This window comes from Bufo gargarizans, unplaced genomic scaffold, assembly GCF_014858855.1.
Source record: "Bufo gargarizans isolate SCDJY-AF-19 unplaced genomic scaffold, ASM1485885v1 original_scaffold_820_pilon, whole genome shotgun sequence".
Taxonomy (NCBI): domain Eukaryota; kingdom Metazoa; phylum Chordata; class Amphibia; order Anura; family Bufonidae; genus Bufo; species Bufo gargarizans.
The window spans coordinates 23,474-167,652 of record NW_025334710.1 but is presented as its reverse complement, the minus strand read 5'-3'; the positions used below and the strand labels follow the sequence as shown (position 1 = coordinate 167,652).

Genomic DNA, 144,179 nt, shown 5'->3' with positions numbered 1-144,179 from the left:
GATTATTTCTTCTTCCCCTAATCTCCTGGTCCTCTAAAGCTGTATAGAGTAGGTTGATGTGCGCCTGGTAATCAGCCATAGTTGAAGACACCTCTTTCTGGTGCATGATGAACTTAGTTTGATTTTCCTCCAAAGTCTCCACTCTGTTGCCTATATGGCGAATATCACCCCTAATAGCTGCCAGTTCCGAGCTGAAGGGTTCGAAAGCTTCAGCAAGTGAATTTTTTAGGAAGCTCTTGGAGATCGGTAAGGCGTCTGGGCTAGGGGAAACTTCCCTACCTCTTTCAGCGCCAATAGAAGCTTGCTTTTTGCAGCCGGCAGACTTCGGTGCGCCGGGCGCCATTTTAGTTTCTCTTGCCACGCACACTGCAGATGCCTTTTTAATGTATTTGTCCATTTCTCTAGGCTGAATTGACGCTTTGTCCACCGATTTTAACCATTTTCGGCCTGGTAAGCTGATAATATCAGGCTATGAGGGATAATCCAGTAGCGGAACGATGCTTCACTCTCAGCGTATGAACCCCCTTTTGCCGTGAATGAACCCCTGCTGTGCCTGGGTGACAGGGGCCTAAATCTCTCAAAATCCCCTGTTCTATTGCTGGGTGACATGAACCCCCTTTTGCCGTGAATGAACCCCTGGGAGCCTAAATCTCTCACTCCCTTTCTATGCTGGGTGACATGAACCCCCTTTTGCCGTGAATGAACCCCTGCTGTGCCTGGGTGACAGGGGCCTAAATCTCTCAACATCCTCTGTTCTATTGCTGGGTGACATGAACCCCCTTTTGCCGTGAATGAACCCCTGCTGTGCCTGGGTGACAGGGGCCTAAATCTCTCAAAATCCTCTGTTCTATTGCTGGGTGACATGAACCCCCTTTTGCCGTGAATAAACCCCTGCTGTGCCTGGGTGACAGGGGCCTAAATCTCTCAAAATCCTCTGTTCTATTGCTGGGTGACATGAACCCCCTTTTTCCGTGAATGAACCCCTGCTGTGCCTGGGTGACAGGGGCCTAAATCTCTTAAAATCCTCTGTTCTATTGCTGGGTGACAAGAACCCTCTTTTGCCGTGAATGAACCCTGCTCTGCATTGCTGACAGGGAACTAAATTTAGTGAAAACATCTGTTACTGATCGGAAGATGCGCGATGATGGCATTCCCACCTGACAGCGGGAGCACAGTGGAAGCACAAGGCGAAGGCAGAGGAAGAGGTCGCCAACGCAGCTGGGGCACCGCCAGCACCTGAGAAGGCAGGGTTAGCATGGCCAAAATGTGGAAAAGCTTTGTCAGCCTTGGAGGTGCTGACCTGCCCTGCAGCCAGTGTATAGTGTGAACGTGTGTTTAGCACAGCAGAGAGCATTATCACAGGCCGCAGCCAACCATTTCTTAGCTCTATTGTTTGCATATATAATGGTGTGCAGCCATTTTGTTTTTTGTAATTATGTTTGTAATTAGGTTTTAGTCTAAATTTTCTTGCAATATATTGGGGGTGGCACCCCTTTTAGACTGGACACGCCCATCTACCTGGGACTTCTCAGCAGAGTACTTTTGTAGCTGGTTCCTACACAGCCCTGAATATTGGAGGCTTTAGTAAGTCCAAAGAGCGGCAGTATCTTTAGTGATAGGGACCCATCTGCGGAAGCCACCTTGATGCTTGGTAGGTGGGCCCGACACGGATGTGCGCTAAGAGCTTCCATTACTCATTTATAGTCGGTATTGTACCACTTTTATCTAGAATGACCCCCATTTCTTAGCTCTATTGTTTGCATATATAATGGTGTGCAGCCATTTTGTTTTTTGTAATTATGTTTGCTTCATGGATATGAACCTGTGATTCTGAAGGTTTTAGTCTAAATTTTCTTGCAATAAATCAGTGTTGGCTACCTATTCCTCCTTCACCACCGCTTCCACCTACACCGCCACGTAAACCTACACAGTCACATCCACCCATCCAACGCCTCCTCAACCTCCTACTCCTAGATCCAGATTATTTAAATTTTTCAGTATTTTATGTTATTTTAAATCATTTCCCTATCCACATTTGTTTGCAGAACAGTTGTCATTCTCTTAAGCACATTTTGATGCCTTTTGCAGCCCTCTAGCCCTTTCCAGGACTATTTTAGAGCCATTTTAGTGCCCAAAAGCTCGGTTCCCCATTGACTTCAATGGGGTTCGGGTTTCGGGGTCAAGTTCCCGAACCCAAACTTCTTTTTTCAAGTTCGGCCGAACTCGTCAAACCCGAACATCCAGGTGTCCGCTCAACTCTAGTCAGGAATTTTGTCCTACACTCATATGATCTTATGAGTGCAGGACAATAGCACCGTGGGCAGCCCGACGTGCACAGCATCATTGTAACCTATGATGTGTACTCTGTGACACAGTGAGGGGAATGGTCTGAGAAAACAGGTATTGTCCTCCCAGCGTGTGCTGCTGGGCTGATTTGCAGCCAGGTGGAGTCAAATACCGGACTGGATTTTAATTGTCCGGGTTTTTGGCAGCATCTGGCTGTCCTTAAATAGGCAGCTGGGCTCAGTAGCAGGATCTCTGTGTTGGGATCTGAGACTTGGTGCCAGGTTGGAGGGTTGAGACCCATGGGCCGATGAAACAGGCCGCCTATAGCCTGCTGTGGACTGCTGGAGGCAGAACTGACATCAAGGTGACTTGTTTTATATGAACTTTCCAATTTGTGTGAAGTAAACACCAGATGTACTTTCCATTGTGTGTGAAGTAAACACCAAGACTGCAAAGTAACGCATTGTTTTGTGCATTTGCCTCAAGTGTGAATAAACACTGAAGTTTTGCGTTAAGAACTTGTATTTTGCCTCTGTACTGCGTCCGCTTACCCTATCTACCAGATCGAAACCCCACAATTGGTGGAGGATGCAGGAAAGAGCAGTGAGGGTGGCGTGAACGCCAATATTTTTGGTTTCTGCATTTTTCAGGCACGGTTGTGTGTTGAAAATTAAACCAGCTGTATTACAACCAATGTCCCACGACAAAATGGAGGCTGTTGTGAAGGCCCTCATGGAGGCTAATCTGCAGCAGTGAGAGACAAACCTGCAGCAATGTGAGGCTAATAAGCAGCAGCAGGAGATTAACCAGTTGCTGCTACAACATGTGATGGCTGTGCAGACAGCAGGAGCAACCCGAGCATCCACGATGCCCGGAAAGCAGTCTGTGCCACGATTCCCAAGATGAATCCCACAGACGACATTGAAACCTACCTGGCGATGTACGAGAAAGTGGTCATTAGGGAAAAACTACCCCTTGACCAGTGGGCTGAGATCGTCTCACCAGTCCTGGCATCCGATTCCCAGCGGGTGTATTTCGACTTGCTGGACGATCAAGCGGCTGACTACCAGAAAGTAAAGGGTCAGATTATGGCAAGACTGGTGGTGAATGTGTTGTTCCGGGCCCAGCGGGTACATGAGTGGGGATTTAACCCGGCCGAGCCCGCGAGACTCCAATATCATGACTTATTTCACCTCTAGCAAAAGTGGCTATAGCCTGATGTGCTGAGTCACACGGCTATGCTGGATTGACTATTAGCTGATATTTTCTGGAGGGCTTTGCCACCCACTCTCCAGCACTGTTTTGGCCAGGTGTCTCATGGCAATGCCCTGGATATGGTGTGGACCTGGTGGAACGCTATGAGGCTACTAAGAATCTACGGACTGAGTTCTTTTGGGAGCGGAGCAGTCAAATCCCGGAAATCCCCCTCCCAGGACTGGAGATTTGAGCCAATGAAACCCACCCGGGATGTATCCACTATGGGCCTGGCTCCGTTAGTCTGCTGGCAGTGTCAGGAGCCTGGCCATGTAAGGACTGACTGTCCTCATCGGGTTGAGCTCATGAACACTAATTGTGCTTACTGTCAATCGCTATATGCCAGGAAACTGTGTGCAACAGGTACCACGGAATCTCTAGACCACTTGTGCCAGGTGGAAGTGGGAGACACTCAAGCAGAGGACTCAGGGAGCCTGGTGACGCAAGTAAGGGCTACCCAAGTGCAGTCTATTAAGTACACTGTCCGGAAAGTCGGGGTGATGTGCATCCATGGAGACTTAAAAGACTACCTCAATGCGTTGGTGTCTTTAACCATGGTAACCGGCAGGTGGACCGACGAGGTGGCAGTCACCACAAATCTACACTACAAACTCATAATACGTAGAGACTTTCCGGGCTTCCTGGCCCTATGGCCGGTTGTGAGAGTTACTGATACCCGGAAGTCAGGGGTAAAACCAGGAGATTGGCCTTGATCAGGAGGAAGGCCAGAACCCTGGGAACCTGAGGTTGAAGGGCCAGCAGTAGGGGTGACTGCCATTTCAGTGGAAGAGGAGAGACAACCCCGCTGAGTGTAATGGTGGGAGACTTGGAGGACTTGCCACCGGGTCCTGAGTTGGCAGACCTCAACGTCTCTGGGGAAAATTTCGGTACAACACAACACCGGGAGCCAACCCTATCCCGAGCCTGGGAGAATGTGGTAATAATTGAAGGTGAACCACAACAACCTGGGGCCGAGTCGATGTTTCCCCATTTTGTGGTTCATCAGGATATGTTGTATCGGGTAAACCAGCTGCGGAATGAACATATTGAACAGTTGTGCCCCAGGCTTATCGCAAACTCGTGTTAGAGTTAGCCCAACAACATGTTCTCTGGGTCATCTGGGAATGCAGAAAACACAGGACCGGATTTTACAAAGGTTTTACTGGCCTAGTTAGTGTGTTTAGAGAGGTGGATGCATTTTGCAAGTCTTGCCCAACCTGCCAAACAACTAGCCCCCAGCACCATTTCCGCAGTCCCTTAGTGACTCTACCGATCATTGAGGTACCATTTGAGTGAATCACTATGGACCTCATAGGCCCAGTACTGAAGTACGCTAGAGGAAACCAACACATCTTGGTCATCCTAGATTGCGCCACTCAGTATCCGGAGGCGGTGCCACTGCTACATACATCGGCCAAACTTATAGCTAAAGAGTTAATGGAGATGTTTTCTCAAGTGGGGCTAACTAAAAAGGTTCTGACTGACCAGGGGGCCCCTTTTCTGTCCAAAGTCATGAGGTAACTCTGTAAGTTGCTGCACATCAAACAGCTACGGACGTTTGTTTATCATCTGCAAAATGATAGAAAGGTTTGACCAAACATTAAAAAACATGTTAAAAAGAGTGGTGTTTAAGGATGGGAAGGACTGGGACCTCCTTCTGCCCTATCTTATGTTCGCAGTGCGAGAGGTTCCCCAGGTCTCTACTGGGTTCTCACCCTTCGAACTGCTATATGGCAGACATCCTCGTGGTCTGTGGAACATAGTCAAAGAGGCATGGAGCAACAACCACACCATATAAAAGTATTATTGAATACGTCACCCAGATGCAGTAACAAATGGAAACAGTGTGGCCTCTTGTAAGAGAGCATATGGAGGCAGCTCAGCGAGCTAAAGTCAGGTCTATAATTGGCAGGCTCGGGTCCGGATCTTTAACCCGGGAGATCGGGTTTTCTTCTGGTACCAACCATGGACAGTAAGTTCCTGGCTAGGTGGCAGGGACCCTACGAAGTAATCGAAAAAGTTGGAGAGGTGAACTACAAGGTACACCAGCCAGGGCAGCGAAAGCCGGAGCAGGTGTACCATGTGAATTTACTCAAACCTTGGAAATATAGGGAGATCGGTACTGACGTCAGCCCGTGGCTGAGTTTTCTAGGGGAAGAGGTTCCTGCCCCTCGGTCTGGTGCAAGGGAAGCGGTTGCCACAGTGAAGATTGCTGACAGCCTCTCCTCTAAACAGACTCAGGAGGCCAGGGAGTTCGTCAGCATGGATGTTTTCTAGGACCTCCCTGGACGCACTTCCACAATTCAGCATGACATTGTCACTGAGCCTCAGGCAAAATTCCGGTTAAAACCATACCGGATACACGAGGCATGGCGACAAGCCATCTCAAAGGAAGTGCAACTAGATGTTATTGATAGTGTTGATCACGAATATTCGAATTTTGAATTTTTATCGCTAATATAGGTACTTCGAAAATTCGCGAATATTTCGAATATAGTTATATATTCGAATTTTTTCAGATTTTTTTTCCCCGATTTTTTTTTTCAGATTTTTTTTAAATCAGTACACATGATCCCTTCCTGCTTCTAGCTTGTGGGCCAATAACAAGGCTGCAATATACTTGACTTTAGGAGTAGTAGTGTTTGCGAATTTTGCTCTATATTCGTTTTTTCAAATATTCGCTATATTGCTATATATTCTTGTTTTAGAATATTACGAATATTCGAAAAAACAAAGTTATAGCAATTTAGCGAATATTCGAAAAAACGAATATAGAGCAATTTAGCTAATATAGTGCTATAATCTTTTCTTTTTTTATAGTTGTAATTTTTTTCCAATCTGAACTTCAGATGAGAAAAAAATTACAACTATTAGAGAAAGAAGATTATAGCACTACATTAGCTAAATTGCTCTATATTCGTTTTTTTTCGAATATTCGTTACATTGCTATATATTCTTGTTTTAGAATATTACAAATATTCGAAAAAACTAAGTTATAGCAATATAGCGAATATTCGAAAAAAAAACGAATATAGAGCAATTTAGCTAATATAGTGCTATAATCTTCTTTGTCTAATAGTTGTAATTTTTTTCTCATCTGAAGTTCAGATTGGAAAAAAATTACAACTATAAAAAAAAAAGATTATAGCACTATATTAGCTAAATTGCTCTATATTCGTTTTTTTCGAATATTCGCTATATTGCTATATATTCTTGTTTTAGAATATTACGAATATTCGAAAAAAGTAAGTTATAGCAATATAGCGAATATTCGAAAAAAATCGAATATAGAGCAATTTAGCTAATATAGTGCTATAATCTTCTTTGTCCAATAGTTGCAAGTTAAAAAATTTGCATATTACACAATCATTACCTTGCCGATTTTTTTTTGTAAAAAAGAAATCGTGAATTTTCGAATATTTGACGAATATTCTAAAAAATATTCGCGAAATATTGCAAATTCGAATATGACCCCTGCCGCTCATCACTAGTTATTGAAGAGTCTAAAAGTGAGTGGGCCAGTCCTATAGTTTTAATACCCAAACCGGACAGGACGTTACGGTTCTGTAACGATTTTCCTAAAATAAACAAGATTTCCAAAGTCGATGCGTATCCCATGTCCTGGGTGGATAAGCTTATCGAGGGGTTAGGACAAACCCAGTATTTTTCTGTTTTGGACCTCACCAAAGGGTACTGGCAGGTGCCCTTAACGGAGGCTGACAAAGAGAAAACTGCGTTCATTACACCTGAAGGGCTGTACCAATATAAGGTGTTAATCTTTGGTCTGCATTGCGCCCCTGCCACTTTTCAACAACTTATGGACATTGTGGTTCGTCCACATCGTCGGTACGCTTTGGCTTACCTGGACGATATTGTCATCCACAGTACCGACTAAGAAAGTCACCTACCCAAAGTGCAGGCTGTAGTGGACTCCCTTCGGAAGGCTGGACTAACCGCCAACCCAAAAATATGTGCAATAGGGCTAGAGGAGACTAAATACCTGTGATATGCCATTGGGCGTGGGGGTCATCAAACCCCAAGTGAACAAAATAGAGGTAATACTGAATTGGCCCCGACCTGTTACTATTAGGCAAGTAAAGTCGTTCTTGGGAATGGTGGGCTATAACATGAGGTTTGTCCCCTACTTTGCTACGTTGGCCATGCCATTGACATTGACAGTGGAGAGAGTGCCTGGCTATCAAGTGGGCACTCAAGTCTCTCCGTTATTATTTGCTGATGAGAAAGTTCTGCCTGGTGACCGACCACTCCCCTCTCAAGTGGATAAGCCAGGCCAAAGACAAAAATGCACGGGTCACCAGATGGTTCCTTTCCCTACAAAACTTTACATTTACAGTGGCACACAGGGAAGGCCGGTTGCAGGGAAATGCGGATGCCCTGTCCCGAGAACATTGTCTGGCGAGTGTTCAGCCCCCTCAGGGTTGAACAAGGGGAGGGGGGATGTGACACAGTGAGGGGAATAGTCTGGGAAAACAGGTATTTTCCTCCCACCGTGTGCTGCTGGGCTGATTTGCAGCCAGGTGGGGTCAAATACCAGACTGGATTTTAATTGCTAGTCCGGGTTTTTGGCTTACCTGGCTGTCTTTAAATAGGCAGCTGGGCTCAGCAGCAGGATATCTGTGTTGGGATCTGAGGCGAGGTTGGAGGGCTGAGACCCATGGGCTGATGAAACAGGCCCCCTAAAGCCTGCCATGGACTGCTGGAGGCTGAACTGACATCAAGGTGACATGTCTTATATGAATTTTCCAATTTGTGTGAAGTAACACCAAGATGTACGTTCCATTTTGTGTGAAGTAACACCAAGACTGCAAAGTAACACATTGATTTGTGCATTTGCCTCCAGTGTGAATAAACACTGAAGTTTTGCGTTAAGAACTTGTCTTTTGCCTCTGTACTGCGTCCGCTTACCCTATCTACCAGAGCGAAACCCCACAACTCCAATGGGCACAATCAATGCCGCTCCGGATCATGTGGCCCACTCACAGACCGTATATCTTGGAGGGCATACGGTCTGTGCAAGGGGCCTCATGGATAGGTTGTTGCCTTGCACTCCTGGCTTTTGGCTCATAGCTTTGTGTTATTGTCTGTTTATTCTGTGTTATAGGCAAGCATGGGTTATTAGTAACAGGTAGGAAAGCAGCTATAGGGGGAAACTATTAATAATAGATAATTAAACAACTATAGTAAAAAGCTTTAGATGACTGGTACCATAATAACCATAGAGAGAAGCTATTGATGATAGATATCAGAAGAATATTAAAGTAAAAATTGAGAAAGTGTATGTAGAAAGAATTGCGTGAAATTTATTAAAGGGTAATAGAATAAAATAGTAAGGTAAGAGTAAAAGGGTTAATAAGGGAAAGGGGGTGTGTTTAAACAGATTAAGGTAGATAATTAGTTTAACATAGCCTAACCAATGGTATTTTGGGAAGTTTAAGCAGTGATTCATTGGGTAACTGAGCTAATTGTTACAAAGTAACTCTTTCCTGGTATTTTAGTAAACAGGGGTGCATTTTATAGGCCAAAAAATACGGTACCTTCATATCCCTCAGACTATTCTGTTACCCCACTATTTCTAAACCTGACAAAGAGCTATTTATCTCACCTCCCCTACTATCCTCTCACCTGGCCACTTCTGCTCAACTCCTCCTACACACTCTTCTCATCTAAACATGGTCAGCCCTTGCTTTATCCTACACTCACTTGCTAACATTTGCTCTCTCTTATTGCTGGAGACATATCTCCTAACCCAGGCCCCCCTCGCTTTGTCGCCACCATTTTATCTCCCCTCTATCACAAAGCCCCTGCCACTATAACTCCACTCATTCCTCTAACCTCATACCCATTCACCTGACCCCTGCTCCCCCACTTGTAACAAACTTTTCTTCATCCACGACCTCTTTATCTCCAATAAATTTTTATTCCTGGGCCTCACAGAAACGTGGCTGACACCTACAGACACAGCCTCCCCTGCTGCACTATCCTATGAGAATCCTTCAGTTTACTCACACCTCCTGCCCAGACCGACATAGTGGTGGTGTTGGCCTCCTCTTATCAGGGAACTGCACCTTCAACCCATCTCCACCCATTCACAATCTCCCATCTTCAACCACCTTCAAATAGCCGTCATCTACCGTCCACCAGGCCCTGCTTCTACCTTTCTCAACCATTTCAATACCTGACTTCTTCACTTCCTCACTGCTGACATCCCATCTATTATTATGGGTGATTTCAACATCCCTATTGACACACAAAACTCAAATGCCTTTAAGCTCCTATCTCTTACTGCCTCCTTTGGGCTCACACAATGGTCCTCCACAGCCACGACCTTGTCTTTACCTGCCTCTGCTCCCTATCTAATTTCTAAAACTCTCCTCTCCCCCTCTCAGATCACAATCTTCTTTCATTTTCATCCACTCTCTCCTCAACTGCTCACCCAGTCCATAAACTACCACACCCTTGCAGAAAGCTCCAACACCTCTCCATTCACACAATCTCAGACTCTCTCTCACCACTATCCACCATATCTTCCCTTCATGACACTGACACAGCCGCTACTTTCTACAACACCACAATTATTTCAGCCCTTGACTCAGTCGCCCCTCTAACACAAACGAACCCGGCAAATCAGTCGATAACCCTGGAACACTAATCAGACAAAAAAACAAAAGACAAGCTTCAAGAGTCGCAGAACGGCACTGGAAGAAAACCCACTCCAAGGAGGACTTTATGTCGTACAAAGAAGCTGTTCTCACACTCAAGTCTGCACTTGCCTCTTCTAAACAGGACTTCTACTGTCATATCATCTTTCTCCCGTAACCCCAAACAACTGTTTAATACCTTCAACTCTCTACTACATCCCCCGTGCCAACTCCCACTCCCCTCATCTCAGCTCAAGACTTTGCTTCATATTTCAGAGATAAAATTGATATATTCCATGAAAGCTTTAAGGGGACACTGTCACCTGGATTTTACTTACTGAGCTAATAACATCACCACATCAGTCTCCACAATTTACATTACAATGTACTAGTATTACTGCCCTGTGTCTTTTATTTGGTCTATAAAATCGGTTTCATTAATATGCAAAGTACCACAATAAGGAGCCCAAGGGGACGTCCCTCCGGCAGTTAGAGCCCAGCTGAGCCCATTACTTAGGAGCCCAGCACCGCCCCACTGCTAATTTATTCACTGCTCATCGGCAACGTAATGTTTGTGCAGCGCCTGTTTGTCTGTGAGGCTGATGCCAGGACACAGTGTGGGCGCTGACATGTGTATCCAGGGAGCATGCGCGGGATTACGGGCGCTGAACAAACATTACGTCGGCGATGAGCAGTGAATAAATTGGCAGTGGGGCGGTGCTGGGCTCCAACTGCCGGAGGGATGTCCCCTTGGGCTCCTTACTTAGGTACTTTGCATATTAATAAAACCAATTTTATAGACCAAATAAAAGACACAGTGCAGTAATACTAGTACATTGTAAATCATGGAGACTGATGTGGTGATGTTATTAGCTCAGTAAGTAAAATCCAGGTGACAGTGTCCCTTTAAACACCAACTCCCCCCACTACACCCCAACACAGCCACCTAAAGCTCAGCCCACATAACCCAGTTTAACCCTTTGAGGACCAAGGGACGTATTTGTCCCATGTTTTTAATTGCCTGTATCGTCTGATTAAGAACTTAAAATACCTTTTTTTTGTTTGAGTCAAAATATAAGTTGTTATCAACAAATGGATCTAGTTTTTTGCCAGTTATTTCATGAAATGGCTTAGTTACAGCAACTGAAGTGTATGAACTTCAGTTGCCGTAACAAAAAAATTTTGCTTCTTTTGGACTTCCATCAAAAGTGACCTAAATAGTCACATTTGTCCCGTGTCATAACCCCTCCCCCAAAAATGACACAAGTGTGGAAATGGTTTTATTTATTGTTCAAATACATTCTTAAATGGAAAAAAATAGAATTATTTTTATATTGATGACGGTAATCTTATGGTCCTCAAAGGGTTAACACCATAACAGAAGAAAAGCTTTCCAACTTAGTCTCCAAGTCAGACCTCACCACTTGTGCCCTTGACCCAATCCCATCCCACCTCATCCCTAACCTCACCACTATAGTTATCCCTGCTCTAACCCACCTCTTCAACCTATCACTAACCACTAGCATCTTCCCTTCCTCTTTTAAACATGCGATTGTTACACCCATACTGATTAAACTTTCCCTGGACACATCCTCTTTATCGTCCCATTTAACTACTTCAATTTGCATCCGAACTCCTAGAATCTCAAATTGTCCTCTCACCTTTCATCTCACTCTCTTTTTGATCAAATGCAATCCGGCTTCAGACCAAATCACTGCTCTGACACTGCCCTAACAAAAGTCGTCAACGATTTGCTAGCTGTCAAATCTAAACATCACTACTCTGTGCTCCTCCATTTCGATCTTTCCCCTGCCTTTGACACTGTTGACCACTCTCTCCTCCTACAAATCCTTTCTTCCCTTGACATCAAAGACATAGCTCTCTCCTGGATCTCCTCGTACCTCACCAACAGAACCTTTAGAGTTTCCCATTCATACACTACCTCCTCATCATGCCCCCTTTCTGTTTTTTGTCCCTCAAGGCTCTGTCCTGGGTCCCCTGCTTTTTACTTATACATTCGGCCTGGGACAACTCATACAGTCCCATGGCGTCCAATACCACCTCTATGCCGATGACACCCAAATCTACCTCTCTGGCCCAGATGTTGCTTCCCTCCTATCCAGAATCCTAGCGTGTCTGTCAGCAATATCTTCATCCTTCTCTTCCCACTTCCTAAAACTCAACATGGAGAACACTGAATTTATTGTCTTTCCCCCATGTCACTCAGCCCGCCTACCTGACCTGTCTGTCACAGTTAATAGTAGGTCACAGTTAATAGGTTTTTTTGGGGTAATTATTTTTTTTCATTTATAATTAATATTTTGGTATTTTGGTGTTTTTTTTATATATAATTTTTTTTTACTATTAGCCCCCTTAGGGACTAGAACCCTTGTCCTATTTACCCTGATAGATCTCTATCAGGGTGAATAGGACTTCACACTCTCCCTGCTGCCCTGTGCTCTGTGCACACAGCAGCAGGGAGGTTACCATGGCAGTCAGGGCTTCAGTAGCGTCCTGGCTGCTGGGGCTCCGATCAGAAGCTGCCACTGCACCACCAATTAGAGGAGGTGAGGGGACTCTGTGGCCACTGGCACCAATGATTGACTGGGGGACTTGGGTGGGGGGGCGCACTGCACCACCGATTATTAATACTGGGGGGGCTTGGGTAGGGGTGCACTGCACCACCAATGTTTAATACTGAGGTGGGGGGTGCACTGCACCACCAATGATTTATACTGGGGGGCTTGGGGGGGGCGCACTGCGCCACTAATGTCTAATACTGGGGTTGGGGGGCGCACTGCACCAACAATGAAGATAATTCTCTCATTAATTCATATACAGGAGGCGGGTGGTGGCTGCAGAATCACATAGCCGGCTCCCGACCTCTTTGAGCGTTAGCTGCGATCCGCGGCAGTTAACCCCATCAGGTGTGGTACCCGAGGGGTTAACTACCGCAGATCGCAGCTACTTGTCATAGAGGTCGGGAGTCGGCTATGTGATTCTGCAGCCAGCACCCGCCTCCTGTATATGAATTAATGAGTGAGTTATCTTCATTGGTGGTGCAATGGCTATAGCCCCTCCCCTCCTCTTGTCCTCCCTCCTCTCATTGGTGGCAGGGGCATCAGTGGCACAGGGGGTGAGGGAGACGCTGCTTCCTTCTCCCCTGTGCTGCTGAGGGAGCACAGAGAGCACTGTCAGCAACGCGATCCCTGTTCCTGATAAGTTATCGGTATATCGGCAAAATAGATGCCGATACCGATAACGCTCAAAATCCTGAATATCGGCCGTTAATATCGGTAAAACCGATAATCGGTCGATCCCTAGTATGTATGTCTGCTAAAGGAATCCGCACGGTCGCATTTACAATCACAGTACATCAGGTGTTCGGGAAGGTTTTAGACCGGGTCCCAGCTCTCTAGCACATACCGTTCCTGAGATATTCCCAAAAATTTAAAATATGGCACATCACATGACCTAAATTAGCCAATAGAAGCCTGCAGGTCTCTCTTCAGATCCCAACTTCATATACCAACTGCCATACACACGGTCACATGTCCCTTATCAGCCAATAGAAGCTTGCAGGTCCTTAACATACACTCAGTTTTACACCAGGTTTCCATAACAACCCAGCCATTTTTCTTAAGAAAGCAGAGTGCTGTGGAAGGTCACAGTTCAGTGGGCAGGTAGGGTGTCAATTCAGGTCCCTCAAAAGACGGACCTAAAACCCGCCCCTAGGTCCTGCTAAGCCACGCCTCCGATCCGGTTAGGCCACACCCCTCACACTCCTCAGCCAACAGGGATTGAAAAAATGAAGTTAAAAATCAACTTCTAGGTCCCGTTAAGCCACGCCCCTGATCCGGTTAGGCCATGCCCCCTTCCACTCCTCAGCCAACAGGGATTGAAAAAATGAAGTTAAAAATCAACGTCTATCAGCTGCAGAGGTGGGAGGGACGGTAAGTTTCTCCCTGCAGCTGTCTAAGTGCTGCTGTCTAAGAGTGAGCTGTTAAAAAGGACACGCCCTGACCTGGTTAGGCCATGCCCCTAATAATTTGGCTTTAAAAAAACACCCTTAGTTTTTTACAAATACCCTTTTTTTTTGCAAAATACACTATTTTACAGCCCTTGCTGCATCTGCACATGTGAAATTCAAGCGTTATATACAGCTTTCATATTCTGTTACTAAAAAAACACACTTTTTTGGCAATATCCAACATCTGGATTAGTCAGTGTGCAATTTAAGCTAGAAATACAGCCACCATTTTCTGGGTTCTTTTTTTTTGCAAAATACTTAATATTGCAGCCCTTGCTGTATATTTGATTGTTAAAAAACAAGTTTTTAAAATTTAAATAATTTTCTGGCTTTGAAAAAACACACGTTTTTGGCAATATCCAACATCTGGTGCCTTTACAGGATTATTCAGTGTGCAATTAAAGCTACAACTACAGCCATAATTTTCTGGGTTTTTAAAGACAAACTTTTTTGCCAAAATGCACAATTTTACAGCCCTTGCAGCATCAGCACGTGTGAAATTCAGTTATTAAACTAACACCCGTTTTGGGCAAAAAAGTTAATTTTGCAGCCTTTGCTCTTTATCATTAGGGTGACAAAAATTGTAAACTCCTTTTAGGATGTCAGCTAACTCTTCTCTCACTTCCTAGGAGGGCTGCAGAAACATGTTCAGTTTTCTAATTGTCCTAACATAATATGCAATAACCTCTCTTTACTGTTTTGTCATGTAAACTAATTTGCATAAAGTCGGACAGACGGGAAAGACATGCAAATTAGTGTATCAGCTGAAAAAACAGGCTAAGTCTGCTAATTTGCATGTCTTTCCCATAAACCAGTTTATACAAATAGATTTCTTTTCAAGGGCGTAACATCATGCAATCCTTAGTTTCCCACTTCTATATATCAATGGAAATAAATCCATTGACAAGTAGAAGATTATGTATAGTGCAATGTAGTGCTTACCACCTGCAGGCCTACAATGGAATATACCTGTTAAAGGCATCGGAGCATCAGCAGGCCCTGGCCTTTCACAGGCAATGAATGGCTTCCCTGATTGCTTGTGGGGAGGCCGTTCCAGGCCAGAAAGTGCAGTGCTTCCGGGTTTTGAGCTCTTAGATGCTATGGTCACATTTTTTTAATTCGTAAAAAACTGTTGGCATCAAACAATCATCATACACTTGATCCATTTTTTTAAGTTTCAGGGGGCTATGATTATTTGGCCTTCTTGGTGTTGTAATTTCAAAGTTGAGGAGTGTATATAAAGTCGTGTAGGTATATAATTATATTTATTTACATCCAGAACTAAACATTACATATATTTTTATATATTTATGTGTAAATTACCGTATTTTTCGCCCTATAAGATGCACTTCCCCCCCCCCCCCAAAAGTGGGGGGAAAATAGCAGTGCGTCTTATTGGGCAAATGCTGCATTTTGCCGAATTTTCAATGATACGCCGCGATGCCGCGCCGCGGGTGTATCAGCTGAGAGGGAGGAGGGGCTGGGGGCTGGCATCTGCTTTTATAATGACAGCGGGGCCTGTGCAGTGACTGTATTCTACCGGGTGGGCCATTTATATAGATACACCTTAGTAAAATGGGAATGGTTGGTGACATTAACTTCCTGTTTGTGGCACATTAGTATATGTGAGGGGGGAAACTTTTCAAGATGGGTGGTGACCATGGCGGCCATTTTGAAGTCGGACATTTTGAATCCAACTTTTGTTTTTTCAATAGGAAGAGGGTCATGTGACACATCAAACTTATTGGGAATTTCACAAGAAAAACAATGGTGTGCTTGGTTTTAACGTAACTTTATTCTTTCATGAGTTATATACAAGTTTCTGACCACTTATAAAATGTGTTCAATGTGCTGCCCATTGTGTTGGATTGTCAATGCAACCCTCTTCTCCCACTCTTCACACACTGATAGCAACACAGCAGGAGAAATGCTAGCACAGGCTTCCAGTATCTGTAGTTTCAGGTGCTGCACATCTTGTATCTTCACAGATAGTGAAGATACAAAGATAGTGGGGCCATTCTTCATCAATGGAAACCTAAAGGCCACTGGATATGAGAAATTGCTACATGATGATGTGTTTCCCTCTTTATGCACTGAAGCTGGCACGTTCCCTGAGTTTTTCCCTAACGCCTCCACAACGGCACTTATTGGAGGGATGTCCCCGCCCCAGACAGGAAACAACGACGTAGAAGCAGAAGATTTAAGAACCTCCTCCCCATTACCTAGTCATTCGCTGTTTCCTGTCCGGCGGAAGTACGTGGAAGCCGCTCCTGCAGCAGGAGAAACTTGTGTCTTTTCCGCCCAGCCTCACCTCGATCCAGGGGTCCTTCCCCACTTTCATGTGGGAGGACTGGAGCAGGGAACAGGTCCTCGGGGACGCATGGCCTCCCTTCCTGTTGCTGGGAGTAAGTCCTGCTTGCAGGCGTCCCCGGGCGCCTGCGCGGTAGTTCCTGAGAACTATCGCGGGATCCGACGTCCGGCGTCTGACGTCAGCGGGTGAGATTCTCCTTGGGCAAGAGAATCTCGCAAGTAGGTGGAGCTCCAGCGGCGCGGACTTTAAAAGTTCCCCTCAACCAGCACAGCGTCCTCATGCTACGCTTAGCCATGCTGGGCCCTGGAGACATGGACACCGCAAGAAAGCCTGTGGATCCCTCTGTCTCTGCCCTCAGCCCAATAAGCCTCCTCCCAGAGGAGAGATATGCTTATAACTGTTATGTATTCTGTTCTATACCTTATATTGCACACTTGGTGCCTGCTGCTTTCCACCACCGGTGAAGGGTCTGGCCTCTTAGATGGTTCTTTTGCTGGTCTCTAAATGTGCTCCCCATTATGTTTCTATGTTGATCTTAGGCCAGAGAGACCACAACCCCGAAACCGCCTGGTGGAGATCTGGCACGAAAAAAATGTCGCAAAGCACTCTCCTCCAAGTCAAAAAAACATCTGTGCCCCAAGTACACAGAAAAATTTGTCTCAGAGGAATCTCCTTCCCTTCTCGAGTCTATGAGGTCAATAATTAAAGAAGAATTAAATGCAGCAGTAGACCTAAGAATGCCGTCATCCCCAAGACCATCCACCTCTCAAAGATCCCTAGCCTCTGACACCGGGTTTGAGTGGGATGAAGGGGAAATCCTTTCCGGGTCAGACCCCTTCTCTTCTGAAGACAACTCTGGTAAACCCCTCTTTCAGCCGAAAGAGACAGATGGATTTTTAAAAATCATCAGAGCAACTATGAACATCGAGGAGGTGACTCAGGCTCACTCTGTACAAGACCAGATGTACCAGGGGTTAGGGGAGAGGAAGAAAAGAACCTTCCCTATTCACAATAATGTCAAGTCCCTTATTGCTAGAGAGTGAAAAGATCCAGAAAAAAGGGTTGCTATACCAGGCGCCTTTAAACGCAAATACCCCTTTGATGACGCTGATTCAAACCTGTGGGAAAAAAACCCAAAGGTAGATGCACCAGTAGCCCAGATCTCTAAAAGAACCTCGCTACCCTTTGAGGATACTGGCCTCCTCAGGGACCCCATGGACAAAAAGTGTGAGAGCCTTTTGAAAAAATCATGGGAGACTAACACAGCCATGCTGCGACCAAGTATAGCTTCTACCTGTACTGCAAGAACACTCTCAGTTTGGCTGAACCAGCTAGAAGGTCACCTAGTGGCAGGTACCCCGCGAGAAGAAATCCTGGCTTCCCTACCAACTCTCAAGAAGGCGTCTAATTTTCTTGCTGATGCAGCTGCGGACTTAGTGAAACTCTCTGCCAGGTCAGCAGCCTTATCAAATGCTACAAGAAGAGCTGTCTGGCTCCGCACCTGGTCAAGGGACACGAGCTCAAAGAATCGCCTATGCTCCATCCCGTGTGAAGGCGATAGATTGTTTGGTTCCACCTTAGACAATATTCTGGATAAAGCTGCGGACACAAAGAAGGGCTTCCCTATGGAAAACCACTATTTTCATCAGAGGCGTTACTTTCGAAATCAAAGAAAGCCCAAAGGGGATCCTAAGAAAAAAGAGAGTTCGAAGAGATGGCAGCCCTCCAGAGGTAGGGGTAGAGGGTTTCTCTTTAACCCCGAAAATGCTTCATCCTCAAAACAATGATGCTAGACGTCAAGTGGGTGGCAGACTAATCCACTTTGCTGCCGTCTGGGAAAATATAGGAGCATCTTCCTGGGTGGTAGACACCCTAAATCATGGCCTAAAGTTAGAGTTTCTGTCAATACCAACAGATTACTTTATGATCAACAAAATTCTGCCTCATCGAGAAAAACAATCTTGCCTAGAGTCAGAAATTGCCTCACTGATTCAGAAAGGAGTAATTTGTCAGGTTCCGGCAGGAGAACAGGGTCTTCTTAATCCAAAAAGCCAACAAGACCTATCGACTAATTATAAACTTAAAAGGCTTAAACAAGTTTGTCGTTTACAAGAGCTTCAAGATGGAGTCAGTGAGATCCACCATAAATGTCCTCCCCCAAGACTGCTTCATGGCGAGCATGGACCTTCAGGACGCCTATTACCACGTCCCGATTGTTATGGCCCCATCAAAAGTATTTAAGATTTGCTTTCTATATAAAAAAATCTGTCACTTTCAGTTCATAGCCCTCCCCTATGGGCTCTCCTCAGCCCCAAGGGTGTTTTCAAAGATCATGGCAGAGGTCGTCAAAGCCCTTCACCTAAGAGGCATTCAAATTATACCTTACCTGGATGATTTTCTGGTAGCTGCTCCCTGTGCAGAGGCCCTTCTGTCCCACCTAGCAGACGTTCAGGAATTTTTTACCACCCTAGGGTGCATAATAAATTTCAAAAAGTCAGACTTAAATCCGGCACAAAGGAAGACCTTTTTAGGGGTAACATTAGGTTCCCATCGATTAATGTATTTTCTTCCACAGGACAAACAGATCGAGCTCCAGGAAAAAGTCTTGCTATTCTGCAGTCAAAGATCCACAACGGTAAGGAACCTCATGACCATTCTAGGTACCCTTACGTCAACGATCCAGTCAGTAAGGTGGGCCCAACACCACACAAGACCACTTCAGGCGTTCCTCCTATCTTCCTCGGATGGCACCTCCTCGGCCCTGGAAAAGCGCGTGATAATTCCGAAGTCGGTAAAAATATCTCTTATGTGGTGGAGAATCAGAAAACACCTTCAGACGGGTGTTTCCTGGAGACAAGGAGATCAAATGATCATAACCACAGACGCCAGCAGCATCGGCTAGGGGGGTCACTAAGGCGGAAGAGTGGTCCAAGGCACTTGGGGAGCGGATCTACTACAAGACTCCTCCAACTTAAGGGAACTCTCAGCAGTTTACAATGTCATGGTTGGTCGCACTCTTTACGCCTACATCACCAAAAAGTATAAAGGTCTTCTCAGACAATACTACTACGGTCGCCTATTTAAACAAACAGGGAGGCACAAGGAGTTGCTCCCTAGCAGCTGTAAGCGACAAGATCTTCTCCTGGGCAGAGAGCAACCTAATTTCCCTTACAGCCTTACATGTCAGAGGAGAAGAAAATACTTTGGCCGACTTCCTCAGCCGTCAGACTCTGAAAGAAGGAGAGTGGTCCCTAAATCCGCAAATATTTCAGCAATTGTGTCTCAAGTGGGGGACTCCAAAAATAGATCTGTTTGCGACAAAGTCCAACAAACAGACCAAACAGTTCTGTTCCCTCTCCCAAAGGGATCAGCCACTATGGATAGATGCCCTATCCTGACCATGGCCGAACTGCCTTCTTTATGCCTTTCCTCCCTTCAGCCTAATATCAAAGACCCTGATAAAGAAACAGGAAGAAAAGGCCAAGGTAATCTATATAGCCCCTCACTGGCCGAGAAGATCCTGGTTCCTCTTGCTACTTCATCTTTCAGCAGGGGAATCCTGGGTCCTCCCATCCATACCGGATCTCCTTCATCAAGGCCCAGTAAATCACCCAAGCATCAAACACTTGAACTTGGCGGCCTGAAGACTGAGCGCAGCACCTTAAAAAAACGGGACTCAGTTATCTCCACTCTCATGCTCAGCCGAAAACTCATAACATCCAGAATTTATCTGCGGACCTGGAAAGCCTTTCAAAAATTCTCAGGTGACATGATGTTACCAGACATTCCTCAAATTCTGCAGTTCCTTCAAGTCGGACTTGACAAAGGCCTCAGACCAGCAACCCTTAGAGTGCAGGTATCAGCCCCAAGTGCGTTTTGGACATCAAGTTGTCAGAATCCTCTTTAATAAAGCGTTTTCTTAAAGGTGCTATGAAAAAGACTCCTGTATCCTGTCCCACCATTGCTCCCTGGGATCTTAACTTAGTGCTGTCTGTCCTAATGTCTCCTTTGTTTGAACCAATAGAAGAAATATCCCTGAGACTTCTTACGTTGAAGACATTACAACTGCTAGAAGAGTCGGGGAGATCCAAGCCTTTTCATATAAACCTCCTTATCTGACGATCCTCGATGACCGCATAATTCTGAAACATTGCCCAGCCTTCCTACCTAAGGTAGTGTCTAGATTTCACTGGGAACAAGAAATTTTGCTGCCCTCGTTCTGTCCTTCACCAACCTCGGAAAAAGAGAAGAAATACCACAACTTGGATGTAATAAGGGTTGTAATCTGCTACCTCAACAGAACTTCATCCTTCAGACACTCGGACCAACTGTTCTTACAGTACCAAGGGCCCAACAAAGGTTGCGGGGCTAGCAAACCTACGATATCCAGATGGATAAAAAATATGATCAAGCTAGCTTACCTGCAGAAAGACCTCCAGCCCCCGGTTGGGCTAAGGGCTCACTCCACCAGAGCAGTGTCATCCTCCTGGTCTGAGGCAGCATCAGTATCATTAGAACAGATGTGTAGAGCCGAAACTTGGGCCAATCCTATGACTTTTTTCAATCACTATAGACTGGATATCCTTAAGAACCAGGACTTATCATTTGGGCGCAGGGTACTTTCTGCTGCTGTCCCTCCCTAATCCTATTACTCTGTTAATCCTCCAAAAGGTGCCGTTGTGGAGGCGTTAGGGAAAATAAATAATTACTCTTATCGGTAATTGATTTTTTCGATAGCCTCCACAACGGCACTGGGATTCCCTCCCTGATATATTGTTACATGGATCTAAGTTCTGCTAAAGACTTATTGTTTTTCTTTCTAATGATGTAATTGTCCTTGGTTATTAATACATATGATTTATTTTTTTTTGGCATCACTTCCGTGTCCTCTCTAATTGACTGACTAGGTAAGGGGGAGGAGGTTCTTAAATCTTCTGCTTCTACGTCGTTGTTTCCTGTCCGGGGCGGGGACATCCCTCCAATAAGTGCCGTTGTGGAGGCTATCGGAAAAATTTATTACCGGTAAGAGTAATTATTTATTTTCCAGCAAGATGGTGCACCACCACATTATGGGTGTCAGGTCCGAGCATTCCTAGATGAACAGTTTCCTGGAAAGTGGATTGGTCGTCGTGGGCCAGTTGAATGGCCCCCAAGGTCTCCTAATCTGACCCCCTTAGACTTTTATCTTTGGGGTCATCTGAAGGCAATTGTCTATGCTGTGAAGATACAAGATGTGCAGCACCTGAAACTACGGATACTGGAAGCCTGTGCTAGCATTTCTCCTGCGGTGTTGCTATTAGTGTGTGAAGAGTGGGAGAAGAGGGTTGCATTGACAATCCAACACAATGGGCAGCACATTGAACACATTTTATAAGTGGTCAGAAACTTGTAAATAACTCATGAAAGAATAAAGTTACGTTAAAACCAAGCAGACCATTGTTTTTCTTGTGAAATTCCCAATATTTTTCATGTGTCACATGACCCTCTTCCTATTGAAAAAACAAAAGTTGCATTCAAAATGGCCGCCATGGTCACCACCCATCTTGAAAAGTTTCCCCCCTCACATATACTAATGTGCCACAAACAGGAAGTTAATATCGCCAACCATTCCCATTTTATTAAGGTGTATCCATATAAATGGCCCACCCTGTACTACACGGGCCCGGTCACTGTAAATAATCGTATCTGTAATTGTAGGCATTGTTAATGTATAAAAATTGTGGGTAATCAGCGTCTGTATTACTTACAAGCGCTCAGTAGCAGAGAGGAGGGAGAAGGCAGGCCGGGTGGACGGGCGCTGGCAGCATGAGTCACTACGTCATGCGCCAACGCCACCTGCTTCATTCATAAAGTGGGCAGCGCAGGCACGTGACGTAGTGACTGACGATGCCAGCGCCCATCCTCCTGGCCTGCCTCCTCCCTCCTCTCTGCAACTGAGCACTTGTAAGTAATACAGGCGCTGATTACCCTGAATTTTTATATATTAACAATGCCTACACCAACAGATCCCCCATAACAGTGTCACCAACAGATCCCCCATAACAGTGTCACCCACAGATCCCCCATAACAGTGTTCTTAACAGATGCCCCATAATAGTGTCATCCACAGACCATAATTAGTTCAAAACCCACCAAAAGCACACCTTTTGGTTCAACATTTTTTTTTTTCTTATTTGACTCCTCAAAAACCTAGATGCGTCTTATGGGCAGGTGCTTCTTATAGGTCAAAAAATACGGTATCTTAGAAAAGATTCTCATGCAGACGCAACAAGGGATGGCGGAAATTGAAAAGCTAACGCATCTTGCCGCCTGACCTGTAACTGTTGAGGACCAACAAGGAGCAAGTCCTATGGAGTTGGAGTATAAGGAGCTGTCACTGGAGGAGGAAGAGGGTGTCATTGGTTGAAGAGCAGGAGGATGATGACACCTGTCACAATCACCAATGATATCAATGGGGGGAGTGGAGCCAGAAATAATTGGGTCTTTGGACTAACACTGCCCAGAATGGTAAGCTGTATGTATGCTTGCTTGCTTACATACTGACAGGCGTATCATTCACAAGAAGGAGTCTGATGATTACTGGATCGCCATGCTTTTAGACCCTCGCGATCAAAGCAAAATGGGAGAATGTTTTCCTCTCGGTGAAAGGGAGGCCAAATTACGTTAATAAACACTGTGTGCAGCTTGCCACAGCTTTCGGTGGTTCTGACCGGGGGCCCCTTTCCACCCCCCTTCAGATTTACCCAACTCCCCCATCTCTGCTACCACAAGCAGCAGAAGCCACAGCAGCAGCAGCCAAATCAGTACCATCAACATGATGGAGTAATTCTTTCATGTTCTATGCCAGGCTGATGCAAATCAGCAAATGGAGATGTACCAGCTCAGCATCCTACCTGGACTCTGGTCTTTATCCAGAGTATACTGTTTCCTGACCCCATGGACTTTTGGGCAGTTAGATTGGAACAGTGGGCCAAACTGTGCCAGTGAGCTCTCTCTGTTCTCTCTTACCCAGCCTCCAGTGTTATCTCAAAGAGGATTTTCAGCACAACAGGAGACTTTGTGACACCCAAACAGACCAAGTTGTCCTCCGCCAGTGTACAAAACATCACTTTTGTCAAAATGAACAAGTTATGGTCAGTGAGGATTTTCACACTCCTCTGACTGGGGTCAATGTATAGATCTGCCCTTCCTGATTGTCACAGATCAGTGGATGTGAACCCACTGTTCCACTATCTAGCAATACTCTGGAGAGGAGTAACTAAGCAACTACCCGGATGTCACTACAGCCTCAGATGGTGAGGATAGGCTTGACCGTCGGTAATTGCCAGGGGCTACTCCAGAGCATAAACCAGTCAGTCGCAGCTAGTCCGGGCAGACCAGGAGGTACCTGCGAAGGTACCGACAGTAGAAACGTGGTCAGACAGACAGGGTTGTTACCAGGAGCAAAAAGACAGGAGCTGGAGGAAGAGGCAGAGACGTAGTCAACAAGCAATGGGTCAGGGCAGGTGGCACAGGAACAAGGTCAGACAATTCGGGTCGCAAGCAGGCAGGGTTTAAACGATAAACGAAGTCCAGGAACAAAGTATGAAGTCATGAACACAAGTTGGTAAGCAAGCTCTTTAGCACAAGATTAGGACCTTGACTCTGAGGCGTCTGGGTTAAGGGCTGAGCCACTTAAATACCTGCTAATACCTTAATACTTGCTATTAAGATGCCTTGGTCACACTTGATCACAGCATTTAAAAGCTAAAATGCCTGTGATCTGCATTACTGCCAGTCATGGACATTAGTCACAGGCCTTTGCTGTTTGAAACAGCAGAGACCCGCCGGATATGGCACCGGCTGCACGTGTGAGTGGGCTCCATGTTTAAAGACCTTCCCTTCGCCATCCATGTAAGGATTAAGGGATAACCTTTGGAAGACTATTGGCATAACCTTCCTACTAGTAAAGAAAAAAAAACGAAAAAAAAAAAACCTCTTCATTCTAACATAATCAAATTTTAAGTGATTTGATTCTGGGGATGAGAGGGATTTGGTTAGAAATTATTTGGACCTGAATCAAATCACAAAGGTGATTTTAGATGAATCGGACCCAAACCAAATTTTAAGATATTCATTCATCTCTCCCCTACTGATTTAGGGGGAAAGGGGATAGAAGAGGTGAGCCTGATACCTCTTATGTATCTGCAGGGTTAACATTTAGCATTAAAATTCAGAATTGTTTTACACAATTCTTTTACAAACCTAAGGTGTTTCACAAAATTACAAAATCACAGTTACATAAGAAGAGGTAATGTTTGTTTCGTTTCTCAAGTCCCACCCTAAAAATAATAAATTAGGAACCTCGATCCTCGAGATTGTCATCTCACATTACATCCTGCCTTCAAGAACTGAACCATGAGCTCCCTGATCGGAATTCTCAGCCTCCTCTCGGCTCTTGCAGCGACAAGTAAGTTTTCAGAAACATTATAAGACCTGAATTTTCCTTTGTTTTATATTTTCTTTATTATATATATATATATATTTTATAAATTTGTTCATAATAGTCTTAAAAATGATATTAAATAACAATACTTATAATAAGAAGAAATAATAAAACTAACAATAATAATAATATAAACTAACATTTATTTTAATGTTAACCCCCCCCAATGCCTGGTAAGATTTTACTTCTGATCCTGTTCATAGTGCTACATAAGCTATTAAAGCTAAATGTAGAGATACAAAAAGAGGATTACGGTACAATTTGAACTCCCTGGTCTAAAAGTGGACTAGGAGTCGCAAAATAGGTACCTAGAGTAGAGGCTATCAGAGGCGCCAGGGGGCGGAGGAGAGTTCTATAGAGAACAATATAGGAGTTATGCTCATCTGCAATTATGGAACAAGATAGGCAGCTCAAGTGTTTCAGTGGATCAAGGATTACCCTTGCCCACTTTTGAAGAGATATAGGCGGTGTAGAGAGGACAAAGGAAGAGAAGCCCTTCACACCCGTGAAAAAAAGTTTGAAACACGTACCAGGCGCCAGATCACTCAGTCATTAGTCGTGATGAAGATACAGATTAATTCTTATTTGTGTATAAGATATAGAGAAGACCTTCACCGGGGTCTGTTTGAAGAGCTAGGAGTTTAGAAAAAACTCCTCAGCTCTATATTGGTGATGTTAGAGATCATAAAATAATGATAGTAATAAAATTAAGGATAATAGTAAAATCAAATCCACTCACTTCACAGGGGGGGCAGGCACCAGGATAAGTTCAAGACACCTGGGACTATTTTCCCCCACAGCCCGGATCGCATGTAGAGATGTAAATAATTGAACGCCGCCTACACACGTGGCTTCTGGTCAATCATTTTATTAGTATAAGGCTCAACGTGTTTCGAGGGTCTGAGGCCCTCTTCTTCAGGAGAAATAAATACATTAATTTGGTTATAACAGAAAAAAGGGAAACAGTCCCACATAATTCAGCCACCATCTTTGTGCCATCCAGAAAGATCTAAAGGCATATTTAATCTATCCAAGCACACCTTACAAGAGAATGAGATAGCATTATTAAGTAGAGGTCTCTCTTTTTGCCCGACAGACACAATAGACCCTTTTGAATTTTTTGTTGATTTAAATCAATTTATGAGAAAACTTACCCTCAAAAGGCATTTTGCAGGCAAGATCCGTGCACAAACTAGAGTGGAAGATGTGATAGAACCCTCCACTCAGAGTTGTCCGCCTATCCCATGTGATCTCAAGGGAAAATCCTCCTTCTACCACCTAGAGAGCAGGGGAGCTCACATAGAATGCTTTTACAATATAGTACTGGAAGATTTAAAGACTGCACTCACTGAACAAAAAGGAGATAGTAAAAAAAGGTCCTTCTGATCCATATTCTAAAATACCCCGCAAAAATCTAGATTCAAATGAACAGAAAGCACTAAAAAGCCTTAAGGCCAACAAAGAAATTGTTATAAAGAGTGCAGATAAAGGAGGAGGGGTGGTAGTTATGAATTCTGACTATTATCTAAGGGAATCCCTAAGAATCCTATCAGATTCTGAATACTACAAACCATTGAAAGAGGATCCAACAAAACCCTTCAAGAAATCCTTATTTGATCTAATAGACTTAGGATACTCCGGGGGAATTATTGACAAAAAATTAAGATCTTTTTTAAAAACTGCATATCCATCAATATCTAGGTTTTATTTTCTGCCCAAAATTCATAAAAATCTTCAAAACCCACCCGGAAGACCAATTATTTCAGGAGTGGGCTGTTTGACAGCTAACCTTTCTGCCTATGTAGACAGTTATCTACAGAAGTATGTACCCCTGCTCCCATTATATATAAGAGACACATCACACCTTATAGATTCTCTAGAATCCTTTCAGTGGGAGGAGAACTATATCTGGGTTACCCTTGATGTTTCAGCCCTGTACAGCAACATCCAACACCCTTTAGGTATTGCTGCCATCTCCCAGACCTTACTTCAGGATTCCCACATGCCAGATCATCAAAAATAATTTCTTCTCAGATCAATTGAATTCATACTTCAACACAATTATTTCACATTCAATGACAAATTTTATATTCAAACACAGGGAACAGCGATGGGCACTAAGTTTGCCCCATCCTACGCAAACCTTTTCATGGGAGTGTTCGAACAGAAATTCGGCCTGCTTACACATCCACAAATCAGGTTCTACCGTCGATTCATAGACAATATCATTTTCATCTGGCAAGGTGACAGTAATGACCTAATCCAATTTATTGAACACATCAATTCCAACCACTGGAATCTCTCTTTTACTATGGAACAAAATCCAGTGGAGGTGGTGTTTCTGGATCTACATCTCAGCATTAAAAATAAGAAAATTATCAGTAAGACCCACTTCAAAAGTGTAGATGCCAATAGTTTTCTTGACTATAGGAGCTGCCACCATTCCAAATGGAAGCGCAACATCCCATATAGTCAAATGAAAAGGATCAGGAGAAACTGCACAGATGACCGAACTATGAAGACCCAGGTCAGGGAATTGAAGGAAAGGTTTAAAGAAAAAGGCTACCCAAAAAAACAGCTAATAGACTCCAGCAAGAAAATATATCAAATCTCACAAAAGGAGAGTCTTAAATCTAAACCTAAATTCTCCACACTGGAAAAAATAAAAAGTAATGATGGGTTCCAAGGTTCAAGTCTTATCATTCGTTATAACTCACAACATTCTCTTATTAGGCAGACCCTAGTAAAAAATTGGCCAATTCTACTAAAAGACCCCATATTGGGTAAACTGATCCCCCCGAAACCTATTCTTATATTCAGAAGGGCAAAAACCCTGAAGAACTTATTAGCCCCTTCTTGCCCAAAAATAGAGAGAAGCTCCTCCCAATATAAAAAAAAACTATTGAAAAAATTCCCCAAAAACTTCCGGGAAATTTCAAATGCAATAATAGAAGATGCAAATGCTGCAATATGTTAACAGACGGAAAGAAAGAAGTTATCATTCCCTCCAACAATGACATTTTTAACATCAAACACAGGTTAGATTGCGGGTCAACTAATGTCATCTACCTTCTATGCTGTCCCTGCAATCTTTTCTATGCAGGACGCACCATCCAATCAGCACGTGAAAGGATGAACGAACATCGGTCGAACATTGCAAGAAAGATCACAACTCATAGTGTATCCAGGCATTTTGCGATGGTCCATGAGGGAGATCCATCCGGTCTAACAGTCACACTATTAGAAAAGGACATGAAATCCTACCAGTCTCTATGTCGCAGGGAGATGTACTGGATTTTCTGTCTCAACACTTTAATACCATTTGGTTTAAATTAATCTCTTGAATATACGAACTATTAAACAAATATAACAAATATCTGGTTTCCATGTATTCCACATGTAGCATAACTCCCCACGGTGTATATAGCTTATGTATTTGCGTTCCACATATAGATATATTGCACATATAGATATATATATCCATCAATGTGTCTATACACATGATCATCAGCACTCCTTCCCCCCCCCCTTCCGAAATTGATTATATCTTCATTTAAATTCATCTTTGATTTATAATATTCTTCTACAGTAAGACCCCTAAATTCCTATATTCAATGTTCCTCTGAGTATCTTTCTGACCCATTTTCACTTAATTAAGATATATCCCACTACAAAGTAGATATCTGCATTATACAGTTATTTAGGAGGGGGTTGCGTTCCAAGGTGAAACGCATCGCGTGTTGATCCACCCACCAAACGGACGCAGGCTCCTCTTCTTCTTACCCCGTCCTGAAACCGGAAGAAGATGGCGGTGTGTTCCACAGTGGAACGCATCGCAATTATAGATGGTGCCGACACACTAACTGTGGGGATAACTTAAGCCACAGATTTAGACTGGAGTTGGCTCGTCTCTCCCCTTTCCCTGTTTCCCCCAAAAAGATCTTTATTTATATATTAATCTCCCAAACCCAGTTCCTATATTAACATCCAACAACCGGAATAAAATGGCGGTGCGTTCCACAGTGGAGCGCATCGCGATTAGAAATATCCAGTCTGCCTTTTAAGATAATGTTTCTACACCCAAAACAATAAGACTAGGGACTACTATGTTATTGTAGCAAAAGAGAATAAAATATATGAATCAGATAACCCCAGAAGGGGATTTGATTTGATCCATGCAAACAGGAAGTGTAGAGACCACAAACTAACTACACGTGCAAACTATAAATACTTCACTGGAACAACTCATCCTAATGACTCCTGACTGGTCTCAGAATCTGTTAAAGCACTCCTGAAGGTATGGATCAACTTAATCTTCTTTGGACTCATAACTATAGAAATATATATACAGGTCCTTCTAAAAAAATTAGCATATTGTGATAAAGTTCATTATTTTCTGTAATGTACTGATAAACATTAGACTTTCATATATTTTAGATTCATTACACACCAACTGTAGTAGTTTTTATTGTTTATTGTTTTAATATTGATGATTTTGGCATACAGCTCATGAAAACCCAAATTTCCTATCTAAAAAAAATAGCATATTTCATCCGACCAATAAAAGAAAAGTGTTTTTAATACAAAAAAAGTCAACCTTCAAATAATGATGTTCAGTTATGCACTCAATACTTGGTCGGGAATCCTTTTGCAGAAATGACTGCTTCAATGCGGCGTGGCATGGAGGCAATCAGCCTGTGGCACTGCTGAGGTGTTATGGAGGCCCAGGATGCTTCGATAGCGGCCTTAAGCTCATGCAGAGTGTTGGGTCTTGCGTCTCTCAACTTTCTCTTCCCAATATTCCACAGATTCTCTATGGGGTTCAGGTCAGGAGAGTTGGCAGGCCAATTGAGCACAGTAATACCATGGTCAGTAAACCATTTACCAGCGGTTTTGGCACTGTGAGCAGGTGCCAGGTCGTGCTGAAAAATGACATCTTCATCTCCATAAAGCTTTTCATCAGATGGAAGCATGAAGTGCTCCAAAATCTCCTGATAGCTAGCTGCATTGACCCTGCCCTTGATAAAACACAGTGGACCAACACCAGCAGCTGACATGGCGCCCCAGACCATCACTGACTGTGGGTACTTGACACTGGACTTCAGGCATTTGGCATTTCCCTCTCCCCAGTCTTCCTCCAGACTCTGGCACCTTGATTTCCGAATGACATGCAAAATTTGCTTTTTATCTGAAAAAAGTACTTTGGACCACTGAGCAACAGTCCAGTGCTGCTTCTCTGTAGCCCAGGTCAGGCGCTTCTGCCGCTGTTTCTGGTTCAAAAGTGGCTTGACCTGGGGAATGCGGCACCTGTAGCCCATTTCCTGCACACGCCTGTACACGGTGGCTCTGGATGTTTCTACTCCAGACTCAGTCCACTGCTTCCGCAGGTCCCCCAAGGTCTGGAATCGGTCCTTCTCCACAATCTTCCTCACCTCTTCTCGTTGTGCAGCGTTTTCTGCCACACTTTTTCCTTCCCACAGACTTCCCACTGAGGTGCCTTGATACAGCACTCTGGAAACAGCCTATTCGTTCAGAAATTTCTTTCTGTGTCTTACCCTCTTGCTTGAGGGTGTCAATGATGGCCTTCTGGACAGCAGTCAGGTCGGCAGTCTTACCCATGATTGCGGTTTTGAGTAATGAACCAGGCTGGGAGTTTTTAAAAGCCTCAGGAATCTTTTGCAGGTGTTTAGAGTTAATTAGTTGATTCAGATGATTAGGTTAATAGCTCGTTTAGAGAACCTTTTCGTGATATGCAAATTTTTTTAGATAGGAATTTTGGGTTTTCATGAGCTGTATGCCAAAATCATCAATATTAAAACAATAAAAGGCTTGAACTACTTCAGTTGTGTGTAATGAATCTAAAATATATGAAAGTCTAATGTTTATCAGTACATTACAGAAAATAATGAACTTTACCACAATATGCTAATTTTTTTAGAAGGACCTGTAATTTCATTTTAGGTTTTTTCTATGTAGATTTTATATGTGTGTATTTTTTAGCTAAATCCGTATCCTGGTTGGACAGCATATATGTGTTCATTATTTTACATACAAATATTTATACAGGGAGTGCAGAATTATTAGGCAAGTTGTATTTTTGAGGATTAATTTTATTATTGAACAACAACCATGTTCTCAATGAACCCAAAAAACTCATTAATATCAAAGCTGAATATTTTTGGAAGTAGTTTTTAGTTTGTTTTTAGTTTTAGCTATTTTAGGGGGATATCTGTGTGTGCAGGTGACTATTACTGTACATAATTATTAGGCAACTTAACAAAAAACAAATATATACCCATTTCAATTATTTATTTTTACCAGTGAAACCAATATAACATCTCAACATTCACAAATATACATTTCTGACATTCAAAAACAAAACAAAAACAAATCAGTGACCAATATAGCCACCTTTCTTTGCAAGGACACTCAAAAGCCTGCCATCCATGGATTCTGTCAGTGTTTTGATCTGTTCACCATCAACATTGCGTGCAGCAGCAACCACAGCCTCCCAGACACTGTTCAGAGAGGTGTACTGTTTTCCCTCCTTGTAAATCTCACATTTGATGATGGACCACAGGATCTCAATGGGGTTCAGATCAGGGGAACAAGGAGGCCATGTCATTAGATTTTCTTCTTTTATACCCTTTCTTGCCAGCCACGTTGTGGAGTACTTGGACGCGTGTGATGGAGCATTGTCCTGCATGAAAATCATGTTTTTCTTACCTTGCAGACTTCTTCCTGTACCACTGCTTGAAGAAGGTGTCTTCCAGAAACTGGCAGTAGGACTGGGAGTTGAGCTTGACTCCATCCTCAACCCAAAAAGGCCCCACAAGCTCATCTTTGATGATACCAGCCCAAACCAGTACTCCACCTCCACCTTGCTGGCGTCTGAGTCGGACTGGAGCTCTCTGCCCTTTACCAATCCAGCCATCTGGCCCATCAAGACTCACTCTCATTTCATCAGTCCATAAAACCTTAGAAAAATCAGTCTTGAGATATTTCTTGGCCCAGTCTTGACGTTTCAGCTTGTGTGTCTTGTTCACTGGTGGTCGTCTTTCAGCCTTTCTTACCTTGGCCATGTCTCTGAGTATTGCACACCTTGTGCTTTTGGGCACTCCAGTGATGTTGCAGCTCTGAAATATGGCCAAACTGGTGGCAAGTGGCATCTTGGCAGCTGCACGCTTGACTTTTCTCAGTTCATGGGCAGTTATTTTGCGCCTTGGTTTTTCCACACGCTTCTTGCGACCCTGTTGACTATTTTGAATGAAACGCTTGATTGTTCGATGATCACGCTTCAGAAGCTTTGCAATTTTAAGAGTGCTGCATCCCTCTGCAAGATATCTCACTATTTTTTACTTTTCTGAGCCTGTCAAGTCCTTCTTTTGACCCATTTTGCCAAAGGAAAGGAAGTTGCCTAATAATTATGCACACCTGATATAGGGTGTTGATGTCATTAGACCACACCCCTTCTCATTACAGAGATGCACATCACCTAATATGCTTAATTGGTAGTAGGCTTTCGAGCCTATACAGCTTGGAGTAAGACAACATGCATAAAGAGGATGATGTGGTCAAAATACTCATTTGCCTAATAATTCTGCACGTAGTGTATATATTATTATTTATTAGGTTTTATTTTCTATCAAGGTCCCATTTGGTTTTTCTCTGTTAGGTGTATGTGCTCATAAATAGAGTTGAGCGAACACCTGGATGTTCGGGTTCGAGAAGTTCGGCCGAACATCCCGGAAATGTTCGGGTTCGGGATCCGAACCCGATCCGAACTTCGTCCCGAACCCGAACCCCATTGAAGTCAATGGGGACCCGAACTTTTCGGCACTAAAAAGGCTGTAAAACAGCCCAGGAAAGAGCTAGAGGGCTGCAAAAGGCAGCAACATGTAGGTAAATCCCCTGCAAACAAATGTGGATAGGGAAATGAATTAAAATAAAAATTAAATAAATAAAAATTAACCAAAATCAATTGGAGAGAGGTTCCATAGCAGAGAATCTGGCTTCCCGTCACCCACCACTGGAACAGTCCATTCTCAGATATTTAGGCCCCGGCACCCAGGCAGAGGAGAGAGGTCCCGTAACAGAGAATCTGTCTTCATGTCAGCAGAGAATTAGTCTGCATGTCATAGCAGAGAATGAGGCTTCACGTCAGCCACCACTGCAACAGTCCATTGGCATATATTTAGGCCTAGCACACAGGCAGAGCAGAGAGGTCCCGTAACAGACAATCTGGCTTCATGTCAGCAGAGAATCAGTCTGCATGTCATAGCAGAGAATGAGGCTTCACGTCACCCACCACTGCAACAGTCCATTGGCATATATTTAGGCCTAGCACACAGGCAGAGCAGAGAGGTCCCGTAACAGACAATCTGGCTTCATGTCAGCAGAGAATCAGTCTGCATGTCATAGCAGAGAATGAGGCTTCACGTCACCCACCACTGCAACAGTCCATTGGCATATATTTAGGCCTAGCACACAGGCAGAGCAGAGAGGTCCCGTAACAGACAATCTGGCTTCATGACAGCAGAGAATTAGTCTGCATGTCATAGCAGAGAATGAGGCTTCACGTCAGCCACCACTGCAACAGTCCATTGGCATATATTTAGGCCCAGCACCCAGGCAGAGGAGAGAGGTCCCGTAACAGACAATCTGGCTTCATGTCAGCAGAGAATTAGTCTGCATGTCATAGCAGAGAATCAGGCTTCACGTCAGCCACCACTGCAACAGTCCATTGTCATAAATTTAGGCCCAGCACCCAGGCAGAGGAGAGAGGTCCCGTAACAGACAATCTGGCTTCATGTCAGCAGAGAATTAGTCTGCATGTCATAGCAGAGAATGAGGCTTCACGTCAGCCACCACTGCAACAGTCCATTGGCATATATTTAGGCCTAGCACACAGGCAGAGCAGAGAGGTCCCGTAACAGACAATCTGGCTTCATGACAGCAGAGAATCAGTCTGCATGTCATAGCAGAGAATCAGGCTTCACGTCAGCCACCACTGCAACAGTCCATTGTCATAAATTTAGGCCCAGAACCCAGGCAGAGGAGAAAGGTCCCGTAACAGACAATCTGGCTTCATGTCAGCAGAGAATCAGTCTTCATATCATAGCAGAGAATCAGGCTTCACGTCACCCACCACTGCAACAGTCAATTTTCATAAATTTAGGCCCAGAACCCAGGCAGAGGAGAAAGGTCCCGTAACAGACAATCTGGCTTCATGTCAGCAGAGAATCAGTCTTCATATCATAGCAGAGAATCAGGCTTCACGTCACCCACCACTGCAACAGTCAATTGTCATAAATTTAGGCCCAGCACCCAGGCAGAGGAGAGAGCTCCCGTAACAGAGGATCTGGCTTCATGTCAGCAGAGAATCAGTCTGCATGTCATAGCAGAGAATGAGGCTTCACGTCACCCACCACTGCAACAGTCCATTGGCATATATTTAGGCCTAGCACACAGGCAGAGGAGAGGTTCATTCAACTTTGGGTAGCCTCGCAATATAATGGTAAAATGAAAATAAAAATAGGATTGAATGAGGAAGTGCCCTGGAGTCCAATAATATATGGTTATGGGGAGGTAGTTAATGTCTAATCTGGACAAGGGACGGACAGGTCCTGTGGGATCCATGCCTGGTTCATTTTTATGAACGTCAGCTTGTCCACATTGGCTGTAGACAGGCGGCTGCGTTTGTCTGTAATGACGCCCCCTGCCGTGCTGAATACACGTTCAGACAAAACGCTGGCTGCCGGGCAGGCCAGCACCTCCAAGGCATAAAAGGCTAGCTCTGGCCACGTGGACAATTTAGAGACCCAGAAGTTGAATGGGGCCGAACCATCAGTCAGTACGTGGAGGGGTGTGCACACGTACTGTTCCACCATGTTAGTGAAATGTTGCCTCCTGCTAACACGTTGCGTATCAGGTGGTGGTGCAGTTAGCTGTGGCGTGTTGACAAAAGTTTTCCACATCTCTGCCATGCTAACCCTGCCCTCAGAGGAGCTGGCCGTGACACAGCTGCCTTGGCGACCTCTTGCTCCTCCTCTGCCTTGGCCTTGGGCTTCCACTTGTTCCCCTGTGACATTTGGGAATGCTCTCAGTAGCGTGTCTACCAACGTGCGCTTGTACTCGCGCATCTTCCTATCACGCTCCAGTGCAGGAAGTAAGGTGGGCACATTGTCTTTGTAGCGTGGATCCAGCAGGGTGGCAACCCAGTAGTCCGCACAGGTTAAAATGTGGGCAACTCTGCTGTCGTTGCGCAGGCACTGCAGCATGTAGTCGCTCATGTGTGCCAGGCTGCCCAGGGATAAGGACAAGCTGTCCTCTGTGGGAGGCGTATCGTCATCGTCCTGCCTTTCCCCCCAGCCACGCACCAGTGATGGACCCGAGCTGCGTTGGGTGCCACCCCGCTGTGACCATGCTTCATCCTCATCCTCCTCCACCTCCTCCTCATCCTCGTCCTCCTCGTCCTCCAGTAGTGGGCCCTGGCTGGCCACATTTGTACCTGGCCTCTGCTGTTGCCAAAAACCTCCCTCTGAGTCACTTCGAAGAGACTGGCCTGAAAGTGCTAAAAATGACCCCTCTTCCTCCTCCTCCTCCTCCTCCTCCTGGGCCACCTCCTCTTCCATCATCGCCCTAAGTGTTTTCTCAAGGAGACATAGAAGTGGTATTGTAACGCTGATAACGGTGTCATCGCCACTGGCCATGTTGGTGGAGTACTCGAAACAGCGCAACAGGGCACACAGGTCTCGCATGGAGGCCCAGTCATTGGTGGTGAAGTGGTGCTGTTCTGTAGTGCGACTGACCCGTGCGTGCTGCAGCTGAAACTCCACTATGGCCTGCTGCTGCTCGCACAGTCTGTCCAGCATGTGCAAGGTGGAGTTCCACCTGGTGGGCACGTCGCATATGAGGCGGTGAGCGGGAAGGCCGAAGTTACGCTGTAGCGCAGACAGGCGAGCAGCAGCAGGATGTGAACGCCGGAAGCGCGAACAGACGGCCCGCACTTTATGCAGCAGCTCTGACATGTCGGGGTAGTTGTGAATGAACTTCTGCACCACCAAATTCAGCACATGCGCCAAGCAAGGGATGTGCGTCAAATTGGCTAGTCCCAGAGCTGCAACGAGATTTCGCCCATTATCACACACCACCAGGCCGGGCTTGAGGCTCACCGGCAGCAACCACTCGTCGGTCTGTTGTTCTATACCCCGCCACAACTCCTGTGCGGTGTGGGGCCTGTCCCCCAAACATATGAGTTTCAGAATGGCCTGCTGACGTTTACCCCGGGCTGTGCTGAAGTTGGTGGTGAAGGTGTGTGGCTGACTGGATGAGCAGGTGGAAGAAGAGGAGGAGGAAGCCGAGAAGGAGGAGGTGGCAACAGGAGGCAAAGAATGTTGCCCTGCGATCCTTGGCGGCGGAAGGACGTGCGCCAAACAGCTCTCCGCCTGGGGCCCAGCTGCCACTACATTTACCCAGTGTGCAGTTAGGGAGATATAGCGTCCCTGGCCGTGCTTACTGGTCCACGTATCTGTGGTTAGGTGGACCTTGCTCCAGATGGCGTTGCGCAGTGCACACTTGATTTTATGGGATACTTGGTTGTGCAGGGAAGGCACGGCTCTCTTGGAGAAGTAGTGCCGGCTGGGAACAACATACTGTGGGACAGCAAGCGACATGAGCTGTTTGAAGCTGTCTGTGTCCACCAGCCTAAATGACAGCATTTCATAGGCCAGTAGTTTAGAAATGCTGGCATTCAGGGCCAGGGATCGAGGGTGGCTAGGTGGGAATTTACGCTTTCTATCAAATGTTTGTGAGATGGAGAGCTGAACGCTGGCGTGTGACATGGTTGAGACGCTTGGTGACGGAGGTGGTGGTGGTGGTGTTGGTGGTACATCCCCTGTTTGCTGGGCGGCAGGTGCCAACGTTCCTCCAGAGGCGGAGGAAGAGGCCGAGGCGGCAGCAGCAGAATAGGCCGAGGCGGCAGCAGCAGAAGAGGTAGCAGGGGGAGCCTGAGTGACTTCCTTGGTTTTAAGGTGTTTACTCCACTGCAGTTCATGCTTTGCATGCAGGTGCCTGGTCATGCAGGTTGTGCTCAGGTTCAGAACGTTAATGCCTCGCTTCAGGCTCTGATGGCACAGCGTGCAAACCACTCGGGTCTTGTCGTCAGCACATTGTTTGAAGAAGTGCCATGCCAGGGAACTCCTTGAAGCTGCCTTTGGGGTGCTCGGTCCCAGATGGCGGCGGTCAGTAGCAGGCGGAGTCTCTTGGCGGCGGGTGTTCTGCTTTTGCCCACTGCTCCCTCTTTTGCTACGCTGTTGGCTCGGTCTCACCACTGCCTCTTCCTCCGAACTGTGAAAGTCAGTGGCACGACCTTCATTCCATGTGGGGTCTAGGACCTCATCGTCCCCTGCATCGTCTTCCACCCAGTCTTGATCCCTGACCTCCTGTTCAGTCTGCACACTGCAGAAAGACGCAGCAGTTGGCACCTGTGTTTCGTCATCATCAGAGACATGCTGAGGTGGTATTCCCATGTCCTCATCATCAGGAAACATAAGTGGTTGTGCGTCAGTGCATTCTATGTCTTTCACCGCTGGGGAAGGGCTAGGTGGATGCCCTTGGGAAACCCTGCCAGCGGAGTCTTCAAACAGCATAAGAGACTGCTGCATAACTTGAGGCTGAGACAGTTTCCCTGGTATGCATGGGGGTGATGTGACAGACTGATGGGGTTGGTTTTCAGGCGCCATCTGTGCGCTTTCTGCAGAAGACTGGGTGGGAGATAATGTGAACGTGCTGGATCCACTGTCGGCCACCCAATTGACTAATGCCTGTACCTGCTCAGGCCTTACCATCCTTAGAACGGCATTGGGCCCCACCATATATCGCTGTAAATTCTGGCGGCTACTGGGACCTGAGGTAGTTGGTACACTAGGACGTGTGGATGTGGCAGAACGGCCACGTCCTCTCCCAGCACCAGAGGGTCCACTAACACCACCACGACCATGTCCACGTCCGCGTCCCTTACTAGATGTTTTTCTCATTGTTATGGTTCACCACAACAACAAATATATTATTTGGCCCAATGTATTGTATTCAAATTCAGCGGGATATAAATTTGAGGCCTAGTATTTAGGCGCTGGGTGACCGGTATGGATTTAGTGACAGAATTAGACTTGGAAATGCACAGAAGCGTGTGTGTGTGAAGTTATTCTGAATGACCCAATGTGCACCTTGAATATTATATACCCTTTTAGGGATAGATTTCAAATAGCTCTGATATAGCAGAAACCACTAAATTATGAAATTGCTAAATTGGGAATTGTACTTCAACCCAGAACAAAAAATGTGCTTTGACGGACACTAAATATCTTGCCCAGCAACAACAGTACAACGGTGGGTAACGAGAGATTTAGAGGGAATTAAATTTGAGGCCTAGTATTTAGGCGCTGGGTCACCGGTATGGATTTAGTGACAGAATTAGACTTGGAAATACACAGTAGCGGGTGTGTGTGAAGTTATTCTGAATGACCCTATGTGCACCTTCAATATTATATACCCTTTTAGGGATAGATTTCAAATAGCTCTGATATAGCAGAAACCACTAAATTATGAAATTGCTAAATTGGGAATTGTACTTCAACCCAGAACAAAAAATGTGCTTTGACGGACACTAAATATCTTGCCCAGCAACAACAGTACAGCGGTGGGTAACGAGAGATTTAGAGGGAATTAAATTTGAGGCCTAGTATTTAGGCGCTGGGTCACCGGTATGGATTTAGTGACAGAATTAGACTTGGAAATGCACAGAAGCGTGTGTGTGAAGTTATTCTGAATGACCCAATGTGCACCTTCAATATTATATACCCTTTTTGGGATAGATTTCAAATAGCTCTGATATAGCAGGAACCACTAAATTATGAAATTGCTAAATTGGGAATTGTACTTCAACCCAGAACAAAAAATGTGCTTTGACGGGCACTAAATAACTTTCCCAGCTACAACAGGACAACGGTAACGAGAGATTTAGAGGGATTTAAATTTGAGGCCTAGTATTTAGGCGCTGGGTGACAGGTATGGGTTTAGTGACAGAATTAGACTTGGAAATACACAGTAGCGGGTGTGTGTGAAGTTATTCTGAATGACCCTATGTGCACCTTCAATATTATATACCCTTTTAGGGATAGATTTCAAATAGCTCTGATATAGCAGAAACCACTAAATTATGAAATTGCTAAATTGGGAATTGTACTTCAACCCAGAACAAAAAATGTGCTTTGACGGACACTAAATATCTTGCCCAGCAACAACAGTACACCGGTGGGTAACGAGAGATTTAGAGGGAATTAAATTTGAGGCCTAGTATTTAGGCGCTGGGTCACCGGTATGGATTTAGTGACAGAATTAGACTTGGAAATACACAGTAGCGGGTGTGTGTGAAGTTATTCTGAATGACCCTATGTGCACCTTCAATATTATATACCCTTTTTGGGATAGATTTCAAATAGCTCTGATATAGCAGGAACCACTAAATTATGAAATTGCTAAATTGGGAATTGTACTTCAACCCAGAACAAAAAATGTGCTTTGACGGGCACTAAATAACTTTCCCAGCTACAACAGGACAACGGTAACGAGAGATTTAGAGGGATTTAAATTTGAGGCCTAGTATTTAGGCGCTGGGTGACAGGTATGGGTTTAGTGACAGAATTAGACTTGGAAATACACAGTAGCGGGTGTGTGTGAAGTTATTCTGAATGACCCTATGTGCACCTTCAATATTATATACCCTTTTTGGGATAGATTTCAAATAGCTCTGATATAGCAGAAACCACTAAATTATGAAATTGCTAAATTGGGAATTGTACTTCAACCCAGAACAAAAAATGTGCTTTGACGGACACTAAATATCTTGCCCAGCAACAACAGTACAGCGGTGGGTAACGAGAGATTTAGAGGGAATTAAATTTGAGGCCTAGTATTTAGGCGCTGGGTCACCGGTATGGATTTAGTGACAGAATTAGACTTGGAAATACACAGTAGCGGGTGTGTGTGAAGTTACTCTGAATGACCCTATGTGCACCTTCAATATTATATACCCTTTTTGGGATAGATTTCAAAGAGCTCTGATATAGCAGGAACCACTAAATTATGAAATTGCTAAATTGGGAATTGTATTTCAACCCAGAACAAGAAATGTGCTTGAACGGACACTAAATAACTCGCCCAGCTACAGCACTAGGGACAGATTTAGCTGGATATAAATTTGAGGCCTAGTATTTAGGCGCTGGGTGACAGGTATGGGTTTAGTGACAGAATTAGACTTGGAAATACACAGTAGCGGGTGTGTGTGAAGTTATTCTGAATGACCCTATGTGCACCTTCAATATTATATACCCTTTTAGGGATAGATTTCAAATAGCTCTGATATAGCAGAAACCACTAAATTATGAAATTGCTAAATTGGGAATTGTACTTCAACCCAGAACAAAAAATGTGCTTTGACGGACACTAAATATCTTGCCCAGCAACAACAGTACAGCGGTGGGTAACGAGAGATTTAGAGGGAATTAAATTTGAGGCCTAGTATTTAGGCGCTGGGTCACCGGTATGGATTTAGTGACAGAATTAGACTTGGAAATACACAGTAGCGGGTGTGTGTGAAGTTATTCTGAATGACCCTATGTGCACCTTCAATATTATATACCCTTTTTGGGATAGATTTCAAATAGCTCTGATATAGCAGGAACCACTAAATTATGAAATTGCTAAATTGGGAATTGTACTTCAACCCAGAACAAAAAATGTGCTTTGACGGGCACTAAATAACTTTCCCAGCTACAACAGGACAACGGTAACGAGAGATTTAGAGGGATTTAAATTTGAGGCCTAGTATTTAGGCGCTGGGTGACAGGTATGGGTTTAGTGACAGAATTAGACTTGGAAATACACAGTAGCGGGTGTGTGTGAAGTTATTCTGAATGACCCTATGTGCACCTTCAATATTATATACCCTTTTTGGGATAGATTTCAAATAGCTCTGATATAGCAGAAACCACTAAATTATGAAATTGCTAAATTGGGAATTGTACTTCAACCCAGAACAAAAAATGTGCTTTGACGGACACTAAATATCTTGCCCAGCAACAACAGTACAGCGGTGGGTAACGAGAGATTTAGAGGGAATTAAATTTGAGGCCTAGTATTTAGGCGCTGGGTCACCGGTATGGATTTAGTGACAGAATTAGACTTGGAAATACACAGTAGCGGGTGTGTGTGAAGTTACTCTGAATGACCCTATGTGCACCTTCAATATTATATACCCTTTTTGGGATAGATTTCAAAGAGCTCTGATATAGCAGGAACCACTAAATTATGAAATTGCTAAATTGGGAATTGTATTTCAACCCAGAACAAGAAATGTGCTTGAACGGACACTAAATAACTCGCCCAGCTACAGCACTAGGGACAGATTTAGCTGGATATAAATTTGAGGCCTAGTATTTAGGCGCTGGGTGACCGGTATGGATTTAGTGACAGAATTAGACTGGGATATGGCCAAAAAATGAACAGACTATTGCTGGTTAAATGCACTTGGTGTGACAGCTTCACCCTGATGTAGGCTTTAGCCAAAAAACAACCACACCATTGAGGGTTAAATGCACTTGGTGACAGGCGCAGCTTGCCCCTGATTTTGTATATGGCCAAAAAATGAACAGACTATTGCTGGTTAAATGCACTTGGTGTGACAGCTTCACCCTGATGTAGGCTTTAGCCAAAAAACAACCACACCATTGAGGGTTAAATGCACTTGGTGACAGGCGCAGCTTGCCCCTGATTTTGTATATGGCCAAAAAATGAACAGACTATTGCTGGTTAAATGCACTTGGTGTGACAGCTTCACCCTGATGTAGGCTTTAGCCAAAAAACAACCACACCATTGAGGGTTAAATGCACTTGGTGACAGGCGCAGCTTGCCCCTGATTTTGTATATGGCCAAAAAATGAACAGACTATTGCTGGTTAAATGCACTTGGTGTGACAGCTTCACCCTGATGTAGGCTTTAGCCAAAAAACAACCACACCATTGAGGGTTAAATGCACTTGGTCGCAGCTTGTGCTGGCGCACCACAAGACACAAAATGGCCGCCGATCACCCCAGAAAAATGAGACTGACAAACGGTCTGTGCAGCCTAAAAACAGTGAGCAATTGAGGATCAGCAGCTCAATGATCCACAGCTGCAGATCGATCAGTTAATCAAGTCCTTTGGAGGAGTTAATCTGCCTAATCTCGCCCTACTGTCGCAGCCGCAACCTCTCCCTACGCTAATCAGAGCAGAGTGACGGGCGGCGCTATGTGACTCCAGCTTAAATAGAGGCTGGGTCACATGGTGCTCTGGCCAATCACAGCCATGCCAATAGTAGGCATGGCTGTGATGGCCTCTTGGGGCAAGTAGTATGACGCTTGTTGATTGGCTGCTTTGCAGCCTTTCAAAAAGCGCCAAGAAAGCGTCACAAAAGCGCGAAGAAAGCGACGAACACCGAACCCGAACCCGGACTTTTACGAAAATGTCCGGGTTCGGGTCCGTGTCACGGACACCCCAAAATTCGGTACGAACCCGAACTATACAGTTCGGGTTCGCTCATCCCTACTCATAAACTCTGAATAGACCTGATCTATAATATATTGTGTAGTTGTGTGTGTGTACATTTAAACATACATATACACAATTTTACACATATATACACCTATAAAACAACTTTAAAGAAATGTTTATGTTATTTGTTAATTTAAATATTTTATTCTATTTTTATATATTTTTTAATTTTTTATTTTTATATATATATATAAAAAAATGTTTCCCTTTTTTCTGTTATAACCAAATTAATGTATTTATTTCTCCTGAAGAAGAGGGCCTCAGACCCTCGAAACGCGTTGAGCCTTATACTAATAAAATGATTGACCAGAAGCCACGTGTGTAGGCGGCGTTCAATTATTTACATCTCTACATGCAATCCGAGCTGGGGGGGAAAATAGTCCCAGGTGTCTTGAGCTTATCCTGGTGACTGCCCCCCCTGTGAAGTGAGTGGATTTGATTTTACTTTTATCCTTAATTTTATTACTATCATTATTTTATGATCTCTAACATCACCAATATAGAGCTGAGGAGTTTTTTCTAAACTCCTAGCTCTTCAAACAGACCCCGGTGAAGGTCTTCTCTATATCTTATACACAAATAAGAATCAATCTGTATCTTCATCACGACTAATGAGTGATCTGGCGCCTAGTACGTGTTTCAAACTTTTTTTCACGGGTGTGAAGGGCTTCTCTTCCTTTGTCCTCTCTACACCACCTCTTCACATAAGCTATTAAACATTGTTCTCCGAACATTGCATCAGAAAAAATGTGCTGGCAAATAACTAATATATAATTAATGTCCTGACTGTGTCCCATTTCTTTAGGCTATGCTCTTTCGTGTACACAGTGTATTTCTAATGAAACAACATGTTCCGGTACCAGCATAACCTGTTATTCAGGACTTCAGTGTGCATCTACATACACAGAAACCACTATCGGTGAGTTGTCTGATTAAGTTCGATCTTTTCTAGTGGTTTGGAGGGGTTAGACTCTATTGTAACTCAAGCTTAATCTTTGTATAAAGTTTTGAAACTTTCCAATAGACTTTAAATATTTTCATTTCCCTGTTTGCTGTCCGTGAATGGGGATCTATGGTACATTCCTGTTTACATCCATGCGCTTAAAACCCATTGAAAACTTAAAAATTTCACAGTCCTACAAGTGTCTCCGGTCTAGACAATCCTCTGTGACTTAAACACTCTGGAGTCAAGATTAACCCCTTCAGAATTCTGCAATTTTTCACCATAAGGACCAGGCCATTTTTTGCAAATCTAACATTTGTCACTTTATGTGGTGATAACTTTAAAAAACTTTTACTTATCCAAGCTATTTTGAGATTGTTTTCTCGTCAGATATTGCACTTCATGACAGTGGTAAATTTGAGTCAAATATCGAAAACCAAATTTATCTGCTAATTTTGAAACATTAGCAATTTTCAGAATTTCAATTTCTCTGCTTTTAAAACAGATAGCAATAACTCTTAAAATAGTAATTATTTTGCATTTCCCATATGTTTACTTCATGTTTGGATCATTTGTAAATTATATTTTCTTTTTTCTTAGGACGTTGGAAGGCTTAGAAGTTTAGAAGCAAATCTTGAAATTTTTAAGAGGTTCCAAAACCCACTATTTAAGGACCATTTCAGATCTGAAGTCACTTTGTGAGGCTTACATATTAGATTACACTATATATTTGATGAATCGGACCCAAACCAAATTTTAAGATATTCATTCATCTCTCCCCTACTGATTTAGGGGGATAGAAAGATAGAAGAGGTGAGCCTGATACTTCTTATGTACAGTATGTGCAGGGTTAACATTTAACATTAAAATTGAGAATTGTTTTACACAATTCTATCACAAACCTAAGATGTTTCACAAAATTACAAAATCACAGTTACATAAGAAGAGGTAATGTTTGTTTTGTTTCTCAAGTCCCACCCTAAAAATAATTAATTAGGAACCTCGATCCTCGAGATTGTCATCTCACATTACATCCTGTCTTCAAGAACTGAACCATGAGCTCCCTTATCGGAATCCTCAGCCTCCTCTCGGCTCTTGCAGCGACAAGTAAGTTTTCAGAAACATTATAAGACCTGAATTATTCTTTGTTTTATATTTTCTTTATTATTTTCTTTTTTCTATTTTTTTTTATAAATTTGTTCATAATAGTCTTAAAAATGATATTAAATAACAATACTAATAATAAGAAGAAATAATAAAACTAACGATAATAATAATATAAACTAACATTTATTTTAATGTTAACCTCCCAATGCCTGGTAAGATTTTACTTCTGATCCTGTTCATAGTGCTACATAAGCTATTAAACATTGTTCTCCGAACATTGCATCAGAAAAAATGCGCTGGCAAATAACTAATATATAATTAATGTCCTGACTGTGTCCCATTTCTTTAGGCTACGCTCTTTCGTGTACACAGTGTATTTCTAATGAAACAACATGTTCCGGTACCAACATAACCTGTTATTCAGGACTTCAGTGTGCATCTACATACACAGAAACCACTATTGGTCAGTTGTCTGATTAAGTTCAATCTTTTCTAGTGTTTGGAGGGGTTAGACTCTATTGTAACTCAAGCTTAATCTTTGTATAAGGTTTTGTAACTTTCCAATAGACTTTAAATATTTTAATTTCCCTGTTTGCTGTCCGTGAATGGGGACCTATGGTACATTCCTATTTACATCCATGGGCTGAAAACCCATTGAAACCTAAGAAGTATCACAATCCTACAAGTGTCTCCGGTCTAGACAATCCTCTGTGACTTAAACACTCTGGAGTCAAGATTAACCCCTTCAGAATTCTGCAATTTTTCACCTTAAGGACCAGGCCATTTTTTGCAAATCTAACATTTGTCACTTTATGTGGTGATAACTTTAAAACACTTTTACTTATCCAAGCCATTCTGAGATTGTTTTCTCGTCAGATATTGTACTTCATGACAGTGGTAAATTTGAGTCAAATATCTTTTTTTTTTTTTAAATACCAAATTTACCTGCTAATTTTGAAAAAATAGCAATTTTCAAAATTTCCATTTCTCTGCTTTTAAAACAGATAGCAATAACTCTTAAAATTGTTATTATTTTACATTTCCCATATGTCTACTTCATGTTTGGGTCATTTGTAAATTATATTTTCTTTATTTTTGGGACGTTGGAAGGCTTAGAAGTTTAGAAGCAAATCTTGAAATTTTTAAGAATTTCCAAAACCCACTTTTTAAGGACCAGTTCAGATCTGAAGTCACTTTGTGAGGCTTGCATATTAGATTACACTATATACTAGATGAATCGGACCCAAACCAAATTTTAAGATATTCATTCATCTCTCTTCTACTGATTTAGGGGGATAGAAAGATAGAAGAGGTAAGCCTTATACCTCTTATGTATGTGCAGGGTTAACATTTAGCATTAAAATTCAGAATTGTTGGGGGGCGGAGCCTGCACCAGAGCCAGATGGTTGTGTGAGGTGCAGCTCTCCTGCTAGCTTATACCTCACAGCTCCTTACCATTAGCGAACTGGACTGCAAAATGGTCAAAATCGGTGGCCAAAAGCCTGCTGACCAGTCAGGTCACAACAGATCTCTGAGCCAAACCGGAGAAATTCAACAAAAAAACGGCGGCAGTGGCAATTAACAGAGAATCCAAGATGGCGCCCGGGGCACCTCGCTCCAGCCATAAGCAAGCAGCAGCTGCAAGCGCCGTTAAGGTAGGGGAAGATCCCTGTGACACAGAATGTCTACCCATCTCCAGGGCTTTCCTTAAAGAAGCGCTGGCTGATGCCTTGGGCCCCCTTAGCCTGGATCTATCTACTATTAAAGAGGACGTACGCTACATAGGCAGAAGGGTGGAGGTACTAGAAGACACCCAGGCCACAATTTTACAACATCAGAGTGAGGAGTCCGCCAGCCTGTCCCTAGCCAAGAATCATATTAACTCCTTATATACCGCTATGGAGGACCAGGAAAATAGAAGCAGGCGGAATAACTTCCACTTCAGAGGCATCCCTGAATCAATTTTGGCAATGGATATCCCTGAAACAGTTATTCAGATTTGCCTTAAACTACTGGGCCCGGACTCTGCTCATGAAGTTTTAATAGAAAGGGCACACAGAGCACTCCACCCCAAGCCACAGTCCAATGAACCTCCCAGAGATGTTATTTGAAGATTTTTGAATTTCCCAGTGAAAGAAGCTATACTGGCTATCTCCAGGAACTCCAACTCTGTGGAATGGGAGGGAGACATATTGCTTCCTTTAGGGACCTGGATAAAGCCTATGACCTTCTTCAGATCTCTCCGCTACCTATAGAAAATTGGGACATGGTCCAGAGCATGACCACTTTACCAGACCTACCTTCGGTAACACCTTGGGGACCGCTCCACACTCCTAAATCCCAAAGGTCCAGAAGGGGGAACTTTCCACCTACTCCGAAGCGCTTAGCCCTAGCGGATAAGTAATCTGCCTGCAATCTTTCTCCCTGTTAATAGGGATCCATAGGACTCAATCCATGGACCTTTGTAATAACAATAATATATTTAAATGGTATTCTCCACAGGAATTTACTCTAGATACTGAGTGATGATGCTGGCATTCTTATTTTCATTGCTCTTTCATATGCCTTATCTCCACTCAGTGTTGGAGGAGGAGACAGTAGGGATCATTTTTCTCATCTGATTGTAAACTAGAAAGCCCCAAAGAAGCAGAAGAGGGAACTCCCTCTCTACCCCCAAACGTCTGACCATGGTGGATAAGTAGTCTGCTATGCTTTCTTCTCTCCTAGATTAGGTGAATTATGAACAGCATCATATGGGACGTACTAATTCTAAATTACTGTTGCACTGCTTACCAAGTGACAAATTCCTATATACTGAGTGTGGAGCCTGGCTTATATTTTTTTACTTACTCTTTACTAGGTCATGCTTTGCTCTCTGCCCAGTATTGGACATCGAGACAGTAGGGATCTCTCCCCTGAGTTTCCCATCTGTTTTAAAGTTAGAACAGTCACGTTGCTAATTAACAAGATCAAGCTACCTCCCGTATAAATGTACCCTCCCATACCTATGAAGCTGTGTGAGACACCTAATCTCGCTTACCTATACCTTTTAACGTTCCGCACTATCCTCTCCACCAATTGGTGTGGGCTGGCCCTTCCCCTCATTATTTGTCCCTTGCCTGCTTCATACTGAGCTAAAACTATAAGGATTCCCTTTATATCCTTGCAGACTCCCTAACTCTCCCACTAATATAACCTGAGTCCAAATATTCCAGTATAAGTGGCATTACAGAGGGTAATGCTTCTGGGTACTTTACCCTTCCCCCCTACATGCTGCCTATTCAGAAAGGCACAGTTGATATGACTTACCTAGTTTGGATTAAATTTACTCATCTTTTGTCTTTATCCATTGTTTTATTTTGTGTTTCATATTGTTATTGTTTTGACAGGTACTCTGAGACTACCCTAATGCTCTCTCAAATGGGTAAACAGGTGTCCTCACAGATTCAGAGCGCGCAAGATGAGATTTCCCTGAATGATTGGATGCTCCTGGGCTCCCCTCGTGGCCGCACTCCTTCCTCCGCGTTGCTGCTGGTTGGTCAGGTTTCATTTGCTACATCACTTAGACCCCTTCCCCCTCTCTCTGAAGAGACATGACAGATTTTAAATTGGTTTCTTACAATGTTAAGGGACTGAGATCCCCTTCTAAGAGATCCCAGATTTTCTCTCTCCTGCACAGAGAGAGATGCTCAGTGGTCTTTTTGCAGGAGACGCACTTCAAACACGGAAATTACCCCAACCTTTCCCATTCTAAATTTCCTAGCTGGTACCATTGTGGTGCTGAGGGTGCGGCCTCGAGGGGAGTCAGCATTGGCTTTTGTAGGGGGCTCCCTTTTCAATATAAATCTCACGTTCAAGACCCAGAGGGTCGATACTTGATCCTCATAGGCCAAGTGGGACAATCCATCTTTACTTTTGCAAACATATACGCCCCAAATGTAGATCAAAACGACTGGCTCACCCCAGTCCTATCTTTGATAGAGAAACATAGGGAAGGTTTTCTGATCATGGCAGGTGACTTTAATATAGCTTTGAACCCCTCAATAGACACCTCTTCCAAAAAATCCCCAGCCTCGGCAAAAACTCTCAGATTATTGCATACGAAATTACATAACCTGGGAGTTTTAGATATTTGGCGCTGCCACAATCCTGAAGCAATTGATTACTCTTTCTATTCTTCTGCTAATAGTTCATACAGTAGAATTGATTATATTTTAATACCGAAAGATAAGCTGCAATTCTGCTCTTTCCCAAAAATTGGAAGTATTACCCTGTCCGACCATGCCCCGATTTACTGTGAAATACGCCCAGAAGAAAAAAACTAATAGGCAAACCAACTGGAGATTTAACGAATCCCTACTAAACAACGCAAAACATACTGCTCTTATAACCTCTTATCTTGAGGAGTATTTCCTAATAAATAATACCTCTGAGATATCCCCCCAAGTCCTCTGGGACGCTCATAAAGCGTACATTAGAGGCAGGCTGATTGGTCTCTGCTCCTTTCTGAAAAGAGAATCAGAGAAACTCAGCGACTTGCTGTCAAAAATTCACATGGCAGAGAAAGCTCATAAACAATCCCTGACAGATCAGCAACTAGCGGAACTTTCTTCCCTCAGAGCTCAGTTAAAATTATTTTTAAATGAACGCTCAGCCAAGTTTTTCTTGTCTGTTCAGCAGAAAATTTTTGCCCACGGCAATAAAGCCTCTAAATATGTGATGAATCGCATTAAACAGAGAAGAAATTCCCGCTACGTTCAATCTGTTAGGTCTCAGCAAGGTACTCTACTGTTCAAGGCTGAGGAGATAGCTGATAAATTCAGGTTATTTTATAACTCCCTTTTACAACCTTCCAGTACCTGACCTACCTAATCCTTCTAAGTGCAGGGAAACCAACATTAACTCCTTTCTAGACACACTTGACCTCCCAGCCTTAACATTAATACAACGGGAGTCCTTAACCAAACCTTTTACTGTCTCTGAACTAGAAGCTGCCATCAAATCGACCCCCAGAGGTAAATGTCCTGGCCCAGACGGTCTCCCCATATCTTTTTTCTTAACCTTCAAAAACACACTCCTACCATATCTGCTACCTGTCTGTAATTTGGCTATGTCTAACATCCCATTTTCACCCGATATAACTAAGGCCACTATAACAATAATACCCAAAGAAGGCAAAGACCCCACATTGTGCTCCAACTATCGCCCAATTTCTTTACTTAACGTAGATCTTAAACTTATAGCCAAGATGTTGGCCACTAGGTTACAAAACTTCTTAGCTGAACTAATCCAGCCAGATCAGGTAGGTTTCGTAAAGGGGAGAGAGGGGAAGGATAATACCGCAAAAATACTAGACTCCTTGTACTATGCCTCTCTTAAACACACTCCCTTGGTCCTGATTGGCACGGACGCCGAGAAAGCATTTGACAGAGTGGACTGGACATATATCAGATTGACTCTGTCAAAATTTCAATTCCCAGAGCCATATATCAACGCAGTATTTGCAATGTACACGTGCTCCTCGACGTCCGTGTTGGTCAATGGATTACTATCCTCCTGTTTCTCCATTAGAAATGAGACGAGACAAGAGTGACCCCTCTCACCCCTTTTATTTGTACTAGTAATGGAAACCCTCCTGCAAACTCTTAGACAAAGTGGTGATATTAGAGGTCTGAAAGTTGGAGCTCGAGAATTTAAGTTAGCAGCATTTGCGGATGACTTATTAATAGAGTTGAGCGAACACCTGGATGTTTGGGTTCGAGAAGTTCGGCCGAACTTCCCGGAAATGTTCGGGTTCGGGATCCGAACCCGCCCCGAACTTCGTCCCGAACCCGAACCCCATTGAAGTCAATGGGGACCCGAACTTTTCGTCACAAAAAAGGCTGTAAAACAGCCCAGGAAAGAGCTAGAGGGCTGCAAAAGGCAACGACATGTAGGTAAATCCCCTGCAAACAAATGTGGATAGGGAAATGAATAAAAATAAAAATAAAATAAATAAAAATTAACCAATATCAATTGGAGAGAGATCCCATAGCAGAGAATCTGGCTTCATGTCACCCACCACTGTAACAGTCCATTGTCATATATTTAGGCCCCGGCACCCAGGCAGAGGAGAGAGGTCCCGTAACAGAGAATCTGGCTTCATGTCAGCAGAGAATCAGTCTTGATGTCATAGCAGAGAATCAGGCTTCACGTCACCCAACACTGGAACAGTCCATTGTCAGATATTTAGGCCCGGGCACCCAGGCAGAGGAGAGAGGTCCCGTAACTGAGAATCAGTCTTCATGTCAGCAGAGAATCAGTCTTCATGTCATAGCAGAGAATCATGCTTCACGTCACCCAACATTGGAACAGTCCATTGTCATATATTTAGGCCCCGGCACTGTCATGGTCTTACCTTCTTGCTGTTCTCCTTCGTTTGACATGTGCTGGTGGCCATCTTGGTTTCTGGGTTTCTTGTAGCCTCCCACCCTGCGGCTTCTCCTTCCCACTGGGAGGAGCTGGATGCCTAGCTCATATATATAGGAGGTCTGTGGCTTCAGTTCCTTGCTTGGTCCTCCTGTGTTCACATGCTTCTAAGACTGCTGCTGCTTCTGGTTCCTGATCCTGGCCTCGTCTGACTACCCCGCTGGTTCCTGATCCTGGCTTCGTCTGACTACCCTTCTGGTTCCTGATCCTGGCCTCGTCTGACTACCCCGCTGGTTCCTGATCCTGGCTTCGTCTGACTACCCTTCTGGTTCCTGACCTCTGGCTACGCAAGACCCTGCTTCGGTTTAGCCATCCGTTTGGACTTTTGCTTACAGCTTGATTTTCAATAAAGCCTTCTTATTCCCACTTATCTCTTGTTGTACGTCTGGTTCATGGTTCCATGACATTAGGACCAAGCCATGAATTCTGACGGTACAGGGCCATCCTCGCTACCTACGCTGATTGCCAGACTTGATCAGCAGGATCACCTGTTGGGTCGGTTCGCTGTGGCGTTGCAAACCCTGCTTGAACGCACGGCTCATTTCGCTTCCGTTGCCGATGGGTCGGTTGTCGCTCCTGGGCCCGCTCCTACTGCCGCTCCGGTTGTTGCGCCAGAGTCTACCCCGACACCTGTTGCTGCGCCTGCGGTGTCTCGGGGTATGACCGGTTCTGCCCCCCTTCCACAGCGCTTTGGGGGAGAGCCAACTCAGTGCCGAGGTTTCCTTAACCAGGTGGGCATTTATTTCGAGTTGCTGCCACATGCCTTTCCTACTGAGAGATCAAAGGTGGGCTTCTTGATCTCGCTGCTCTCAGGACAAGGCCTTGGCCTGGGCCAGCCCTTTATGGGAGAACAACAATCCGGTGGTTGCCGAGTTTTCCAGGTTTTGTTGCTTCTCTTCGGAGGGTATTCGATGTGCCGGCTCGTGCTGCCTCTGCTGCGAAGCTCCTTATGTCCATCAGACAGGGTTCACGATCCGTAGCTGAATACGCCATTGAGTTTCGTACCCTGGCAGCAGAGGTGGGCTGGAATAATGAGGCTCTGGTCGCTGCTTTCTCTCATGGTCTCTCGGATGTCCTTGAAGGATGAGGTTGCAGCTAAGGACCTACCAGTGGAGCTCGAGTCTCTTATTTCTTTCCTGATTTTGATTGACACCAGACTCAGGGAGAGACCTTCCTTTAAGGAGAGCCTGCGGAGGCCTTCTAACAGATTGGCGCCTACGTTTGCTGTCCCACCCGTGCCTCCCTCTCCTCCCACGCCTCCTGGGGATGACTTGTCTGGGGGTGAACCCATGCAGCTGGGGTTTGCTCGCCTGTCCGAGGGGGAGAGGGTACTCCGGAGACGCGAGGGCCGATGCATGTACTGTGGTCTCGGTGGGCATTTTCGGTTGGCATGTCCGAACCGTCCGGGAAACGCTCGCACCTGAGATCCTGTCGGGGGCAGATCTTGGGTGGAGTCTCCTCGTCCCCAGTTTCCCGTGTTGACAAACCACTGATCACTGTTGTCCTCTCCTGGGTCGGGGGCTCGGTGACGACCCAGGCGTTGGTGGACTCTGGTGCTGGTGGTTTGTTCATTGATAGTGTGTTCGCTGCCGCCAATCCCATTCCTCTGCAGCCTCGAGGTTCCCCACTGGCTCTTGAGGCGATAGACGGCAGACCCCTTCTGCCGCCACACGTGACTCATGAGACCCTTCCAGTGGGGATAGCCATTGGTGCCGTTCACAGAGAGTCGGTCTGTCTCCAGGTGATTTCGTCTCCACACTACTCGGTGGTCTTGGGGTACCCCTGGCTCCAGAAGCATAATCCGACTTTCGATTGGAGATCGGCCGAGATCCTCTCGTGGTCACCGCAGTGTGGGGCTAGTTGCATCCATGGGCCTGTCAAGTTGCTGTGTACTTCCTCGGACTCTCTGTTGCCTCCTGAATACGAAGAGTACCGGGATGTATTCGATAAGGTGCGCGCGGTTGCCCTACCTCCGCACCGCCCATACGATTGTGCCATAGAGTTACAATCTGGTGCCGTTCCTCCTCGTGGCAAAGTCTATCCACTGTCGGTAGCGGAGAATGAGGCCATGGAGGAGTACGTGAGGGAGGCGCTTTCACGCGGACACATTCGCAAATCCTCGTCCCCGGCAGGGGCTGGATTTTTCTTTGTGAAAAAGAAGGGCGGTGAGTTGAGGCCTTGCATCGATTACAGGGGTCTCAATCGCATCACGATCAAGAACGCTTACCCGATACCCTTGATTTCCGAGCTGTTCGATCGCCTCAAAGGGGCCACGGTCTTTACCAAACTCGACCTGAGGGCGGCATATAACCTGGTAAGGATCAAGGCGGGCGATGAGTGGAAGACCGCGTTTAACACCAGGACCGGTCATTATGAATCCTTGGTTATGCCCTTTGGGTTGTGCAATGCGCCCGCAGTCTTCCAGGAATTCATCAACGATGTTTTCCGTGACCTGTTGCAGCAGTGTGTGGTGGTCTATTTGGATGACATCTTGGTATATTCTGAATCCATGGAGGCCCACATTATGGATGTCAGACGAGTGTTGCAACGGTTACGAGAGAACAGGCTGTTCGGTAAGCTTGAGAAATGCGAATTTCACCGATCCCAGGTAACCTTCTTAGGTTACATCATTTCCGCTGAGGGGTTCTCCATGGATCCTGAGAAGGTTTCGGCTGTCTTACAGTGGCCCCAGCCCAGTGGTCTCCGTGCCCTGCAGCGCTTTTTGGGCTTCGCCAATTATTATCGGAAGTTCATCAGGGACTTTTCTATGCTAGCCAAGCCTCTCACGGATCTGACCAGGAAGGGCAGTAATTTCCAGGTCTATCTGCACCTTGAATCTTATATACCCTTTTAGGGATAGATTTAAAGTAGGCCTGATACAGCAGAAACCACTAATTTAGAGAATTGCAAAATTGGGAATTGTATTTTAACCCAGAACAAAAACTGTGCTTTGACGGACACTAAATAACTTGACCAGCTACAGCAATAATGACAGATTTGGATGAATATAAATTTGAGGCCTATTTTTTAGGCGCTGGGTGACAGGTATACGTTTACACACAGAATTAGACTTGGAATTGCACAGTAGCGTGTATGTGAAGTTATTGAGAATAACTCTATCTGCACCTTGAATCTTGTATACCCTTTTAGGGATAGATTTAAAGTTGGCCTGATACAGCAGAAACCACTAATTTAGGAAATTGCTAAGTTGGGAATTGTATTTCAACCCTGAACAAAAATATATCCTTTGCCAGACAGCAGACAGTATTACAATTGGCTGGCCACAGCTGAAACACCAGATTTAGGGTACTGCTATTTTGGCAATTGTATTTCACCCCTCAATAAAATAGCAAGCACAGCCAAGCCCCATATGTAGGATACAGCCAAAAAATAACCACACTATTGATGGTTAAATGGACTTGGTGGCAGCTTGTGCTGGCGCACCACAAGACACGAAATGGCCACCGATCAACCCAGAAAAAAGTGAATTAAAAACTCTCTGGGCAGCTTAAAAACAGTGAGCAATTGAATAGCAGCAGTTCAATGATCCACAGCTGTAGATCGATCACTGAATGAAGTATTTTGGAGGAGTTAGTCACTGCCTAATCTCGCCCTAACGTCGCAGCTGCAACCTCTCCCTACACTTGTAACAGCAGAGTGACGTGCAGCGCTACGTGACCCAAGCTTATATAGAGGCTGGGTCACATGCTGCACTGGCCAATCACAGCCATGCCAATAGTAGGCATGGCTGTGACGGCCTCTTGGGGCAAGTAGTATGACGCTTGTTGATTGGCTGCTTTGCAGCCTTTCAAAAAGCGCCAATAAAGCGCCGAACACCGAACTCGGACTTTTACGAAAATGTTCGGGTTTGGGTCCGTGTCACGGACACCCCAAAATTCGGTACGAACCTGAACTGTACAGTTCGGGTTCGCTCATCCTACTTATTAATCATCACCACCAACCCACATAAGTCCATGCCCAAGATCCTATCAACACTTAGCCTTTTCGGTTCTATTTCTAATTTCAAGATTAATCCCTCCAAGTCCCAAGTGCTCCATATAGGCCTATCTTCTGCTAGCATCTCCTCTCTTCAAGCAAATTCCCCATTTAATTGGCAAAAGCAGCAATTAACTTATTTAGGGGTCAAACTATCCCCCCATTTATCTGACCTATTCCGACTAAATTACAAGCCCCTCTTAGCATCTATGCAGACCCAGATGGACTCCCTAGATTCTCAATATCTCTCGTGGTTTGGTAGAAAGAACATCTTTATGTCCCTGATCATGCCGAAATTCACCTACCTGATGCAAGTTCTCCCTATTGAAATGCCTAAATCATATTTTGCCTCTTTGAATAAAACTATTCGCAAGTTTATTTGGCAAGGCAAAAGCCCACGCATCTCTTTTGACACGCTAACTAAGTCAAGAGCTACAGGTGGTATTGGTCTCCCCGACCCTGAGACCTATATGAAAGCAATCCAACTCTCCAGAGCTATAGATTTGATCAGGGAACCGGTCCACAAATTCTGGCCCAAATTAGAGAATGCGTTACTCCCATCCCCTATTCGGGCCCTCCTGCTGGCTAATAAGCCGCTCCCACCACTTGGCTCGATTACCAATCCTCTCACTTGCAACACCCTAAAGGTTTGGAGGTGGTTCACAGCCATCCCTGAAGGTCCTACACTTCCATCCCCCCTTTTGCTTATTAAGGACATCATTGATTTGGCGCCTAAGGAACTAAGAGAGAGCTGCCCAATTACCTTAAGATTTTCAGAGATTGCCTCCTCACGACTACTGGACAAGGAGGGCTGTGTTCTCTCTGACCCTGATATATGCAAGTTACTAGATACACAGATTCACAATCCCATACTACAGCACTTCCTCAGGACAGAGGCTCTTCTCTGGGCAAAAAAGATCTCCCAAACAAGGGAATCCAGCTGGTTTGATGTTAAGCTGATTAGTAAGGTATATCCATCCAAAACAATTTCTAGAATATATAAACACCTGAAGTCACCCTCCTCCCTTCCCAAATCTGCAATTGTGGGTCTTTGGGAAAGAGACTTACAAGGTAGTCTGTCACCCCAAGAGATCACCAAACTTTTAATTTCTCCTCACAGATTATCCAGGTGTATACGCATACAAGAGAATAGCTATAAAATTTGTATGCGTTGGTACAAGACCCCAGATAAAACATGTAGGTACAGCTCAACAACCTCTGATGTTTGCTGGAGATGTCACGCATCGAAAGGCACGTTCATGCACATCTGGTGGTCTTGCGACCTAATTAAGCCTTGGTGGCACAAGATACTTAAACTTTGCAACCAGATTTGTCAGTCATCTCTTCCCTGCTCACCTGAGCTGGCCCTGATATCCCTGGGAATGGGTGGTATGGGATCACACAAATCATCCCTCTTCTCACTCTTACTGGCAGCTGCTAGACTACTCCTACCAACACACTGGCTGTCTCCTGACATCCCCTGTATTGATCATTGGATCAATAAGGTAGATCAGATATATAGGCTTGAGGAAATCTCCCATTGGAAATCTCATTCTAGACCTTCTTTTCTGAAAATATGGTCACCATGGAAAACATATAGAGAATTTGTATAACAAACTATTTCAATATATACCCATTTGAAGATGATCACATGTTAAAATTCCATTAGTAAAACCTGATGACCCCATGCGGCTCCTTCCTTTCATATCAGGAAATAAGCTTTAATATCTTTGATATTCTGTTTAATCAGAGTCTTACCTATGTCAAATTTTTGCTATTACCTGTCAATGTTGGGCCTAATCGCCCACCAGTTACTTGAACCTGTGACAATTTTTCGATTACATATGCTGCCTTCCATTATGTCACTTGTATTGTTGATACAATTTGTTTCACAACATTACAAAATCACAGTTACATAAGAAGAGGTAATGTTTGTTTCGTTTCTCAAGTCCCACCCTCAAAATAATAAATTAGGAACCTTGATCCTCGAGATTGTCATCTCACATTACATCCTGCCTTCAAGAACTGAGCCATGAGCTCCCTGATCGGAATTCTCAGCCTCCTCTCGGCTCTTGCAGCGACAAGTAAGTTTTCAGAAACATTATAAGACCTGAATCATCCTTTGTTTTATATTTGCTTTATTATTTTTTTCTTTTTATAAATTTGTTCATAATAGTCTTAAAAATAATATTAAATAACAATACTAATAATAATAATAAGAAGAAATAATAAAACTAATGATAATAATAACATAAACTAACATTTATTTTAATGTTAACCCCTCAATGCCTGGTAAGATTTTATTTCTGATCCTGTTCATAGTGCTACATAAGCTATTAAACATTGTTCTCCGAACATTGCATCAGAAAAAATATGCTGGGAAATAACTAATATATAATTAATGTCCTGACTGTGTCCCATTTCTTTAGGTTACACTCTTTTGTGTACATATTGTATTTCTAATGAAACGACATGCTCCGGTACCATGCTCAGCATGACCTGTTATTCAGGACTTCAGTGTGCATCTACATACACAGAAACAACTATTGGTGAGTTATCTGATTAAGTTCAATCTTTTCTAGTGGTTTGAAGGGGTTAGACTCTATTGTAACTCAAGCTTAATTTTTGTATAAAGTTTTGTATCTTTCCAATAGACTTTTTTTAATTTTTTTTATATCCCTGTTTGCTGTCTGTGAATGGGGACCTATGGTACATTCCTGTTTACATCCATGGGCTGAAAACCCATTGAAACTTAAGAAGTATCACAGTCCTACAAGTGTCTCTGGTCTAGACAATCCTCTGTGACTTAAACACTCTGGAGTCAAGATTAACCTCTTCAGAATTCAGCAATTTTTCACCTTAAAGGGTTTCTACCACCACATTTTGACCTAATTAGCTGTCAGACACTAGCGATCTGCTAGTGTCTGCTCTACCTAACCATGCTATTGTAATCCCTTTCTGTGCAGCGGTTACCCTAAAAAACATAGTTTTATTGCTATGCTAATAAGCCTCTAGGTGCTATGGGGGCATCTTTTCAGCACCTAGAGGCTCACCATTTCTGCCGCCCAGCGCGCTCCAGCCCGCCCCTCTCCTCTAGATTGACAGACTACTTCTCTGAATCTCGGCCGAATTCTCGCGCCTGCACCGTATGCTTCTGTATTCAACGCAGGCGCAGTGACTGTCTCCCTGCGCCGGCATCTTCACTGCGCCTGCACCGATTATGGCGCAGGGAGCAGTCCAACAGTCACTGCACCTGCGAATACAGAAGCACAAGGCGCAGGCGCGAGTGGGCTGTCAATCTAGAGGAGAGGGGTGGGCTGGAGCGCTCTGGGCGGCAGAAATGGTGAGTGGATGGAGACGCTAGGTGCTGAAAAGACACCCCCATAGCACCTAGAGGCTCATTAGCATAGCAATAAAACTATGATTTTTAGGGTAACCGATGCACAGAAAGGGATTACAATAGCATGGTTAGGTAGAGCAGATACTAGCAGATCACTAGTGTCTGACAGCTAATTAGGTCAAAATGTGGTGGTAGAAACCCTTTAAGGACCAGGCCATTTTTTGCAAATCTAACATTTGTCACTTTATGTGGTGATTAGGGATGAGCGAATCCGAACTGTATAGTTCGGGTTCGTACCGAATTTTGGGGTGTCCGTGACACGGACCCAAACCCGAAAATTTTAGTAAAAGTCCGGGTTCGGGTTCGGTGTTCGTCGTTTTCTTGGCGCTTTTTGAAAGGCTGCAAAGCAGCCAATCAACAAGCGTCATACTACTTGCCCCACGAGGCCATCACAGCCATGCCTACTATTGGCATGGCTGTGATTGGCCAGTGCAGCATGTGATCCAGCCTCTGCTGTGCCACGTTTAGGGAGAGGTTGCATCTGCGACTGTTGTTAGGGCGAGATTAGGCAGTGATTAACTCCTCCAAAACACTTAAGTCAGTGATCGATCTACAGCTGTGGGTCATTGAACTGCTGCAATTCAATTGCTCACTGTTTTTAGGCTGCCCAGAGCGTTTTTCAGTCACTTTTTTATGGGGTGATCGGCGGCCATTTTGTGTCTTGTGGTGCGCCAGCACAAGCTGCCACCAAGTCCATTTAACCATCAATAGTGTGGTTATTTTTTTGCTATATCCTACATCAGGGGCAAGCTGTTACCAAGTCCATTTTACCATCAATAGTGTGGTTATTTTTTTGATATATCCTACATCAGGGGCAAGCTGCCACCAAGTCCATTTAACCATCAATAGTGTGGTTATTTTTTGGCTATATCCTACATCAGGGGCAAGCTGCCACCAAGTCCATTTAACCATCAATAGTGTGGTTATTTTTTGGCTATATCCTACATCAGGGGCAAGTTGCTACCAAGTCAATTTAACCATCAATAGTGTGGTTATTTGTTTTGCTATATTCTACATCAGTGGGCAAGCTGTCACCAAGTCCATTTAAAAAACAATAGTGTGGTTATTTTTTTGCTATATCCTACATCAGGGGCAAGCTGTCCCCAAGTCCATTTAACCATCAATAGTGTGGTTATTTTTTTGCTATATCTTACATAAGGGGCAAGCTGTCACCAAGTCAATTTAACCATCAATAGTGTGGTTATTTTTTTGTTATATCCTACATCAGGGGCAAGCTGTCACCAAGTCCATTTAAACCTCAATAGTCTGGTTATTTTTTTTGCTATATCCTACATCAGGGCCAAGCTGTCACCAAGTCCATTTAACCATCAATAGTGTGGTTATTTTTTGGCTATATCCTACATCAGGGCAAGCTGCCACCAAGTCCATTTAACCATCAATAGTGTGGTTATTTTTTTGCTATATCCTACATCAGGGGTAAGCTGTCACCAAGTCCATTTAACCATCAAAAGTGTGGTTATTTTTTGCTATATCCTACATCAGGGGCAAGCTGCCACCAAGTCCATTTAAACCTCAATAGTGTGGTTATTTTTTTGCTATATCCTACATCAGGGCCAAGCTGTCACCAGGTCCATTTAACCATCAATAGTGTGGTTATTTTTTTGCTATATCCTACATCAGGGGCAAGCTGTCACCAAGTTGATTTAACCATCAATTGTGTGATTATTTTTTTTGCTATATCCTACATCAGGGGCAAGCTGTCACCAAGTCCATTTAACCATCAATAGTGTGGTTATTTTTTGGCTATATCCTACATCAAGGCACGCTGCCACCAAGTCCATTTAACCATCAATAGTGTGGTTATCTTTTTGCTATATCCTACATCAGGGGCAAGCTGTCACCAAGTCCATTTAACCATCAATAGTGTGGTTATTTTTTGGCTATATCCTACATCAGGGCAAGCTGCCACCAAGTCCATTTAACCATCAATAGTGTGGTTATTTTTTTGCTATATCCTACATCAGGGGCAAGCTGTCACCAAGTCCATTTAACCATCAATAGTGTGGTTATTTTTTGGCTATATCCTACATCAGGGCAAGCTGCCACCAAGTCCATTTAACCATCAATAGTGTTTTTTTTTTTTTTTTTTGCTATATCCTACATCAGGGGCAAGCTGTCACCAAGTCCATTTAACCATCAATAGTGTGGTTATTTTTTGTTTATATCCTACATTAGGGGCAAGCTGCCACCAAGTCCATTTAAACCTCAATAGTCTGGTTATTTTTTTGCTATATCCTACATCAGGGCCAAGCTGTCACCAAGTCCATTTAACCATCAATAGTGTGGTTATTTTTTTGCTATATCCTACATCAAGGGCAAGCTGTCACCAAGTCCATTTAACCATCAATCGTGTGTTTTTTTTTTTTTTTTGCTATATACTACATCAGGGGCAAGCTGTCACCAAGTCCATTTAACCATCAATAGTGTGGTTATTTTTTGGCTATATCCTACATCAGGGCAAGCTGCCACCAAGTCCATTTAACCATCAATAGTGTGGTTATTTTTTTGCTATATCCTACATCAGGGCAAGCTGTCACCAAGTCCATTTAACCATCAATAGTGTGGTTATCTTTTTGCTATATCCTACATCAGGGGCAAGCTGTCACCAATTCCATTTAAAAATCAATAGTGTGGTTATTTTTTGGCTATATCCTACATCAGGGGCAAGCTGCCACCAAGTCCATTTAACCATCAATAGTGTGGTTATTTTTTGGCTATATCCTACATCAGGGGCAAGCTGCCACCAAGTCCATTTAACCATCAATAGTGTGGTTATTTTTTTGCTATATCCTACATCAGGGCCAAGCTGTCACCAAGTCCATTTAACCATCAATAGTGTGGTTATTTTTTGTCTATATCCTACATTAGGGGCAAGCTGTCACCAAGTCCATTTAACCATCAATAGTGTGGTTATCTTTTTGCTATATCCTACATCAGGGGCAAGCTGTCACCAAGTCCATTTAACCATCAATAGTGTGGTTATTTTTTGGCTATATCCTATATCAGGGCAAGCTGCCACCAAGTCCATTTAACCATCAATAGTGTGGTTATTTTTTTGCTATATCCTACATCAGGGCCAAGCTGTCACCAAGTCCATTTAACCATCAATAGTGTGGTTATTTTTTGTCTATATCCTACATTAGGGGCAAGCTGTCACCAAGTCCATTTAACCATCAATAGTGTGGTTATCTTTTTGCTATATCCTACATCAGGGGTAAGCTGTCACCAAGTCCATTTAACCATCAAAAGTGTGGTTATTTTTTGCTATATCCTACATCAGGGGCAAGCTGCCACCAAGTCCATTTAAACCTCAATAGTGTGGTTATTTTTTTGCTATATCCTACATCAGGGCCAAGCTGTCACCAGGTCCATTTAACCATCAATAGTGTGGTTATTTTTTTGCTATATCCTACATCAGGGGCAAGCTGTCACCAAGTTGATTTAACCATCAATTGTGTGATTATTTTTTTTGCTATATCCTACATCAGGGGCAAGCTGTCACCAAGTCCATTTAACCATCAATAGTGTGGTTATTTTTTGGCTATATCCTACATCAAGGCACGCTGCCACCAAGTCCATTTAACCATCAATAGTGTGGTTATTTTTTGGCTATATCCTACATGAGGGGCAAGCTGTCACCAAGTCCATTTAACCATCAATAGTGTGGTTATCTTTTTGCTATATCCTACATCAGGGGCAAGCTGTCACCAAGTCCATTTAACCATCAATAGTGTGGTTATTTTTTGGCTATATCCTACATCAGGGCAAGCTGCCACCAAGTCCATTTAACCATCAATAGTGTGGTTATTTTTTTGCTATATCCTACATCAGGGGCAAGCTGTCACCAAGTCCATTTAACCATCAATAGTGTGGTTATTTTTTGGCTATATCCTACATCAGGGCAAGCTGCCACCAAGTCCATTTAACCATCAATAGTGTTTTTTTTTTTTTTTTTTGCTATATCCTACATCAGGGGCAAGCTGTCACCAAGTCCATTTAACCATCAATAGTGTGGTTATTTTTTGTTTATATCCTACATTAGGGGCAAGCTGCCACCAAGTCCATTTAAACCTCAATAGTCTGGTTATTTTTTTGCTATATCCTACATCAGGGCCAAGCTGTCACCAAGTCCATTTAACCATCAATAGTGTGGTTATTTTTTTGCTATATCCTACATCAAGGGCAAGCTGTCACCAAGTCCATTTAACCATCAATCGTGTGTTTTTTTTTTTTTTTTGCTATATCCTACATCAGGGGCAAGCTGTCACCAAGTCCATTTAACCATCAATAGTGTGGTTATTTTTTGGCTATATCCTACATCAGGGCAAGCTGCCACCAAGTCCATTTAACCATCAATAGTGTGGTTATTTTTTTGCTATATCCTACATCAGGGCAAGCTGTCACCAAGTCCATTTAACCATCAATAGTGTGGTTATCTTTTTGCTATATCCTACATCAGGGGCAAGCTGTCACCAATTCCATTTAAAAATCAATAGTGTGGTTATTTTTTGGCTATATCCTACATCAGGGGCAAGCTGCCACCAAGTCCATTTAACCATCAATAGTGTGGTTATTTTTTGGCTATATCCTACATCAGGGGCAAGCTGCCACCAAGTCCATTTAACCATCAATAGTGTGGTTATTTTTTTGCTATATCCTACATCAGGGCCAAGCTGTCACCAAGTCCATTTAACCATCAATAGTGTGGTTATTTTTTGTCTATATCCTACATTAGGGGCAAGCTGTCACCAAGTCCATTTAACCATCAATAGTGTGGTTATCTTTTTGCTATATCCTACATCAGGGGCAAGCTGTCACCAAGTCCATTTAACCATCAATAGTGTGGTTATTTTTTGGCTATATCCTATATCAGGGCAAGCTGCCAACAAGTCCATTTAACCATCAATAGTGTGGTTTTTTTTTTGCTATATCCTACATCAGGGGCAAGCTGTCACCAAGTCCATTTAACCATCAATAGTGTGGTTATTTTTTGGCTATATCCTACATCAGGGCAAGCTGCCACCAAGTCCATTTAACCATCAATAGTGTTGTTGTTTTTTTTTGCTATATCCTACATCAGGGGCAAGCTGTCACCAAGTCCATTTAACCATCAATAGTGTGGTTATTTTTTATCTATATCCTACATTAGGGGCAAGCTGCCACCAAGTCCATTTAAACCTCAATAGTCTGGTTATTTTTTTGCTATATCCTACATCAGGGCCAAGCTGTCACCAAGTCCATTTAACCATCAATAGTGTGGTTATATTTTTGCTATATCCTACATCAAGGGCAAGCTGTCACCAAGTCCATTTAACCATCAATTGTGTGGTTATTTTTTTTTGCTATATCCTACATCAGGGGCAAGCTGTCACCAAGTCCATTTAACCATCAATAGTGTGGTTATTTTTTGGCTATATCCTACATCAGGGGCACGCTGCCACCAAGTCCATTTAACCATCAATAATGTGGTAATCTTTTTGCTATATCCTACATCAGGGGCAAGCTGTCACCAAGTCCATTTAACCATCAATAGTGTGGTTATTTTTTGGCTATATCCTACATCAGGGCAAGCTGCCACCAAGTCCATTTAACCATCAATAGTGTGGTTATTTTTTTGCTATATCCTACATCAGGGGCAAGCTGTTACCAAGTCCATTTAACCATCAATAGTGTGGTTATTTTTTGGCTATATCCTACATCAGGGCAAGCTGCCACCAATTCCATTTAACCATCAATAGTGTGTTTTTTTTATTTTTTTGCTATATCCTACATCAGGGGCAAGCTGTCACCATATCCATTTAACCATAAATAGTGTGGTTATTTTTTGTCTATATCCTACATTAGGGGCAAGCTGCCACCAAGTCCATTTAAACCTCAATAGTCTGGTTATTTTTTTGCTATATCCTACATCAGGGCCAAGCTGTCACCAAGTCCATTTAACCATCAATAGTGTGGTTATTTTTTGGCTATATCCTACATCAGGGCAAGCTGCCACCAAGTCCATTTAACCATCAATAGTGTGGTTATTTTTTTGTTATATCCTACATCAGGGGCAAGCTGTCACCAAGTCCATTTAAACCTCAATAGTCTGGTTATTTTTTTTGCTATATCCTACATCAGGGCCAAGCTGTCACCAAGTCCATTTAACCATCAATAGTGTGGTTATTTTTTGGCTATATCCTACATCAGGGCAAGCTGCCACCAAGTCCATTTAACCATCAATAGTGTGGTTATTTTTTTGCTATATCCTACATCAGGGGTAAGCTGTCACCAAGTCCATTTAACCATCAAAAGTGTGGTTATTTTTTGCTATATCCTACATCAGGGGCAAGCTGCCACCAAGTCCATTTAAACCTCAATAGTGTGGTTATTTTTTTGCTATATCCTACATCAGGGCCAAGCTGTCACCAAGTCCATTTAACCATCAATAGTGTGGTTATTTTTTTGCTATATCCTACATCAGGGCAAGCTGCCACCAAGTCCAATTAACCATCAATAGTGTGTTTTTTTTTTTTTTGCTATATCCTATATCAGGGGTAAGCTGTCACCAAGTCCATTTAACCATCAAAAGTGTGGTAATTTTTTACTATATTCTACATTAGGGGCAAGCTGCCACCAAGTCCATTTAAACCTCAATAGTCTGGTTATTTTTTTGCTATATCCTACATCAGGGCCAAGCTGTCACCAGGTCCATTTAACCATCAATAGTGTGGTTATTTTTTTGCTATATCCTACATCAGGGGCAAGCTGTCACCAAGTCGATTTAACCATCAATTGTGTGATTATTTTTTTTGCTATATCCTACATCAGGGGCAAGCTGTCACCAAGTCCATTTAACCATCAATAGTGTGGTTATTTTTTGGCTATATCCTACATCAAGGCACGCTGCCACCAAGTCCATTTAACCATCAATAGTGTGGTTATTTTTTTGCTATATCCTACATGAGGAACAAGCTGTCACCAAGTCCATTTAACCATCAATAGTGTGGTTATCTTTTTGCTATATCCTACATCAGGGGCAAGCTGTCACCAAGTCCATTTAACCATCAATAGTGTGGTTATTTTTTGGCTATATCCTACATCAGGGCAAGCTGCCACCAAGTCCATTTAACCATCAATAGTGTGGTTATTTTTTTGCTATATCCTACATCAGGGGCAAGCTGTCACCAAGTCCATTTAACCATCAATAGTGTGGTTATTTTTTGGCTATATCCTACATCAGGGCAAGCTGCCACCAAGTCCATTTAACCATCAATAGTGTTTTTTTTTTTTTTTTTTTGCTATATCCTACATCAGGGGCAAGCTGTCACCAAGTCCATTTAACCATCAATAGTGTGGTTATTTTTTGTTTATATCCTACATTAGGGGCAAGCTGCCACCAAGTCCATTTAAACCTCAATAGTCTGGTTATTTTTTTGCTATATCCTACATCAGGGCCAAGCTGTCACCAAGTCCATTTAACCATCAATAGTGTGGTTATTTTTTTTGCTATATCCTACATCAAGGGCAAGCTGTCACCAAGTCCATTTAACCATCAATCGTGTGTTTTTTTTTTTTTTTTTTTGCTATATACTACATCAGGGGCAAGCTGTCACCAAGTCCATTTAACCATCAATAGTGTGGTTATTTTTTGGCTATATCCTACATCAGGGCAAGCTGCCACCAAGTCCATTTAACCATCAATAGTGTGGTTATTTTTTTGCTATATCCTACATCAGGGCAAGCTGTCACCAAGTCCATTTAACCATCAATAGTGTGGTTATCTTTTTGCTATATCCTACATCAGGGGCAAGCTGTCACCAATTCCATTTAAAAATCAATAGTGTGGTTATTTTTTGGCTATATCCTACATCAGGGGCAAGCTGCCACCAAGTCCATTTAACCATCAATAGTGTGGTTATTTTTTGGCTATATCCTACATCAGGGGCAAGCTGCCACCAAGTCCATTTAACCATCAATAGTGTGGTTATTTTTTTGCTATATCCTACATCAGGGCCAAGCTGTCACCAAGTCCATTTAACCATCAATAGTGTGGTTATTTTTTGTCTATATCCTACATTAGGGGCAAGCTGTCACCAAGTCCATTTAACCATCAATAGTGTGGTTATCTTTTTGCTATATCCTACATCAGGGGCAAGCTGTCACCAAGTCCATTTAACCATCAATAGTGTGGTTATTTTTTGGCTATATCCTATATCAGGGCAAGCTGCCACCAAGTCCATTTAACCATCAATAGTGTGGTTATTTTTTTGCTATATCCTACATCAGGGGCAAGCTGTCACCAAGTCCATTTAACCATCAATAGTGTGGTTATTTTTTGGCTATATCCTACATCAGGGCAAGCTGCCACCAAGTCCATTTAACCATCAATAGTGTTGTTTTTTTTTTTTTGCTATATCCTACATCAGGGGCAAGCTGTCACCAAGTCCATTTAACCATCAATAGTGTGGTTATTTTTTATCTATATCCTACATTAGGGGCAAGCTGCCACCAAGTCCATTTAAACCTCAATAGTCTGGTTATTTTTTTGCTATATCCTACATCAGGGCCAAGCTGTCACCAAGTCCATTTAACCATCAATAGTGTGGTTATATTTTTGCTATATCCTACATCAAGGGCAAGCTGTCACCAAGTCCATTTAACCATCAATTGTGTGGTTATTTTTTTTTGCTATATCCTACATCAGGGGCAAGCTGTCACCAAGTCCATTTAACCATCAATAGTGTGGTTATTTTTTTGGCTATATCCTACATCAGGGGCACGCTGCCACCAAGTCCATTTAACCATCAATAATGTGGTAATCTTTTTGCTATATCCTACATCAGGGGCAAGCTGTCACCAAGTCCATTTAACCATCAATAGTGTGGTTATTTTTTGGCTATATCCTACATCAGGGCAAGCTGCCACCAAGTCCATTTAACCATCAATAGTGTGGTTATCTTTTTGCTATATCCTACATCAGGGCAAGCTGCCACCAATTCCATTTAACCATCAATAGTGTGTTTTTTTTATTTTTTTGCTATATCCTACATCAGGGGCAAGCTGTCACCATATCCATTTAACCATAAATAGTGTGGTTATTTTTTGTCTATATCCTACATTAGGGGCAAGCTGCCACCAAGTCCATTTAAACCTCAATAGTCTGGTTATTTTTTTGCTATATCCTACATCAGGGCCAAGCTGTCACCAAGTCCATTTAACCATCAATAGTGTGGTTATTTTTTTGCTATATCCTACATCAAGGGCAAGCTGTCACCAAGTCCATTTAACCATCAATCGTGTGTTTTTTTTTTTTTTTTTTGCTATATACTACATCAGGGGCAAGCTGTCACCAAGTCCATTTAACCATCAATAGTGTGGTTATTTTTTGGCTATATCCTACATCAGGGCAAGCTGCCACCAAGTCCATTTAACCATCAATAGTGTGGTTATTTTTTTGCTATATCCTACATCAGGGCAAGCTGTCACCAAGTCCATTTAACCATCAATAGTGTGGTTATCTTTTTGCTATATCCTACATCAGGGGCAAGCTGTCACCAATTCCATTTAAAAATCAATAGTGTGGTTATTTTTTGGCTATATCCTACATCAGGGGCAAGCTGCCACCAAGTCCATTTAACCATCAATAGTGTGGTTATTTTTTGGCTATATCCTACATCAGGGGCAAGCTGCCACCAAGTCCATTTAACCATCAATAGTGTGGTTATTTTTTTGCTATATCCTCCATCAGGGCCAAGCTGTCACCAAGTCCATTTAACCATCAATAGTGTGGTTATCTTTTTGCTATATCCTACATCAGGGGCAAGCTGTCACCAAGTCCATTTAACCATCAATAGTGTGGTTATTTTTTGGCTATATCCTATATCAGGGCAAGCTGCCACCAAGTCCATTTAACCATCAATAGTGTGGTTATTTTTTTGCTATATCCTACATCAGGGGCAAGCTGTCACCAAGTCCATTTAACCATCAATAGTGTGGTTATTTTTTGGCTATATCCTACATCAGGGCAAGCTGCCACCAAGTCCATTTAACCATCAATAGTGTTGTTTTTTTTTTTGCTATATCCTACATCAGGGGCAAGCTGTCACCAAGTCCATTTAACCATCAATAGTGTGGTTATTTTTTATCTATATCCTACATTAGGGGCAAGCTGCCACCAAGTCCATTTAAACCTCAATAGTCTGGTTATTTTTTTGCTATATCCTACATCAGGGCCAAGCTGTCACCAAGTCCATTTAACCATCAATAGTGTGGTTATATTTTTGCTATATCCTACATCAAGGGCAAGCTGTCACCAAGTCCATTTAACCATCAATTGTGTGGTTATTTTTTTTTGCTATATCCTACATCAGGGGCAAGCTGTCACCAAGTCCATTTAACCATCAATAGTGTGGTTATTTTTTGGCTATATCCTACATCAGGGCAAGCTGCCACCAAGTCCATTTAACCATCAATAGTGTGGTTATCTTTTTGCTATATCCTACATCAGGGGCAAGCTGTCACCAAGTCCATTTAACCATCAATAGTGTGGTTATTCTTTGGCTATATCCTACATCAGGGCAAGCTGCCACCAAGTCCATTTAACCATCAATAGTGTGGTTATTTTTTTGCTATATCCTACATCAGGGGCAAGCTGTTACCAAGTCCATTTAACCATCAATAGTGTGGTTATTTTTTGGCTATATCCTACATCAGGGCAAGCTGCCACCAATTCCATTTAACCATCAATAGTGTTGTTTTTTTATTTTTTTGCTATATCCTACATCAGGGGCAAGCTGTCACCATATCCATTTAACCATAAATAGTGTGGTTATTTTTTGTCTATATCCTACATTAGGGGCAAGCTGCCACCAAGTCCATTTAAACCTCAATAGTCTGGTTATTTTTTTGCTATATCCTACATCAGGGCCAAGCTGTCACCAAGTCCATTTAACCATCAATAGTGTGGTTATTTTTTGGCTATATCCTACATCAGGGCAAGCTGCCACCAAGTCCATTTAACCATCAATAGTGAGGTTATTTCTTTGCTATATCCTACATCAGGGCAAGCTGTCACCAAGTCCATTTAACCATCAATAGTGTGGTTATCTTTTTGCTATATCCTAGATCAGGGGCAAGCTGTCACCAATTCCATTTAAAAATCAATAGTGTGGTTATTTTTTGGCTATATCCTACATCAGGGGCAAGCTGCCACCAAGTCCATTTAACCATCAATAGTGTGGTTATTTTTTGGCTATATCCTACATCAGGGGCAAGCTGCCACCAAGTCCATTTAACCATCAATAGTGTGGTTATTTTTTTGCTATATCCTACATCAGGGCCAAGCTGTCACCAAGTCCATTTAACCATCAATAGTGTGGTTATTTTTTGTCTATATCCTACATTAGGGGCAAGCTGCCACCAAGTCCATTTAAACCTCAATAGTCTGGTTATTTTTTCGCTATATCCTACATCAGGGCAAGCTGCCACCAAGTCTATTTAACCATCAATAGTGTGGTTATTTTTTGCTATATCCTACATCAGGGGCAAGCTGTCACCAAGTCCATTTAACCATCAATAGTGTGGTTATTTTTTTGCTATATCGTACATCAGGGGCAAGCTGCCACTAAGTCCATTTAACCATCAATAGTGTGGTTATTTTTTTGCTATATCCTACATCAGGGTCAAGCTGTCACCAAGACCATTTAACCATCAATAGTGTGGTTATTTTTTAGCTATATCCTACATCAGGGGCAAGCTGCCACCAAGTGCATTTAACCATCAATAGTGTGGTTATTTTTTTTTCTATATTCTACATCAGGGCCAAGCTGTCACCAAGTCCATTTAACCATCAATAGTGTGGTTATTTTTTGGCTATATCCTACATCAGGGGCAAGCTACCACCAAGTCCATTTAACCTTCAATAGAGTGGTTATTTTTTGGCTATATCCTACATCAGGGGCAAGTTGCCACAAAGTCAATTTAACCATCAATAGTGTGGTTATCTTTTTGCTATATCCTACATCAGGGGCAAGCTGTCACCAAGTCCATTTAAAAAACAATAGTGTGGTTAGTTTTTTTGCTATATCCTACATCAGGGCAAGCTGTCACCAAGTCCATTTAACCATCAATAGTGTGGTTATTTTTTTTGCTATATCCTACATAAGCGGCAAGCTGTCACCAAGTCCATTTAACCATCAATAGTGTGGTTATTTTTTGGCTATATCCTACATCAGGGGCAAGCTGCCACCAAGTCCATTTAACCATCAATAGTGTGGTTATTTTTTGGCTATATCCTACATAAGGACAAGCTGCCACCAAGTCCATTTAACCATCAATAGTGTGGTTAGTTTTTTGCTATATCCTACATCAGGGGCAAGCTATCACCAAGTCCATTTAACCGTCAATAGTGTGGTTATTTTTTTTGCCATATCCTACATCAGGGCCAAGCTGTCACCAAGTCCATTTAACCATCAATAGTGTGGTTATTTTTTGGCTATATCCTACATCAGGGGCAAGCTGCCACCAAGTCCATTTAACCATCAATAGTGTTTTTTTTTTTTTATTTGCTATATCCTACATTAAGGGTTTGTCTGTGCTTGCTATTTTATTGAGGGGTGAAATACAATTGCCAAAATAGCAGTACCCTAAATCTGGTGTTTCAGATGTGGCCAGCCAATTGTAATACTGTCTGCTGTCTGGCAAAGGATATATTTTTGTTCTGGGTTGAAATACAATTCCCAGCTTAGCAATTTCCTAAATTAGTGGTTTCTGCTGTATCAGGCCTACTTTAAATCTATCCCTAAAAGGTTATATTAGATTCAAGGTGCTGATAGGGTCATTCTCAATAACTTCACACACATGCTACTGTGCATATCCAAGTCTAAGTCTGTCCGTAAACGTATACCTGTCACCCAGTGCCTAAATAATAGGCCTCAAAATTATATTCAGCTAAATCTGTGGTTATTGCTGTAGCTGGTCAAGTTATTTTGTGTCCGTCAAAGCACAGTTTTTGTTCTGGGTTGAAATACAATTCCCAACTTAGCAATTTCCTAAATTAGTGGTTTCTGCTGTATCAGGCCTACTTTAAATCTATCCCTAAAAGGGTATATTAGATTCAAGGTGCTGATAGGGTCATTCTCACACACACGCTACTGTGCATTTCCAAGTTTAATTCTGTCTGTAAACGTATACCTGTCACCCAGCGTCTAAATAATAGGCCTCAAATTTATATTCAGCTAAATCTGTCATTACTGCTGTGCCTGTATTAGTGTAATACGGTACCTAAATAGATAGCCAGATAGTGTTAGGTGTCTGTAAAAAAAGGCCTGAATTTGAATTCAATACATTGGACCAAATAATATTTTTCTTATTGTGGTGAACGGTAACAATGAGGAAAACATCTAGTAAGGGACGCGGACGCGGTGTTAGAGGACCCTCAAATGCTGGGAGAGGACGTGGCCGTTCTGCCACAGCCACACGTCCTAGTGTACCAACTACCTCAGGTCCCAGTAGCCGCCAGAATTTACAGCGATATTTGGTGGGGCCCAATGCCGTTCTAAGGATGGTAAGGCCTGAGCAGGTACAGGCATTAGTCAATTGGGTGGCCGACAGTGGATCCAGCACGTTCACATTATCTCCCACCCAGTCTTCTGCAGAAAGCGCACAGATGGCGCCTGAAAACCAAGCCCATCAGTCTGTCACATCACCCCCATGCATACCAGGGAAACTGTCTGAGCCTCAAGTTATGCAGCAGTCTCTTATGCTGTTTGAAGACTCTGCTGGCAGGGTTTCCCAAGGGCATCCACCTAGCCCTTCCCCAGCGGTGGAAGACATAGAATGCACTGACGCACAACCACTTATGTTTCCTGATGATGAGGACATGGGAATACCACCTCAGCACGTCTCTGATGATGACGAAACACAGGTGCCAACTGCTGCGTCTTTCTGCAGTGTGCAGACTGAACAGGAGGTCAGGGATCAAGACTGGGTGGAAGACGATGCAGGGGACGATGAGGTCCTAGACCCCACATGGAATGAAGGTCGTGCCACTGACTTTCACAGTTCGGAGGAAGAGGCAGTGGTGAGACCGAGCCAACAGCGTAGCAAAAGAGGGAGCAGTGGGCAAAAGCAGAACACCCGCCGCCAAGAGACTCCGCCTGCTACTGACCGCCGCCATCTGGGACCGAGCACCCCAAAGGCAGCTTCAAGGAGTTCCCTGGCATGGCACTTCTTCAAACAATGTGCTGACGACAAGACCCGAGTGGTTTGCACGCTGTGCTATCAGAGCCTGAAGCGAGGCATTAACGTTCTGAACCTTAGCACAACCTGCATGACCAGGCACCTGCATGCAAAGCATGAACTGCAGTGGAGTAAACACCTTAAAAACAAGAAAGTCACGCAGGCTCCCCCTGCTACCTCTTCTGCTGCTGCCGCCTCGGCCTCTTCCTCCGCCTCTGGAGGAACGTTGGCACCTGCCGCCCAGCAAACAGGGGATGTACCACCAACACCACCACCTCCGTCACCAAGCGTCTCAACCATGTCACACGCCAGCGTTCAGCTCTCCATCTCACAAACATTTGATAGAAAGCGTAAATTCCCACCTAGCCACCCTCGATCCCTGGCCCTGAATGCCAGCATTTCTAAACTACTGGCCTATGAAATGCTGTCATTTAGGCTGGTGGACACAGACAGCTTCAAACAGCTCATGTCGCTTGCTGTCCCACAGTATGTTGTTGCCAGCCGCCACTACTTCTCCAAGAGAGCCGTGCCTTCCCTGCACAACCAAGTATCCGATAAAATCAAGTGTGCACTGCGCAACGCCATCTGTGGCAAGGTCCACCTAACCACAGATACGTGGACCAGTAAGCACGGCCAGGGACGCTATATCTCCCTAACTGCACACTGGGTAAATGTAGTGGCGGCTGGGCCCCAGGCGGAGAGCTGTTTGGCGCACGTCCTTCCGCCGCCAAGGATCGCAGGGCAACATTCTTTGCCTCCTGTTGCCTCCTCCTCCTACTCGGCTTCCTCCTCCTCTTCTTCCACCTGCTCATCCAGTCAGCCACACACCTTCACCACCAACTTCAGCACAGCCCGGGGTAAACGTCAGCAGGCCATTCTGAAACTCATATGTTTGGGGGACAGGCCCCACACCGCACAGGAGTTGTGGCGGGGTATAGAACAACAGACCGACGAGTGGTTGCTGCCGGTGAGCCTCAAGCCCGGCCTGGTGGTGTGCGATAATGGGCGAAATCTCGTTGCAGCTCTGGGACTAGCCGGTTTGACGCACATCCCTTGCCTGGCGCATGTGCTGAATTTGGTGGTGCAGAAGTTCATTCACAACTACCCCGACATGTCAGAGCTGCTGCATAAAGTGCGGGCCGTCTGTTCGCGCTTCCGGCGTTCACATCCTGCCGCTGCTCGCCTGTCTGCGCTACAGCGTAACTTCGGCCTTCCCGCTCACCGCCTCATATGCGACGTGCCCACCAGGTGGAACTCCACCTTGCACATGCTGGACAGACTGTGCGAGCAGCAGCAGGCCATAGTGGAGTTTCAGCTGCAGCACGCACAGGTCAGTCGCACTGCGGAACAGCACCACTTCACCACCAATGACTGGGCCTCCATGCGAGACCTGTGTGCCCTGTTGCGCTGTTTCGAGTACTCCACCAACATGGCCAGTGGCGATGACGCCGTTATCAGCGTTACAATACCACTTCTATGTCTCCTTGAGAAAACACTTAGGGCGATGATGGAAGAGGAGGTGGCCCAGGAGGAGGAGGAGGAGGAGGAAGAGGGGTCATTTTTAGCACTTTCAGGCCAGTCTCTTCGAAGTGACTCAGAGGGAGGTTTTTTTGCAACAGCAGAGGCCAGGTACAAATGTGGCCAGACAGGGCCCACTACTGGAGGACGAGGAGGACGAGGAGGAGGTGGAGGAGGATGAGGATGAAGCATGTTCACAGCGGGGTGACACCCAACGCAGCTCGTGCCCATCACTGGTGCGTGGCTGGGGGGAAACGCAGGACAATGACGATACGCCTCCCACAGAGGACAGCTTGTCCTTACTTCTGGGCAGCCTGGCACACATGAGCGTCTACATGCTGCAGTGCCTGCGCAACGACAGCAGAGTTGCCCACATTTTAACGTGTGCGGACTACTGGGTTGCCATCCTGCTGGATCCACGCTACAAAGACAATGTGCCCTCCTTACTTCCTGCACTGGAGCGTGATAGGAAGATGCGCGAGTACAAGCGCACGTTGGTAGACGCGCTACTGAGAGCATTCCCAAATGTCACAGGGGAACAAGTGGAAGCCCAAGGCGAAGGCAGAGGAGAAGCAAGAGGTTGCCAACGCAGCTGTGTCACGGCCAGCTCCTCTAAGGACAGGGTTAGCATGGCAGAGATGTGGAAAAGTTTTGTCACCACGCCACAGCTAACTGCACCACCACCTGATATGGAACATGTTAGCAGGAGGCAACATTTCACTAACATGGTGGAACAGTACGTGTGCACACCCCTTCACGTACTGACTGATGGTTCGGCCCCATTCAACTTCTGGGTCTCCAAATTGTCCACGTGGCCAGAGCTAGCCTTTTATGACTTGGAGGTGCTGGCCTGCCCGGCGGCCAGCGTTTTGTCTAAACGTGTATTCAGCACGGCAGGGGGCGTCATTACAGACAAACGCAGCCGCCTGTCTACAGTCAATGTGGACAAGCTGACGTTCATAAAACTGAAAAAAAGGACCATATGGACCGCTGTATGGAAAGGGTTAAAATGTCAGCCATTTATACCAGGGTGTCAGCAATGTGCTGGCACCCTGGTATACCCACTGGCCACCAACGATTATTCAAGGGGAGGCGGGCAAGGGATCGCGATCCTGCCTCCCGCACCGCCCGCAACCCCCCCTGCACCTCCCACTGGGCTAAAATCATTCAGAGGTGCAGGAAGGGGTGACATATATATATTTTTGCCACACTAAAGTTTCTGATCGCCGCGGTCAGGGACCGCGGGAATCAGAAACTGCAGAAATCGCAACAAACCGCAGGTCTGAATTGACCTGCGGTTTGTTGCGATCGCGGACATGGGGGGGTCACAAGACCCCCCCGCGCATTTAGCCGAGGTGCCTGCTCAATGATTTGAGCAGGCACCTTGTTCCGATCACAGCCGCCCGGGCGGCAGTGATCGGAACAACACATGACGTACCGGTACGTCATGGGTCCTTAAGGACTCGGGAAACATGCCGTCCCGGTACAGCATGAGTCCCTAAGGAGTTAACCATATATTATTGTACTCCAGGGCACTTTCTCATTCAATCCTATTTTTATTTTCATTTTACCATTATATTGCGTGGCAACCCAAAGTTGAATGAACCTCTCCTCTGTCTGTCTGGACAGTGGCCTGTTCCAGTGTTGGGTGACGTGAAGCATGATTCTCTGCTATTACATGAAGACTGATTCTCTGCTGAGTCGCTGACATGAAGCCAGAATCTCTGTTATGGGACCTCTCTCCTCTGTCTGGCTGCCGGGGCCTAAATATATGACAATGGACTGTTCCAATGTTGAGTGACGTGAAGCATGATTCTCTGCTATGACATGAAGACTGATTCTCTGCTGACATGAAGCCTGAATCTCTGTTATGGGACCTCTCTCCTCTGCCTGGGTGCCGGGGCCTAAATATCTGACAATGGACTGTTCCAGTGGTGGGTGACGTGAAGCCTGATTCTCTGCTATGACATGAAGACTGATTCTCTGCTGACATGAAGCCAGATTCTCTGCTATGGGACCTCTCTCCTCTGCCTGGGTGCCGGGGCCTAAATATCTGACAATGGACTGTTACAGTGGTGGGTGACGTGAAGCCTGATTCTCTGCTATGACACGAAGCCAGATTCTGTGCTGACACGAAGCCAGATTCTGTGCTGACACGAAGCCAGATTCTCTGTTATGGGACCTCTCTCCTCTGCCTGGGTGCCGGGGCCTAAATATCTGACAATGGACTGTTACAGTGGTGGGTGACGTGAAGCCTGATTCTCTGCTATGACATGAAGTCTGATTCTCTGCTGACATGAAGCCTGAATCTCTGTTATGGGACCTCTCTCCTCTGCCTGGGTGCCTGGGCCTAAATATCTGACAATGGACTGTTCCAGTGGTGGGTGACGTGAAGCATGATTCTCTGCTATGACGTGAAGACTGATTCTCTGCTGACATGAAGCCTGAATCTCTGTTATGGGACCTCTCTCCTCTGCCTGGGTGCCGGGGCCTAAATATATGACAATGGACTTTCCAGTGTTGGGTGACGTAAAGCCTGATTCTCTGCTATGACATGAAGACTGATTCTCTGCTGAGTCGCTGACATGAAGCCAGAATCTCTGTTATGGGACCTCTCTCCTCTGTCTGGCTGCCGGGGCCTAAATATATGACAATGGACTGTTCCAATGTTGGGTGACGTGAAGCATGATTCTCTGCTATGACATGAAGACTGATTCTCTGCTGACATGAAGCCTGAATCTCTGTTATGGGACCTCTCTCCTCTGCCTGGGTGCCGGGGCCTAAATATCTGACAATGGACTGTTCCAGTGTTGGGTGATGTGAAGCCTGATTCTCTGCTATGACATGAAGACTGATTCTCTGCTGACATAAAGCCAGATTCTCTGCTATGGGACCTCTCTCCTCTGCCTGGGTGCTGGGGCCTAAATATCTGACAATGGACTGTTACAGTGGTGGGTGACGTGAAGCCTGATTCTCTGTTATGACACGAAGCCAGATTCTGTGCTGACACGAAGCCAGATTCTCTGTTATGGGACCTCTCTCCTCTGCCTGGGTGCCGGGGCCTAAATATCTGACAATGGACTGTTACAGTGGTGGGTGACGTGAAGCCTGATTCTCTGCTATGACATGAAGACTGATTCTCTGCTGACATGAAGCCAGAATCTCGGTTATGGGACCTCTCTCCTCTGTTTGGCTGCCGGGGCCTAAATATATGACAATGGACTGTTCCAATGTTGGGTGACGTGAAGCATGATTCTCTGCTATGACATGAAGACTGATTCTCTGCTGACATGAAGCCTGAATCTCTGTTATGGGACCTCTCTCCTCTGCCTGGGTGCCGGGGCCTAAATATCTGACAATGGACTGTTCCAATGTTGGGTGACGTGAAGCCTGATTCTCTGCTATGACATGAAGACTAATTCTCTGCTGACATGAAGCCAGATTCTCTGCTATGGGACCTCTCTCCTCTGCCTGGGTGCCTGGGCCTAAATATCTGACAATGGACTGTTCCAGTGGTGGGTGACGTGAAGCATGATTCTCTGCTATGACATGAAGACTGATTCTCTGCTGACATGAAGCCTGAATCTCTGTTATGGGACCTCTCTTCTCTGCCTGGGTGCCGGGGCCTAAATATATGACAATGGACTTTCCAGTGTTGGGTGACGTAAAGCCTGATTCTCTGCTATGACATGAAGACTGATTCTCTGCAGAGTCGCTGACATGAAGCCAGAATCTCTGTTATGGGACCTCTCTCCTCTGTCTGGCTGCCGGGCCTAAATATATGACAAGGGACTGTTCCAATGTTGGGTGACGTGAAGCATGATTCTCTGCTAGGACATGAAGACTGATTCTCTACTGACATGAAGCCTGAATCTCTGTTATGGGACCTCTCTTCTCTGCCTGGGTGCCGGGGCCTAAATATATGACAATGGACTTTCCAGTGTTGGGTGACGTGAAGCCTGATTCTCTGCTATGAGATGAAGACTGATTCTTTGCTGAGTCGCTGACATGAAGCCAGAATCTCGGTTATGGGACCTCTCTCCTCTGCCTGGGTGCCTGGGCCTAAATATCTGACAATGGACTGTTCCAATGTTGGGTGACGTGAAGCATGATTCTCTGCTATAACATGAAAACTGATTCTCTGCTGACATGAAGCCTGAATCTCTGTTATGGGACCTCTCTCCTCTGCCTGGGTGCCGGGGCCTAAATATCTGACAATGGACTGTTCCAATGTTGGGTGACGTGAGGCCTGATTCTCTGCTATGACATGAAGACTAATTCTCTGCTGACATGAAGCCAGATTCTCTGCTATGGGACCTCTCTCCTCTGCCTGGGTGCTTGGGCCTAAATATCTGACAATGGACTGTTCCAGTGGTGGGTGACGTGAAGCATGATTCTCTGCTATGACATGAAGACTGATTCTCTGCTGACATGAAGCCTGAATCTCTGTTATGGGACCTCTCTTCTCTGCCTGGGTGCCGGGGCCTAAATATATGACAATGGACTTTCCAGTGTTGGGTGACGTAAAGCCTGATTCTCTGCTATGACATGAAGACTGATTCTCTGCTGAGTCGCTGACATGAAGCCAGAATCTCTGTTATGGGACCTCTCTCCTCTGTCTGGCTGCCGGGGCCTAAATATATGACAATGGACTGTTCCAATGTTGGGTGACGTGAAGCATGATTCTCTGCTATGACATGAAGACTGATTCTCTACTGACATGAAGCCTGAATCTCTGTTATGGGACCTCTCTTCTCTGCCTGGGTGCCGGGGCCTAAATATATGACAATGGACTTTCCAGTGTTGGGTGACGTGAAGCCTGATTCTCTGCTATGAGATGAAGACTGATTCTTTGCTGAGTCGCTGACATGAAGCCAGAATCTCGGTTATGGGACCTCTCTCCTCTGCCTGGGTGCCTGGGCCTAAATATCTGACAATGGACTGCTCCAATGTTGGGTGACGTGAAGCATGATTCTCTGCTATAACATGAAAATTGATTCTCTGCTGACATGAAGCCTGAATCTCTGTTATGGGACATCTCTCCTCTGCCTGGGTGCCGGGGCCTAAATATCTGACAATGGACTGTTCCAATGTTGGGTGACGTGAGGCCTGATTCTCTGCTATGACATGAAGACTGATTCTCTGCTGACATGAAGCCAGATTCTCTGCTATGGGACCTCTCTCCTCTGCCTGGGTGCCTGGGCCTAAATATCTGACAATGGACTGCTCCAATGTTGGGTGACGTGAAGCATGATTCTCTGCTATAACATGAAAATTGATTCTCTGCTGACATGAAGCCTGAATCTCTGTTATGGGACATCTCTCCTCTGCCTGGGTGCCGGGGCCTAAATATCTGACAATGGACTGTTCCAGTGGTGGGTGACGTGAAGCATGATTCTCTGCTATGACATGAAGACTGATTCTCTGCTGAGTCGCTGACATGAAGCCAGAATCTCTGTTATGGGACCTCTCTCCTCTGTCTGGCTGCCGGGGCCTAAATATCTGACAATGGACTGTTCCAATGTTGGGTGACGTGAAGCATGATTCTCTGCTATGACATGAAGACTGATTCTCTGCTGACATGAAGCCTGAATCTCTGTTATAGAACCTCTCTCCTCTGCCTGGGTGTCGGGGCCTAAATATCTGACAATGGACTGTTCCAGTGTTGGGTGACGTGAAGCCTGATTCTCTGCTATGACATGAAGCCAGATTCTCTGCTGACATGAAGCCAGATTCTCTGCTATTGGACCTCTCTCCTCTGCCTGGGTGCCGGGGCCTAAATATCTGACAATGGACTGTTACAGTGGTGGGTGACGTGAAGCCTGATTCTCTGCTATGACATGAAGACTGATTCTGTGCTGACACGATGCCAGATTCTCTGTTATGGGACCTCTCTCCTCTACCTGGGTGCCGGGGCCTAAATATCTGACAATGGACTGTTACAGTGGTGGGTGACGTGAAGCCTGATTCTCTGCTATGACATGAAGACTGATTCTCTGCTGACATGAAGCCTGAATCTCTGTTATGGGACCTCTCTCCTCTGCCTGGGTGCCGGGGCCTAAATATCTGACAATGGACTGTTCCAGTGGTGGGTGACGTGAAGCATGATTCTCTGCTATGACATGAAGACTGATTCTCTGCTGACATGAAGCCTGAATCTCTGTTATGGGACCTCTCTTCTCTGCCTGGGTGCCGGGGCCTAAATATATGACAATGGACTTTCCAGTGTTGGGTGACGTAAAGCCTGATTCTCTGCTATGACATGAAGACTGATTCTCTGCTGAGTCGCTGACATGAAGCCAGAATCTCTGTTATGGGACCTCTCTCCTCTGTCTGGCTGCCGGGGCCTAAATATATGACAAGGGACTGTTCCAATGTTGGGTGACGTGAAGCATGATTCTCTGCTATGACATGAAGACTGATTCTCTACTGACATGAAGCCTGAATCTCTGTTATGGGACCTCTCTTCTCTGCCTGGGTGCCGGGGTCTAAATATATGACAATGGACTTTCCAGTGTTGGGTGACGTGAAGCCTGATTCTCTGCTATGAGATGAAGACTGATTCTTTGCTGAGTCGCTGACATGAAGCCAGAATCTCGGTTATGGGACCTCTCTCCTCTGCCTGGGTGCCTGGGCCTAAATATCTGACAATGGACTGTTCCAATGTTGGTTGACGTGAAGCATGATTCTCTGCTATAACATGAAAACTGATTCTCTGCTGACATGAAGCCTGAATCTCTGTTATGGGACCTCTCTCCTCTGCCTGGGTGCCGGGGCCTAAATATCTGACAATGGACTGTTCCAATGTTGGGTGACGTGAGGCCTGATTCTCTGCTATGACATGAAGACTGATTCTCTGCTGACATGAAGCCAGATTCTCTGCTATGGGACCTCTCTCCTCTGCCTGGGTGCTTGGGCCTAAATATCTGACAATGGACTGTTCCAGTGGTGGGTGACGTGAAGCATGATTCTCTGCTATGACATGAAGACTGATTCTCTGCTGACATGAAGCCTGAATCTCTGTTATGGGACCTCTCTTCTCTGCCTGGGTGCCGGGGCCTAATTATATATGACAATGGACTTTCCAGTGTTGGGTGACGTAAAGCCTGATTCTCTGCTATGACATGAAGACTGATTCTCTGCTGAGTCGCTGACATGAAGCCAGAATCTCTGTTATGGGACTTCTCTCCTCTGTCTGGCTGCCGGGGCCTAAATATATGACAATGGACTGTTCCAATGTTGGGTGACGTGAAGCATGATTCTCTGTTATGACATGAAGACTGATTCTCTACTGACATGAAGCCTGAATCTCTGTTATGGGACCTCTCTTCTCTGCCTGGGTGCCGGGGCCTAAATATATGACAATGGACTTTCCAGTGTTGGGTGACGTGAAGCCTGATTCTCTGCTATGAGATGAAGACTGATTCTTTGCTGAGTCGCTGACATGAAGCCAGAATCTCGGTTATGGGACCTCTCTCCTCTGCCTGGGTGCCTGGGCCTAAATATCTGACAATGGACTGCTCCAATGTTGGGTGACGTGAAGCATGATTCTCTGCTATAACATGAAAACTGATTCTCTGCTGACATGAAGCCTGAATCTCTGTTATGGGACCTCTCTCCTCTGCCTGGGTGCCGGGGCCTAAATATCTGACAATGGACTGTTCCAATGTTGGGTGACGTGAGGCCTGATTCTCTGCTATGACATGAAGACTGATTCTCTGCTGACATGAAGCCAGATTCTCTGCTATGGGACCTCTCTCCTCTGCCTGGGTGCTTGGGCCTAAATATCTGACAATGGACTGTTCCAGTGGTGGGTGACGTGAAGCATGATTCTCTGCTATGACATGAAGACTGATTCTCTGCTGAGTCGCTGACATGAAGCCAGAATCTCTGTTATGGGACCTCTCTCCTCTGTCTGGCTGCCGGGGCCTAAATATCTGACAATGGACTGTTCCAATGTTGGGTGACGTGAAGCATGATTCTCTGCTATGACATGAAGACTGATTCTCTGCTGACATGAAGCCTGAATCTCTGTTATGGAACCTCTCTCCTCTGCCTGGGTGTCGGGGCCTAAATATCTGACAATGGACTGTTCCAGTGTTGGGTGACGTGAAGCCTGATTCTCTGCTATGACATGAAGCCAGATTCTCTGCTGACATGAAGCCAGATTCTCTGCTATTGGACCTCTCTCCTCTGCCTGGGTGCCGGGGCCTAAATATCTGACAATGGACTGTTACAGTGGTGGGTGACGTGAAGCCTGATTCTCTGCTATGACATGAAGACTGATTCTGTGCTGACACGATGCCAGATTCTCTGTTATGGGACCTCTCTCCTCTGCCTGGGTGCCGGGGCCTAAATATCTGACAATGGACTGTTACAGTGGTGGGTGACGTGAAGCCTGATTCTCTGCTATGACATGAAGACTGATTCTCTGCTGACATGAAGCCTGAATCTCTGTTATGGGACCTCTCTCCTCTGCCTGGGTGCCGGGGCCTAAATATCTGACAATGGACTGTTCCAGTGGTGGGTGACGTGAAGCATGATTCTCTGCTATGACATGAAGACTGATTCTCTGCTGACATGAAGCCTGAATCTCTGTTATGGGACCTCTCTTCTCTGCCTGGGTGCCGGGGCCTAAATATATGACAATGGACTTTCCAGTGTTGGGTGACGTAAAGCCTGATTCTCTGCTATGACATGAAGACTGATTCTCTGCTGAGTCGCTGACATGAAGCCAGAATCTCTGTTATGGGACCTCTCTCCTCTGTCTGGCTGCCGGGGCCTAAATATATGACAAGGGACTGTTCCAATGTTGGGTGACGTGAAGCATGATTCTCTGCTATGACATGAAGACTGATTCTCTACTGACATGAAGCCTGAATCTCTGTTATGGGACCTCTCTTCTCTGCCTGGGTGCCGGGGCCTAAATATATGACAATGGACTTTCCAGTGTTGGGTGACGTGAAGCCTGATTCTCTGCTATGAGATGAAGACTGATTCTTTGCTGAGTCGCTGACATGAAGCCAGAATCTCGGTTATGGGACCTCTCTCCTCTGCCTGGGTGCCTGGGCCTAAATATCTGACAATGGACTGCTCCAATGTTGGGTGACGTGAAGCATGATTCTCTGCTATAACATGAAAACTGATTCTCTGCTGACATGAAGCCTGAATCTCTGTTATGGGACCTCTCTCCTCTGCCTGGGTGCCGGGGCCTAAATATCTGACAATGGACTGTTCCAATGTTGGGTGACGTGAGGCCTGATTCTCTGCTATGACATGAAGACTGATTCTCTGCTGACATGAAGCCAGATTCTCTGCTATGGGACCTCTCTCCTCTGCCTGGGTGCTTGGGCCTAAATATCTGACAATGGACTGTTCCAGTGGTGGGTGACGTGAAGCATGATTCTCTGCTATGACATGAAGACTGATTCTCTGCTGACATGAAGCCTGAATCTCTGTTATGGGACCTCTCTTCTCTGCCTGGGTGCCGGGGCCTAATTATATATGACAATGGACTTTCCAGTGTTGGGTGACGTAAAGCCTGATTCTCTGCTATGACATGAAGACTGATTCTCTGCTGAGTCGCTGACATGAAGCCAGAATCTCTGTTATGGGACTTCTCTCCTCTGTCTGGCTGCCGGGGCCTAAATATATGACAATGGACTGTTCCAATGTTGGGTGACGTGAAGCATGATTCTCTGTTATGACATGAAGACTGATTCTCTACTGACATGAAGCCTGAATCTCTGTTATGGGACCTCTCTTCTCTGCCTGGGTGCCGGGGCCTAAATATATGACAATGGACTTTCCAGTGTTGGGTGACGTGAAGCCTGATTCTCTGCTATGAGATGAAGACTGATTCTTTGCTGAGTCGCTGACATGAAGCCAGAATCTCGGTTATGGGACCTCTCTCCTCTGCCTGGGTGCCTGGGCCTAAATATCTGACAATGGACTGCTCCAATGTTGGGTGACGTGAAGCATGATTCTCTGCTATAACATGAAAACTGATTCTCTGCTGACATGAAGCCTGAATCTCTGTTATGGGACCTCTCTCCTCTGCCTGGGTGCCGGGGCCTAAATATCTGACAATGGACTGTTCCAATGTTGGGTGACGTGAGGCCTGATTCTCTGCTATGACATGAAGACTGATTCTCTGCTGACATGAAGCCAGATTCTCTGCTATGGGACCTCTCTCCTCTGCCTGGGTGCTTGGGCCTAAATATCTGACAATGGACTGTTCCAGTGGTGGGTGACGTGAAGCATGATTCTCTGCTATGACATGAAGACTGATTCTCTGCTGAGTCGCTGACATGAAGCCAGAATCTCTGTTATGGGACCTCTCTCCTCTGTCTGGCTGCCGGGGCCTAAATATCTGACAATGGACTGTTCCAATGTTGGGTGACGTGAAGCATGATTCTCTGCTATGACATGAAGACTGATTCTCTGCTGACATGAAGCCTGAATCTCTGTTATGGAACCTCTCTCCTCTGCCTGGGTGTCGGGGCCTAAATATCTGACAATGGACTGTTCCAGTGTTGGGTGACGTGAAGCCTGATTCTCTGCTATGACATGAAGCCAGATTCTCTGCTGACATGAAGCCAGATTCTCTGCTATTGGACCTCTCTCCTCTGCCTGGGTGCCGGGGCCTAAATATCTGACAATGGACTGTTACAGTGGTGGGTGACGTGAAGCCTGATTCTCTGCTATGACATGAAGACTGATTCTGTGCTGACACGATGCCAGATTCTCTGTTATGGGACCTCTCTCCTCTGCCTGGGTGCCGGGGCCTAAATATCTGACAATGGACTGTTACAGTGGTGGGTGACGTGAAGCCTGATTCTCTGCTATGACATGAAGACTGATTCTCTGCTGACATGAAGCCTGAATCTCTGTTATGGGACCTCTCTCCTCTGCCTGGGTGCCGGGGCCTAAATATCTGACAATGGACTGTTCCAGTGGTGGGTGACGTGAAGCATGATTCTCTGCTATGACATGAAGACTGATTCTCTGCTGACATGAAGCCTGAATCTCTGTTATGGGACCTCTCTTCTCTGCCTGGGTGCCGGGGCCTAAATATATGACAATGGACTTTCCAGTGTTGGGTGACGTAAAGCCTGATTCTCTGCTATGACATGAAGACTGATTCTCTGCTGAGTCGCTGACATGAAGCCAGAATCTCTGTTATGGGACCTCTCTCCTCTGTCTGGCTGCCGGGGCCTAAATATATGACAAGGGACTGTTCCAATGTTGGGTGACGTGAAGCATGATTCTCTGCTATGACATGAAGACTGATTCTCTACTGACATGAAGCCTGAATCTCTGTTATGGGACCTCTCTTCTCTGCCTGGGTGCCGGGGCCTAAATATATGACAATGGACTTTCCAGTGTTGGGTGACGTGAAGCCTGATTCTCTGCTATGAGATGAAGACTGATTCTTTGCTGAGTCGCTGACATGAAGCCAGAATCTCGGTTATGGGACCTCTCTCCTCTGCCTGGGTGCCTGGGCCTAAATATCTGACAATGGACTGCTCCAATGTTGGGTGACGTGAAGCATGATTCTCTGCTATAACATGAAAACTGATTCTCTGCTGACATGAAGCCTGAATCTCTGTTATGGGACCTCTCTCCTCTGCCTGGGTGCCGGGGCCTAAATATCTGACAATGGACTGTTCCAATGTTGGGTGACGTGAGGCCTGATTCTCTGCTATGACATGAAGACTGATTCTCTGCTGACATGAAGCCAGATTCTCTGCTATGGGACCTCTCTCCTCTGCCTGGGTGCTTGGGCCTAAATATCTGACAATGGACTGTTCCAGTGGTGGGTGACGTGAAGCATGATTCTCTGCTATGACATGAAGACTGATTCTCTGCTGAGTCGCTGACATGAAGCCAGAATCTCTGTTATGGGACCTCTCTCCTCTGTCTGGCTGCCGGGGCCTAAATATCTGACAATGGACTGTTCCAATGTTGGGTGACGTGAAGCATGATTCTCTGCTATGACATGAAGACTGATTCTCTGCTGACATGAAGCCTGAATCTCTGTTATGGAACCTCTCTCCTCTGCCTGGGTGTCGGGGCCTAAATATCTGACAATGGACTGTTCCAGTGTTGGGTGACGTGAAGCCTGATTCTCTGCTATGACATGAAGCCAGATTCTCTGCTGACATGAAGCCAGATTCTCTGCTATTGGACCTCTCTCCTCTGCCTGGGTGCCGGGGCCTAAATATCTGACAATGGACTGTTACAGTGGTGGGTGACGTGAAGCCTGATTCTCTGCTATGACATGAAGACTGATTCTGTGCTGACACGATGCCAGATTCTCTGTTATGGGACCTCTCTCCTCTGCCTGGGTGCCGGGGCCTAAATATCTGACAATGGACTGTTATAGTGGTGGGTGACGTGAAGCCTGATTCTCTGCTATGACATGAAGACTGATTCTCTGCTGACATGAAGCCTGAATCTCTGTTATGGGACCTCTCTCCTCTGCCTGGGTGCCGGGGCCTAAATATCTGACAATGGACTGTTCCAGTGGTGGGTGACGTGAAGCATGATTCTCTGCTATGACATGAAGACTGATTCTCTGCTGACATGAAGCCTGAATCTCTGTTATGGGACCTCTCTTCTCTGCCTGGGTGCCGGGGCCTAAATATATGACAATGGACTTTCCAGTGTTGGGTGACGTGAAGCCTGATTCTCTGCTATGAGATGAAGACTGATTCTTTCCTGAGTCGCTGACATGAAGCCAGAATCTCGGTTATGGGACCTTTCTCCTCTGCCTGGGTGCCGGGGCCTAAATATCTGACAATGGACTGTTCCAATGTTGGGTGACGTGCAGCATGATTCTCTGCTATGACATGAATACTGATTCTCTGCTGACATGAAGCCTGAATCTCTGTTATGGGACCTCTCTCCTCTGCCTGGGTGCCGGGGCCTAAATATCTGACAATGGACTGTTCCAATGTTGGGTGACGTGAAGCCTGATTCTCTGCTATGACATGAAGACTGATTCTCTGCTGACATGAAGCCAGATTCTCTGCTATGGGACCTCTCTCCTCTGCCTGGGTGCCTGGGCCTAAATATCTGACAATGGACTGTTCCAGTGGTGGGTTACGTGAAGCATGATTCTCTGCTATGACATGAAGACTGATTCTCTGCTGACATGAAACCTGAATCTCTGTTATGGGACCTCTCTCCTCTGCCTGGGTGCCGGGGCCTAAATATCTGACAATGGACTGTTCCAGTGGTGGGTGACGTGAAGCATGATTCTCTGCTATGACATGAAGACTGATTCTCTGCTGACATGAAGACTGAATCTCTGTTATGGGACCTCTCTCCTCTGCCTGGGTGCCGGGGCCTAAATATATGACAATGGACTGTTCCAGTGTTGGGTGACGTGAAGCCTGATTCTCTGCTATGACTTGAAGACTGACTCTCTGCTGACATGAAGCCAGATTCTCTGCTATGGGACCTCTCTCCTCTGCCTGGGCCTAAATATCTGACAATGGACTGTTCCAGTGTTGGGTGACGTGAAGCCTGATTCTCTGCTATGACATGAAGACTGATTCTCTGCTGACATGAAGCCAGATTCTCTGCTATGGGACCTCTCTCCTCTGCCTGGGTGCCTGGGCCTAAATATCTGACAATAGACTGTTACAGTTGTGGGTGACGTGAAGCCTGATTCTCTGCTATGACATGAAGACTTATTCTCTGCTGACATGAAGCCAGAATCTCTGTTATGGGACCTCTCTCCTCTGCCTGGGCCTAAATATCTGACAATGGACTGTTCCAGTGTTGGGTGACGTGAAGCCTGATTCTCTGCTATGACATGTAGACTGATTCTCTGCTGACATGAAGCCTGAATCTCTGTTATGGGACCTCTCTCCTCTGTCTGGGTGCCGGGGCCTAAATATATGACAATGGACTGTTTCAGTTTTGGCTGACGTGAAGCCTTATTATCTGCTATGACATGAAGACTAATTATCTGCTGACATGAAGCCTGATTCTCTGCTATGGGACCTCTCTCCAATTGATATTGGTTAATTTTTATTTATTTTATTTCTATTTTTATTCATTTCCCTATCCACATTTGTTTGCAGGGGATTTAACTACATTTTGCTGCCTTTTGCAGCCCTCTAGCCCTTTCCTGGGCTGTTTTACAGCCTTTTTAGTGCAGAAAAGTTCGGGTCCCCATTGACTTCAATGGGGTTCAGGGTTTCGGGACGAATTTCGGGTCGGGTTCGGATCCCGAACCCGAACATTTCCGGGAAGTTTGTCCGAACTTCTCGAACCCGAACATCCAGGTGTTCGCTCAACTCTAGTGGTGATAACTTTAAAACACTTTTACTTAACCAAGCAATTCTGAGATTGTTTTCTCATCAGATATTGTACTTCATGACAGTGGTAAATTTTAGTCAAATATCTAATTTTTATTCATAAAAAAATACCAAATTTACCTGCTAATTTTTTAAAATTAGCAATTTTCAACATTTCAATTTCTCTGCTTTTAAAACAGATAGCAATAACTCTTAAAATAGTTATTATTTTACATTTCACATATGTCTACTTCAAGTTTGGATCATTTGTAAATTATATTTTCTTTATTTTTGGGATGTTGGAAGTCTTAGAAGTATAGAAGCAAATCTTGAAATTTTTAAGAATTTCCAAAACCCACTTTTTATGGACCAGTTCAGATCTGAAGTCACTTTGTGAGGCTTACATATTAGATTACACTATATATTACACTTTTTATGAGGCAAGGTAAAAAAAAAATAGCTGGTTTGGCACTGTTTTTATTTTTTGTTATTTACAATGTTCCTCTGACAGGTTAGATCATGCAGTATTTTTATAGAGCAGGTTGTAACAGACGCGAAAATACCAAATATGCCAACTTTTTGGGGTTGTTTGTTTCAGTTTTACATAATAAAGCATTTTTGAAAAAATTCAATTTTGCATCTCCATATTGTGAAAGCCATAGTTTTTTTTTTTTTTTTTTGGGCCAATGCCTTAAGTAGGGGCTCAGTTTTTTCAATCAAACATTGGTACTATTTTTGGGTTACATGACTTTTTGATCGCTTGGTATTACAGTTTTTGTGATTTAAGGTAACAAAAATGGCTTTTTTTACACCATTTTTATTATTATTTTAACAGTGTTCGCCTGAGGGGTTAGTTCATGTGATATTTTTATACAGCAAGTTCTTACTGATGTGGCGATACCTAATATGTATACTTTTTGATTTATTTAAGTTTTACACAATAACAGCATTGTTAAAACAAAAAAAGCAAGCCATAGTTTTTAAAATATTTTAGTCGATTGTCTTATTTAGGGTCTCATTTTTTACGGGATAAGATGGTGGGTTGATTGGTATGATAATGGGGTGCATATGACTTTTTGATTGCTTGCTATTACACTTTTTGTGATGTAAGGTGACAAAAAATGGCTTTTTAGACACAGGTTTTTCTTTCTTATTTTTTTCTTTACGTTGTTCATCTGAGGGGTTAGGTCATGTGATATTTTTATAGAGCCAGGTTCTTACGGATGTGGTAATACCTAATATGTATACTTTTTTATTAATTTTTTTACATTTAAAACAATAAAAGCACTTTTGAAACAAAAAAAAAACAACATGCCGTGCTGGTAATCCGCTGCGTGAAAGAGAGCTAAGCCCCGTTCCGGACATCAGAGACACGGAGCATTAACATGATTGATAATGCTCTATGCCTCTCTGATCTTTTTACTACAAAATCACAGTGAGATAAAGTTGTCACTGTGATTTTGTAGTAAAAAGGTTACAGAGAGGCAAAGAACATTTTCAATCATGTTAACGGCTCTTTTACGCAGCGGAATGCCTGCATCGGCATGTTTTGCACCCAGACCCAAACCCGGACTTCTTCATAGAAATTCAGGTTTTGGATCAGTGTCGTGTAGATTTTATTATTTTCCCTTATAACAGGCATGCTCAACTTGCGGCCCTCCAGCTGTTGCAAAACTACAACTCCCAGCATGCCTGAACAGTAGGGATGAGCGAACTCGAACTGTATAGTTCGGGTTTGTACCGAATTTTGGGGTGTCCGTGACACGGACCCGAACCCGGACATTTTCGTAAAAGTCCAGGTTCGGTGTTTGTCGCTTTCTTGGCTCTTTTTGAAAGGCTGCAAAGCAGCCAATCAACAAGCGTCAAACTACTTGCCCCATGAGGCCGTCACAGCCATGCCTACTATTGGCATGGCTGTGATTGGCCAGAGCACCATGTGACCCAGCCTCTATTTAAGCTGGAGTCACATAGCGCCGCCCGTCACTCTGCTCTGATTAGCGTAGGGAGAGGTTGCGGCTGCGACAGTAGGGCGAGATTAGGCAGATTAACTCCTCCAAAGGACTTGATTAATCGATCGATCTGCAGCTGTGCATCATTGAGCTGCTGAAATTCAATTGCTCACTGTTTTTAGGCTGCCCAGACCGTTTGTCAGTCACTTTTTTCTGGGGTGATCGGCGGCCATTTTGTGTCTTGTGGTGCGCCAGCACAAGCTGCGACCAAGTGCATTTAACCCTCAATGGTGTGGTTGTTTTTTGGCTAAAGCCTACATCAGGGTGAAGCTGTCACACCAAGTGCATTTAACCAGCAATAGTCTGTTTATTTTTTGGCCATATACTACATCAGGGGCAAGCTGCGCCCTGTCACCAAGTGCATTTAACCCTCAGTAGTGTGGTTGGATAAGCTGTCACACCAAGTGCATTTAACCAGCAATAGTCTGTTCATTTTTTGGCCATATACTACATCAGGGGCAAGCTGCGCCCGTCACCAAGTGCATTTAACCCTCTGTAGTGTGGTTGGTCAAGCTGTCACACCAAGTGCATTTAACCAGCAATAATATGTTCATTTTTTGGCCATATACTACATCAGGGGCAAGCTGCGCCCGTCACCAAGTGCATTTAACCCTCAGTAGTGTGAGTTGGATAAGCTGTCACACCAAGTGCATTTAACCAGCAATAGTCTGTTCATTTTTTGGCCATATACTACATCAGGGGCAAGCTGTGCCCGTCACCAAGTGCATTTAACCCTCAGTAGTGTGGTTGGTCAAGCTGTCACACCAAGTGCATTTAACCAGCAATAATATGTTCATTTTTTGGCCATATACTACATCAGGGGCAAGCTGCGCCCGTCACCAAGTGCATTTAACCCTCAGTAGTGTGGTTGGTCAAGCTGTCACACCAAGTGCATTTAACCAACAATAGTGTGGTTATTTTTTGGCCATATCCCAGTCTAATTCTATCAGTAAATCCATACCGGTCACCCAGCGCCTAAATACTAGGCCTCAAATTTATATCCCGCTAAATCTGTCGTTACCGCTATACTGTTGTGGCTGGGCAAGTTATTTAGTGTCCGTCAAAGCACATTTTTTGTTCTGGGTTGAAATACAATTCCCAATTTAGCAATTTCATAATTTAGTGGTTTCTGCTGTATCAGAGCTATTTGAAATCTATCCCTAAAAGGGTATATAATATTCAAGGTGCACATAGGGTCATTCAGAATAACTTCACACACACCCCGCTACTGTGCATTTCCAAGTCTAATTCTGTCAGTAAATCTATACCGGTCACCCAGCGCCTAAATACTAGGCCTCAAATTTATATTCAGCTGAATTTGAATACAATACATTGGGCCAAATAATATTTTTGTTGTTGTGGTGAACGATAACAATGAGGAAAACATCTAGTAAGGGACGCGGACGTGGACATGGTCGTGGTGGTGTTAGTGGACCCTCTGGTGCTGGGAGAGGACGTGGCCGTTCTGCCACATCCACACGTCCTAGTGTACCAACTACCTCAGGTCCCAGTAGCCGCCAGAATTTACAGCGATATATGGTGGGGCCCAATGCCGTTCTAAGGATGGTAAGGCCTGAGCAGGTACAGGCATTAGTCAATTGGGTGGCCGACAGTGGATCCAGCACGTTCACATTATCTCCCACCCAGTCTTCTGCAGAAAGCGCACAGATGGCGCCTGAAAACCAACCCCATCAGTCTGTCACATCACCCCCATGCATACCAGGGAAACTGTCTGAGCCTCAAGTTATGCAGCAGTCTCTTATGCTGTTTGAAGACTCCGCTGGCAGGGTTTCCCAAGGGCATCCACCTAGCCCTTCCCCAGCGGTGAAAGACATAGAATGCACTGACGCACAACCACTTATGTTTCCTGATGATGAGGACATGGGAATACCACCTCAGCATGTCTCTGATGATGACGAAACACAGGTGCCAACTGCTGCGTCTTTCTGCAGTGTGCAGACTGAACAGGAGGTCAGGGATCAAGACTGGGTGGAAGACGATGCAGGGGACGATGAGGTCCTAGACCCCACATGGAATGAAGGTCGTGCCACTGACTTTCACAGTTCGGAGGAAGAGGCAGTGGTGAGACCGAGCCAACAGCGTAGCAAAAGAGGGAGCAGTGGGCAAAAGCAGAACACCCGCCGCCAAGAGACTCCGCCTGCTACTGACCGCCGCCATCTGGGACCGAGCACCCCAAAGGCAGCTTCAAGGAGTTCCCTGGCATGGCACTTCTTCAAACAATGTGCTGACGACAAGACCCGAGTGGTTTGCACGCTGTGCCATCAGAGCCTGAAGCGAGGCATTAACGTTCTGAACCTGAGCACAACCTGCATGACCAGGCACCTGCATGCAAAGCATGAACTGCAGTGGAGTAAACACCTTAAAACCAAGGAAGTCACTCAGGCTCCCCCTGCTACCTCTTCTGCTGCTGCCGCCTCGGCCTCTTCTGCTGCTGCCGCCTCGGCCTCTTCCTCCGCCTCTGGAGGAACGTTGGCACCTGCCGCCCAGCAAACAGGGGATGTACCACCAACACCACCACCACCTCCGTCACCAAGCGTCTCAACCATGTCACACGGCAGCGTTCAGCTCTCCATCTCACAAACATTTGAGAGAAAGCGTAAATTCCCACCTAGCCACCCTCGATCCCTGGCCCTGAATGCCAGCATTTCTAAACTACTGGCCTATGAAATGCTGTCATTTAGGCTGGTGGACACAGACAGCTTCAAACAGCTCATGTCGCTTGCTGTCCCACAGTATGTTGTTCCCAGCCGGCCACTACTTCTCCAAGAGAGCCGTGCCTTCCCTGCACAACCAAGTATCCGATAAAATCAAGTGTGCACTGCGCAACGCCATCTGTGGCAAGGTCCACCTAACCACAGATACGTGGACCAGTAAGCACGGCCAGGGACGCTATATCTCCCTAACTGCACACTGGGTAAATGTAGTGGCAGCTGGGCCCCAGGCGGAGAGCTGTTTGGCGCACGTCCTTCCGCCGCCAAGGATCGCAGGGCAACATTCTTTGCCTCCTGTTGCCACCTCCTCCTACTCGACTTCCTCCTCCTCTTCTTCCACCTGCTCATCTAGTCAGCCACACACCTTCACCACCAACTTCAGCACAGCCCGGGGTAAACGTCAGCAGGCCATTCTGAAACTCATATGTTTGGGGGACAGGCCCCACACCGCACAGGAGTTGTGGCAGGGGTATAGAACAACAGACCGACGAGTGGTTGCTGCCGGTGAGCCTCAAGCCCGGCCTGGTGGTGTGTGATAATGGGCGAAATCTCGTTGCAGCTCTGGGACTAGCCAGTTTGACGCACATCCCTTGCTTGGCGCATGTGCTGAATTTGGTGGTGCAGAAGTTCATTCACAACTACCCCGACATGTCAGAGCTGCTGCATAAAGTGCGGGCCGTCTGTTCGCGCTTCCGGCGTTCACATCCTGCTGCTGCTCGCCTGTCTGCGCTACAGCGTAACTTCGGCCTTCCCGCTCACCGCCTCATATGCGACGTGCCCACCAGGTGGAACTCCACCTTGCACATGCTGGACAGACTGTGCGAGCAGCAGCAGGCCATAGTGGAGTTTCAGCTGCAGCACGCACGGGTCAGTCGCACTACAGAACAGCACCACTTCACCACCAATGACTGGGCCTCCATGCGAGACCTGTGTGCCCTGTTGCGCTGTTTCGAGTACTCCACCAACATGGCCAGTGGCGATGACGCCGTTATCAGCGTTACAATACCACTTCTATGTCTCCTTGAGAAAACACTTAGGGCGATGATGGAAGAGGAGGTGGCCCAGGAGGAGGAGGAGGAGGAGGAGGAAGAGGGGTCATTTTTAGCACTTTCAGGCCAGTCTCTTCGAAGTGACTCAGAGGGAGGTTTTTGGCAACAGCAGAGGCCAGGTACAAATGTGGCCAGCCAGGGCCCACTACTGGAGGACGAGGAGGACGAGGATGAGGAGGAGGTGGAGGAGGATGAGGATGAAGCATGGTCACAGCGGGGTGGCACCCAACGCAGCTCGGGTCCATCACTGGTGCGTGGCTGGGGGGAAAGGCAGGACGATGACGATACGCCTCCCACAGAGGACAGCTTGTCCTTACCCCTGGGCAGCCTGGCACACATGAGCGACTACATGCTGCAGTGCCTGCGCAACGACAGCAGAGTTGCCCACATTTTAACGTGTGCGGACTACTGGGTTGCCACCCTGCTGGATCCACGCTACAAAGACAATGTGCCCACCTTACTTCCTGCACTGGAGCGTGATAGGAAGATGCGCGAGTACAAGCGCACGTTGGTAGACGCGCTACTGAGAGAATTCCCAAATGTCACAGGGGAACAAGTGGAAGCCCAAGGCCAAGGCAGAGGAGGAGCAAGAGGTCGCCAAGGCAGCTGTGTCACGGCCAGCTCCTCTGAGGGCAGGGTTAGCATGGCAGAGATGTGGAAAAGTTTTGTCAACACGCCACAGCTAACTGCACCACCACCTGATACGCAACGTGTTAGCAGGAGGCAACATTTCACTAACATGGTGGAACAGTACGTGTGCACACCCCTCCACGTACTGACTGATGGTTCGGCCCCATTCAACTACTGGGTCTCTAAATTGTCCACGTGGCCAGAGCTAGCCTTTTATGCCTTGGAGGTGCTGGCCTGCCCGGCGGCCAGCGTTTTGTCTGAACGTGTATTCAGCACGGCAGGGGGTGTCATTACAGACAAACGCAGCCGCCTGTCTACAGCCAATGTGGACAAGCTGACGTTCATAAAAATGAACCAGGCATGGATCCCACAGGACCTGTCCGTCCCTTGTCTAGATTAGACATTAACTACCTCCCCTTAACCATATATTATTGTACTCCAGGGCACTTTCTCGGTCAATCCTATTTTTATTTTCATTTTAACATTATATTGCGAGGCTACCCAAATTTGAATGAACCTCTCCTCTGTCTGGGTGCCGGGGCCAAAATATATGCCAATGGACTGCTCCAATGTAGGGTGACGTGAAGCCTGATTCTCTGCTATGACATGCAGACTAATTCTCTGCTGACATGAAGCCAGATTCGCTGTTACGGGACCTCTCTCCTCTGCCTGGGTGCTAAGCCTAAATATATGCCAATGGACTGTTGCACTGGTGGCTGACGTGAAGCCTGATTGTCTGTTACGGGACCTCTCTCCTCTGCCTGGGTGCTTGGCCAAAATTTATGACAATGGACTGTTGCAGTGTTGGCTGACGTGAAGCCTGATTCTCTGCTATGACATGCAGACTGATTCTCTGCTGACATGAAGCCAGATTGTATGTTACGGGACCTCTCTCCTCTGCCTGGGTGCTGGGCCTAAATTTATGAAATTGGACTCTTACAGTGGTGGCTGACGTGAAGCCTGATTCTCTGCTATGAAATGCAGACTGATTCTCTGCTGACATGAAGCCAGATTCTCTGTTACGGGACCTCTCTCCTCTGCCTGGGTGCTGGGCCTAAATTTATGACAATGGACTCTAACAGTGGTGGCTGACGTGAAGCCTGATTCTCTGCTATGACATGCAGACTGATTGTCTGCTGACATGAAGCCATATTCTCTGTTACGGGACCTCTCTCCTCTGCCTGGGTGCTGGGCCTAAATTTATGAAAATGGACTGTTGCAGTCGTGGGTGACGTGAAGCCTGATTCTCTGCTATGACATGAAGACTGATTCTCTGCTGACATGAAGCCAGATTGTCTGTTACGGGACCTCTCTCCTCTGCCTGGGTGCTGGGCCTAAATTTATGACAATGGACTGTTGCAGTGGTGACTGACGTGAAGCCTGATTCTCTGCTATGACATAAAGACTGATTCTCTGCTGACATGAAGCCAGATTGTCTGTTACGGGACCTCTCTCCTCTGCCTGGGTGCTGGGCCTAAATTTATGAAAATGGACTCTTACAGTGGTGGGTGACGTGAAGCCTAATTCTCTGCTATGATATGAAGACTGATTCTCTGCTGACATGAAGCCAGATTGTCTGTTACGGGACCTCTCTCCTCTGCCTGGGTGCTGGGCCTAAATTTATGAAAATGGACTGTTACAGTGGTGGGTGACGTGAAGCCTGATTCTCTGCTATGACATGAAGACTGATTCTCTGCTGACATGAAGCCAGATTCTCTGTTACGGGACCTCTCTCCTCTGCCTGGGTGCTGGGCCTAAATTTTTGAAAATGGACTCTTACAGTGGTGGCTGACGTGAAGCCTGATTCTCTGCTATGACATGCAGACTAATTCTCTGCTGACATGAAGCCAGATCGTATGTTACGGGACCTCTCTCCTCTGCCTGGGTGCTGGGCCTAAATTTATGAAAATGGACTCTTACAGTGGTGGCTGACGTGAAGCCCGATTCTCTGCTATGAAATGCAGACTGATTCTCTGCTGACATGAAGCCAGATTCTCTGTTTCGGGACCTCTCTCCTCTGCCTGGGTGCTGGGCCTAAATTTATGACAATGGACTCTTACAGTGGTGGCTGACGTGAAGCCTGATTCTCTGCTATGACATGCAGACTGATTGTCTGCTGACATGAAGCCATATTCTCTGTTACGGGACCTCTCTCCTCTGCCTGGGTGCTGGGCCTAATTTTATGAAAATGGACTGTTGCAGTGGTGGGTGACGTGAAGCCTGATTCTCTGCTATGACATGAAGACTGATTCTCTGCTGACATGAAGCCAGATTGTCTGTTACGGGACCTCTCTCCTCTGCCTGGGTGCTGGGCCTAAATTTATGACAATGGACTGTTGCAGTGGTGACTGACGTGAAGCCTGATTCTCTGCTATGACATGAAGACTGATTCTCTGCTGACATGAAGCCAGATTGTCTGTTACGGGACCTCTCTCCTCTGCCTGGGTGCTGGGCCTAAATTTATGAAAATGGACTCTTACAGTGGTGGGTGACGTGAAGCCTAGATTCTCTGCTATGATATGAAGACTGATTCTCTGCTGACATGAAGCCAGATTGTCTGTTACGGGACCTCTCTCCTCTGCCTGGGTGCTGGGCCTAAATTTATGAAAATGGACTGTTACAGTGGTGGGTGACGTGAAGCCTGATTCTCTGCTATGACATGAAGACTGATTCTCTGCTGACATGAAGCCAGATTCTCTGTTACGGGACCTCTCTCCTCTGCCTGGGTGCTGGGCCTAAATTTATGAAAATGGACTCTTACAGTGGTGGCTGACGTGAAGCCTGATTCTCTGCTATGACATGCAGACTAATTCTCTGCTGACATGAAGCCAGATTCTCTGTTACGGGACCTCTCTCCTCTGCCTGGGTGCTGGGCCTAAATTTATGAAAATGGACTCTTACAGTGGTGGGTGACGTGAAGCCTGATTCTCTGCTATGATATGAAGACTGATTCTCTGCTGACATGAAGCCAGATTGTCTGTTACGGGACCTCTCTCCTCTGCCTGGGTGCTTGGCCTAAATTTATGAAAATGGACTGTTGCAGTGGTGGCTGACGTGAAGCCTGATTCTCTGCTATGACATGCAGACTGATTCTCTGCTGACATGAAGCCAGATTCTCTGTTACGGGACCTCTCTCCTCTGCCTGGGTGCTGGGCCTAAATATATGCCAATGGACTGTTGCACTGGTGGCTTACGTGAAGCCTGATTGTCTGTTACGGGACCTTTCTCCTCTGCCTGGGTGCTGGGCCTAAATATCTGACAATGGACTGTTGCATTCGTGGCTGACGTGAAGCCTGATTCTCTGCTATGATATGAAGACTGATTCTCTACTGACATGAAGCCAGATTGTCTGTTACGGGACCTCTCTCCTCTGCCTGGGTGCTGGGCCTAAATTTATGAAAATGGACTGTTACAGTGGTGGGTGACGTGAAGCCTGATTCTCTACTATGACATGAAGACTGATTCTCTGCTGATATGAAGCCAGATTGGCTGTTACGGGACCTCTCTCCTCTGCCTGGGTGCTGGGCCTAAATTTATGACAATGGACTGTTGCAGCGGTGGCTGACGTGAAGCCTCATTCTCTGCTATGACATAGAGACTGATTCTCTGCTGACATGAAGCCAGATTCTCTGTTACGGGACCTCTCTCCTCTGCCTGGATGCCGGGGCCTAAATATCTAAGAATGGACTGTTCCAGTGGTGGGTGACGTGAAGCCAGATTCTCTGCTATGGGACCTCTCTCCAATTGATTTTGGTTAATTTTTATTTATTTAATTTTTATTTTAATTCATTTCCCTTTCCACATTTGTTTGCAGGGATTTACCTACATGTTGCTGCCTTTTGAAGCCCTCTAGCCCTTTCCTGGGCTGTTTTACAGCCTTTTTAGTTTCGAAAAGTTCGGGTCCCCATTGACTTCAATGGGGTTCGGGTTCGGGACGAAGTTCGGATTGGGTTGGGATCCCGTACCCGAACATTTCCGGGAAGTTCGGCCGAACATCTCAAACCCGAACATCCAGGTGTTCGCTCAACTCTACTGAACAGCCTACAGCAGGGCATTGTGGGAGCTGTAGTTTTGCAACAGCTGGAGGGCCGCAGGTTGAGCATGCCTGCCTTATAACATGGTTATAAGGGAAAATAATAGCATTCTTAATAGAGAATGCTAAGTAAATTAGGGATGGAATCTTTTTTTTAACTCACATCATCCACTTGTTCATGCAGTCCTTCTCGTCTTCTTTCGTCTTCTTTGAGGACCTGGGAGGAAAAGGACCTTTGGTGACATCACTGCGTTCATCACATGGTCCATCACTTAGCAACCATGCATGAAAGGATGCTTGCAATTTTCATGCGGTCCCATTCACTTCTATGGGGCTTGCGTTGCGTGAAAAACGCACAATATAGAGCATGCTGCGATTTTCACGCAACGCACAAGTGATTTGTGAAAATCACCGCTCATGTGCACAGCCCCACTGGAGTGAATGGGTCCAGATTCATTGCGGGTGCAATGCGTGTGAAAGAGGTCTTAGTGTCCTCATAGTCTGATAGCCATATATTTTTTTGGGCAATTCTCTTTGGTAGGGTCTAATTTTTGCGGGATGAGATGACGGTTTGATTAGCACTATTTTAGGGAGCATATGACTTTTTGATCGCTTGCTATTACACTTTTTGTGATTTAAGGTGACAAAAAATGGCTTTTTGACACCGTTTTTTTTTTTGTTTTTTTTACGATGTTCATCTGAGGGCCGGGTTAGATCATGTGGTATTTTTTTAGAGAAGGTTGTTATGGACGCGGCAATACATAATATGTTCTGGTAGACTGGGAGTTGTTGATAGAAGACATGTCTCACAGTCTGTGGCTGTCCATAATTCATTTGCAGCACTTTCAGAGTGCAAGAGCAACATGGATGATGGCTCAGGCAAAGTGGGTGAGGAACAATCATCTCCCATGCCTAAGGTACGCAAGACTGCAGCCAAAGACAAAAAGGAGAAGGTGAGGACTGATAGTAAGCAGCTGTTGGTGGGTGATTCTATCATAAGAGGTGTGAAGTTTGAGGAAAATGGTGTTGTGAGATGTCTTCCTGGTGCTACCGCTAGCAGGGATAGATGACGTATCCTTAATATTGTTAGGCAAGCAAAGCAAGAAAGGGAGGTGGATGTTATTGTCCATCTTGGGACAAACGATCTGGCTTGCAATGAGGTTTCAAAGGTGAAGGAAGCTTTTCACACACTGGGAAATTATATGATATACGGGAGATTGCATCAACTGTTTCATTCTCTGCAGTTTTGCCTGTGCAGAACCTTCAGCATGACAGGAAGATTCACATTAAGGAATTCAATGTATGGCTTGGTGAATGGTGTCTGAACCAAGGGTTTTGCTTTTTGTCTCATGTTAGCTCTTGTTGGAATGAAAAAGAACTGTACAAGAAAGTTGGTTTGCATCTTTCTCTCAAGGGAATGAATGTCCTCAGTGAACAGTTCAAAGTATTTGCTAAGGAGCATTTAAACTAGGAAAGGGGTGCAAAAGAGTGATAATCCAGCAGTCCGACTGCCCCCGGGAACAATGCCAGAAGATGCAAATAGCACATAGGTTAAGAAATTACAAGCTCAGAGTCTTGTCTACAAATGCTCGCAGTTTAGGGAATAAGATCAATGAACTTGAGTCCATAATGGCATCTGAGAATATAGATTTAGTGGCTGTTACTGAGACATGGTTCAATGGGAGTAATGGCTGGGATACAACAATACCAGGGTTCTCTCTATATAGGAAAGACAGAGAAGGCAAAAAAGGGGAGGGGTGGCCCTGTATGTGAAAGGTAGCATAAAATCTAATTTAATACAAGTTAGCAAGACCAATTTAGAGTCAGTATGGGTTACCTTGCAGTTTGATAATCATAAGGTAACTCGTGTAGGTGTGATATATAGACCACCTAGCCAAGTCAAAGAATTAGATGATTTACTAGTTGAGGAAATAGCTAAAATGACATTGAAAGGGGAAGTTATCATTATGTCATTATGGGAGACTTTAATCTTCCTGATGTAAACTGGAAAGCCAAAATAGCTAGTTCTGCCAGGAGTACAGATATTCTAAATTCCCTACTGGGATTATCTCTACAGCAAGTAGTTGAGGAGCCAACCCGGAAGGAGGCCATTTTAGATTTAGTATTCACAAATTGGAATTTGGTATCTGATATTACTGTAGGGGAAAGCTTGGGATCTAGTGATCACCAGTCAGTGTGGTTTACAGTGACTGAGTCACACCACACAAAAACAAAAGTTTTAGATTTTAGAAAAACTGACTATTCTAAAATTAGAATAGTGGTATACAAGTCCCTAACAGTTTCAGTGGAGTCCAGGAGAAATGGGACTACTTAAAAGTGGCACTATTGAAGGCAACAGATAATTGCATTAGGCTTGTCAGTAAAAGCAAAAAAAGGAAGAGACCACTGTGGTACTCAGCAGAAGTGGCCAAAATCATTAAAAACAAAAAGATAGCATTTAGTAATTATAAAAATAAAACGAGGATGACAGGCAAATTTATAAGATTAGGCAGAGAGAGGCCAAACAAGTTATTAGAGCTTCTAAGGGCTCTTTCACACTTGCGTTGTCCGGATCCGTCGTGTACTCCATTTGCCGGAGGTGCCCGCCGGATCTGTAACAACGCAAGTGAACTGAAAGCATTTGAAGACGGATCCGTCTTCAAAATGCGTTCAGTGTTACTATGGGACCCAGGACGCTATTAAAGTCCTGGTTGCCATAGTAGTAGTGGGGAGCGGGGGAGCAGTATACTTACAGTCCGTGCGGCTCCCGGGGCGCTCCAGAAAGACATCAGAGCGCCCCATGCGCATGGATGACGTGATCCATGCGATCACCTCATCCATGTGGGGCGCCCTGACGTCACTCTGAAGCGCCCCGGGAGCCGCACCGACGGTAAGTATACTGCCCCCCCGCTCCCCACTACACTTTACCATGGCAAACTGGACTTTAGTGTCCTGGGAGCCATGGTAACGATTCAGAAAAAGGTAAACGTCGGATCCGGTAATGCGCCGAAACAACGTTTAGCTTAAGGCCGGATCCGGATTAATGCTTTTCAATGGGCATTAATTCCGGATCCGGCCTTGCGGCAAGTGTTCAGGATTTTTGACCGGAGCAAAAAGCGCAGCATGCTGCGGTATTTTCTCCAGCTAAAAAAAACGTTCCGTTCCTGAACTGAAGACATCCTGATGCATCCTGAACGGATTTCTTTCCATTCAGAATGCATGGGGATAATCCTGATCAGGATTCTTCCGACATAGAGCCCCGACGACGGAACTCTATGCCGGAAGAAAAGAACGCAAGTGTGAAAGAGCCCTAAAGCACAGGCAGAAGAGAAATTAGCTCAATCAGTGAAAAAAGGCGATAAGGCATTCTTCAGATACATAAATGAAAAAAGGAAACTTAGGGCTCTTTCACACTTGCGTTGTTTTGTTCCGGCATAGAGTTCCGTCGTCGGGGCTCTATGCCGGAAGAATCCTGATCAGGATTATCCTAATGCATTCTGAGACAGCAGCAGGCACAAACCACATACCTGACAGCAACTCTGTATGTGTAAGGGTTAAATGAGCTCTTGTTCTTAAATAAATTATGAAGGAATGTGACCTGTTGTAAGAATAGACATTTGTGCATAACAAGTGACCAGTGTTCACAATCTGCGCTCCTCCATATGTTTGGATCACAGAGAATATGGAAGTGCAGGATATATTGATTATACATACTATTTACTGGTATATACAGTACAGACCAAAAGTTTGGACACACCTTCTCATTCAAAGAGTTTTCTTTATTTTCATGACTATGAATATTGTAGATTCACACTGAAGGCATCAAAACTATGAATTAACACATGTGGAATTATATACATAACATAAGAGTGTGAAACAACTGAAAATATGTCATATTCTAGGTTCAAAAGTAGCCACCTTCAAAGTAGCCACCTTTTGCTTTGATTACTGCTTTGCACATTCTTGGCATTCTCTTGATGAGCTTCAGGAAGTAGTCCCCTGAAATGGTCTTCCAACAGTCTTGAAGGAGTTCCCAGAGATGCTTAGCACTTGTTGGCCCTTTTGCCGTCACTCTGCGGTCCAGCTCACCCCAAACCATCTCGATTGGGTTCAGGTCCGGTGACTGTGGAGGCCAGGTCATCTGGCGCAGCACCACATCACTCTCCTTCATGGTCAAATAGCTCTTACTTTCAAAGTTTTCCCAATTTTTCGGACTGACTGACCTTTATTTCTTAAAGTAATGATGGCCACTCGTTTTTCTTTACTTAGCTGCTTTTTTCTTGCCATAATACCAATTCTAACAGTCTATTCAGTAGGACTATCAGCAGTGTATCCACCTGACTTCTCCTCAACGCAACTGATGGCCCCAACCCCATTTATAAGGCAAGAAATCCCACTTATTAAACCTGACAGGGCACACCTGTGAAGTGAAAACCATTTCAGGGGACTACCTCTTGAAGCTCATCAAGAGAATGCCAAGAGTGTGCAAAGCAGTAATCAAAGCAAAAGGTGGCTACTTTGAAGAACCTAGAATATGACATATTTTCAGTTGTTTCACACTCTTATGTTATGTATATAATTCTACATGTGCTAATTCATAGTTTTGATGCCTTCAGTGTGAATCTATAATTTTCATAGTCATGAAAATAAAGAAAACTCTTTGAATGAGAAGGTGTGTCCAAACTTTTACACTGCTCAAAAAAATAAAGGGAACACTTAAACAACACAATGTAACTCCAAGTCAATCACACTTCTGTGAAATCAAACTGTCCACTTAGGAAGCAACACTGAGTGACAATCAATTTCACATGCTGTTGTGCAAATGGGATAGACAACAGGTGGAAATTATAGGCAATTAGCAAGACACCCCAAATAAAGGAGTGGTTCTGCAGGTGGTGACCACAGACCACTTCTCAGTTCCTATGCTTCCTGGCTGATGTTTTGGTCACTTTTGAATGCTGGCGGTGCTTTCACTCTAGTGGTAGCATGAGACTGAGTCTACAACCCACACAAGTGGCTCAGGTAGTGCAGGTTATCCAGGCTGGCACATCAATGCAAGCTGTGGCAAGAAGGTTTGCTGTGTCTGTCAGCGTAGTGTCCAGAGCATGGAGGCGCTGCCAGAAGACAGGCCAGTACATCAGGAGACGTGGAGGAGTCCGTAGGAGGGCAACAACCCAACAGCAGGACCGCTACCTCTGCCTTTGTGCAAGGAGGAACAGGAGGAGCACTGCCAGAGCCCTGCAAAATGACCTCCAGCAGGCCACAAATGTGCATGTGTCTGCTCAAACAGAGCAGAAACAGACTCCATGAGGGTGATATGAGGGCCCGACGTCCACAGGTGGGGGTTGTGCTTACAGCCCAACACCGTGCAGGACGTTTGGCATTTGCCAGAGAACACCAAGATTGGCAAATTCGCCACTGGCACTCTGTGCTCTTCACAGATGAAAGTAGGTTCACACTGAGCACATGTGACAGACGTGACAGAGTCTTGAGACGCCATGGAGAACGTTCTGCTGCCTGCAACATCCTCCAGCATGACCGATTTGGCATTGGGTCAGTAATGGTGTGGGGTGGCATTTCTTTGGAGGGCCGCACAGCCCTCCATGTGCTCGCCAGAGGTAGCCTGACTGCCATTAGGTGCCGAAATGAGATCCTCAGACCCCTTGTGAGACCATATGCTGGTGCGGTTGGCCCTGGGTTCCTCCTAATGCAAGACAATGCTAGACCTCATGTGGCTGGAGTGTGTCAGCATTGATGCTATGGACTGGCCCGCCCGTTCCCCAGACCTGAATCCAATTGAGCACATCTGGGACATCATGTCTGCACCACAGACCACAGACTGTCCAGGAGTTGGCAGATGCTTTAGTCCAGGTCTGGGAGGAGATCCCTCAGGAGACCGTCCGCCACCTCATCAGGAGCATGCACAGGCGTTGTAGGGAGGTCATACAGGAACGTGGAGGCCACACACACTACTGAGCCTCATTTTGACTTGTTTTAAGGACATTACATGAAAGTTGGATCAGCCTGTAGTGTGTTTTTCCACTTTAATTTTGAGTGTGACTCCAAATCCAGACCTCCATGGGTTGAAAAATTTGATTTCCATTTTTTTATTTTTGTGTGATTTTGTTGTCAGCACATTCAACTATGTAAAGAACAAAGTATTTCAGAAGAATATTTAATTAATTCAGATCTAGGATGTGTTATTTTTGTGTTCCCTTTATTTTTTTGAGCAGTGTATATACTTTCCTATTTCAGTAAGAAAGAAAATGTTTGCTTTGTTTATTTTTAGCTGGAGTGGAGTCTACATCTTTGACCAGATCATGCGCACTTTCATCAAATTGTGGCTTAAAGGGCACTGTGACCCTACAACATGGACAAATGAGGGTTAGCACTTCATGCGAAAACTTAGCACTTCATGCAAAACTGACTACTGCACTCCTGATCTTCCCACATGTAAGTCGTCTCTTTCTGCTTCTCTTTGCCAATATTGCGTTAAAGTATAAAAAATAATACCACTGAGGGGGAATTTATTGTGAAGGGCTCAATACCGGAAAAAAATGGATCTGTTTTATCCTAATGCATTCTTAATGGACAGCAATCCATTCAGGATGTCTTCAGTTCAGTCTTTTTGACTTTTCAGGACTTTTTCATGCTGCGGTTTTATTTCCGGCCAAAAAAAACTGAACACTTGCCTGAATGCCGGATCCAGCATTTTGTTCCTTAGGAATGTATTAGTGCCGGATCCGGCATTCAAATTGCCGCATTGCCGGATCCGGTATTCCTGCATGCGCAAACCTTTAAAAATGTGAAGAAAATAAATACCAGAAAAACGAATCCGGTATTGCAATGCATTTTCTGACTGATCAGGATCCTGATAAGTCTGAAAAATGCCTAAACAGTCAGAAAAAAATGACTTGCGTTTGCATATAGTTTGCCTGATCAGTCAGGCAGTTCAGGCAACGGAACCGCCTGACGGAATCAAACAACGCAAGTGTGAAAGTGCCCCAAGATGGGCCTCTTAATAAAACTGTTCCATCTTCTGGCAGTTTGTGCACCAGAATAACAAATCTGCTGTACGTGAGCTATTGGCCGAGGTAGATTTGTATTGTAATTGTCGCCAAACTATCGTAAATCTGACGGCCATGGAAGGTCATGCTCCTTTCAACTACGCTCCCACAAACATGTCGTCCTGACCTCGTCTGTTTGTTTTTTTCTTTTTCCTTATGTTTCTCCTGGTCCTAAATTGGCTTTGGGATGGTTAACCCTTTGAGTGGGTATGTTACTTCATCCCCTCTGTAGCATTAGGTTTGCTATGTAGATCTGATATTATTATTTGGATTGGTTCAGGCTTACCTACCTTTATGTTAGGCCTCTTGCACACAAACGTATTCGTTCCGTTCCGTGCATGCAGTCCACAATGCACAAGCAAAGTTTGTGCGGCGGCCAGGACGGATCCAGACCCATTCAACTTCAATGGATCTGCGATCCGTACGTTCTGCAAAAAAATAGAACAAGTTCTATCTTTTTGCGGAACAGAAGCACGGAACGGAACACCAAGGAATCAGTCCGTAGTGCTTCCTTTCCGTGGTTCCATTCCTTCCGCACCGCATCTCTGGATTTGCGGACCCATTCAAGTGAGTGCACACAGCCGGTGTCCCGTGTATTGCGGACCCGCCTTATGCGGGCCACAATACGGCCACGGGGGGCTCACTGTCATGTGCCTTATGTACATGTATTTCCAACTTTTGTAGGAGCTATGTGGGTACTTTGGGATTCATATTCAGTACAGCGTTTGTGGACATTTCTCCATTTCTAGATGTTTTGTCCCCATTTTATACGATTTATGTTTACCTAATTATTTATATATGCTGCAATAAAGAATATAATACTTTATACAGTATATACAAGGTTCTGAGTCTTGCTTACTTTTTTCCAGCTCCGTACATTATAAGGGTCCATTCACACGTCTGCAAAATGGGTCCGCATCCGTCCCGCAATTTTGCATCCAAAGTTGATTCGCTCATCCCTAGCCTGTTTCACATTTGTGCTGTTAATTCCAGTTTTGAGTCCGGCAGAGGATCTAAGAATCTGAATTAAATAGATCTGTGCCATTTAACACATCCGCTTTGGTCAGATCCAGTTATATTTGCTGGATCTCAAAAATGGAAAACCACAACGCAAGTGTAGAACAGGCCTAACCTGACATTTATACCCACACCCGCATCTTCTACTTTTTGGTCAGAATATTCCCCCTAATATCTTACCTTTTAAACCACTTGTTTCCATGCCAAAGATTGCTCGGTTTCCCACCAATGTTTATGCCACTTCACTGATCATGCAATAACAGATGGCAGTGTTGATGTGTCCTTCTAAATGACATCATCACTATGATATGCCAAGTGACTGGCTGCCACATGTCAAGACAACACCCCAGCAATACGACTGCGGAAAAAAACAAAGACTAGCACGTACTGTAGAACTATTGGCACAGTAAAATTTGATCATTTTATAATACATATATATATATATATATATATATTATACATTATACACAACAAGCTCCCTTCGTGGTGGCTGCAGGCTTTCAGTTTTATCAAGTACTGAAAGGAAGCAAGTAGACCTAAAGTTGTATCTGGGAGATTCATCAATATAATTGTCCCACTTGTCTGGTGTAGATTTGAGAAATACAGTGTTCAGGATGAGCACCATATTAATTAAGTCCCTGTTCAACTTTTGCTAAGAGAGAAATGAACAAAAGCTTGACTTTCTAAAAAAATCTAAAAAAGGGTATAACATACATACATATAAAACAAAACAAGCACAGTAAGCGTGAACTTACAGTATCAACAGAATGGTACAGAGGAGGAGAGAGCCCGGCCTGTCAGGACTTAAAATCTACAAGGGAATACCAAAAAAAAGACAGTGTCTGAGGGCAGATGCTGCTCAGGTGGCTGTTTAGTGGCTGAAGGGTTATTGTAATTTGTAGGAATTTCTGAAAAGTTGGGATCTCAAGTTGCTTTTGAAGGTTTGAAAGGTAGGGGAGAGTCTGATCTGCTGGGGTAGTGGGTTCCAGAGTATGGGAGATATGTAAGAAATCTTGTAGATGATTGTACAAGGAACAGACAAGAGGAGAACAAAGAAAGAAGCCATCTGAGGATCGAAGATTATGTGTGGAGATTTATCGGAAGAGTAGGTCAGAGATGTAAGGATGGGGCAGATTGTGGATGGCCTTATATGTTGTTGTTAGCGTTCTGAACTGAAATCACTGGGAATTTGGGAGCTAGTGAGGGGATTGGAAGAGGGGAGAGACAGAGGAGAAACAAGGGGAGAGATGAATTGGCAGCAGAATTGGAGATTGATTAGAAGGGTGAAAGACCATTAGCTGGGAGGCCACAGAGGAGGATGTTGCAGAAGTCCAGGCAGGAGATGATGAGAGTATGCACCAACACACGGTCCAGCTGCTGTGAAACTACAACTTCCAGTATGCAAACATGCTCGGCTGTTCTAACTCCCATAGAAGTGAATAGACCACTTTGGGTGTTGTCGTTTCAGAACACCTAGAGTGCGGGGGTTGCTGATATATGCACTAGCATTTTGGTTGACTCAAGGTTAAGGAAGGATTTGGAGGTGGCAGGAGGTGGTAAGAGCTTGGACATGTGACTTGATACCTATGTACACCCCTTAGTTGTAAAGATTTTGTACTAAATGACTAGAGCTGGGATGTTGGTCCAGAGGTTTATTCTTATTGCCATGTTTGAAGTCAGGAAAGATTTTTACATTTTTCCTATGATAAGGAACATCTGTTTTGCTTCATGGTGGGTACAGTATTTGTCTTCCATGAGATCATTGCAGGATAATGGGTTGAACCACATGCAGCGTTTACACAGAGTTCAGGAACTTGCTCTTACACTCTTGCTTAATAATTTCTTAATACATGTGAAGAATGAGCACTTTCCCTGTGTCCTGATGGGAAATATGGAGGTTCCTATGTGGTTCTTCTAGTAATACCTGTGGTTCATACTTGGAAAAACATTGTCATGTAAATGTTAGGCCCCTTTCACACGGGCGAGATTTCCGCGCGGGTGCAATTCGTGAAGTGAACACATTGCACCCGCACTGAATCCGGACCCATTCATTTCTATGGGGCTGTGCACATGAGCGGTGATTTTCACGCATCACTTGTGCGTTGCGTGAAAATCGCAGCATGCTCCTCTTTGTGCGTTTTCCACGCAACGCAGGCCCCATAGAAGTGAAAGAGGCTGCGTGAAAATCGCAAGCATCCGCAAGCAATTTATTTATTACGCACGGTTGCTAGGAGATGATGGGGATTGGGACCCGATCTTTATTATTTTCCCTTATAACATGTTTATAAGGGAAAATAATAGCATTCTTAATACAGAATGCATAGTACAATAGGGCTGGAGGGGTTAAAAAAATAAAATAATAATTTAACTCTCCTTAATCCATTTGCTCGCGCAGCCAGGCTTCTCTTCTGTTTTCTTCTTAGCTGTGCACAGGAAAAGGACCTGTGGTGACGTCACTGCGGTCATCACATGGTCCGTCACATTATCTATCACCATGGTGATGGATCATGTGATGGACCATGTGATGAGCGCAGTGACATCGTCAAAAGTCCAATTCCTCAAAGAAGAAGACAGAAGAGAAGTCGGGCTGCGCTAGCAAGTGGATTAAGGTGAGTTATTTTTTTTATTTTTAACCCCTCCAGCCCTATTGAACTATGCATTCTGTAATAAGAATGTTATTATTTTCCCTTATAACCATGTTATAAGGGAAAATAATAAGAGATCTACACAACACCTAACCCAAACCCAAACTTTAGTGAAGAAGTCCGGGTTCGGGTTTGGGTACCAAACATGCAGATTTTTCTCACGCACCTGCATAACGCATTACAATATTTTGCACTCGCAGGAAAAATTTTGCATTTTCCCGCAACGCACCCACATCTTATCCGGCCCAAAAACATGACGCCCGTGTGAAAGAGGCCTTAAGGAAACCAATGTTCTTTATATTTCTCTCTTTCACCTGTTTGATTCTAGATCAAACAATAAGTTCTAACCCCAATGGACTGGTCTGCCGATCCTGCATCTCCGCTGACTCTACCTCCTGTTACACCAATGATACAGTACAATGCACTGGGGATGAGAATAGGTGTCTTTTCCAGACAACTAAAGTGTCAGGTACAAAAATTGCTTCTTTTTCGTCTGGCATCACACGTCTCGGGATAAGGCCTCATGCACACGGCCGTTGTTTTGGTTGCTCAGATGCGGACCCATTCACTACAATGGGGCCTGCAAAAGATGTGGACAGCACTCCGTGTGCTGTCCACATCCGTTTCTCCAGTCCGTGGCCCAGCAAAAAAAATATATCCTGTCCTATTCTTGTCCGCATTTTGCGGACAAGAATAGGCAGTTATATTAAAGACCGCCCGTTCCGTTCTGCAAATTGCGGTCATGTGCATGAGGCCTAAGGCAAAGATAAGGAAGGAGACATTTGTTTGAGCCTCTTTCATGCTACATATTGGCTTTGAGGGCTAACGGTAGTAGGGAAAAAATGATTTTCCTGCCAAATTATCTAGGTCTTTGCTGTGGGTAATAAAAAAAGCTTGAAGACTGATAAAAAAAAAATATCCTAAATAAACCTTGTTTATGATAATAGTTTCATAGAAAAATGAGAAAACAATATAAAAAAACAATGCTCAGGTTAAGGCCTCATGCATTGGTTGCTATGACGCCGTGTGCTTCATGCCGCCGCTGCACTACAGTAATACACTGGTATGATCTATACCAGTGTATTACTGTAGTGCAGCGGCGGCATGAAGCACACGGCGTGATCGCAACCAATGAAGCCGTGCGCTCCTGCTCTCAGCAGGAATCCCGGCCGGGTTACCACGGACCGCTCTCGGCCGTGGAACACGGCTAAGGCTGGCTTCATGTTTTTGCCATCCATTTAAGGCTACTTTCCCACTAGCGGCACGGACCTCCGGCAGGCTGTTCCGTCGGGTGAATAGCCTGTCGAATCCGTGCTGACGTTAGTGAACGTGTGCCCCGGGACTGCAGCTCCGTCCCCATTGACTATAATGGGGGCGGGGCGGAGGCACGGCAGCGCACGGCGAGAGGCTGCCGGAATAAATGTCGTAGTTTTATTCTGGCAGCCTCTCGCCATGCACTGCCGTGCCTCCACCGGAACTCCGCCCCCGCCCCCATTATAGTCAATAGCGACGGAGTCGCAGTCCGGGAGCACACGTTCACTAGCGGCAGGACGGATCCTACAGGCTGTTCACCCGACGGAACTGCCTGCCGGAGGTCCGTGCCGCTAGTGTGAAAGTAGCCTTACTTATACAAAAAAACTTATACGTTAAACAGGTGATTCACACTGATGCCATGACATCTGTTCACTATAGAGTTCCATTGTAAAAAAAAAAAAAAAAAAATTTTTTTTCTTCCAGATACAAGAACGTGGTGTGGTGCATTTTTGTATGCTTTTTTTTCCTAACGTATACGTCAAACACAGGCATAAAACATGAGGTGAACCCAGCTTTAATGTTGTGTTAAATGAAATTGTGTCTTTTTCAGGATCAGTGTCAGCTTCAACAGCCTTTCGAGGGTGCGCAACAAAGTCCATCTGTGACATCGGCAGCGAGTCCGCAAGCATTAACGAAATGATACGTTATGTTAACTATACCTGCACCAGCGGTGGCCTTAGTGTCCATAACATCGTCCTGGCTCCGGCCATTGTGTGTCTTCTACTGCTGAAACTGTTCTTCTAACAGAGGTTAAGGATCTTTGGATGAATGAAGACAATGGAAGCAAAAAATGTGTTCAGCATAAAATATTTTAAACCTTGGCTAGAAAATATCAATGTGCACAAGTAATTGAAAAATTGTCTTCTGCATCTACTGTGCTTCATTTTGTTGTAAGTTTACTTTAGTTTTACAAACCAAATCCATTGATATTTCAATAATGTTTTTGAATAAACTAATAAGTTACAAACAAAGATTTCCTCAGCAATAATTAAGTAAATGTAATGAGTAGAGTTGAGCGAACCCGAACTGTAAAGTTCGGGTTCATACCGAACGTTAGGTTTTTTGGCACCCGGACCCGAACATTTACGTAGAAGTTCGGTGTTCGGCGCTTTCTTGGAGCTTTTTGAAAGGCTGCAAAGCAGCCAATCAACAAGCGTCATATTACTTGCCACAAAAGGCCATCACAGCCATGCCTACTATTAGCATGGCTGTGATTGGCCAACTGCAGCATGTGACCCAGGCTCTATTTAAGCTGGAGTCACGTAGCGCCGCCCGTCACTCTGCTCTGATCAGTGTAGGGATAGGATGCAGCTGCTAAGAGGGAGAGATCAGGGAGCGATCTTATCAAGAACTGGTTTATGTACTCAGCGATCTACAACAAATGTGTTCTGTGGGTGCAGTGCACAATTTTTTTAAGCCTGTACCCGAGCCAACTACTGCTGAAAACAAACTTTTTTTTACTTCAGTTTGTCAATATCAATACATAATCGGCAGCCATTTTATGCAACGATAGTGCACCAGCACAGGCTATCTGCATCTCTGCAAGTCCAGAAATACATCGTTTTGGTTACTGGGGTGAAAAAACCCTCTGATATACTGCACATCTGGGATAAGACGTGCATAAGTTACTGTGAAATTTATGCCACAAATACTGCTGTCATATAGAGTTTTAAAAATAAAAATAGAGTGCAATACTCTACCATCAGGGTTTTTATTGGCAGTTAATTATTTTTAACAGACTTAACCACTTTTTACTTTGCTTTGTAAACGCTAACTATGAGGCAAACATCTAATAAGGGACACGGTCATGGTGGTGGTGTTGGTGGAGCCTCTGGTGCAGGGAGAGGACGTGGCCCTTCTGCCACAGCTACACGTCCTACTGAACCTACTGCCTCAGGTCCCAGTAGTCGCCAGAATCTACAGCGATATTTGGTGGGGCCCAATGCCGTTCTAAGGATGGTAAGGCCTGATCAAGTACAGGCGCTAGTCAATTGGGTGGCCGACAGTGGATCCAGCACATTCACATTATCTCCCACCCAGTCTTCTGCAGAAAGCGCACAGGTGGCGCCTGAAAACCAAGCCCATCAGTCTGTCACATCACCCCCGTGCATATCTGGGAACCTGTCTGAGCCTCAAGTCATGCAGCAGTCTCTTATGCTGTTTGATGACTCTGCTGGCAGGGTATCACGATCGGCGTGACTATCACATACGTGACACAGAGGGAGGGAAAGAGGAAGGCCCTGCCCAAGTGAGAGGGAAGGTGGTGACCCCTGACTCACCTTGCGGCTGGCACCTGGCTGCCCTGATGTCCCTAGACGGGTTCCTCACCCGTACGCCGATCACGTGCCTAAAACCCTGGCTTTCCCTAAGATGAGCCCTAGATAGTGAACAGGGCGGTGGGAACACTAGTCCGCACCACTAGCTCTAAAGGAAAACACCAAGGGGAGGACAGACAATACAGACTCAACATATAATCCCAGGTGGGCGACAACAGGAGACAACAAAAAGCCCAACAGGGATCCGGAGGGTAACCAGGATTCACAGCTCCAGTGGGTCAGTATAGAAGTCCAGGCAGGAAGCTCTATAACTGGCAACTAGAGAAGTGTGAGAGGAGAATATAAGGAGGTTGGGAGTGGCAGACAAGAAACAGCTGAGGAGGAGAAGCTACGGATCCCTGAGTGAGACAAAAATTATTGCAAGGCAAACACAGAAAACAATCACTAAGAAACAACGTGATCTTTAGACATAGAGCGCGCAGCCACCCGCTGCGACTTCCTGACCCCGGGTATAACGGAGTCAGACGTGGCTCTTGACACCCTCGTGACACAGGGTTTCCCAAGGGCATCCACCTAGCCCTTCCCCAGGGGTGGAAGACATAGAATGCACTGACGCACAACCACTTATGTTTCCTGATGAGGACATGGGAATACCAACTTAGCATGTCTTTGATGATGACGAAACACAGGTGCCAACTGCTGCGTCTTTCTGCAGTTTGCAGACCGAAAAGGAGGTCAGGGAGAAAGACTGGGTGGAAGACGATGCAGGGGACGATGAGGTCCTAGGCCCCATATGGAATGAAGGTCGTGCCACTGACTTTCAGAGTTCGGAGGAAGATGCAGTGGTGAGACGGAGCCAACAGTGTAGCAAAAGCAGGAGCAGGGTGCAAAAGCAAAGCAGCCGTCGCCAAAACATTACGCCTGCTACTGGCCACCGTCACCAGGGATCGACCACACCAAAGGCAGCTTCAAGGAGTTCCCTGGCATGGCACTTCTTCACACAATGTGCTGATGACAAGACCCGAGTGGTTTGCACGCTGTGCCATCAGAGCCTGAAGCGAGGCATTAACGTTCTGAACCTTAGCACAACCTGCATGACCAGGCATCTACATGCGAGACACGGGCTGCAGTCCGTCACCAAGCATCTCCACCATGTCACACGGAAGCGTTCAGCTCTCCATCTCACAAACCATTGAGAGAAAGCGTAAATTCCCACCTAGCCACCCTCGATCCCTGGCCCTGAATGCAAGCATTTCTAAACTGATGGCCTTTGAAATGCTGTCATTTAGGCTGGTGGACACAGACAGCTTCAAACAGCTCATGTCGCTTGCTGTCCCACAGTACGTCGTTCCCAGCCGCCACTAATTCTCCAGGAGAGCCGTGCCTTCCCTGCATAACCAAGTATCCGATAAAATAAAGTGTGCACTGCGCAACGCCATCTGTGGCAAGGTCCACCTAACCACAGATACGTGGACCAGTAAGCACGACCAGGGATGCTATATCTCCCTAACTGCACACTGGGTAAATGTAGTGGCCTATCCACATGTGTTTGCAGAACAGTTGTCATGCTCTTAAGTACACTACAATTTATATAGTTTTTTAGAGCAGCAGCCTAAAGGTCAGGATATTATGTGGAGGGTCCCCTTTTACTTGTATAACGATGATAACTTTAGTGATATTGTCCTAGGCTGGTATCTAGAGTACAGAGGAGATAATGTTTCTAGTCTATCTAACCCCTCGCTGTTCTGGGATGCTGCCAAGGCTGTCCTTAGAGGGAGGATAATGGCTTCTGTAAGGGGACTTAAAAAAAAGATCACTCAACAACTGCAAGATCTCAGTTGCTCCCTTCGTACCGCTTTTACCACTTATCAGACCTCCCCTAATGAAAATACCAAGAAGACCTGGCATCTGGCTAAAGGGGATTATAAACTGTGGTACAAGAGATAGATGAGATGCGACATGTCTGGAATAGATAATAAGTTCTTTAGAGGTGGTAACAAATCAGGAAGGATGTTGGCCAACCTTGTCAAAAACTCCAAACGACAATCCCACATCTCGAAATTGGCAGATAACAGTGGGGCTATACATGACAATCCTGGCAAAATCACCTCTATTTTAGGGGATTATTATAAAGAGTTATATAAGGACCCGGGACTTAAGACTACCCTGTCGTCCTTTCTTTCTAAGTGTGTGGCGCTTCCGTCCCTCTCTGTTACCCAGCTGGATTTGCTGAACTCCCCGATATCTGAGGATGAGGTGTTATCAGCGATTAAAGGCATGCACTTACATAAAGCCCCTGGTCCGGACGGGTCCACAGGAGAATTTTTTAAGATGTTAGGTGAGGACCTTAAAACCCCTCTGGCGGCTGTGTTTAATGGCATACTGGCGGGCAATCCGTTGTCCGCAACAGACAACTTAGCTTACATTAAACTGATTCCTAAAGAAAGATAGTCTTAATCCCGCCTCGTATCGCCCAATTTCGCTGATCAACGTAGATCTCAAGTTAGGGGCGAAGATCATGGCTGACAGACTCTCACTTGTCCTGCCAGCTCTGGTTTCGCGGCCTCTGCCAGGGTTCGTCAAAGGAAGGTCAGCGGTTTCAAACATTGGGAAAGTTTTGACAGTGTTGAATGCAGTGCAGGGAAACCTCAGCTCTTCTACGCGGCCGTCCTTGATGGCAATTGACGCGGAGAGGGCGTTTGATAACGTTCGCTGGGACTGGCTAGACGAAGTGTTGAGTAGAATGCATTTTGATGGACCAATTAGAACTTTTATAACAGCTTTGTACACTGCCCCTAGTGCCCACATAGCTATTCAAGGTTTTTTCGTCAGCCCCTTTCCCAGTTTACAGGAGGACACGTCAGGGGTGTCCGCTTTCCCCACTATTGTTTGACCTTGCACTTGAACCATTCGCCCGCATGCTTGAGGGAGGGGACGTCTTCAGTGGAATAAAAGTAGGCCATAAAGAAATCTATACCTCCTTATTTGCGGACGACATCCTATTGATCACGGCGGACCCAGTTGAGGACCTTGAGAAAGTCTTTCAACACCTGGACACATTTGGTCCAGTCTCGCATTTTAAAATAAATCTGTATAAGTCCGTGATATTGCCAGTAAACATCCCTGAAGTTGAAGGAATTACTCCCGGGGTCATGTAGCAACATAGTGGTGAGTAACTCTCACATTACCTATCTGGGAATAAAAATAGGAAAATCTTCATCATGCCTTTATAATCTAAATTACCCTCCCCTATTTAAAGCTATTTCCGCCGATCTTAAAAGATGGCAGAATCTTCCACTGTCCTTAACGGGTAGAAGTCATATTCTGAAAATGCTATGTTTTCCCAAATTGCTGTATCCCCTGCAGAAGATTCCATTACTCCTGAAGCATGCGGATGTCACGGGCCTTCGTTCGGTCTTTACTAGATTTTTATGGTCAGGTAGAAAGCCTCGCATTGCATTGACAAAACTGATGTTACCAAGAGATAAGGGGGGTTTGAACGTACCAAATATTAGAATGTACAACTTAGCGTGCCTTTTCAGACACTGCCTGGACTGGATACAGGGGACTAGCCACTTATCCAACTTCGACCTGTAAACCCACTTGTCCCATCAATGGCCATTAGTTAACTTGCTTCATACGAGAAGGCAGTTCCTGACGCCAGGTTTGAAACAATCTCCTTTAAACGTGATACGATTGTGGCGTGGAAGGAGGCACGTAAGCTGGCAAAGAGGCCAATTCCTTGCATCTAGGGTCTTGAAGTTGTGGAAGCATCCAGAATTCCCACAGGGGAGTACAAATAAGATGTTCAAGGTCTGGAGGGCTAAGGGCATTGGGACTTTGCTTGATCTCCTTTATATCCCTGATAAAAGATACCTAACCTTTGCAGAGTTCTGTCAGAAGTATGGCCTGGGGGGTTCGCACGCTCTTCCCTTCCAACAAGTCTACCTATTTTGTAGGGAGAGATTGCGTAATGTCACCGAGGAGTGTTTAGGGAACTCTTTGGTTTTCTCGCTGGGTGGTGGAAACTCTATAATTTCCATCTCTCACATCTACCAAGTGATGCGTGACTCAAACAATAAAGCCTCTGCACAAACTCTTTTAAAAGGTGGGAAAAGGTGTTTCATGTCACAGCTGATGCTGAACAGATCCTGCAGGAATGGATTAGGGTATGCAAAGCAGTGCCATGTGAAGTATGGAGGGAAAGGCATCTTCGTCTAATACAAGCGGCCATTTATGCTTTTACCTTTCCTCAAAAAATTAAATATGGCTTTTCTAAATGCTTCTCTGAAATGTGGGTTGGATAAGGCAGATCTGGTGCATTGTGTTTGGGTATGCCCACAGGTTCAACATTTCTGGGAGCATGTCAGATGCTGGATTAAGTCTACACTGGCATTCACCTTGACTCAGAAACCAGAGGTTCTTCTCTTTTATGTCTATGGAGAGACTACCCCTCCCCCCCCCCCCCAGGCTGTAGTAGATACAGCCCTAGTGGTATCATTGCGCTGTTTACTGCAAAACTGGTTGAAGGCAGAGGAGCCCCAGATGCATGAGGTCATGTCGCAGGTGAGGCGTTTTATGTACCTATATAAAACTGAGGCAGAGCAAAACAAAGATAAAAAGACCAAATGGTTTTCCAAGAGGTGGAGGATCTTTATTAAAAAAAGTTTTCCCCAGGATGAAATTAAAAACATAATGCAAACGTTAAAAATCACAGATTGGTATATTTTGGAGGCACTTCACGGCACTTCACGTCTCTTGAGGAATCAGCTGCGTAGGGTGAAAGGTATATGACACACTATAGGGCAACTTCTATTAAGATGTACAAGCTCAATTATGGAAATGGTGATTATCGTCATGATGATTCGGGGGGGGGGGGTTTGGGGATGGGGGCTTTTGGGAAATGTTTTTACTGTTATAAAAACTGGAAATTATGTATCACTGACTGTATTTGACCTGTATTTAAAAGTCTATACTTTTTTTGCTTACTGGTGGTACTAATAAAGAAATTTAAAAAATAAATTAATAAATAACACAATGAAAATCCTTTGAAATGTTTAACAGTGAAAGTAGGTGTTTAAAAAAAAAAAAAACACAATGAAAAGGGAACTCAAGACATTGCTACTGATCATTTGTTTTCAATACCCTTATGAAAAAACATAATATTTATTTAATTTTGATCTAAGAAAAATGTATATGCTAGGGAGCTTATAGCAATTTCATAATTTAATGTTGACGGATGATTCAGGATTTAACATGTTCCAGAGTGATACGCTCAATGAAAAAGCCCATCATGCCTAGTGCCTACTGTACAAGCCTGTGGGTCCAGTGCTATATTCTAGCGTTGCTACAGTTGTTCAAGTGTATGTTCAGCATTGAGCAAAAGTATGTTTTGAAAGAATTAGGTCACAGAAATAATTTAACAGATCAAGTGACCCGGTTAATAATACATTAAATAATGTTTTCTGCCGTGATGCCATGAGCAGTCTTCAAGAAGACAATGCCATCATGCATCTTGTATCAAATGTGAACTAGTGGTTCAGGGAGCATTAGACCTAATTTACAAACCAGATATTTGAGACCTTTACGACAGTATATATATATTTTTTTAACAGGTACTAGGGATGTCCCGATACAGATACCAGTATCGGTATCGGTACCGATACCGGACATTTGCACGAGTACTTGTACTCATGCAAATGTCCCCGATACCACTGCCGTTACCTGTGTACCGCCGCGGTATATTTCGCTACGTCATAGCTGCCCTCCACTATCATTATCTATATCTACCAGCGGCTCCTCCTGCTTGATCGGAATGTGCTGTGACTGTCTACGCCCACCGACCGACGTCTAACGTCGGAATCAGGTGACGCCCCCAGGCTGAGACTAGAGCAGCGCAGTACATACATACTACAGCAGCGAGTGGCGGGAAAGTCAGTCAGAGAATATCCCACACTCCGTCCAACTCCGACCGACCCCCACCCCCTGCGGAGAGAAGAGAGTCGACCCTATATATCACAGGCACAGCTGCCGGACCGGCAGCTATTAAAAGGAAAAGGTGTAATGTCACTCCAGTCAACTCTGCCTATTACCCCAGTTATATGTCTTGGCCCACAGCCCACTCAGTCCTTCATGCCTGCCAGTGGCTGCATGCTCCGCCCCAAGTGAGCCATTATACGTCCCTCGACTCCCTCCAGTACCTCCCGGCTCCCCCATGACATGAGCATGACCAACAAGAAGGAATTATGGTGGTCGCAGCCTGGCAGGCAGGTGACAAGTCAGTCACACAGGTGGCCATAAGACATGGGGAGGCAGCTGCTGCCCCCTAGCTCCATACTCTAACTAGGTAATGTCTCCTTTTGTGGCTGCTTGTGGCATACAGTATAACGTCTCCTTGTGGTTGCCCCATACAGTATAACGTCTCCTTGTGGCTGCCCCCATATTGTATAACGTCTGCTTGTGGCTGCCCCATACAGTATAACATAAAATCTCCTTGTGGCTGCCCCCATACAGTATAATGTCTCCTTCTGGCCATCATACAGTATAATGTCTCCTAACTCTCCTTGGAACCTCAAGTGTTTTTTTTTTTATTCATGTTGCCCATGACTTTGCCCACAGACATCTGATGTTTCTTTGTACAAGGTTTGATAAATCTCCCCTATGACTAAATTAAATTGAAATTTGCTGTAACATTACTACTACCAAAAAGGTGAAGAAACTTATTTATTGCATCCTTTCAGTGCACAGATCCGCCAGCAAAATGTCAGCAGTGTGGAAGCATTTCAAAATTTGTGAAGACAACCCACGCATGGCAGAATGCAATCTTTGTTCTACAAAGATATCAAGAAGAGGTGCAAAAGTTAGCTCATATAATACTAGCAATCTTATAAAACACCTAAAAATAAAACATAAAAATGAGCATGGAGAATTTGCTGCTGTTTCTACCAGCAGTGTTCGGCAGCCAACACTGGAGGAAACCCTAGCAAGACGATAATTTTTTTTTCATGATATAACCCAAGAGCTGTACAAATAAGAGAGGCGCTTACTCAGTTTATTATTCTCGATGATCAACCACTGTCAATAGTGGATAACATGGGTTTTCAAAGATTTGTTAATGTTTTAGAGCCAAAGTACGAGATTCCCAGTCGCCACTATGTCACTGATGTAATCTTACCACAAATACACGACACAGTTAAAAAGCATGTCACCAGCATGTTGCAGGTGAAGAAGAATGCCATCAGCTTCACTACTGACATATGGAGCTGCAGTGTGAGTCCAGTGTCCTTAGTTAGCTTAACAGCGCGGTGGATAGGTGAGAATTTTTCTCTAAAACAAGTTATGCTCCATGCAAAGGCATTTTAAAGGCTCTCACACTGGTCAAGCAATAGCAAACATCCTTCATGAAATGCTTGAGACTTGGGCAATTCCTAAAAGTTCTGTTCATGTTGTGGTCCGTGACAGTGACAAAAATATGATAAAAGGCATGGATGAAGCTGGACTTTGCAGTATTTCCTGTGTGGCACATACACGGCAGCTGGCTGTCTCAGAGGGCCTGTTAGCACAGCGCAGCGTTGCTGATGCTCTGGGGATAGGGCGCAAAATAGTCGGCCACTTCAAACATTCAAACCTGGCATACTCTCGCTTACAAGATATTGAAAAGCAGCTTGGTCAACCAATTAAAAGGCTTCAACAAGACGTGCAGACTCGTTGGAACAGCACGTTTTACATGCTTCGGTCATTGAATGAGCAGAAACGGGCACTAGGAGTATACAGGTCCTTTTAAAAAAATTAGCATATTGTGGTAAAGTTCATTATTTTCTGTAATGTACTGATAAACATTAGACTTTCATATATTTTAGATTCATTACACACCAACTGAAGTAGTTCAAGCCTTTTATTGTTTTAATATTGATGATTTTGGCATACAGCTCATGAAAACCCAAAATTCCTATCTAAAAAAATTAGCATATCATGAAAAGGTTCTCTAAACGAGCTATTAACCTAATCATCTGAGTCAACTAATTAACTCTAAACACCTGCAAAAGATTCCTGAGGCTTTTAAAAACTCCCAGCCTGGTTCATTACTCAAAACCGCAATCATGGGTAAGACTGCCGACCTGACTGCTGTCCAGAAGGCCATCATTGACACCCTCAAGCAAGAGGGTAAGACACAGAAAGAAATTTCTGAAGGAATAGGCTGTTCCCAGAGTGCTGTATCAAGGCACCTCAGTGGGAAGTCTGTGGGAAGGAAAAAGTGTGGCAGAAAACGCTGCACAGCGAGAAGAGGTGACCGGACCCTGAGGAAGATTGTGGAGAAGGACCGATTCCAGACCTTGGGGGACCTGCGGAAGCAGTGGACTGAGTCTGGAGTAGAAACATCCAGAGCCACCGTGTACAGGCGTGTGCAGGAAATGGGCTACAGGTGCCGCATTCCCCAGAAACAGCGGCAGAAGCGCCTGACCTGGGCTACAGAGAAGCAGCACTGGACTGTTGCATGTCATTCGGAAATCAAGGTGCCAGAGTCTGGAGGAAGACTGGGGAGAGGGAAATGCCAAAATGCCTGAAGTCCAGTGTCAAGTACCCACAGTCAGTGATGGTCTGGGGTGCCATGTCAGCTGCTGGTGTTGGTCAACTGTGTTTTATCAAGGGCAGGGTCAATGCAGCTAGCTATCAGGAGATTTTGGAGCACTTCATGCTTCCATCTGCTGAAAAGCTTTATGGAGATGAAGATGTCATTTTTCAGCACGACCTGGCACCTGCTCACAGTGCCAAAACCACTGGTAAATGGTTTACTGACCATGGTATTACTGTGCTCAATTGGCCTGCCAACTCTCCTGACCTGAACCCCATAGAGAATCTGTGGGATATTGGGAAGAGAAAGTTGAGAGACGCAAGACCCAACACTCTGGATGAGCTTAAGGCCGCTATCGAAGCATCCTGGGCCTCCATAACACCTCAGCAGTGCCACAGGCTGATTGCCTCCATGCCACGCCGCATTGAAGCATCCTGGGCCTCCATAACACCTCAGCAGTGCCACAGGCTGATTGCCTCCATGCCACGCCGCATTGAAGCAGTCATTTCTGCAAAAGGATTCCCGACCAAGTATTGAGTGCAGAACTGAACATAATTATTTGAAGGTTGACTTTTTTTGTATTAAAAACACTTTTCTTTTATTGGTCGGATGAAATATGCTAATTTTTTGAGATAGGAAATTTGGGTTTTCATGAGCTGTATGCCAAAATCATCAATATTAAAACAATAAACAATAAAAGGCTTGAACTACTTCAGTTGGTGTGTAATGAATCTAAAATATATGAAAGTCTAATGTTTATCAGTACATTACAGAAAATAATGAACTTTATCACAATATGCTAATTTTTTGGGACCTGTATATGTCTGAGCATGAGCTTCCGGCCACTTTATCTGCAAACTACTGGAATCTAATGGAGAAAGTTCTGCGGATGCTTCTGCGTCAGAGGTTATTCCTGCTGTGACTGTGCTGCAGAGACTGCTATCAAAAGAGGATGATGACCATGGTATTAAAACAATGAAGAGCACTTAGCTTGCTGTTTTGCAGAAACACTTTTCGGATACAGAGCGCAATCCACTATACTACATAGCAACAATAATTGATGCAAGGTAATGCAGTAACTTTTAAATAAAGCTTTAATTTGCTCATAAATCTTGGGGGGGAGGGGGGGGGATGATGTGTTTCATCATGAAACACATCATTCCTCCCAACATTTATGAGCAATTTGTATATATATATTTTTTCTAGGTATAAAGATAGATTCTTTTCCAATGCTGACAGTGCCAGGCAGGTCAAAGAAATGTTTGTTGCTGAACTTCAAAAGCTTTCGGAAGACACAGCCACGCTTGAGGAAGAACCAGCTGTCAAAAAACCGCACCATGACAAGCCGAGTACCAGCCTGGACTGTGTTTTTCAGGAAATAGCAGATGAACATCCCTCTACATCTGTGAGCATCACTCCAAAAGCTGCTACTGTGCAGCTGTTAAGGTACCTAGAGGAGAACACTGTCTCCTGCTCAGATAGTCCACTTAAATACTGGGCATTAAATAAAATATGTTTTCCAACTTTTGCTGTAATGGCGCAAAAGTATCTTTCAGCCCCATGCAGTAGTGTGGAAAGTGAAAGACTGTTCAGCTCACTGTCTCACGTTCTGACCGAAGGCAAAAAAAGACTTCTAGCTGACCATGCAGAAATGCTTATATTACATAAATGGTTGATACACTGCCTCTTGTACTTAAACAATGTATGTTATAGTTCTGTTTTGGGCCTTTTGGTTGGTCAGTGGTCACAAAATACATGTGTGTGTATTTTATTGTTAAAATTGGTATCGGTAATTGGTATCGGTGAGTACTTAAATAAAAGTATCGGTACTCATACTCAGTCTTAAAAAAATGGTATCGGGAAATCCCTACCGGGTACTTAACGGTTATTTAATTCCCTTATTAGGAATAGTTATGAATCAGAACTTTGGAGTCTACATTTTACTACAGTGTTAACGGTTAAACATGAAGGTTATTAATCCTGCGTAGGCAACCAGCATGGATCACTTCTTCTACTTTGCACTATAACAAGTCTAGAGTGTAGAATTCTAAAAACATGGTTTGGATTGTTCATATTCATGCATGTGCTGTGTTAATTATGTATTGTCAATATTTATACAAAGAAATATGTATCTAAATAAAAATATTTTAAAAAATAATCCAGTGTTGTTAGGTTTCATTTACAAAATTAATTTATTTTATTATGTTTTATTTTTTAAATTGGGTTTGGGGCGCCAGTGTTGTGGTTCACGATGTAGCAAGTTGTGGACCGCATGTGGCCTTCCCTTGTCAAAAGGTCTTGTGCACTAAAAATTGTACTGGACTTATTGATGAACCTAATGAAAAGAATTTATTTTATTATTTTTTTGTTTGTTTGTTTTTTTGCTACGGATTAAGGTTCGAACATGGTGTTGTCTGTTGTCCTGGGAGGGATGGCTTGACTTCCGTGTTGACCTATCTACATGGTTGGGTCTGACTGGCGTTATACTCATCCGTGTGACAATCCGGTTTTGTTAATGAAGCCTGAATGACACATGTATATAGGGATAGTTCCCTTTATATATTTTTCAAAAATATTGACAATTATGTAATGATAATTTGCACATGCAAAATATATATAGACACCGCTTTTAAAAAAATTTATTAAAAAAATAAATGCTATATAATGTTCCTCATCAGTTTCAGAATTCTTATACTCCGAGTCATGTAATCAAATTTTTCGTTCTGTTTGGCGGAAGCAATGCCAGGACATTTACATTTTTATAATAAAGGATCCGTGCTGTTTAGTTTTTACAACATGCCCTTATCATTTTGCTTATTATTTCCAATTTTTTTATAATTTTTTTTGTGTGGTATCCACAATTATTTGTAAATAAATTTGATATTAGTTCTCAGTCTTATTAATTGAGCTATTTTAATAATGATAACATTTTTGTTACTAATTATTTAATTGGCTCGATACAAATTTATATTCTTATAACACAAAATTATTATTTATTTATTTTAAATATTATCAATCCGTCAAGTTTATGTCAAATTTAAGAATAATGTATTTATGTTGAAAGTAGTTATTTCTTGTATTTATAGGTGAAACTTGATGTCTCCAATAGTTTTTATTTTCCCCCAAAAAATTGGATTAACGAATAATGGAGAGAAAAAAAAAATTGAATTTTCTTTTACACTTAATGCTAAAAACGAATAACATTTTGCCATCTGTCCCTGCAGAGTGAGTCAGGGCTATGTGTAGACCTTAAACTACAACGTTAATTAACCATATGCCTGCTGCTGGTTGTTAGTCAAGATGATTCAGAGATTAATGGTGTATTATAAGGCCTACACCAACCATAAATGCTGATATTATCCAATTGCTTAATAATTATGTGTAGGCCATATACTCAACGATTATCAAGGACTACTGCTATTATCAATATGCATTGAAGTTCTGTGTAGGACAAATAATGCCCCTTTTATATGTACCTGCAGGTGATGTTTGTCAGTCTACTGATGAGTTTGTGATGGAGTATAGGGGCCTTACTGTAACCTAATGTTTTGAAATTAATAAGAAAACTTTAATTAATCAAATAAAAACAAACACACAATATTTTTTTAACAGGAAAATATTATATTCACATTAACAAAATAAAATAAATTAACAAAAGTGCCTTAACCCCTTAAGGACTCAGCCCTATTTCACCTTAAGGACTTGGCCATTTTTTGCAAATCTGACCAGTGTCACTTTAAGTGCTGATAACTTTCAAACGCTTTGACTTATCCAGGCCGTTCTGAGATTGTTTTTTTGTCACATATTGTACTTCATGACACTGCAAAAATTGGGTCAAAAAAGTTAATTTTTTTGGATAAAAAAATACCATATTTACCAAAAATTTAGAAAAATTTGCAAATTTCAAAGTTTCAGTTTCTCTACTTCTGTAATACATAGCAATACCCCCAAAAATGTTGATGACTTTACATTCCCCATATGTCTACTTCATGTTTGCAGCATTTTGGGAATGATATTTTATTTTTTGGGGATGTTACAAGGCTTAGAAGTTTAGAAGCAAATCTTGAAATTTTTCCGAAATTTACAAAAACCCAATTTTTAGGGACCACTACAGGTCTGAAGTCACTTTGCGAGGCTTACATAATAGAAACTGCCCAAAAATGACCCCATTCTATAAACTACACCCCTCAAGGTATTCAAAACTGATTTTACAAACTTCGTTAACCCTTTAGGTGTTGCACAAGAGTTATTGGCAAATGGGGATGAAATTTGAGAATTTCATTTTTTTGCCTAATTTTCCATTTTAACCCATTTTTTCTACTAACAAAGCAAGGGTTAACAGTCAAACAAGACTTTATCTTTATTGCCCTGACTCTGCCGTTTACAGAAACACCCCATATGTGGCCGTAAACTACTGTACGGGCACACAGTAGGGCGTAGAGGGAAAGGTGCGCCGTATGGTTTTTGGAAGGCAGATTTTGCTGGACTGGTTTTTTGACACCATGTCCCATTTGAAGCCCCCCTGATGCACCTCTAGAGTAGAAACTCCATAAAAGTGACCCCATCTAAGAAACTACACCCCTCAAGGTATTCAAAACTGATTTTACAAACTTTGTTAACCCTTTAGGTGTTGCACAAGATTTAATGGAAAATAGAGATACAATTTCAAAATTTCACTTTTTGGGCAGATTTTCCATTTTAATATTTTTTTCCCAGTTACAAAGCAAGGGTTAACAGTAGGGATGAGCGAACTCGAACTGTATAGTTCGGGTTCGTACCGAATTTTGTGGTGTCCGTGACACGGACCCGAACCCGGACATTTTCGTAAAAGTCCGGGTTCGGGTTCGGTGTTCGTCGCTTTCTTCGCGCTTTTGTGACGCTTTCTTGGCGCTTTTTGAAAGGCTGCAAAGCAGCCAATCAACAAGCGTCATACTACTTGCCCCAAGAGGCCATCACAGCCATGCCTACTATTGGCATGGCTGTGATTGGCCAGAGCACCATGTGACCCAGCCTCTATTTAAGCTGGAGTCACATAGCGCCGCCCGTCACTCTGCTCTGATTAGCGTAGGGAGAGGTTGCGGCTGCGACAGTAGGGCGAGATTAGGCAGATTAACTCCTCCAAAGGACTTGATTAACTGATCGATCTGCAGCTGTGGATCATTGAGCTGCTGATCCTCAATTGCTCACTGTTTTTAGGCTGCACAGACCGTTTGTCAGTCACATTTTTCTGGGGTGATCGGCGGCCATTTTGTGTCTTGTGGTGCGCCAGCACAAGCTGCGACCAAGTGCATTTAACCCTCAATGGTGTGGTTGTTTTTTGGCTAAAGCCTACATCAGGGTGAAGCTGTCACACCAAGTGCATTTAACCAGCAATAGTCTGTTAATTTTTTGGCCATATACTAAATCAGGGGCAAGCTGCGCCTGTCACCAAGTGCATTTAACCCTCAATGGTGTGGTTGTTTTTTGTCTAAAGCCTACATCAGGGTGAAGCTGTCACACCAAGTGCATTTAACCAGCAATAGTCTGTTTATTTTTTGGCCATATCCCAGTCTAATTCTGTCACTAAATCCATACCGGTCACCCAGCGCCTAAATACTAGGCCTCAAATTTATATCCAGCTAAATCTGTCCTTAGTGCTGTAGCTGGGCGAGTTATTTAGTGTCCGTTCAAGCACATTTCTTGTTCTGGGTTGAAATACAATTCCCAATTTAGCAATTTCATAATTTAGTGGTTTCTGCTATATCAGAGCTATTTGAAATCTATCCCTAAAAGGGTATATAATATTCAAGGTGCACATTGGGTCATTCAGAATAACTTCACACACACCCGCTACTGTGTATTTCCAAGTCTAATTCTGTCACTAAACCCATACCTGTCACGCAGCGCCTAAATACTAGGCCTCAAATTTATATCCAGCTAAATCTGTCCCTAGTGCTGTAGCTGGGCGAGTTATTTAGTGTCCGTTCAAGCACATTTCTTGTTCTGGGTTGAAATACAATTCCCAATTTAGCAATTTCATAATTTAGTGGTTTCTGCTATATCAGAGCTATTTGAAATCTATCCCTAAAAGGGTATATAATATTCAAGGTGCACATAGGGTCATTCAGAATAACTTCACACACACGCTTCTGTGCATTTCCAAGTCTAATTCTGTCACTAAATCCATACCGGTCACCCAGCGCCTAAATACTAGGCCTCAAATTTATATCCCGCTGAATTTGAATACAATACATTGGGCCAAATAATATATTTGTTGTTGTGGTGAACCATAACAATGAGAAAAACATCTAGTAAGGGACGCGGACGTGGACATGGTCGTGGTGGTGTTAGTGGACCCTCTGGTGCTGGGAGAGGACGTGGCCGTTCTGCCACATCCACACGTCCTAGTGTACCAACTACCTCAGGTCCCAGTAGCCGCCAGAATTTACAGCGATATATGGTGGGGCCCAATGCCGTTCTAAGGATGGTAAGGCCTGAGCAGGTACAGGCATTAGTCAATTGGGTGGCCGACAGTGGATCCAGCACGTTCACATTATCTCCCACCCAGTCTTCTGCAGAAAGCGCACAGATGGCGCCTGAAAACCAACCCCATCAGTCTGTCACATCACCCCCATGCATACCAGGGAAACTGTCTCAGCCTCAAGTTATGCAGCAGTCTCTTATGCTGTTTGAAGACTCCGCTGGCAGGGTTTCCCAAGGGCATCCACCTAGCCCTTCCCCAGCGGTGAAAGACATAGAATGCACTGACGCACAACCAATTATGTTTCCTGATGATGAGGACATGGGAATACCACCTCAGCATGTCTCTGATGATGACGAAACACAGGTGCCAACTGCTGCGTCTTTCTGCAGTGTGCAGACTGAACAGGAGGTCAGGGATCAAGACTGGGTGGAAGACGATGCAGGGGACGATGAGGTCCTAGACCCCACATGGAATGAAGGTCGTGCCACTGACTTTCACAGTTCGGAGGAAGAGGCAGTCGTGAGACCGAGCCAACAGCGTAGCAAAAGAGGGAGCAGTGGGCAAAAGCAGAACACCCGCCGCCAAGAGACTCCGCCTGCTACTGACCGCCGCCATCTGGGACCGAGCACCCCAAAGGCAGCTTCAAGGAGTTCCCTGGCATGGCACTTCTTCAAACAATGTGCTGACGACAAGACCCGAGTGGTTTGCACGCTGTGCCATCAGAGCCTGAAGCGAGGCATTAACGTTCTGAACCTGAGCACAACCTGCATGACCAGGCACCTGCATGCAAAGCATGAACTGCAGTGGAGTAAACACCTTAAAACCAAGGAAGTCACTCAGGCTCCCCCTGCTACCTCTTCTGCTGCTGCCGCCTCGGCCTATTCTGCTGCTGCCGCCTCGGCCTCTTCCTCCGCCTCTGGAGGAACGTTGGCACCTGCCGCCCAGCAAACAGGGGATGTACCACCAACACCACCACCACCACCTCCGTCACCAAGCGTCTCAACCATGTCACACGCCAGCGTTCAGCTCTCCATCTCACAAACATTTGATAGAAAGCGTAAATTCCCACCTAGCCACCCTCGATCCCTGGCCCTGAATGCCAGCATTTCTAAACTACTGGCCTATGAAATGCTGTCATTTAGGCTGGTGGACACAGACAGCTTCAAACAGCTCATGTCGCTTGCTGTCCCACAGTATGTTGTTCCCAGCCGGCACTACTTCTCCAAGAGAGCCGTGCCTTCCCTGCACAACCAAGTATCCGATAAAATCAAGTGTGCACTGCGCAACGCCATCTGTGGCAAGGTCCACCTAACCACAGATACGTGGACCAGTAAGCACGGCCAGGGACGCTATATCTCCCTAACTGCACACTGGGTAAATGTAGTGGCAGCTGGGCCCCAGGCGGAGAGCTGTTTGGCGCACGTCCTTCCGCCGCCAAGGATCGCAGGGCAACATTCTTTGCCTCCTGTTGCCACCTCCTCCTTCTCGGCTTCCTCCTCCTCTTCTTCCACCTGCTCATCCAGTCAGCCACACACCTTCACCACCAACTTCAGCACAGCCCGGGGTAAACGTCAGCAGGCCATTCTGAAACTCATATGTTTGGGGGACAGGCCCCACACCGCACAGGAGTTGTGGCGGGGTATAGAACAACAGACCGACGAGTGGTTGCTGCCGGTGAGCCTCAAGCCCGGCCTGGTGGTGTGTGATAATGGGCGAAATCTCGTTGCAGCTCTGGGACTAGCCAATTTGACGCACATCCCTTGCTTGGCGCATGTGCTGAATTTGGTGGTGCAGAAGTTCATTCACAACTACCCCGACATGTCAGAGCTGCTGCATAAAGTGCGGGCCGTCTGTTCGCGCTTCCGGCGTTCACATCCTGCTGCTGCTCGCCTGTCTGCGCTACAGCGTAACTTCGGCCTTCCCGCTCACCGCCTCATATGCGACGTGCCCACCAGGTGGAACTCCACCTTGCACATGCTGGACAGACTGTGCGAGCAGCAGCAGGCCATAGTGGAGTTTCAGCTGCAGCACGCACGGGTCAGTCGCACTACAGAACAGCACCACTTCACCACCAATGACTGGGCCTCCATGCGAGACCTGTGTGCCCTGTTGCGCTGTTTCGAGTACTCCACCAACATGGCCAGTGGCGATGACACCGTTATCAGCGTTACAATACCACTTCTATGTCTCCTTGAGAAAACACTTAGGGCGATGATGGAAGAGGAGGTGGCCCAGGAGGAGGAGGAGGAGGAGGAGGAAGAGGGGTCATTTTTAGCACTTTCAGGCCAGTCTCTTCGAAGTGACTCAGAGGGAGGTTTTTGGCAACAGCAGAGGCCAGGTACAAATGTGGCCAGCCAGGGCCCACTACTGGAGGACGAGGAGGACGAGGATGAGGAGGAGGTGGAGGAGGATGAGGATGAAGCATGGTCACAGCGGGGTGGCACCCAACGCAGCTCGGGTCCATCACTGGTGCGTGGCTGGGGGGAAAGGCAGGACGATGACGATACGCCTCCCACAGAGGACAGCTTGTCCTTATCCCTGGGTAGCCTGGCACACATGAGCGACTACATGCTGCAGTGCCTGCGCAACGACAGCAGAGTTGCCCACATTTTAACCTGTGCGGACTACTGGGTTGCCACCCTGCTGGATCCACGCTACAAAGACAATGTGCCCACCTTACTTCCTGCACTGGAGCGTGATAGGAAGATGCGCGAGTACAAGCGCACGTTGGTAGACGCGCTACTGAGAGCATTCCCAAATGTCACAGGGGAACAAGTGGAAGCCCAAGGCCAAGGCAGAGGAGGAGCAAGAGGTCGCCAAGGCAGCTGTGTCACGGCCAGCTCCTCTGAGGGCAGGGTTAGCATGGCAGAGATGTGGAAAACTTTTGTCAACACGCCACAGCTAACTGCACCACCACCTGATACGCAACGTGTTAGCAGGAGGCAACATTTCACTAACATGGTGGAACAGTACGTGTGCACACCCCTCCACGTACTGACTGATGGTTCGGCCCCATTCAACTTCTGGGTCTCTAAATTGTCCACGTGGCCAGAGCTAGCCTTTTATGCCTTGGAGGTGCTGGCCTGCCCGGCAGCCAGCGTTTTGTCTGAACGTGTATTCAGCACGGCAGGGGGCGTCATTACAGACAAACGCAGCCGCCTGTCTACAGCCAATGTGGACAAGCTGACGTTCATAAAAATGAACCAGGCATGGATCCCACAGGACCTGTCCGTCCCTTGTCCAGATTAGACATTAACTACCTCCCCATAACCATATATTATTGGACTCCAGGGCACTTCCTCATTCAATCCTATTTTTATTTTCATTTTACCATTATATTGCGAGGCTACCCAAAGTTGAATGAACCTCTCCTCTGCCTGTGTGCTAGGCCTAAATATATGCCAATGGACTGTTGCAGTGGTGGCTGACATGAAGCCTGATTCTCTGCTATGACATGCAGACTAATTCTCTGCTGACATGAAGCCAGATTGTCTGTTACGGGACCTCTCTCCTCTGCCTGGGTGCTGGGCCTAAATTTATGACAATGGACTGTTGCAGTGGTGGCTGACGTGAAGCCTGATTCTCTGCTATGACATGCAGACTGATTCTCTGCTGACATGAAGCCAGATTGTCTGTTACGGGACCTCTCTGCTCTGCCTGTGTGCTAGGCCTAAATATATGCCAATGGACTGTTGCAGTGGTGGGTGACGTGAAGCCTCATTCTCTGCTATGACATGCAGACTGATTCTCTGCTGACATGAAGCCAGATTGTCTGTTACGGGACCTCTCTCCTCTGCCTGTGTGCTAGGCCTAAATATATGCCAATGGACTGTTGCAGTGGTGGCTGACGTGAAGCCTGATTCTCTGCTATGACATGCAGACTGATTCTCTGCTGACATGAAGCCAGATTGTCTGTTACGGGACCTCTCTGCTCTGCCTGTGTGCTAGGCCTAAATATATGCCAATGGACTGTTGCAGTGGTGGGTGACGTGAAGCTTCATTCTCTGCTATGACATGCAGACTGATTCTCTGCTGTCATGAAGCCAGATTGTCTGTTACGGGACCTCTCTGCTCTGCCTGTGTGCTAGGCCTAAATATATGCCAATGGACTGTTGCAGTGGTGGGTGACGTGAAGCCTCATTCTCTGCTATGACATGCAGACTGATTCTCTGCTGTCATGAAGCCAGATTGTCTGTTACGGGACCTCTCTGCTCTGCCTGTGTGCTAGGCCTAAATATATGCCAATGGACTGTTGCAGTGGTGGGTGACGTGAAGCCTCATTCTCTGCTATGACATGCAGACTGATTCTCTGCTGACATGAAGCCAGATTGTCTGTTACGGGACCTCTCTCCTCTGCCTGTGTGCTAGGCCTAAATATATGCCAATGGACTGTTGCAGTGGTGGCTGACGTGAAGCCTCATTCTCTGCTATGACATGCAGACTAATTCTCTGCTGACATGAAGCCAGATTGTCTGTTACGGGACCTCTCTCCTCTGCCTGGGTGCTGGGCCTAAATTTATGACAATGGACTGTTGCAGTGGTGGCTGACGTGAAGCCTCATTCTCTGCTATGACATGCAGACTGATTCTCTGCTGACATGAAGCCAGATCCTCTGTTACGGGACCTCTCTCCTCTGCCTGGGTGCTGGGCCTAAATTTATGACAATGGACTGTTGCAGTGGTGGCTGACGTGAAGCCTCATTCTCTGCTATGACATGCAGACTGATTCTCTGCTGACATGAAGCCAGATCCTCTGTTACGGGACCTCTCTACTCTGCCTGGGTGCTGGGCCTAAATTTATGACAATGGACTGTTGCAGTGGTGGCTGACGTGAAGCCTCATTCTCTGCTATGACATGCAGACTGATTCTCTGCTGACATGAAGCCAGATCCTCTTTTACGGGACCTCTCTCCTCTGCCTGGGTGCTGGGCCTAAATTTATGACAATGGACTGTTGCAGTGGTGGCTGACGTGAAGCCTCATTCTCTGCTATGACATGCAGACTAATTCTCTGCTGACATGAAGACAGATTCTCTGTTACGGGACCTCCCTCCTCTGCCTGGGTGCTGGGCCTAAATATATGCCAATGGACTGTTGCAGTGGTGGCTGACGTGAAGCCTCATTCTCTGCTATGACATGCAGACTAATTCTCTGCTGACATGAAGACAGATTCTCTGTTACGGGACCTCCCTCCTCTGCCTGGGTGCTGGGCCTAAATATATGCCAATGGACTGTTGCAGTGGTGGCTGACGTGAAGCCTCATTCTCTGCTATGACATGCAGACTGATTCTCTGCTGACATGAAGCCAGATTCTCTGTTACGGGACCTCTCTCCTCTGCCTGTGTGTGTGCTGGGCCTAAATATATGCCAATGGACTGTTGCAGTGGTGGCTGACGTGAAGCCTCATTCTCTGCTATGATATGCAGACTAATTCTCTGCTGACATGAAGACAGATTCTCTGTTACGGGACCTCCCTCCTCTGCCTGGGTGCTGGGCCTAAATATATGCCAATGGACTGTTGCAGTGGTGGCTGACGTGAAGCCTCATTCTCTGCTATGACATGCAGACTAATTCTCTGCTGACATGAAGACAGATTCTCTGTTACGGGACCTCCCTCCTCTGCCTGGGTGCTGGGCCTAAATATATGCCAATGGACTGTTGCAGTGGTGGCTGACGTGAAGCCTCATTCTCTGCTATGACATGCAGACTGATTCTCTGCTGACATGAAGCCAGATTCTCTGTTACGGGACCTCTCTCCTCTGCCTGTGTGTGTGCTGGGCCTAAATATATGCCAATGGACTGTTGCAGTGGTGGCTGACGTGAAGCCTCATTTTCTGCTATGACATGCAGACTAATTCTCTGCTGACATGAAGCCAGATTCTCTGTTACGGGACCTCTCTCCTCTGCCTGTGTGTGTGCTGGGCCTAAATATATGCCAATGGACTGTTGCAGTGGTGGCTGACGTGAAGCCTCATTCTCTGCTATGACATGCAGACTAATTCTCTGCTGACATGAAGACAGATTCTCTGTTACGGGACCTCCCTCCTCTGCCTGGGTGCTGGGCCTAAATATATGCCAATGGACTGTTGCAGTGGTGGCTGACGTGAAGCCTCATTCTCTGCTATGACATGCAGACTGATTCTCTGCTGACATGAAGCCAGATTGTCTGTTACGGGACCTCTCTCCTCTGCCTGGGTGCTGGGTAGTGTTGAGCGCGAATATTCGAAAAGCAATTTTTTTTCGCGAATATCGCAACTTCGCGATTTCGCGAATATTTCGAATATAGTGCTATATATTCGTAAAAACGAATATTCGTTTTTGTTTCCCCCCCCCCCCACAAAATTACAGTACACATATAATTGATTGTTTCCCAAAGGTCCAACAGCTCAGATCTTACTCACATTGCCTAGAAAGTGATTGAGGCGCGAATCTTCGTAAGGCGATTTTATTAGCGCACATGCGAATATCGGCACGTCCCAGAACAGAGGCAAAGGGCTTTGCATTCATACATTAGTGAATTGAGTTGCGAATCTTCGTAAGGCGATTTTATTAGCGCACATGCGAATATCTACACTTGTCCCAGAACAGAGGCAAAGGGCTTTGCATTCATACATTAGTGATTGAATTGAGCTGCGAATCTTCGTAAGGCGATTTTATTAACGCAAATGCAAATATCTACACTTGTCCCCAGAACAGAGAGGCAAAGGCCTGTGCATTCATATAGTATAGCACCATATTCGCAAATACGTAGAACTTCGTAAAATTCGATTAACGAAAATTCGTATTTTTTATTTTACTTTCCACCTTACAGATTACATTGATCTGTACTCTGTCAACTACTGTCATCACCCCCCACTGTATCTCGATTGATTCCCAAAAGTCTCACATTCCCTAGAAAGTGATTGAGGTGCGAATCTTCGTAAGGCGATTTTATTAGCGCACATGCGAATATCTACACTTGTCCCAGAACAGAGGCAAAGGGCATTGCATTCATACATTAGTGATTGAATTGAGTTGCGAATCTTTGTAAGGCGATTTCATTAGCGCACATGTGAATTTTGCATAGCATATGTATTATGCGATGCGAAAATTCGAATTATCGCATATGCGAAATAATAACGAATTTGAATAATCGCGAATATTTTACGAATATTCTTTCGAATATTCACAAAATTTCGCGAATTCGAATATGGGACATGCCGCTCAACACTAGTGCTGGGCCTAAATTTATGACAATGGACTGTTGCAGTGGTGGGTGACGTGAAGCCTGATTCTCTGCTATGACATGCAGACTGATTCTCTGCTGACATGAAGCCAGATTGTCTGTTACGGGACCTCTCTCCTCTGCCTGGGTGCTGGGCCTAAATATATGCCAATGGACTGTTGCAGTGGTGGCTGACGTGAAGCCTCATTCTCTGCTATGACATGCAGACTAATTCTCTGCTGACATGAAGACAGATTCTCTGTTACGGGACCTCTCTCCTCTGCCTGGGTGCCGGGGCCTAAATATCTGAGAATGGACTGTTCCAGTGGTGGGTGACGGGAAGCCAGATTCTCTGCTATGGAACCTCTCTCCAATTGATTTTGGTTAATTTTTATTTATTTAATTTTTATTTTAATTCATTTCCCTATCCACATTTGTTTGCAGGGGATTTACCTACATGTTGCTGCCTTTTGCAGCCCTCTAGCTCTTTCCTGGGCTGTTTTACAGCCTTTTTAGTGCCGAAAAGTTCGGGTCCCCATTGACTTCAATGGGGTTCGGGTTCGGGACGAAGTTCGGATCGGGTTCGGATCCCGAACCCGAACATTTCCGGGATGTTCGGCCGAACTTCTCGAATCCGAACATCCAGGTGTTCGCTCAACTCTAGTTAACAGCCAAAAAAACTCATTATTTATGGCCCTGATTCTGTAGTTTACAGAAACACCCCATATGTGGTCGTAAACCGCTGTACGGGCACACGGCAGGGCGCAGAAGGAAAGGAATGCCATACGGTTTTTGGAAGGCAGATTTTGCTGGACTGGTTTTTTGACACCATGTCCCATTTGAAGCCCCCCTGATGCACCCCTAGAGTAGAAACTCCATAAAAGTGACCCCATCTAAGAAACTACACCCCTCAAGGTATTCAAAACTGATTTTACAAACTTTGTTAACCCTTTAGGTGTTGCACAAGATTTAATGGAAAATAGAGATACAATTTCAAAATTTCACTTTTTTGGCAGATTTTCCATTTTAATATTTTTTTTCCAGTTACAAAGCAAGGGTTAACAGCCAAAAAAAACTCATTATTTATGGCCCTGATTCTGTAGTTTACAGAAACACCCCATATGTGGTCGTAAACCGCTGTACGGGCACACGGCAGGGCGCAGAAGGAAAGGAATGCCATACGGTTTTTGGAAGGCAGATTTTGCTGGACTGGTTTTTTGACACCATGTCCGATTTGAAGCCCCCCTGATGCACCCCTAGAGTAGAAACTCCATAAAAGTGACCCCATTTTAGAAACTACGGGATAGGGTGGCAGTTTTGTTGGTACTAGTTTAGGGTACATATGATTTTTGGTTGCTCTATATTACACTTTTTTGTGCGGCAAGGTAACAAGAAATAGATTTTTTGGCACCTTTTTATTTTTTGTTATTTACAAAATTCATCTGACAGGTTAGATCATGTGGTATTTTTATAGAGCAGGTTGTCACGGACGTGGCGATACCTAATATGTATACAATTTTTTTTATTTATGTAAGTTTTACACAATGATTTCATTTTTAAAACAAAAAAAATGTTTTAGTGTCTCCATAGTCTAAGAGCCATAGTTTTTTCAGTTTTTGGGCAATTATCTTAAGTAGGGTCTCATTTTTTGCGGGATGAGATGACGGTTTGATTGACACTATTTTGGGGTGCATATGACTTTTTGATCGCTTGCTTTTTGTGATGTAAGATGGCAAAAAATGGCTTTTTTTACACCGTTTTTATTTTTATTTTTTTACGGTGGTCATCTGAGGGGTTAGGTCATGTGATATTTTTATAGAGCTGGTCGATACGGACGCGTCGATACCTAATATGTATACTTTTTTTTTTTTATTTAAGTTTTACACAATGATTTCATTTTTGAAACAAAAAAAATCATGTTTTAGTGTTTCCATAGTCTAAGAGCCATAGTTTTTTCAGTTTTTGGGCGATTATCTTGGGTAGGGTATGATTTTTGCGGGATGAGATGACGGTTTGATTGGTACTATTTTGGCGTAAATGCGACTTTTTTGATCACTTTTATTACCTTTTTTGGGAAGTAAGGTGGGCAAAATTTCAATTTTCTCACAGTTTTTTTTTTTTTTTTATGGCGTTCACCGTGCGGGGAAAGTAACATGTCCGTTTTATAGATCAGGTCGTTACGGACGCGGCGATACCTAATATGTGTAGTGTATTTTATTTTTTTTATTTTTATTCAGTGATAAATGTTTTTTTTTATCTTAACTTTTTTCACTTTTTTTTTACATTTTTTTTGACCCAGACCCACTTGGTTCTTGAAGATCCAGTGGGTCTGATGTCTGTATAATACAGTACTGTACAATATATATTGTACTGTACTGTATTTTACTTACCACTTTGTCTGAACAGATCTCTGCTTTCAGCACAGATCTGTTCAGCACCATGGACAGCAGGATGCCTGAGAAGGCGTCCTGTTGCCATGGGAACCTTCCCCGTCTGCTCAGTAGTGTTCAGAACTTCGCAGACGGGGAAGGGTAAGGACGGGTCTGTCGGGGGGCTGCCTGGGAGCTCTCTCCCTCTCCCATCGGGGGGCTGCAAAGGCACAGCAGCCCCCGATGGGAGAGGGAGGGAGCTCCCTGACCTGTTAACCTTTTCCATACAGCGGTCCGTACGGACCGCTGTATGGAAAGGGTTAAACGGCTGACATCGCATCACCGATGTCAGCCGTTTATACCAGGGTGCCAGCAATGTGCTGGCACCCTGGTATACCCACTAGAAACCAACGATTATTCAAGGGGAGGCGGGCGGGGGATCGTGATCCCGCCTCCCGCACCGCCCGCCTCCCGCACCTCCCGCACCGCCTGCGACACCCCCCCTGCACCACCCGCCCACATAATATCATTCAGGGGTGCAGGGGGGGTTAATAAAAACTTAATTTCTGGCATTTTAACGTTTGATCCCCGCGGTCAGAGACCGCGGGGATCAGAATCGGCTAAAAGCGCAGCAAACCGCAGGTCTGAATTGACCTGCGGTTTGCTGCGATCGCCGATACAGGGGGGTCACATGACCCCCCTCGGCGTTGTGACAGGATGCCGGCTGAATGATTTCAGCCGAAATCCCGTTCGGATTAACCCCCGGGGCGCCGCAATCTTATTTTAAACTCATGACGTACCGGTACGTCATGGGTCCTTAAGGGGTTAAGGCAAGGCATCTAGTTGCACATGGAGTTCCATGAGGGCCCCCATGTTTTGGTGGTGCTGCTCCTCCAGGACTGCCATTTGGTGGGAGTGCTGCATACGAAGCTCCCTCATTTTGCGGGAGAGCTGCTCCCGGGACTGCCTGATCAGCGTGCTATACTGATGATCTATGGCAGCCATATTTTTTTCCAAAGATTTCAGTACTGTTAAAAAAAAAAAAAAAAAAAATTAGAAATATAGAGTCTTTACTCTTGAGTAAAAGAGCCATGTATGGCGACTGTGGCAAAGTACGACGGGGTTGGCAGGTCAATGGCACAATAGTGTTCTTGTTATAACTTTATATTTGCCATAATTATTTAAAAAATTATTTAAACAATATTATATTACAAAACTAAGGATTGAAGTTGCTATATGCACTGTAGTAAAGGGGAGAATCAGGGATGCTCGGTATGTCTCAATGGGAATGTATGCCTCAGGGAGATAATTTACGTTAATCAGTACGTCTGGAATCAGCACACCTGTTTTGTTTCTGGGGTTTTGTCTTTAATATTGATTTTTGAACGGGTTTTGACCTCTTAGTGACCACCCATACGTGTGTTTACTGACTTAAACAAAGATGGTTTTAGCTAAACGGCTGGCTTTAATCAATCATTACATGTACTTAAAATTGTGCCTTAAAAACTATAACTTGTCCTGCAAAAAATAAGACCTCATACAAAAAAGTTCTTGCTCTTGGAATGCAATTTAAAGAAAAATGTGCTTGGTCACTAAGGGGTTAATTAAATGGTTAATATAGACATTGGGTGGGACAGGTCTCACACTTACTCTATCCTATGTTCTCATAAGGGCTCATGCACACTGCAGTATTGCTTTTTCAGTGTTTTGCGGTCCGTTTTTAACGGATCCGTTGTTCCGTTTTTGTTTCCGTTTCCATTCCGTTTTTCCGTTCCGTTTTTCCGTATGCCATATACAGTAATTACATTGAAAAAATTGGGCTGGGCATAACATTTTCAAAAGATGGTTCAGCAAAAACTGAACGGATACGGAAGACATACGGATGCATTTCCCTATGTGTTCCGTTTTTTTTGCGGACCCATTGACTTGAATGGAGCCAAGCACCTCGATTTGCGGACAAGAATAGGACATGTTCTATCTTTTCATGGCACGGAAATACTGAAATACTGAAATGGAATGCATACGGAGACACTTCAGTATTTTTGGCTGAACCATTGAAATGAATGGTTCAGTATATGTTCCGCATACTGAACTAAAAAAACGGCCAGTATACTGAACGCAAAATACTGTCGTGTGCATGAGCCCTAACGGTGCTGTTGAAAAGGATGTTAAGATAAAGTGTGGACAGGCCATCCCAACGCAGAACAATCTGAGAAGGGAACCAGAACGGTGACAGACTGTAAAGAGGGTTGCGATAGTACTGTCTTGTTACCCTGCTTGCAATGAACTGTAAGGCCTCGTTCACACTTCAGTGTTTGGTCAGTGATTTCCATCAGTGATTTGTGAGCCAAAACCAGAAGAGAAGCCTCCACAGACATAACGTATAAGGGAAAGATCTGCTCCTGTTCTGTGTTTAGAGCCGGACCTGGTTTTGGGTCACGAATCACTGATGGAAATCACTGACCGAACACTGACGTGTGAATGAGGCATAAGTGTGGGACTTTCTGTTATCCAATATAACTAAACTAATACGTGTGTGTGTGAATGAGTTTAAACAAGAAAAGCACATATTTACTCTGCTTGTGTGGGGTGGTGACTAGACCGTCATCATCCTCTTCCTCCTCTTCATTATCCTCCAAAATTGCTGGGGGGGGGGGCTCTTGGATGGCTGATGGTCCAGCCTCTTCCTCCTCCTGTGGTGGTGCAGGGGCACTTGTGGGCCCTGAGGGTCCTGGCTGCTCTTCCTCCTCCCCCTCAGACGCAGACACCTCCCAGGAATCCTTCGTGGCAAGCCTGCGCCTGACAGCGGGAAGGCGAGCATCTATAATAACAAATTAGACTTATGTAAAAATTATAATCACAAATAATAAATGTAACGCAGCATTACATTACTTTTGTTTATTTCACCAACACTAAGTAATCATTGTACCTGGGCAGTGGGCATCCCGAATCTGGCGGATTCTTGGCAGATGCCGCCGCTTCAGGTCTGACCACTTCTTCAGTATGGCCAGAGGGGTGTGTTTCCCACCATGCACCCGTTTCAGCTCCTCAACAAGGTCATTAATGAAGACCTTCTTGTCCAAATGCGAACGAAGGTCATCATACCCCCTCTCTAACAGGCGCTGCGTGATTTAAAAAAAAATTATTTAATCAAAAACAGTTAATAAAACTAATATTACGCAACTTTAACATTAGCAGAAGTGGATTACGTCAGGCTATTCCAGAAAGTTGAACAAGCGGTCGGATCCATCCTGCCGCTAGTTCACTTATGCCCCCAGAGAGTGGCGTAGCTAGAAATGACTTTGCCACACAGAATTTTTTTTAATGGGGACAACCTACCTACCACAGAAATATTTTCACAACCCCTTCCTTTCATGCCACCCACATAACTGTGGCTAGTAGAGATCGCTCTCTCAGACCAGGCCCGACAGCTGTTCCATACATTTTCTACACTGTCTATACTGTCACTGTGTATAATTTCATTGTGTAATACTGTTGAGGGGGCCCTGAAAAAATCTTTTAGTGCTCCTCCTCCAGGATCGGCCCCTTCTGGGTCAGGGCCCCCAAGCAGCCCCTCTAAATACACCACAGCGACAAGAATGACGATCCGTCAACATTTACTATAATGGTGGCGGCCAGGGGTGTAACTATCGGGGAAGCAGGAGAAGCGTCTGCTTTACGGCCCTGACCCAGAAGAGGCCCATCCCACAGAAGGAGGAGGACTAAAAGATTTGGTCAGGCCCCCTCGGCAGTATTACACAATGAAATTATGTAACACAGAGACAGTGAAGGAAACGGATGGAACAGACGGATGGAACAGCTGCCGGGCCTGCAGCTACACCGCTGGTGGCAAGGGAAAAGTTCCAGCAGCAGCAAGGCAGCACACGGCGAGAGGCAGTCTAACTAAAAGCTCTGCATGTTGTAGTTTAATTACAGGGAACCGCGTGCCGTGCGCTGCCTTGATGCCGCAGTAACTGACCACCACCATGTCATCATCATCACAACCACCAAACCAACTATTATTATTGTTTGAGAGTGAAATACTACACTTTAAGTTAACGTAAACATATAAAATCTAAATTGTATTAAAAAATTGTATGTGTGTGGGGTATAAGCTATTAGATATTGTCCATCTGAGGAGAGATGTACCTGTCTAGTGACGTGACGGTACGGTATGGGGTGTAAAGCTGGTTCGCCTCCCCGTGGTGCACCCTGGGTAACGCTAAATGAACCAGCAAATATAGAATGTCAAAAATTCCATCTCCTGACCAACAGGACACTTATTAGAATCTTTAGACTCGCCATCCGCAAACTGCGGCCCTCCAGCAAACTGCGTCCCTATTGCTGTGGCAAAAATACAACTCCCATCAATCCATGACAGCCTACAGCTATCATCCGAAAGAAGGGCATAATGGGAGTTGTAGTTTAAGAACAACTGGAGGACCGCTGTTTGAATAGACTGCGTGTGTGTGTTTGTGTGTTGGGGGAGGGGGGTGGTCAGAGGGGGGGTTTGGTGGTATGCAGTGTGGATATATTGTGTGAGGCAGGAAATTACAATTAGATGTGCAATGTGCTTCTGATCTAGATTTGTCTGCTATCCATACATAATGACACGTCGGCCACATGTATGTATGGAGAGCATATAGATATATAGCAGATGCCAGTGAGATAGCGCTTTGATGGCAGACCAAACATTTGTCATATCAAAAATGCTTAATTATTTATTTTAGTAATACAAATGAAATCAAATGTTATCTAGTATGAGTAGAGGTTAATGATTATCTGAAAAAATATTACCTTTAAATGTCAACAATACTTGTTTCAACCTATCATTTATAGCTAATCAAAGTAGGTGCTATGTGAATTTAACTGCCATCCGAAAATAGTTTCCACATACAAAGACATCCGAAAAATTCAATTCAATAAACATACATAAGAATATTCTTAAGATATGCCAAACAAGCGTATGCGAAAAAATATACAATTTACTTATACTTACTATGATGAGGGTCTCTTCCTCAGCTTTCCGAAACTTACTGGCCACCATCTTGCAATTCGCATGCACAACACACTGACGCACGATGGGACACGATGAGATTCAAGCTGGAACTGGTTACTTCCGGCCGGGAGTAAATCATGCACATGCGCATGAGCATAAGAACATTTCATTGCCGTTTAAACTGTGCATTTTACGAATATTCATTATATTGCTGATATATCAGGTTTTAGAATATTCATAATATTCTAAAAGACGAAGTTAGAGCAATATAACGAATATCTATCGAATATTCGCGAAATATCGCAAAATCGAATATGGCACCTCCCGCTCATCACTAGTCACATCCAGATAAAGTGAAATAAAAGTGGTGTCCTTTATTCACCCAAGTAGCGATATTTCAGTTCTCTTACTGGGGCTAAGCAGATTATCATCCAGTAAAAGAACTGAAACATCAGTAAAGGACACTACTTTTTTCAATTTACCTGTGCAGTACGCAGCCCTTCAGGGTTAAGTGAGTGGTAGGTCACGGTTATTAGGCAGAACGAGGGTTTCACAGAGTACTCACAGTTCATAGAAGACGCTGGGCAGGTGTACAGCAGTGATGGAAAGGCTGGCACAGGGGTCCTCGGGGGCACTCTCTGTGTATAGGGACCAGGTGAGGTGCCCTGGGTGTTGCAGGTTTAACGTGCCAGTGGCAAGATGCCTTTAAGATTTGTGACGCCAGTGCCGGTAACGGTGGCACACTGATTTATGATAGGAATAATTGAGGAACACGATGTTGTGGTGAACCAAAACTTCCTTTTACTGGAACAAGCAACTATTTACAGTCTTTTTGGCAAAGTTCCATATACCAGCAGCAGTCAATACCAGGCTTACACAAATGGCAGGCTTAATATTCTTGCAAGATACTCAGAGGGTTAAACACTTACAGATCAGGATGAACTTTTCCTCAGAATCCTGTCTGTCTTTATCCCAAGGCCCGTATGCCCTATTGATGGCTTTATCCTTAGTTAGGGAAACTTCCTCCGGTATAGTGTGTATATATGTATGTATATATATATATATATATATATATATATAGAAAAAGAAAGTCCGCAGCACTCCTTCAAGTAAAAAAAGGTGTAAATTATTCACACATGTCA

The 144,179-nt window shown here is 44.8% G+C and overlaps 1 protein-coding gene across 4 annotated transcripts; it reads left to right on the top strand.

The window, feature by feature from the left end:
* Positions 1-24,916: 24,916 nt before the first annotated feature.
* LOC122924117 (phospholipase A2 inhibitor NAI-like) lies at positions 24,917-112,264 on the top strand. Of its 4 annotated transcripts, none has more exons than XM_044275045.1 (4): positions 24,917-24,989; positions 57,619-57,738; positions 110,171-110,311; positions 111,707-112,263. In XM_044275045.1, the coding sequence occupies exons 1-4, from the start codon at positions 24,938-24,940 to the stop codon at positions 111,898-111,900; spliced, it is 507 nt and encodes a 168-aa protein (XP_044130980.1). In that variant the 5' UTR covers positions 24,917-24,937; the 3' UTR covers positions 111,901-112,263. The 4 variants fall into 4 exon arrangements, with proteins under 4 accessions (XP_044130980.1, XP_044130981.1, XP_044130982.1 ...); XM_044275046.1 differs by lacking the exon at positions 24,917-24,989 and adding an exon at positions 44,573-44,725 and having other exon boundaries at positions 111,707-112,264; XM_044275047.1 differs by lacking the exons at positions 24,917-24,989; positions 110,171-110,311 and adding exons at positions 56,895-57,273; positions 105,403-105,566 and having other exon boundaries at positions 111,707-111,844.
* The last annotated feature ends 31,915 nt before the right edge of the window (positions 112,265-144,179 follow it).

Bases quoted from the DNA above. Each gene is read 5' to 3' on its own strand.
- LOC122924117 (XM_044275046.1), top strand. From the start codon at position 44,674: ATGAGCTCCCTTATCGGAATCCTCAGCCTCCTCTCGGCTCTTGCAGCG. The intron at 44,726-57,618 runs GTAAGTTTTCAG...CCATTTCTTTAG, and splicing joins CTCGGCTCTTGCAGCGACAA to GTTACACTCTTTTGTGTACA. The intron at 110,312-111,706 runs GTACAAAAATTG...TGTCTTTTTCAG, and splicing joins CCAGACAACTAAAGTGTCAG to GATCAGTGTCAGCTTCAACA.